This window comes from Harpia harpyja, chromosome 4, assembly GCF_026419915.1.
Source record: "Harpia harpyja isolate bHarHar1 chromosome 4, bHarHar1 primary haplotype, whole genome shotgun sequence".
NCBI classification, from domain to species: Eukaryota; Metazoa; Chordata; class Aves; order Accipitriformes; family Accipitridae; genus Harpia; species Harpia harpyja.
This window is the reverse complement of record NC_068943.1, coordinates 31,019,494-31,163,672: the sequence shown is the minus strand read 5'-3', so window position 1 is coordinate 31,163,672 and position 144,179 is coordinate 31,019,494. Positions and strand designations below refer to the sequence as shown.

The 144,179-nt window shown below is 42.7% G+C and overlaps 3 protein-coding genes and 2 non-coding genes across 6 annotated transcripts; 4 read left to right on the top strand and 1 right to left on the bottom strand.

Moving 5' to 3' along the window:
• Positions 1–16,262: 16,262 nt before the first annotated feature.
• Positions 16,263–20,456, top strand: TPT1 (tumor protein, translationally-controlled 1). Its single transcript, XM_052786094.1, has 6 exons — positions 16,263–16,439; positions 16,696–16,769; positions 17,178–17,368; positions 18,100–18,205; positions 18,698–18,814; positions 20,225–20,456. Exons 1-6 carry the CDS (start codon positions 16,286–16,288, stop codon positions 20,225–20,227), a joined length of 645 nt encoding a protein of 214 aa, XP_052642054.1. The 5' UTR covers positions 16,263–16,285; the 3' UTR covers positions 20,228–20,456.
• On the top strand, positions 20,030–20,159 carry LOC128141668 (small nucleolar RNA SNORA31). The gene has a single exon (XR_008235134.1). It is a non-coding gene; the product is annotated as a small nucleolar RNA SNORA31 (small nucleolar RNA).
• A 753-nt stretch (positions 20,457–21,209) lies between the features above and the next one.
• LOC128141669 (small nucleolar RNA SNORA31) lies at positions 21,210–21,340 on the top strand. Its single transcript, XR_008235135.1, has one exon. It is a non-coding gene; the product is annotated as a small nucleolar RNA SNORA31 (small nucleolar RNA).
• A 9,008-nt stretch (positions 21,341–30,348) lies between these two features.
• On the bottom strand, positions 30,349–121,264 carry GTF2F2 (general transcription factor IIF subunit 2). Of its 2 annotated transcripts, XM_052786091.1 has the most exons (9): positions 121,047–121,260; positions 113,365–113,438; positions 112,873–112,891; positions 111,285–111,429; positions 103,136–103,174; positions 78,372–78,453; positions 43,516–43,615; positions 37,459–37,602; positions 30,349–31,243 (listed from the first exon to the last, which is right to left on the bottom strand). In XM_052786091.1, the coding sequence occupies exons 1-9, from the start codon at positions 121,110–121,112 to the stop codon at positions 31,124–31,126; spliced, it is 789 nt and encodes a 262-aa protein (XP_052642051.1). In that variant the 5' UTR covers positions 121,113–121,260; the 3' UTR covers positions 30,349–31,123. The 2 variants fall into 2 exon arrangements, with proteins under 2 accessions (XP_052642051.1, XP_052642052.1); XM_052786092.1 differs by lacking the exon at positions 103,136–103,174 and having other exon boundaries at positions 121,047–121,264.
• Positions 88,817–90,409, top strand: KCTD4 (potassium channel tetramerization domain containing 4). The gene has a single exon (XM_052786093.1). The coding sequence runs from the start codon at positions 89,170–89,172 to the stop codon at positions 89,941–89,943; it is 774 nt and encodes a 257-aa protein (XP_052642053.1). The 5' UTR covers positions 88,817–89,169; the 3' UTR covers positions 89,944–90,409.
• Positions 121,265–144,179: the final 22,915 nt, after the last annotated feature.

Here is a 144,179-nt window from a genome sequence, read left to right as displayed (position 1 = left end):
AAGAGGCCAAAGTTAGCCCTCCAGAAGTCCATAGTGGTGGTTTTGCTGACCACCTTCTTTGCCTCACCAAGAATTGAAAATTCTACCATTTCATGGTCACTAAGCCCAAGACGGCCTCCAACCATCACACCTCCCACCAGTCCTTCCCTGTTCGTAAACAACAGGTCTAGCAAGGCTCCTCCCCTGGTTGGCTCACCCACCAGCTGTGTCAAGAAGTTATCTTCCACACACTCCAGGAACCTCCTAGATTGTTTACTCACTGCTGTGTTGTATTTCCAGCAGATGTCTGGAAAGTTAAAGTCCCCCACAAGGACAAGGGCACACGATTCTGAGACTACTGCCAGCCGCTTATAGAATGATTCATCCATCTCTTCAACCTGGTCAGGCGGTCTATAACAGACTCCCAGCACAATATCTGTCTTATTGGCTTTCCCTCTCATCCTCACATGCAGAGGCCCAAGGAATTGTTCGAGCATGCCCCCAGTGCAGCCATCATGGCCCAGGCCTCGGTTTGGGAGTCAATCCAAAAGGCTTGCGAGCCCTTGAACTGTGGCAGATGGACGTTACCCATGTAACAGAATTTGGGCATCTGAAATATGTGCATGTTACAGTTGATACATTTTCAAAATTCATTTGGGCCACTGCTTTACCTGGAGAGTGAGCTCTTCATGTAAAGAAGCATCTCACAGCTTGTTTTGCTGTTATGGGGGTCCCAGAACATATTAAGACAGACAATGGCCCAGCTTACACAAGTCAGAGCGTTTCTCGATTTTTGGCTACTTGGGGGGTAAAGCACAGCACTGGACTCCCGCATTCTCCAACTGGTCAAGCTATTATTGAAAGAACACACAGAGTACTAAAGGACTATCTTGCCAAGCAAAAGGCTACAGAGGACTTAGACCCTGTACAGCGACTACACAAGGCTCTTTTTACTTTGAATTATCTGTGCTTAACGGAAGGCAGGGAGGAGCTGCCTGTGGTCATACATCATACAACAGGTGAAGGACCATTGTGGGTACCAGCGCGATTTACCGGAGCTGCACGACAACCGAGAGAAGCCGACAAGAACGAAGACATCTGTGCCTCCGCAAATTAGCGGCCCTGCTGGCCTTTTTAGACAGTGTGTAAGATACCTTGTAATGTTAAGATGAATACTAATCAAAAGATTGGCAATCATTTGAGCCCGAAAGGGTACCATTTGTGTATAACAAATCTGTTCCTACAGTGGGTGACGAGCGTCATGGCCATACATCGCATTAACCCTCAAGTAAATATGTGGGTCACATGGGCAAATGCGACAGGTCAGCACTCCTTTTGTTTGGCAATGGCATCAGCTGCAGATCCATTTCGCACTTGTTTAATTGGAATACCCCAATTTAATGCAGAGGAGTTTAAGAGTCATAGCACTGGAAACTGTAGCAAAAGTAAGTCTGTAGCACAGTGTGCCGCGCAATTAATTAATATGGCAAACGTCTCGTTGCGCTGGGACCCGCAGGAGCTAAATCTGCTGGGATCAATGCCCATTGACAACTCTACCAAAAACGTAACGCAAACTTGTTTTGTATTTGGCGGTTCGTTACTTGCTGGCACAAACATGTATAAACCTCAGAGTTGGTCTCAGTGGACCAATGTAACAAGCCGCTCTACGATATATGGCTATATGAATGCAGGAGATTTTTGTGGTACCAGCTGCACCGAAAGTCAAAAACGAGGCCTTGGCGCCTTAGGAGCAGAGACAAGAGACAGTAAGCAATCTATATGGGTAAACAATACAGCTAAAGCCTTACCCCCTGGTGTGTTTTTAATTTGTGGCGACCGAGCTTGGCAAGGCCTGCCAAAAAATGCAATAGGAGGACCGTGCTATTTAGGTAAGCTCACCTTATTTGCACCTTCCATTAGGGCTTGGAGGAACTTTACAAGAAACCACCCTCGGAGCAAGCGAGCAATAACGCGGTTGACTCCCGAGTGCAATGATAAGGTGGAACTTTTGGGAACACCTGCAAGGGTAGCGTTGTCTCTCCTCCTCCCAGGTGGTGCAGCAGGGAACGCTTTGAACAATTTAAATAAGCTTGCTTGTTGGACGCAAAAGCAGTTTAACACAACTGCTGATGTAATCACGCAATTATTAGCTGATCAGAGTAGCTTGCGCCATGCTGTTTTACAAAATAGAGCTGCCATTGATTTTTTGTTATTAGCCCAAGGACATGGCTGTGAAGATTTTGAAGGAATGTGTTGTATGAACTTGACTGATCATTCTGAATCCATTCACAAGGCACTGTCGCTGATGAAGCAACGCATGTCTCATATTACGGTGTCAACATCTCCATTTGACGAGTGGCTAGCCAGCTTGGGCCTTGGTGGATGGCTGGGAAACTTATTTAAGGAAGGAGTTCGTTTGATTGTTTATGGATTGATATTTGTTATAGCAGCATGTATATGTGTGTCGTGCATAAAAAAGGGTTTAGAAAAGATAGTAAATCAGGCCTGGCTTGTCCAAAAACAAAAAGGGGAAATTGTGGGAGATTTCATGGAAAATGGGGGACATTTCTTTGAGCCTGATTATTTAGAGTTAGCATAAGTAGGCCGCAGTTAGCATGAGTGGGACAGGGTACGTGACAGCTGCAGTACGAACGGACTTTGAACCACCAGAAAAACAATGGACATGAGGAACTTGGACAGTGGAGCAATTAATAAACAAGATAACAGAACTGCAGAGGCAAGAAGGAGCTGCAAGAGCTTTAACGCAATTAAGAAAGCTGTCATTTCGGCTTAGAGCATTTAGCTGCGGGATGGGGATTTAGGAGTTGGTTTGTAACTTTGTTAAAAATCGGGGTTTCTTTTATTCTTGTGTATTTTATTAGGTATAATGTTGCTTTTACTGTGTTTAATTAATTGTGTTCATAGATCTTGTAGGTTACTTTGATCAACGTGAAGGGTCAAGATTCTTTGTGCATTGCAACTGCATCACAAAGCCCATGAACGAATAGACAGGGTGGCTATGACTCGTGCAGTGCGCCTGGCCAGCAAGCGCATGTGTCATAGGCTCCCCATGTTGCAACCGAGGCGGATTTTGGCACCCGCTGGCCACATGTGCTGAAATCCGTTCCTCTGCAGAAGTATAAATACCGGGATTTTCCGAAGAGCATCGGGCTGGTGTATGGCAAGGCCATCGTTGCCTACGTGGGGACGCCCACGTAAAGCTGGCACCTACCGATTGCTGGGCTGAGTTTGCGGTGCAAGGCGGCACCAGAATGTATGGATGGTCCATCTTCCTCACAGTCCTCGGTTGGATGTAGTCACGGATACTGCCGCAAGCCAAAGAAAACATCTGGGTGACCCTGGCTGACGTGACCGGACAAGATTGCTTGTGCCTCCGTACAGCAGCACCAAGCAATCCCTTTTTCACAGGTTTAATAGGGGGTTCCACTGGCATCAGTGAAGTTTAAGAACTTATTGATGGAAACAATTGATGAAAAAACAAAAAGGGGGAATTGTTGTGGACACATATTTAGCTAACGGTCGCAAAAGTATTCCAGACGCCTTTAGAAGGCCTTGAACAGAATAAACAAGAAGACAAAAAAAAGAAAGATGCCAATTAGAAGAACACAGGTGCACATTCCAAGATAAAGGGATCTTGGCACGAAGAACCTCAATTCGGCAGTTTATCTTAACCAATTAGGCTGAGACAAGTTTTGCATGTTTTAGTTAGTATAACCAATTGTGTCCTATGTTTAGGCGCGTGTACAGAGTTAGTATAACCAATTGTGTCCTATGTTTATGCGCGTGGACAGAGATAGTATAACCAATTATATTTTAGCTTTTGGCGCGTGGACAGCTGATGTTTAGCTTGACAAGGTATGTAAGCACGCTATTTGGGCAATAAAGGGAGAACAACTTTAACCGTATCGGTGTCTGGTTGTTACTCGGCTCATGTCTCCAGGTGGGTCCCTGCTACACTGTTGTCATTTTATTAGTGTTATCATTATCATTAGTAGTTTCTTCTTTTCTGTTCTATTAAACCGTTCTTATCTCAACCCACGAGTTTCACTTCTCTTCCCGATTTTCTCCCCCATCCCACTGGGTGGGGGGGAGTGAGTGAGCGGCTGCGTGGTGCTTAGTTGCTGGCTGGGGTTAAACCACGACAATGATTAAAAAAATGTAACAACTGCAGTCATCTTAATAATACTACTGTATCACACACCAGAGAAAACCTGAACACATATATTCAACAGTCTTTACCTCTCAGCTTTCTACTGGACATTTGCAACAGACAACTAAAGTTATCTGACCACCAGTACATTCTCCAAGAGTTATATATGCAAGTCCATGTGTGCAGTATATGCAGTCTGTAGCTTTCATATTTTTCACATAAAAAATTATTTATTAGCTAACAGTAGTTAACATTGTATGCTTGTTAATATAATTTTTAATTCTTTAAGATAGATATATGAATGAAAACAGTACTGTTGAAATATTGGGGGGATAGCACAAGTCTGTCTTTCTCCCCTTTGTGCCTCCTGGTAAATCCATAGCTATTCCTAGTACAGTTTTTAAGCTAGCAGGTCCTTCATATTAATGGTATAAAAGGGCAAATAAAGGACTTCAAAATTCTGAATACGACTGAAATTGCACTGATAGTGAAAAGAGGCTGGAACAGTGCCTGCTGCTGTTCACGTCTCTGCAACTGGGCTTGAGCAAGGGGGTGCGATTCTTACATGCTTTGTAATACTCAGCCTTCTGTCTCAAGGCTTAAAAGGATCTCAACCCATATACTGCACTTCTAAGCTGTTAGTAATGAGTCTTAGGGGTACTTCTATGTGGTCAGTTACTGCCCACAGGTACATGTTATGAATAAAGGGACTGAAACCAAAAGATAGAAGCCCAAATTGAGTGCCAAGAGCAAGACCTGAGCATCACAGGAAGCTCCTACCTCCTCTGAGAACCCAAAGAAAATTACTTAGGTTCCTAAATACAGATTTACAAGCTTGGCCCTGAACACCCTAGAAAGCGGCACTGCTCCAGCAGGGCTGGGGCATGGGACTTTGCAGCTGTCAGTCCAAAACCCAGCCCTTTTTCATACTTCTCTTTCACGGTTAACATGTTGTAACTTGGGGATGCGAGGCCAAATGCCACACTGTGAAAACAAACCCTGTAGCTCTCTGAAGACCAAACTCCTGCATCAGCACCACTGAAATATTTTATCATGGCAAGATCTCGGGTTCTTACTATCCTTCTTGAATATCCATGATCTCCATAGTTTTGTCTCCCTACCTATGGAAATATGTAATAATTTGTCACAACTGCATTAAATCAAAAGAGATGCTATGAATGAATAAACACATTTGGTCAATCTATCTACCAACTGTCATGGTTGTTTTCAGGAGTGGAGAATATCATCAGATATCAAGGAAATTACAAAGAAGAATTTTCATGGCCCTTAATTTTTAGTGGGCTACAACAATCAGAAGATCCAGCCTTTGTGTTTGTACTTTTCATGTGAAATCCACAAAAAAAAAAAGAATTGCAAGTAAAAATCACTGCCCCGAGCCTCTGCCTAGGTGAAACTCCAAGTAGTACAGACACGTTGCACCTACAAGCAGTCAGGTTGTTCCTCTGGCAAAGCTGACCCTCAGAGAAGCAGCTTGCTCATAGGTCAGGGCTGCACACAGAAACTGAAACGGTGCCTTTTGTGTTCAGCAATGGCAGAACTGTTCGATGAACTACTGGAGAATTTGCTTTTCTTTTTGTCTGTATGTCTTATACGAAGCATGTGAGTGCGGGCTTTGGATAAAAGCCAAGTCTTTAAATAGCACTGGCTGCCGGCAGAAATCCAAAGGAATGGATGATAAACTCAGATTAATAGAAAGAAAGGTAAACTGTCCCCATTTCCATGGCATTGCTCTTAAGTGCCTGGCTGGGGCTCACCCCCTTTGCCTCACCGCAGAGGAGTTTGAAAGCAGAGGCCAATTTGTATCCTGCTATTTAGGGGCCGACCGCGGCTCTGGGCAGCACCAGCACACCAGACCCTGCACGCTCTCACCGTGTGTCTGCAACACCCACTGGAACCAAAACCAACTCCTCAGCTTCTCTCTCAGATGTTCAGCACAAAACTATACATGAATGGTGAGGAAATGCACCAAAAAGACAAGCGGAATAATTTACATACATTTGATGTTCAGCATAGTGCATCTGTTGCATGGTTTCCACATTCATGCTGTTCTCAGTGGAGAACCATTTGCTTTGTGCTGTAAGAGCATACACCCCCGAGCCTCCTCTTTTCTCCGCGTTCACTTGCTCCTGTATATATTAATTTCAATGGGATTTCTTCTTGGTTTCTTATCCCCATAGAGTAATAACGATTTGTTCTATCAACCCTCACAGTAGGTGGACAAACATTAGTAGCCTCATTTCATGCATGGAGAATCTGAGACAGGAGGGTTATGCACTGACTGCTGTCACAGAGAAGAGCGGCTGTAAACACCAGTTTTGGCACAAAGGAATTTCTTTGTTGCCTGCCAGGTGTGTACCGTGCTCCCACCCATGCTGTTGAGCTTTTCAAAACTGAAGGATGGCACAACCTTTTAGGAAAAAAATAACAAACCCAAACCTAACAGGCATTGTGCGCATCGTGGCCACAGTGGTTTTCATTTGCAACAGAAAAATATGTATGCTCAACTTTGGATGTGCATATATGTCTTTTCGATCTCCTGATGTGCTTTGCTTGCTTGCACACATGTAAATGTTTGTGCGTTGAGATGTGCACGTATGTCAGGATGTCCCAGATGGGAAATTTGCTGTCGTTTAATGCCCGGTGAGCCACAGGTGGAGGAATATAGGACTAGACCACATTGCAGAACAACTCAGAAATAAGACAGATGGAAGGCGCCTGTGGCTGCCCAAAAGACTGCAGAGGGTGGACGTGATTTCTTGGCACGGCTGAAACAAAGCAGCCTGACCTCGCAGCACCTCCATAATCCTTCGCTTACCCAGGGATACCCAACGCACAGTCATTAAACAGTAAGGAAGCTGATGGCAGCTAAACCACTTGACACGTGTGAGGGCTTTACTTGCTCTTTCAAATGTCAAAACCAGGTCAGAACTATGAGACAGCAAAATTAGACCAGGAAAAATCCTCAGGCTGGCAGCTAATGCAGTTTGCATAGCTGGGAGCTGGTGAGCAGAGCAGGCAGCGGCCCTCCCTCACCTCAGCACAGTCCCACAGCTCGCCAAGGGTTATTTCAGGCCAGAGAAACAGCCAGAGATGATTCCCCAGCCTCCTCGTGACCTTCTTGCTCCCTCTTCATTCCTAGGACTGTCCCTTCCTGAGGCTGCACATGATTGGTAAGTTAATAAAGGCGATTCAAGGGTACAGGATATCTCTTCCAAACCCTTTATCCTGCAAAACCTACAAACCTATGCAGAGGAAGATTTTTGTAACATTTCAGTGTTAAATTTCCCGGCCTCCAGCAGTCCTTGGCTGAAGGGCTTCTTCCTGAGCCAGAAGTGCTTAATAGCCTTTTCTCCATTTTTTCAATGACTCTTTCTAATTGCTTCTGCATTAATCTAAACTTTTGGCATCCACAGCATCCTCAAGCACTAAGTTCCACAATATTACTTTACACAGGGTGTTAAAAGGAGCCTTCTTTTGTTTCTTCTGAACCTGTCAGCTCATCATTTTCTTGATGTTCCCATAGTTTCTGTGTGCTGAGAGGCAGTGAATAATTAACCTTTTTTAACTTTCTCAGTGCCGCTGTTAATTTCAAAGACCGCCGTCATACCCACCACCTCAGATATCTCTTAAAGCTGGTGTGTCCTATTCCAGTTTATTATTTCGCTCCTTGCCTCTCTTCTTGGTACTGTTACTACTTTTATCATACCCTTCTGACACTGGGAGGCCAGAACTGCACATGGCATTTGACATGGAATATCCCTTTGGTCAGTTGGGGTCAGCTGTCCCGGCTGTGTCCCCTCCCAACTTCTTGTGCACCTGCTCGCTGGCAGAGCATGGGAAACTGAAAAATCCTTAACTTAGGATAAGCACTACTTAGCAACAACTAAAACATCAGTGTGTTATCGACATTATTCTCATACTAAATCTGAAACACAGCACTATACCAGCTACTAGGAAGAAAATTGACTCTATCCCAGCTGAAACCAGGACAGGCATACAGCAGTTATATATAAAATGTGTATGTGCATATATATATATATATTTACTCTGTGTGTGTGTGTATACAGACATATACATGGCAGGGATGTTTCTGGTTTTATTCTCTATTTCTTTCTTAAAATTTAATTAACAGTTTAGTCTTCTGATCAGCCCTGAGAGCTGCTCTTACGTTTTCACAGAAGTACCTATTATCACTTCAAGCAAACTCAGCCCTGAATTGTATTCATTAGCTAAACTGCTTTTTATCTGTAAAGCTTCTTGGTAGAAATACATGAGACGGGCTGGTTCCTCCATTTCTCCTCTCTACCTACAGTATCATGGCCCCACAGATAGACTTTCATGTGCCCCTGGCCTGGTGAAGGAACCAAACAGTGGAGAACATCCTGGTTCATCCTGTGTGGAAGTACTGACAAATAATACAGAAATTTTTCAGTTAAATATGGAAACTGTGCAGCCAAGTGTCCATGTAGAATGAGGCAAACTGAGCTCCATAAGGATCTGAGCATCAGACAGACCCCTAAATCCACTTTAATACAGGTTATGATCCATCCTATATTTACAACACTCACAGGGGAATGGGAGGACCCAGCCCCCAGCCCCTTTTTCAGTAAATGTTTGTTCTGCAGAAGAGGATGGTAATCTCCATCATCAGGAGATCTGAAAAACAAGGTAGACAAACATCTCCCCAGAGTGGTGCATGTCTAACTAATCCCCCTGATGCAAGAAGACTGGCTGATTGACCTCTCAAGGTCCTTTCCTACCCTAATCATAAAGTGCCTAGGATTATCAGCCATCTCACAGATAGATAAACAGATAGGCTCTTATGTTCTCAGAGCACAGCACATTCATGGGGGACAGTTTGCAAAGAGCTTCTTCTACCACCCTTCCATTGAAATTCCCCATTTCATAATGGCTCCTACAGTACTGCCGTACCTTTCTAAAACAATATCAACCAGAGCAGTTCAAAATCACTCAGAAGCTGGATGATACCTCCTGACACTCCAACATATCCTTTGTTGCTCAGGTCCCTTTTTGATTTTCACAGAAGGGGGGAATATAGTAGACAGAAAATCCTTATCAGAAAATAATGAATAACAAATCTGTCTTGGGATCTTTGAAGATAACAGCAGGTTTGTGTTTGCAGCTGACAAGCGTTATGAACTCAAGTTACTGGATTGCGTTTAGGAAGCTGCTTTCCAAAATGCAGTCTTTTGATCCTGTTGCCTGCTTTCTCCTACAGTATTTTAAAGTGATGCTTTGCACAACTGGGAGACCAAAAGGTTGATCTACCCCTTTCCTTATAATGCCACCTTTATTCCTGCCATTCTCCTGGAGCATCTGCAGCAAGGTTTGCTTTATAAACATAACTGAGTGTGTTCCTTATTTATTACCTGCTGGCAAATCCACTGCCAGAATTTTAGGAATAACACCATTAACATGCTGCGTGCTCTGATGATTATTTCTCTATTGACAAGACTGAGAGCTCACACTGCATAACAATGAACTAAAAAGCAGGCAGCGACGGATTAAAACAATAGAATTCAATTTCAGGCTTCAAAACATTTGTGAAGCAAACACCATTTTGAAAAATGGCAAATGAACGAGTTTAGCATGGCAGGATCAGCCCCTCTAATGGTTAAAAACTCAACAGACCCAAGCAGGGATGCTAATTATCTGGAGAGAACGGTATTTGTGTGCAGCATCCAACTGGCCAGGAGCCCAGAGGAGTTCTGTCGGTTACAGGCCCAAGATCAAATTTTTCTTGAGCTGGTCCTGGGGCATTCCAGGTGATACGGGAATGACCCCAACACCAGTGGAAAAAGCTCTGGCCTCCTACCAAGATGAGTAGAGCCCTGCTTGCCATCCACCGGCTCCTGTCCTGCCATCTAGTGGGGTGTCTCCGCATGTCACAGGTACCCAAATAAGCAGAAAGTCTTACATCTGGAGGGCAAATGCAGAGATCTAGCGGGGGAAAGTCTTCTTTGAGTCTTCCCGAAGTTAACTGAGGATACAGTTCAACTCAGCGTCTTCAGGGAGAAAAATTAGGCAGAGAGGTTAGCTGGCCTTAGAAAAAAGCTGTTCAACTTTAGAGGGGTGTCTGCAGATATAAGTTGTAACCTTGGCTCAAGTTGCAGTAAAACCAGCTGCAGTGTGAGCCAGAGCCATGAGCGGCCTTGCTGGGACCCTCTCCCCCCATGGCTCCGCAGCTGCGTTTGTGCTCGGGCCCTTCCCTCGCTCCCCACCTGTGTTATGCTGCAGCCATGCTCTGCCTGACCCTGGATCTTGCTCATCCCAGCTCTGGCTTGACTTCAGACCTTGGTCCCACTCCGCTGGCCTCGCTGGGGCAACATGGGGCTGAGTCCTTGCTGGGGAGGACACTGGCCCTGCCTGCCTTGCCACCACCCATGCTCCCAGCTCCCCTTCCCTTATGGAGCAGGCCCTGCTGCTCCATGAGAAGTCAGATCCAGCTCACTTAACAAAGGGATCTAGTGGTGAGCCATCTCTGCTGTGGAGGTTAAATAGGATGAATTCCACCCTCATTCTTTACAAAGCAATTGAACCAGCCAGGTGTGCATTGAATTTTTAAATTTTTTTTGTGGATGAATTTATAAATCTTCCACTCTGCAGATTAAGCAGAGTCCTGGCAAGCACAGGTAGGTAAATCCCTGCTCACCTTTCCCTTAGGTTTGGCATGCAGCCCTTTCTGCAGCATAGCTCTGATCTGAGTCAAAGGACTGTACCACATTGTATTTAAATAGGACTAAAGTAGGGAATCCTACCTGGATTACAGCTCTGGGCACTGAGGAACCTGAATGCTTCTCCCTCTGCACACATGTGATTTCCACGCAGACCCATCTTGCCATGCAGGACAACACACACATTCCTCTTTGACAATGTCCCTTTTCTAAACCCTCTTGTCCATTCTGAATAGGGATACGAGGATATTATTTTTATCCCAATTGTGTAACCAGTCTAAACAGGTGTCAATGACAGCACATAGTTCATCTAGGAATCACTGGGTGACAGAGAATAGGGCTAGAAAGGAGCTAGAAGCAGTCTGTACCTCTGTTGTAGGGCAGGATCAGCTATTATCTGTGTCATTCATGGTGGATCTATCATGCTTTCTGATCTCATCTGAGCAGTTTTCTACCCTATTCTCAAAAACCTGCAGGGACAGAGAACTAGGTAGACAGCCTATTCCTTGCTTCTCTATTGACAGTACTGGAAAGCATTTTCAATGCCTAATCTAAAACTCCTTGGAGCAAAATAAACCATCTCATATTCCTTCGACTCATTCCTGCTGCTCTTCTGAACCTTTTCCAGTTAGTCCATACCTTTTTCAAAGCATGTTGCTAAAGCTGGAGTCAGTGCTCCAGGAGGTATTCACAGCACTGAACAGAGCTCAGCCCCTCACATCTTTAAGACAGCAGAAGTTTCTTACATGTAACATCACCACTTATATATTCCAATATGGCATGGGCTTTTCTTAAAACAGGTAAGACAGACGATATTAGGAAAAATTTCTTCACCGAAAGGTTTATCAAGCACTGGAACAGGCTGCCCAGGGAAGTGGTTGAGTCACCATCCCAGGAGGTTATTTAAAACACGCGTAGACATGGTGCTTAGGGACATGGTTTAGTGGTGGATTTGGCAGTGTTAGGTTAACGGCTGGACTCGACAATCTTAAAGGTCTTTTTCAACCTAAACGATTCTATGATTCTGGTTCAGCTTTGGATCTGCCAGTGCCCCAGGTCTTTTCTGCAGAACTGCTGCCCAGCTCTCTGTCCTGTGTCTGTAGCTGATCATTTCTGCTCTGCACTCAAGAGCATGACATCAGAACAGCCATGACTGCAGCATCAGCTCAGCATCCCCTGGCATTTGCCAGCAGCAGAAGCCTAGGGAAGAGTGGAGGACCAGGGCCAGTAGAAAGCAGCACTTCCCCCATACACCCTCTCAGCTTCTAGCAGTGTGTGGCTTAGAGCTTGCCTGAACCTCATGTTGCATCTTTGTGTTTAAAAGCCTTCGATAGGTTTTCCTTTAGTAAATTTGTTTGACTGCTCAGTGACCTACTGGCCTTGTCCAAGTGCCCTCTATTGATTCAGGCCATTTGTCCAATGTGTCAAGATCATTGTTTAATTCTAATCTCAATCTCCAATACACTTGTGGTCCTTCCTGACCTAATGTTGTCTGCAACTTTAATGAATGCACCCTCTATTCCAGCACTCTGCACGTTAGTGAAACACTGAATGGTAGCAGACCCAAGACAGGAGCGGGCCTGGCTACCATAGTTCTTTTAGTCACAGGGATGTTTATAAGGTTCCCAAGTCTAAAATGTGGCTGCAGCTTTGGGCAGCACCTTGCTTCAAAGTTCCTATCTTGGCAATTCCCGTTTTTCCTGAAAATGCACTAGTTGCAGTGCAGCCTGACACCCTCACGCATCCCCACTGGCAGGGTTTTAGGTAAGCTGAACTGGTGCACGTAATGTCACCGATAAAAAGCCTTTTTGTTGCTGTGCAGTGACCTCTCTGTCTGTTCGAAGAAGTGCAGCCAGCCATCAAGCAAAAGAGAGCTGTGGGTGTACAGCCAAGGGAGATGCAGAGGATTTTCAGGGGCTCAGCTGCAACAGAAAGAATTGTAAATACTGTAAACGTCAGGGTAACACCACCTACATTTCTTCTGACTGCAGGAGGGGTTGTTGCTGAACGGAAGACCTTTCTTGTAGTCAAAAAAGTGATGCCTTTGTCTGGGATATCTTCATCTATCTAATCCAGCCTAATGTATTCTATTATTTGTGAATAGATCAGACCCGATAAGCTACACTGATGATCAAAGCTCAACTCTTTCAAGCAGCAATCTTGGGATCTGGGATTCTGGCTTAGTACATTGCCAGCGTAATCTAAATTACAAATTCTGGCTCAAGCTCCAGAAGGCTCCAAGGATTGCCAGGGACTGAAAGGCTGGCTATATTGCATAACCTAAACACACCTGAAAGAACCAAACTGATGGCCTGGTTTTCTGCGGTCAATTCCCAATTAATAGGAAGGTTTAGCACCTAGAGGTCAAATCTTTATTGCCCTGAAACTCCTCCGGGAAAGAACTTGAACAAAACCAGTTAGAGCTGCAGTGTTCATCTGGATGGGTGGAATGAGGGGCTACGAAGTCACAGCTCCCATTTCAGTCCTAAATTCCAGCCAGATTTGTGAAGACACAAGCTGATCACAGGCTTGTCATGCACCCTCTCTCCCAATGCAAGAGCCTTCATGCCAGGAGATGCACTGGGGAACGGGGCATTGGGCCCAGACTGCCCTGCCAGGCCTCTCTGCAGTGCTAGGTCTCGCTCAGTCATTTAGTCTTCGATTTTCCAGTTTCTCGCTACCAGGATATATATATATTTTTAGGACCCTCTGCCCTGCATCCAGCAAATGATGTAAAATATCACCACTACTATGTGACTTTCACAGCCTTGTACAAAGGTTAGAAGAACGCATCGGTGCCATCCCTTACCTCAGAGCCCAGCCTCCCGTCTCTTCCTCCAGCCTCACCTCTCATTTATTTCCACTGATTGCACTTCGCAGGATACTTAGCTGCAGGCAGGATCTCCTCCCTTTTCATTCAGCTCAATGGGAGCTGCCACAATGGGCTGAAAACGTGCTGTTTACTTAGAGGAAGAATGGCAAAGTATTAGCCATCATCCACCATTTTAATCCAAGACACAATCAGTTGAGCACAGTTGTATCCAGATGCTGATATTTGATGGAAGTGAGTAACGCTGCAATAATTCACGACTAGCTGAGTTGTGTCTTCCATGAGAAAAGCTTCTTGTGAGACTCTGCAGACACCTGTCTAGAAAATCCTCCTCAAATGATATTAAAAGCCTCATCTACAAAAACACAGGACTTCCATCAGTCCTTGGGGATTTACACGTCTCCAAAGATGAGGTACACTGTCAGGAAAACCTGTCACATCATTTTTAGCTGTCAGTCAGCACCTACAAAGACCCTGCTGTGGAGGGACCACCTTTTTAACCTACCACTCTGGAATGTATTAACAAAATACCTATTCTCTCTGGATGTGAGAGGTGCTTGAAGGGGCTGCCTGCACAGAAAGCAGGTGAGGAACACCAAGGTTTTCTTCAAACGATGCTGGTTTCTGGGGAGAAAAAAAAAAAAAAAAAAATATAAAAATGCATTTTCGAATCTAGTTCATCACAAAGTATCAGCACGTGACAGAATTATCTATTTATATGGCATCACAGGAAATTTTCAGCACTGGTACCTCAGTGAAGTGATTCTTGCAAAGCCTACACCAATTAAAATATCAGTAACTTAGTCCTGGGATTTATTCAGGGTTGTCTGAGTTTAAATCAGTTTTAAAAGCAACTCAAGTTAAATGGATGCAAAACCCGGTCATGTCAACACTCCTAGTCTCATTTAAAGCTTTTTCAACTTGATATTGATTTAGCTTAACTCCACATCAAACTGGTATTCGCACAGGAGCCTTGACCTATTTAACTGATGCATTTTTAAATAATATCTCCCATTTCACAGCTGCAACTCTGAATATAGACCTACAGGCAAAGCAACCTGAAGGTCCACCTACTTTAGCAGTTGTGCTGAAGGTTTTCTACCCTGGCTCCAGTAAATTGAGTCAACTGCTGAATTTGTAAGAGGTTTCAATACGACTAAAGAAATATTCATTTTTCTAGAACAAACTCTTCAAAATAAAACCAAATTGAAGCACACCTACTAACTGGATGTTTTTAGCTGCATATTACACTACGGAGAAGGAGCCAAATGTTCCCCTGTCACTCAACCCACTGCTAAAGATGTAAGTTGCTCTTTTTCTACCGTGGTTTGTAAAAAAGAGGGGCTATCTTTTCTCAGGCCAGCTGCCACTGAGAAAAAAAACAGATAAGCTTTTGGGCAGAAGCCCCTTCTTCAGGTCTGAAACAGCACCAGCAGTCTTGAAGGTGAAGAACAGCAGAGAACGACTTATAAATTTAATTGGATTACGTAAGCAGCTAGACCATCTATAAAAAAAAAAAAAAAGGGCACTGATATCTGGAGCAAAGGAAGGGATAGCAGGGGAGGAGGAGATAAAAGATGAGCTCCTCTGGCACACACAAAGCAAGCAATGAGTAATTTACTGCTTGAGGAGGGTGAGGAAGAGGGACTTGTACCCTGTGCCCTGGTGTCTCTGTCAAGTCTGGGATCGTTAGCAGCATTAAGCATTTTAGGTCCCATGATGTCCTTTGAAGGTATTTTGTCAATGTCCCCTAAGAATCAGGGTTCAAGGGAGGTCTGCATTTATTTCAACTGTGGCAGGCTGCTGCAGAAAAGTACGTGCAAGGGGGGAAAAAAGAGGCCTAGGTATTACTGTCCTTCTGCCTTTCATCTCGACCCCAACTGCTGGGCTTTCATCTCACTTATCTGTGGAAAAATAGGAAAGATATACCTGCCCCAACCGGTCCTTTCACAGGCACAGAAGCCGTGCCTCTGAACGTCCCGAACTCGATTTATCTGCCGGAGTAATAACAGGAAGAGTCTAACAGCTTCTTAATTATTTGTCCATTAAAAAAACCAGCATGTATTTGGAGAAGGCACAGCGCTTGGGACAGCGAATACATGCTGCGGCCCTTACGAGGCATCAGGAGCTCCACAGCGAGTGAGCGAGCACAGCCCACGTTGCAGCAGTCAGTACAGACAATGGGAGACCATAGCGAGACACCTCGTAGGTGAGAAGGCAGCCGATAACACGCTTGTTGCCAGGCTGTCAACGGAGCGAGTGACACAGCAGCACCCTGGAGACGCCTGGGAAAGGCTGGGAGCGTTTCTCCTCACAAAAAAAAAAACCAACCCCTCAAGCTTGTGACAGAGTCGGAGTTAAAGATTACACCCCCCCTCTACCCTCCTCAGCTGAGGGGAAAGACGACGCCAGCTTCGCCGGCTCTGTGAGGGGAGGGCGGCTCGCGCGGCGCCCTCGCGCGGCCGTTTGGGCGGGAAGGCGGTTGGTGGCGTTCGCCACCAACCGCCTTCCCGCCCAAACGGCCGCGCGAGGGCGCCGCGCGGCGGGCGGGCGCGCATGCGCGATGACGCGCCGCGACGTGCCCGCTATATGAGCACCCGGCAGGCGCTGACTCGGCCCTTTCCGCCTCGCTCCCGCCCAGCTCTCGGGTCGCTGCGCAGAGACCCGCCGCTAAATCACCACAAAACATCCTTCTTTCCCCTCCTTCCCGCCGCCATGATCATCTACCGGGACTGCATCAGCCGTAAGGATTGGCGGCGCGGGGAGGGGAGAAGCCGGGCGCTCGGTGGTTTAGTCGGTCGAGGGCGGGGGGGAGAGAAAAGCGCTTGGCCGCGGCCTGCGCCCGGCCGCTGGGCCTGGTGCTGCCGCGCATGTGCAGTACGGGCGGCTGAGGGAAAGGCGGCTGAGGGGAAGGCGGCCGAGGGCCGGCCGGGGGAGGCGGAGGTCGGAGGCTGACCTGTGTGTCTTGTGTGTGTGTCCCCTGCCTTTCCTCCTCACAGAGGACGAGATGTTTTCCGACATCTACAAGATCCGGGAAGTGGCGAACGGCCTGTGCCTGGAAGTGGAGGGGAAGGTGAGTGACCCGCCCGCCCCCGGGGAGGGAGAGGGAGGGATGCGGGGGACTCGAGGCCGGGTTGCTGCGTGGAGGTAGGATTCGGGGGTTGGCTTCGCTGCTGGACGTCCGAGAGGGGCAGATTCACCACGGCCTGGTGCCTGTGGCCAGGGCAGGGCCGGCCGCTGTCAGGCGTGAGAGGGCACGGGGCAGCCAGGCCGGAGTAGAGCACTGGTGGTGTAACGAAGCTTTGGTCAGGCACCGGGAGAGGAGCCTGGCTTAAGAAATCTGTGCTCAGGCTGCAGTCGGGTTCCTTGCGCTGAACTGTGGCTCTGAAGTCATGCCCTGCCGTCAGGTCATAGATGTGTAAGAGCGGTAGCGTTAAGATTTTTGCAGAGCCGTTAAGTTTTTTGATGTCTCTAAATCTAGATGGTCACCAGGACAGAGGGTCAAATTGATGACTCTCTAATTGGTGGCAATGCCTCTGCTGAAGGTCCTGAGGGAGATGGAACAGAAGCCACGGTCATAACTGGTGTTGATATAGTAATAAACCACCACCTTCAGGAAACCAGCTTTACAAAAGAATCCTACAAGAAGTACATCAAGGATTACATGAAAGCGTAAGTGTTGATAGGCTTTTTCTTCAAATGGGATTGCAAAAATTTTAGGCCGCTGAGATTTTAAAAACGGCATTGAACTTTATTCCTTGTAGGTGTTAGTTCTGGTACAGGTGCCAAACTGGCTGTGAACTGCAACAATGTCTTAATACTTGGCAAAACTGGAGGTCTAAAGAATTGATACTGGAATATCTAAGTTTATCTTGGCTGAGGCAGAGGACCTGATCACGTGCTTTGGATATTATTTGTAACCTTGCTGTTTTCTTTTGGATTTCTCTGTGCCAAACATTCATGTGGAAGGGAGTGAGGTGGCGAAGAAAAGCTTCCTGAAGCTTTTCTAACTTGACGGTTTAAATGTCCAAAAATAGTATGTGTGAATGGAACTTTTTGCTAATTCAAGGTGTAGTTTCTGCTACTCGTGGTTCAGTGGGTTAGTATTAAAGATGAAAACAAACACTTTGTGATACTGATGGTGCTCTTGGTGCTGTGAAAATGGCTTGCTAATTCTTGTCTACCGCTAGCCTACAAGTAAAATGAGCTTGATACGAGTGGCAGGCACTGTTCTGCTAATTCATTAGCAAAAATAAGTTAAAAGTGGGGGGCTTTGAGAGGGGGAGGGGCAGCAAAATCAAACAGTTTGACTGCTAGTAACTCTTCCTGTTACGGTGTGATGCTGCACAGTGAGGTTACATAAGCTAGAACACGTTTTCAGAGCTTTTTTTTTTTTCTTCCAGAATCAAAGCCAGACTTGAGGAACACAAGCCAGAGAGAGTAAAGCCTTTCATGACGGGGGCTGCAGAACAAATCAAACACATCCTTGCTAACTTCAAAAACTACCAGGTAATGAAACTTACGTCTCCTTATAGCAGTATTGCAGTGATGCAAGCTGCGATTAGTTCAGCAGATGAACCAGCTTGTTGAGAGTTTCAGGGCTCCTGTTGTGAGGACACCTAACTTGCCCTTCTCTGAGAGTATCAGGGGCTCTGAGAGTCAGGGAGGAGAAATAGAAAAAGACTTAGGTGTTTGGGGATGTCATTTCAGCTTGCCATGCTTGTAGTTAGCTACATTTGTACTTGCCACCATTTAGGAACTGTGGAGTTAAAGACTTGAAAGATGGATCACTTTGGCCCCTGCTGTGTCTTACTCTGCTGTTCATAGCAGTGTGGTGAAGTTACATGGTACTGAAATGGACAAGCTGCAGAAAGCAAAATCCTGCAGCTGGTCAGGGGGGCTTTTAAACTGAACTTGGAGATGTTACAGCTTGTTTGTATAAAAAGGCACTTTCTCCTGGTAATAGCTCATTAAATGTCTCAGTAACACATTTCTCTGAAGTTCTTTGTAGGAGAGAACATGAATCCAGATGGTATGGTGGCTCTCCTGGATTTCCGTGAGGATGGTGTGACCCCGTACATGATTTTCTTTAAGGACGGCTTAGAAATCGAGAAATGTGTAAGTACTGACCTGAATTGGATGAATGTGCCTAACTACGTGATTAGCTCTTTCAATGCATCACTTGTTCTGTCGTATCCCTCTTAAAGTTGAACAGTAGCTGCCAGTTTAAAAACTTAAAGTTCATGTAAGTACAGCCTAATTGCTGCTTCGTGTTACATAAAGTGGCTGAAGCTTTCCTTGTACACTATTCAAAGGGGACATAGTTTCACTGCAATGATTCATGGTGACTTAATGGCTGAGAAATGCAGAAAGAATTGCCTTGGAGAGATGTGTGTAATTGGTAATGGTTTTAAACTATTAGATGAAAGACAGTGTCCTTTGAAATGGAGCACTTCTGCTCTGGATCCCTCTTGTGGGGGGTTAATTCTGAAGTACCTTACATGGTCACGTTCCATCTTCTTTCACTTAATGCGATGTCCTTACTTTGTTATGTGAGAACTGTCTGTTTAAATATTGCCCTAAATTTGGGAACATGGTAATACTTGGCCGAGTGCTTAACCTTATTCTATCTGGAATCTCCAACTGCCTGAGCTCAGGCAGCTCCTGTGGTCTGCTTTAACTACTCTATCTTGGAATGTGGCTCCAATGAAACAGTATTTGGACCCCCCAACACTTGCATTTTTTGGCTTATTCGGGGAGCTGTGGAATTCACTGCAGACTAGCAGTGTGGGATCACCAATTGCTTTGCCCAGTCATTGTAGGCTTACGAAGCCTGTTTATAGCCAGCTAAATTTATCTGTAAAGCCTCTTGCAGGCTTGCTGGTATGAAAGTCATGTAAAGATGAACCAACTTCTAGAGCGGAGCAGTGGCCCAACTAAAGGAATACTTTTATTGGCCAAAACAGGCACACCACCTCCTGCATGTCCTGGGCCCTAGAACAGGTGGTCACCTGGAAGGTGCCTCCTCGGAGCAGAAGCTTGTGTGCATCTCCCCTACTTGGACAGACCTTTTGGATGTGTAACTCCATTTGCTTCAAGATGGAGTAAAAGAATTGCAGCAGGGTGTTCCAGTGGGCAAAAAACTGTTCCAGCTTCTTGGTACAGCTGTTGCAAGAGATAGCGTGTACATTGTAAGCTTTAGTACTTGTTTAGGATGTGCTCTTGAGAGGAACTCCGGAACTTGGTGTGTCAAGCAAAAAGGGTGTGAATGAGTATCTTGCCTGGCTTGCTCAGCAGCTGATGCCAGTTGCTCTGTACGATTATAAAAATGATCAGCATCCTCTGATAGACCATGAGCACTCTTCCTGTTGCTCTCTGGTTTGCACTAAGATGCAAAAATAACTTCCTTGCGCTTTCTGCCTGCCTGACTGTGGCAGCTCAGATTGAATTAGGGAATACACAAATAAGTTGTAGAAACTTAGTGTGACTGTCATGACCTTGAACTAACACTTGCTACTCTTGTTTCAGTAACAAATCAAACAGTATGGTTTTGGATCACTTGTCTTCATAGCTGGCTGCTGTTTCTTCTTCATCGGCACAACACCAGGAATCGGCAATGTCTAACAACTGGACTGATGTCATCTTGAGCTTTATTCACTTATTTTGACCCTGATTTGGAGTGGAGGCATTGTTTTAAAAAAAAAGAAAAAACCAAACATCTGTCATGTAGGTTGTCTAAAATAAAACTCATTTAAACCCATTCTAGGTGATGCCTTTTGGTCTATAGTGTGTTTCTTAAGGTGACTTGCAGGAGAGGTTGCAGCAAGGTGTTTGTCCAAGGATCTGGTACTGTCACTAGTATAGCCTGGTCCTAGCACACCACAACTTGACTGTCTCCAGACAGACTTCATGTGGTTTCTACCTGTGGCATTGGAGTGCGAGAGCAGGCTGAGGTCAATAAGGCAAAGCCCAAGAAATGTCATCGTAATGGAGTGGACCACCTTCATCTTTCATGCTTGCACAGAGACTTGCCTCTGGAAGAGATACCAAAATTAATTAAAAAAAAAAAACCAAACAAAACCAAACGCAGAATGGAATATGTGCTGTTCAAGCTGAGCTTCTTTGTCAGACAAGGACACTTGGGCCTGTCCTCACTTGTAGTATGACTTCAGGATCAAGGTAGGAGGATGGATGGAGCAGGAGTCTTAACACCAGCACTCTCTCTGAGCCCAGGTACTGGGAACATTGTGGGGAGAGGGTGAAATCACTAGGTTTTCCAACACAGGCTGGCTGTGGTACTGGCTCCTTTGTATTTGACAGCTGTTTAGGAGCAGACTAACTAGAACTCAGTCAAGCTGCAGGATTTTGGGGGTTTTCTGTACTTCTTGGGGAGAGAAATGTCAGAATGGCCTAGCCCTGTCCTAGACTTACCACAAAGCAGGTGTATGTGTGGGCTTGAGCCTTACCTGAGCCTTTGTAGCTTCAATGTTCCTGCTGTGTTGCCTGTTAGGAAATGCATCTGTTTGACAGACCTGGAGCAAACAGCTGTTGCTTTTCTGGTTCTTGCTGAAATGCAACAGTAAGGGGTTCCTTGCGCTTTCTACCTGTCTGACCTCGGGGCAGTCTGAATAAAGGAACACAAAACGCCTTTGCGGAGCCCCAGCTGGGGCTAAAGGGGTTTATGTCACTGCTGACAACACGGTGGTGTGTGCCTGACCAGGGTTGTTGCCTTGGACTGTAAATCATTAACTCTTCTTACTGCAGTGATGGCAGAGGTACAGGAGGTTAAGGTGCCTGAAAGGGGAGGGCATGACCCACTCTTGCCAGCTGTTGACCTCTGAGGCCTCAGACTTCTATGTCAGAATTTTGTTGGCATTTTTGCTGTCTTGTGTCAGTTTTTGGCCCCTGGTGCTGGAGGGCTGAGATGGATGCGGCAGCAGGCTGGGAGGAGGGAGAGTGTCTGCAGAGGTGGGGGTGGAGCGTGCCCTAGTTATCTCGGAGGTTCCCGTCTGGTTTAAACACACCTTATTTTAGTTCTGTGGGAACTTCATTTACATAGCTTTTTTTTTTTTTTTTATCTTTCCCAAGAAAGGGTCTTGGGCTAGCTGTGCTTCTGGCTGAGGTACAACTTTGGTGTAATCTGAGCAATGTAAATCAGTGCTCCTCTGCCTTTACCCAATGGGGCTGAAAGGCAGGGAAGCAGGTTCAAAGCCTAAATAAAATCACTGTGAGCCAACTCTGGCTTTCCTTGCAGAGCGTTTGTTTAACAACGGGGCCAGGTGAGGATGTTTTCTTACCCTTCCTGCTGCATCTTTGTTAAAAACAGAGCCTTAAAGGAAGAGGAGACTAAGCACTTGCTTAGCTTGAGACTTTTTGCTTCTCAGTGGAGTAAGGTTAGTGTGGGCAGGGCAGTGCTTGTATGCCCATGCAGCCTCTAATACCCCTGGCTGCCCCCTCCAGTGACTCAAAAGTGTTTAAAACTGAGGGGAGCTGGTATGTGGGAGTGAAAACAGCTCTTGTCCCCCCTGCCTGGCTGCTTGGCGAGTTACGGGTTGGATGTTGGGTTGGATGGCTTATGGCAAATTGCGTGCCATCCTGTCTGTACTACAGGCTAATTGGGATACTTAATTGGTGTGTGCAAACATGCCTAACTAGTGGGTTACATGCTCCTCTCCATCTCTTACGCTTTTCTGCACGCCGGAGCCTCTGATGGGAAGTCTCCCTTCAGCCTGTTGTAGGAAAGTGTTAGTTCAAAGGCTCTTGAGATGCAGGATTTTGTTCTGTCTCCAGCCAGCTGCAAGAGAAGGGGTTTCACTGCTGGCTGTGCCATGCTTCCCAAAAATGTATTGCTGCCTTCAGTTTCTCGGGGGAAAGGGGCAAGTCTTGCTGCTCTGTGGTGTCCAGGCACCAGGGAGGAGAGGTTAAACCCCACTTGATGGCGGGGAAGGACCGTGGCAGTGACAAGCAGCAGTCTCAGCCGAGCTGCTGTGGTAGCTGCCTGCAGTGGAGGCAGGGCGAGGGAAAGTTGGGATCCAGCTCCTTGCCTTGGGAGTTGCCACATACTGTGAAGTGGGAGGCCTGTGGCTGGTAAATGGACTTGTCAGCAGTCCGTGACGCAACTCCGAGTTGGAAATGAAGTCAGAGTACTTCCTTGTAACCCAATTCCTCCTCTTCTGGCCCCTCGTCATTTCAAGCAGCTGTTTTCTGGGGCCGCAAAGCTGAAGTGATTTGAGAAGGCAAGGCTTTATACTACTGTAATGCTACAGCTTTGGAGTTGCTAAATTGATAAAAATCCCCCATTATAACAAATTATCCTGGTGCTGCTTAAACACAGCCTGAACTGAAGGACAGTTTTAAAACCTCTCCCCATCTTGTTTTAAAATGTGCTTATCAATCAGGCTTGTATCTCGCATTCCTGGAAACACATTTTCTGTGGCTGGAAGGGCTGTGGAGCTGGGAAGGATCCAAATAGCTTTTCCTCCTGAGCCTCACGGAGTGGGTTAAGCGGCTGGGTAGAAACCTTTCCTCTGCCGGCATGGGGCCAGGAGACGGCTCCTGCACCCGCCATGAGCCGGCTGCTGGCAGGGGAAGGAAGCTGATAGCTTATAAAGAGGGGAAAAAACCTCCTCCCTTTTTAGTTTTCTTACTTTTGTGGTTAAGGGAGTGACATCTTGGGGCTGGAAGAAGTAGCTACTGTGCTGCGCACGTGTCCCACCGTCCCCTTGGCCTTTCACCATCCCACCCCACTGCTCTCCCTCTTTGTCTCACAGTTTTGCTGCCCCAGATGGGCGCTGGGAGAGGTGCTGGTGGGGCCAGGGAGAGCTGGATACCCCCATTGCCCCCTCTTGGGTACCCAGCTGAGCCAGCCCGGCTCCATCCCTTGGCTTTGCCTGCTCAGCGTAGGCAGGGGGTGGATGCCAGAGCAAAAGGAAAATGAATGGATGTAGGGAACAGAGTTGGGTTTGTTCTGGTTTGTTTTTTTTTTTCCACTTGGTTTAGCTCAAGGCCAGGAGGGATTTACTGTAAGCTTAGGACATGGTTGTTGTCAGAGAAGTAAAATTAGATTATTTTTCAAATAAGCTGTAGGAAAAAAAAAAAAAATTAAAAAAAGCTGCAACTTGCTTCCTTCCCTTAGCAAGTCTCTGTTGAGCTGGCTCAGGCTGGCCTGCTGCAGTCCTGGCAGTGTTTTCAGTGACAGCTGTCTAGGGACGATGTTTTTATTAAACAGCAATAGTACCTGCATCAAGATACCTCTGTTTTCTTGCATGCTGCTGCTGGCTTGGAGCAGGTAAGACGCCTCCCTCCGCTCCCACGGACCTCTGGCTGCGCTTCAGCTCTGCAGCTGCTTCCCTGGGATGCGGCTGTTGTAAACTGGGATGTTTTACCCTGCACCAGCCAGCAAGTAAATCTCCATGTCAGTGCTAGCCCGCAGCGGGAGAGCAGCAGTTAAACACCGTGTTCATTTAGCTTGGAGATAAATGTTTCGGTAGGAGAGGAAAAAAACCAACTAGCCAAGCCTGAAAGTCTTTGCTATAAACAGCCCAAAATCCATTGCCAGGAGCACAACCGTGCTGGTTTGTGGTCCCTGGGCCTTGGCTGCCTTTTGGTTGAAGCTGCAGCTGGAAGCTGTTGTGCAAAGATCACAGCCAAGTGGCTGTGGCCAGGGCTTGGGAAGCTTTTTTTTGGGTGCCAGCAAATGCTGGTGACCCTGGAAGTGTGTTCTACAGGAGGGCAGCAGGATGTTGTTGAGGATGTGTGTAGCTGCTGGCTGTTTTTGAGCCATTAGAGCTGCATTCATCACCTTCCACTTCTGGCAGAAAGGAGCCAAACACCCTAGGAGGCCTTTTTAGACTATTTTGGTGTGTGATACCAACCTTGCCAACGAGGCAGCGGCTGAACGTGGTGAGAAAAATGCTGAGCAATCATTTCTCTGCAGCCCTCCCGATATCCTGGGAGCGACCAGCAGCGGTGGGAGGAAGCACTGCTGGCATTTCGGAGAACAGCCCCATTCCTTCCCATCCTTGGCAAGGTGCGGGCATGCCAGCAGCCCTGCCAAAGCAATGCAGCTGGTTTTGATTTTTATAGGGATTGTCCAAAAAAATTAGATGTTCGGAATGGATTTAAGGATTAGCTTCCCAAATTCTTTGTAATAGAGTAGTCGAGAAAAGGCCACGTAAAGCTGGATGCTCGCTGTGGATGCTCAGCTAGCGAAACCCCACTGCTGCTACTGGAATAGTCTGGTTCAAGGGCTCTGTGGGCTGCAGCCATAAAAGTGCCTGCAGCTGCTGGCGCTTGGTCAAGCTGCTCACAAAAAGGCATTTAAGGGGCTCGGTGCAGCCCTTCACCCATCGGCTTTGGCTGCCACTGCCTGGCAATCACCTCCTGGCAGTCTGTGCTGTCCGGTTCACCTGGCGTAGTGGGGCGAAGAGTGCTTTGGCCCCCATAAACCCACTTGATTTTTAAGCTGAACGGGCAAGATAGCAGCTGCCCGCAAGTAGAAGGGTTTCGTGTTCACGGCCAGCTCGCTCACTGCGGGTCGGGCAGCTTTGGGAAGGATGCGCAGGACGAAAATCTCGGGGTGCTCGGGCTGGTGGACCCCGTGCAGATGCAGCCCTTGGTGCTTGCAGCATCTCCCATCGCTGGAGTTTAAATAGGGTCTTCCCAAGGCTGGGCTTGGCTGCGTGATAGAGGGAGGCTTTTCAGGAATCCGTGCTGGGTTTTATGTGAGCCTCTCTGGAAGAAAAAGAAAGACCTTGAATTGGATGTGTGAAGCCCAGGGAGGGTTGGTGTCATTTCCCTCCCCCAGTGCTATCAGCTCTCCCACTGCAGACGGGTGGGGGCAGCTGGATGGGTGCAGGCACAGGCCCAGGTGGCTGAGGAAGGACTCTCCATCGTTTCCTTCATGGCTTTTAATCAATTCTTTGCCCTTGCCTGTTCCCCTGGTGCTCGGTACTTGGTTATCCGTCTGAAAGCCTTCCCTGTCTCCTGGAGGTGTTCAGGTCCCTGTGGAAATCCCACTCTCAGGAACAAACTCCAGAGGTCAAACTAGTTAATGGAGGGAAAAAGAAACAGTTGTCTTCCTCCTTTCAAGATTGAAACCCCGCTACTGGAGCTTCTCCCTTCTATTTATTTCCCTGTAATTGCAAACATAGTGGCTGCAAAAGCCCAAACCCCTGTGTAACACCCCTCTCGCGTGGCTGCACTTCTCCAAGGAAGGCATTTTGGCTGAGGTACTCCTAAGACCGGTACCAAGCAGCTCCTTGCAGTGAGGTTTGCTGAGCTGGGCAGGAGAACAGGGTTGCTCGAAGTTCAGCTGCTGGTGATCGAATCTCGCTCATCAGACAAGCCCTGGGTGCGGTGAGCTGAAGTGATGCTCAATGGTGCCTGCGTTCATTGACCCCTCTGGTTTACAGGTGCCCCTTGTTTCCCATCCAAAAGTATTTATCGATTCCTTATTCCAAAATGCAATGAACTGAAACATTTTTTGAGTTTGATGAGAGAGCTGAAGGTGGAAGAGTTTGACCTTCTTCAGCCAGACAAGAGATGTGAACCTTAAGAAGCCTGCTGCAGCACTGCATGCTGAGCTTTTCTGGAAAGGGCGTTTTTTGATCTTTCCCGTTGGAGTTCGTCATCCTTGTGCAAATAACTAAACACTCCCCGAGAAAGGCTGACCCCGCAGTCTGGTAGCCAGACAGAGTCTTGGTTAGAAGGGCCAAGAAAGAGTCCTTCGGTCCTGCCACCGGTATGAGACACGGGGCAGGTTGTACCCAGCCACAGCTCTTTGAAAAGCCCAAGAAGCAGAGCTATCCTCCAGGTGAGCCTGGAGCAATGGTCTGCTCCGATAGCGCGTTAGCGAGAAAAATAATTTGTTAGGAGTCAATAAATCCAGTGACTAATGAAAATGCCATCCTGGTGACAGGGACACGTGAACGTGGGTGGGCATAGCTGACACACGCAGGAGGTACGTTCGGCTGGAGCCAACTCCAAGCAGCTGGTGAAGACGATACGTAGCTGACTCAAAGCACGGACGACATTTAGGGAGCATCCACTGGGATCACAGCAGCTAGTGAGCTGTGGTCCCACTCCGAGCTCTGTGTCAAAGACGCAGTGTCAGCAGCAGAGGCCTTGTAGCCACGTAACTTTCTGCCAGCCCGCAGCCAATATTCACACGTGGTGCTTTCTGTTCCCATGCCTCTGGCAGTCCTGCCTGTCCCACCGGCAGCCTCCAGGCAGGGCGGTGGAGGAGGCAGGCAGCAGCGGAGGCAGGCAGATGTTTAGAATCATAGAATATCTCGAGTTGGAAGGGACCCATGAGGATCATCGAGTCCAACTGGGACTCAGCTGGGAAGTTCTTCCTGGCCCCTGGGAAGACTTAAAGTCACTAAGTTTCGAAAACATCTCTAAGATCATCAAGTCCAACTGTCAACCCAACACCACCATGCCCATTAAACCATGTCCTAAAGTGCCACGTCTATGTGTTTTTTTGAACACTTCCAGGGATGGTGACTCCACCACTTCCCTGGGCAGCCTGTTCCAATGCCTGACAACCCTTTCAGTAAAGAAATTTTTCCTAACAGCCAATCTAAACCTCCCCTGGCGCAACTTGATGCCATTTCCTCTCATCCTATCACTAGTTACTTGATAGAAGAGACCAACACCCACCTCACTACACCCTCCTTTCAGGTTGTAGAGAGCGATAAGGTCTCCCCTCAGCCTCCTTTTCTCCAGGCTAAACAACCCCAGTTCCCTCAGCCGCTCCTCATAAGACTTGTGCTCCAGACCCTTCACCGGCTTCGTTACTGTTCTCTGGACACGCTCCAGCACCTCCATGTCTTTTTCCTTAGAGCCATGAGCTGGCTGGGAGCGGAGCACGGCAGCGCTGGGACCAGCCTGTCCCATGCTGGGTTCAAACCCAGCCTCCGCTCCTCCATGTAGTAGTGGCAGCCTCCAGGCACGCACCTTCTCACCCACTCCCAGCCCACTGGTGTGGGGATGTCTCACTGCTGCCGCCTTGCATCAGCTCAGGTTCATGCCGGTACCGCCTGGCCTTCCTGAGTATGAAAGTTCTGATGATTCAAAGAGCTGGTCATTTGGGAGAAATAATGCTAGAGTGTAGATACGCTTTTAATCTCATTTAATGGCATTTAGCACATTGATACTTCTGCTTGTGCCTATGGGACCCGCTCGTGGACCAATGTTCGACCGCTAACGTTCAAGAACATCTGCACAACCAGAGTTGAGCAGCGAGCAGAGACGGCAGCACATGGGAAGACCAGCAGGGAATTGGTGTTCATCACTGCTGAGAGTTCAGAGTTTAAATTAATCTGAATGTGGGGGCCGGGGAATCAGACTTGAACGCCTACAAGCCTCCTCCTCCTCTCTTTCGGCAGATGGCAATCCTGCTAACAGCACTTGCCTAAGGTCTCCTTGCAGAACAAGCGGAGCAGAGCTGGAGAGTTTTTGCTGGGTATTACGTGCTGGATCCAAATGAGGTTGCCCCGAATGCTAAATCATTATCGCAGCCTTGCATGCAGTTTGACCGGTCTCACGGTGCCTTCAGCTACTGCAGAAGGGAGAATACGGGGCCCACGGCAGTGTGTCTAACCCTGCCGCGTCTGTCTCTATGGCAGTTTGTGCTGCAAGACCCCATGGCTTGGCTGCGGGCTGGATGATGACCTGCCGACGGCACCTAACAACTCCACCTCCATCTTTACCTCGTGCTCCCACCCGGCAGGAGCCAGCAGAGTCCTTGAATGCACAGCACAGGTCCTGGTGTTGGCACAGGAGAGCAGCTTTCACCCTCTAGGTCAGCATCTCTGTGGGCTCGTTGTGCCCTTCTCTCATGCCACATGGATTTTGTGGCTGCTTTGGGGGCTAAAATTCCAGTTGCACCGTAACAAGCTAGAAAGCCTTTAAAATCATGCAGGAAGCAGATAAAAAAGTGCTTCATGAGCTGCCTGGCTTCTGGACTGTCCACTGGGTATCTTTTCTTAGTTTATCCTAGCATAGCGTTTCCTAGTTCCGTTTCTTAGTTCCATTTTTTGAAATGGAGTTTCCTCACTGTCCCATTCCCCATTTTACCTTGAAAACTGGTGCTACTCCAGAGAAGGCTGCAAGTGAACCAGGGCACCTTGGCTTTCCTCAACCTTTCTATTGCTCGTTGGTTGAAAACTCCACTGCTTGTTTACTTCTGGCACGCTCCATGTTTTTAATGATGCCCATTAAGATCATTTTTTTTGTAAAAAACATAAACCCCAGAAAAAATGGTGTGCTCGGTGCACTTTGCATTGCTCCTCAGTAGAGCCTGTTTACCCTGTCCAAAGGCACTCTGCAGATCAGTAACATACCTACTTAGATCTTCTGGCATTTCACGCTGACTGATTATGTCCCTCTCAAGACAAATTGGGAAGCAGTATACTCACATGAAACCAAAAATACAAGCAGATCCAAAATACCTTCCCGCTAAGCTAATCCTGCTGGTGATCCCACTAAAGGTAACATTTCCCGTCTGAAATGGCACAGTCATTTTTACTTGTGGCACTGAATTACAACACTAATAAATCAGGATTGCACGGCATTCTCCTGCATGGTTTGAGAAGATCACATGAGGAGCAACACAAGGGAGAAGCTGACCTAGACTTTCTAGGTACCTTAGCTGCTCAAATAGGACATGAATGCAGCAGAGGAGCCCAGCTCATGAAAAGCAAGAGTTTTCATCCCACGCACTTAAGAATGCAAGTCTCTGCAGGACTCGAACAGCGCGAGGAGGACGGCAATGTGTGCAGGCTCTGGCTATTGCTGGGGAGCACAAAATGTACCGCAGCAAGACATGAAAGCTCATTTCCTGGGTTCCTCTCGGCGTCCTCAGATATCTCCTGCAGCTGTCAGCAAGCTGGGTCCTGCTCAGAGAGCCCGAGGAGATGGGAGTCAACGGCGGTATTTATGAAAGCACACACGCTTCCCTGGAACGTGATTTGCTTTTCCAAAAGCCTCAGTAGTCCACCTCCTAGGAACTGGACACTTCATGCCATGGAAAGCTGAGCACCAGCAGGAAGCGTATCTCTAGCGAGATACTTACACAAACAATTCTAGGAAAAATGAATTGAGCAAAATTAAAATGTGTGACTTACGCGTAAGGGGTCAGAGTTGTTTTACAAACCTCCAAAGGCGTTTGACCCCCCTCCGAATCTTTCATTGCTTCCAAGTGGACGAATAATGGAATGTTTGCTTTTCACGCAGACCAATTATTTTATTACTATGTGCAGAAGTGATGCACACATCTGAAGGACCTGAGGGAATGTGAAAGTTGTGCTATAAAATCTCACCGTCTGCTTCATTTACAGGTATGCTAATGAGTTTTTTTCCACTTTGCTTTCTTTGCTCTTTTTTTAACAGAAAAGCTTTGAGAATATAATTAAATAGTCCTGTCCCATCTCCCTCCCTGCTCCCCTGCAAAAAGGATGCTGAATAGACAACCCTTGCAATGTGCATTCCAAAAATGGGGGAACAGAGACACAGATACATTAAGGAGTCTTCCCCAAAACACATGGAAACCCAGTGGCAAAGCCAGCAATAAAAACACGGTTTGAAAAAAAAACTTCATACCTATGCTACCTAAATCACAACATGTGGTCAGTCAATAATGTAGAACATTGTGTGCTAAAAATTAAAATAATGGTTTTATTGATATGCTTAAACATGAAACATAGGTAACATCATAAAAAACAAACAAAAGATAAATCTATTCCTTGATGTACCTAACAGACAGACATTTCATTTTTTTTCTCAGTAATCACCTGGAGGGGATTGTGGTCTTCCCACTGACCTGCGTATCAAAGAGCCTTCGCTTTAGGGGTTTTTTAACTGTCTTGATTTGTTCCCATGGAGCCTAAGGACTGTGATGAGCACCGCGGTTATGGCTGTTTTTCCTAAAGCCTGATCCCAAAAGAAGCATCATGTCTGTTCCACCCAAGCACTGCACAAAGCGTTGTGCATCTTTGCAGCCTTCCAGACGAAGCCCTGACTGATCCCAGCAGAAGTGAGGGTATTAACCTGGTTCTACTGGAGTGCAAAACCACCAAGTTACGGGTTCCTCTAGGACACATTTTCCTTCAGAGTCATCGAGGCTTGGAAAAGCCACAAAGCTATCAAGAAAAACTAAGATCAGAACTCAAAAGATTTCTAATAAAGATAAATCTAATACAAGTTTAATCTATAAATATTTTTTTCCTGTCAAAAGACAAAACACTTATAGAAATGTACAAGAAATATTCCTTGGAAAAAAAATGAAGCTAGGGAAAATTACTATCAGCTGCTTTAATTTAATTTGAACCTTGCAGAAAATCGCGCTGTGCTCAGTCCTGTCTGTAAACCCACCACGGTTCCCTCAGTGCAATCAATCTAATTCTCTCTTTGTAAACGCTTTTGTTAATCACTCTTATCTTCTCCTTGGTAGTGCCGGTATTCTGGCTTCAGCTCCCATGTGTTTTTGTGGGTCCCCTTCACGTTGTAGATGCCTATTTCTCTTAGAATTTCTTTCAAGTATATCTGAAAGGAAACAAAAAATTCAAATTATGCAGGCAGGCGATTGCCACAGTTCCTATACGATGTCGCACGATCTGCTCAATCACATCTACTGGCTTCATGAAGACGACTCGGTGGACAGCAAGGCTGGCCGATCGGCACCGATTTGTGCCGTAACGACTCTGTGATAGTCTTCAACCCCCAGGCACCAAGAGGTATGAGAGCAGCCCGGGTCTAACGCCCGGCACAAGCCCCAGGGATGCAGCAGGGAGCACCCAAGCCCCAGGGGTGACGGCTCCCAGGCAGTCCCGGGGTGCGGAGAGGCAGGTACTAGCTAGATGGATGCTCCACGGGCTGCCGAAACGAAGCTCGATGAGGGTGTCATCGCATACATCTTCCTCCTGTTGGAATTTCTCCACCTAAGCTAAAAGGTCTTGGCTTTTTGTCTGGCTTGGGCTGGGATTATCCTGAAACTCCTTGCCTTATTCAGACCCCATCAAAGCCCCGAGCTGTTGGTTTTCATGCCGTTTTGCAAAGCTTTAAGCATTTTATCACGGCCTCGTTTTTAGAGAACAGCTGAGTAGGTGCCAGAGAATTTTCTAATACATTAAAATACTAAGGCTAGGAAGAGAAATAAAAAAAAAAAACAAGCAAAGCTATGATATCAGTGGTATAACCTTTGACACAAGACAGCTCACTAATATCACCCTCCTCTACTCTTTACAATAAGCACCAGTAATTTGTTTCATTTTTCAAAGAGCTGTTTGCCTGCTTGTTTGTTTAAATATTAATCAGGACCGACTTGAGGGGATTGCCATGGCAACCACAGACCACGGTTTAAGAATCCACACATTAAATTTGTAATTGCTTTAGTTTGAGCAATTTAATCCTCTTTGAGTGCCTATATTGAACTGGAGTTACTGGAACCCTTGTATTTTCTGTACCTACTGTTCCACTAAGTGAAAATATCAACATACTCCAACTCATAAAAAAAGCAAATATTTGTTGATGACGTAGGAAAAAAAGAAAGGCCGATTGCCCGGTCTCTTCCTTACACTCCTCCCATTTTTTTGCTAAAAGGAAAAGTTAGGAAATAAATAAAAAGTATCTTCTCAGTCAGTAAAAAAAGTCTCTTTTAGAGAAACCAGTTGTTTCTCTCCAGGTACACATCAAGAATTTACAAAGCAAAAAAATCCAGATCCCACGCTAACAACAATACTTCATTTGAACTCACGTAGCAAAGTGGTTCTTAAAAACCTCTCTCCAAGCAACGAGAGGTGTTTAAAAGACCGCTTTGTCCAACAAGTAAGAAAGGTGACTATACACTGCGTATACAAACTAGTTTCTTGGGGTCTCGTCTTCGACCAAAGCAGCTGCGGGCAGGAGCCGTGCGTGGGGAGCAGGGGGTACATTTTGCACAGCGGGGACGGCTCTTCAGTTTTTGAAGGTGCCCGATGCAAACCCCAGCAGGTGGCAGCAGGAGATCAATATACATCTCTCAGCACACTTTTCCACATCACATCTATTGCAGAGATGCTGTCATTATTTGAGAGTCAGGTACCCAAAACAAACCTACTCACTACAACAGCAGTTAGCTTGCGAACGGTTTCGTATGACAACGCTGCTGTTGTACAATGCGTTTTTTAAAAGGTGATGAAAACAGGTGAAAAAGCGATTTCTACACGTGTACGTGTAGATGTGGGTACCTGCATATCCACTGCTTTGTTTGCAATCCTTGTGCACGCACGCAAGGTAGCCTTCAGCAGTGTCACTGACAGGCACTTCAAAAGATGGCAGAGTGGGTGGAAAGAACACTTAGATTCAAGGTCAAATTCTGCTCTAGACCACACGGACAGATTAATGAGAATTGGAAAAAAAGAAAATAATCGCACCGAGTCCCACGAAGTACATCTATGTGTGGTTCCCGGGCTGAGAGACGTAGTCTGCGTCGGGGAAGCCAGGTCACCAGGCGTGAGGAAGGCGCAGGGCTCAGGCAGAACAAAACCCCCGCGGCTGCGTGCTCTGCGGCTCTTTGGGTTGACATTTTGCACAAGGCAGTTCTCTCCCCTTGCTACTTGCTCACGCCTCCAAACCACCCACCCAGTTAAATGAAGGTTAATTTTAATTTCAACTCGTTTTCAGACCCAATTCCCCAGGCAGTTCTGCTTCTCTCTGGGCAAAACTTCCAACAGTTTTGATTCAACAGCATAACAAAATGAAATAAAACCAACCCAAACTGAATAGCGAGGTAACGTCTGTGCCACAAGTAAGGGCACTTCAAGCTGGGACCGTGAACTGCAGCAGCTGAGGATTTGCAACATATTCCTATTTGCCACCTCTGCTGCCGGGGGGAAACAAGCAGCAGTGGTTTTGGGGAGGGCAGCTGACAGCGTTAACCCCAAAAAATCACTCCGTGTGCACGTACAATGCTGAACTGTTGGAGCTTTTAGACCATCACAAATCAGGGATAATCCGGCTGTACTGTACCGTATTTGAGTTCAAGTGGCTTGATGAGATGCGTTCAGGGGACGTTATGATTTTTCCTGCAGGATCACTTCTCCTTCCAGAAATCAGGACCCTCTACCTGGGTCTGCGCTGTGCCAAGTTGGTCTATACATCTTGAAGCGTACTACTCGGTCTCATACTATATCATCAAAAGAAACCTCCCACATCCTCCAGTGATGCCAAATACTGAATTTCAGAGCCTGGTGAGCACTAATGGGGAGCCCACAATTTCTTCTCAGAAAGGGATTCAATATGTTTATATACACGTAAGTCTAACACAGAAGCTAATCTGTAGGTAATCTGTTTGTACATTTAAGGCATCCTCTGCTCTGTTACACCTTCCCTCATGATTTTTTTCCATAAAAAGTGAAATGTTATTATAGAATTATAGGATAAAAGTTTCTGAGACAGGAGTTAAGTTCCAAGCTCTGAAAATCCTTCTGAAACTTTGAGGGAAGAAAAAACCCCACACTTAGGATACTTAAGCTGAAACAAAAGAAAAACCTGCAAGCAGTCTACCCCATTTTGAAAAAATACAGTTCATATTAGACCACTGGTTCCATACTGGTTCCATTCTTCATAAATATTTGATTGCTCACATAAAAAGCGTATTATGTTCTCAGCCATTAAGTCCAAATCTAGAATTACTGCAATATTTTCAGGGAGCGCTCGATACTTACATCTGAGTAGGTGGCAACAGGTTTGCCTACTACTGCAAATTGTTATTTTTCATTAAAAAGAAAAACAAATAAAACCAGATTTCCCTAATATAACAGTAGTTTGCATTCAAAGTAGCCTTGCTTTGTGATTTCATGATTGCAAAACAAAGATGGCAGCAACTTCCTCTGTAAAACGCAACATATTCTGTAGCAAGGGTTTACTTTACATTTACCATTACATAAGAAAAATACCCTTATTTATTTGTTACTTCACTAACGAAGACGTTGATTCCCTTAGACAAATGTGTTTTAAATATTATTAGCCCATGATGTAAGCACCTAGAACTTCATTTTAATGGGAGCTGAGGAGAGAGCAGCAGCAGCAGCTTTTTTTCCTCACGTCTGAAAATAACCTCAACATTTAGAAACTCAGAAGGGAAATTACATACCCAGACAATCTTAGACACTATGACAGAAAAGAAAGCAGTGAACACTCAGCAGAGATTAATTAGCAGCCAACCTCTGTACAGCATGGGGAAAGCGTGCCTATTCACCTGTTGGCATTTTAGATTTTTTTTGTCAGGTATAGCTAGCTGCTCTGTGAACAATAAAGTCACAGTGGGCATTAGGAACAGATACTTGATTTGCAGAAAAAACCCGAAAGTTGCACATCAGAGGTTGAAGTCTGCAGCACCAGGGATGCTCACACACAGAGCGAACACTGCCTGAGCAGCAGGAACCAAGGGAAAGTATTTTTAAATGGAAATGGACGCCGTTAGCAACTCCCTGCAGGAGTTTTTAATGGGAACCCAGATGGGAAATTAGGATAGCTTTAGATGACGGGTAGATGATGTACTGAAAGATAGTTTTGAATTTATTGCCATACTGGCTAGCCAGTGAATGACAAAAGGCATCAGGAAGAGGATTTTGGTCATTTATTTTCTCAGGATATCCAGGTCTGAGGAAGCTGGATGGGGACCAACACCTACGGCGAAACCCCAGCTGGGAATGAACACGAAAACCCTAACTGTCGCACACAGCTCGAAACTGAGACCGCAGAGCCCATTCAGGGGAAGAGGGTTTAATGGTTTGATTAATCTCAGGAGTCCTATGGGACTTTTAGCCATCAGTAGAAAGACTCAAATAAGAAACACAGATGCAAAGATATAGCTCAAATAACATGCGATGTTAGGTCAAATTAGTCTACAATTTCCTTTTAACGTATCTATTTTACTACAACAGTTGAAAAAAAAAAGCTAGATTTGCTGAGATGAAAGTACACAGCACAGATCTACTATGCTACGGGCAGAATATATTGAGGAGCATACGGTCACAGCAGAGGTATATAGACAGGCATAGAAATTCATCACAAATGTAACAGAAGTATTCGTGTGAGGTGTTTTGCTCTATACATCTAATCTAATAACTACCCTATACATCTAATCCTTAGGGCAGCGACTAAGACAAAAATTGGATTAATCTTGCCCAACTTTTAGTGCTTAATGAAGAAACTTGTGTCAGAAGCACAGCTTTTCCAGGCTTCTTTGAGCTGACGCAGAGAGACAAGTACATTCAAGAGTTAAATCACATCACAGGAGAAAGAACACTTTTGCTCTCCCATGGCCTAACTGGGAGTTGTGGGTGACTATTTCTAGCTGAAGTCATGCTAGACAGGATAAATCTGCACCTACTTACTTCAAAGTGGTTGAGATAGTGACCGTCACACCTATGTCTTACAAAAAAAAAAAAACAACTTAAAATTTTCTTGCCACTCCCTCCATATCTTCTTCCTATTCCTTCCTCCTCCTCAGCTCCCATGATCCACACACTTTCACTTTCTCTGCCACACAGATAAGGAGTTGACTCATTAGATGAATGGAAGAGAGGACACAAATACATTATCCAACTAGTTTCTTCCAAGGTACTAGAACACCGTGAACCTACGTGCATTTGAACTGGGTAACGTCTTTGTGCAGCTTCTTAACCAAACAGATTGTGCACCTTATACAAATCCTCTGATACAGATCCACTTAATTCTAAATGTGAAGTGAGCAAAACTAGTAAGCATCTTCATTTTTTCCCCTCTCACAGAGGAATAATTTTTTCCATAGTCCAGCTGTCACTGTTCCTTCTTCTGCCTTAGCTCTAACAACGTTTGAAATTGTTGCTCCATTTAGACTCAAACATAATTAAGTCCCTTTAAGTATTCTGAAAACTGCAGTTGGGTTGAGGATAGATATTGAAGTCAGCAGTGAAAAACATCAAAAGCACCAGAGATACTTCACGTCCCCCTGCTCTGGCCTGGTCTGCTCAAGGAAAGCTTGAACACGGGAAGAAGGGAAAGAACTGGAAAGTTAGGGTTCATAAAGGAAGGGGCTGGCAGACACTGCAGGATAACAAAATCATCACGTAAGCACACGTCTTCATGCTTTTCTTGCTTGTGTATCGTAACAGTGTTTAAAAAAAAAATCAAAATAAATCCCAAATATCAAACCCCTAAACTCTTAGTCTAAAAATTATTCTATTTGTAAAGGAAATCAAGTGATTTTGGGGATGTTGACATGATGCCCGAGCTCCTAAAGTGGATAATGCGTGCATTTAATACTAATTCCATGAAACACAATTTTCTAGACCCACAGAAAAAGAGTAACCCCTGTTGCTATGCCAAGGTAAAGTTCAGAAACTTGAGAGAGGACTGATCACTCACAAAAGCTCTCTGCTGCTGACGGCAACAGAACTAGGCTGTTACTTCAGTGAGGACAGGAGTAGCATGGGAGACATCAGAGCATTACAGAATTTGGTTTCTAGTATTAAAGCAAACCTAAATAAGAAAGAGACCATTTAGGTTACTTAAACCACCTCTGTCAAGAAAAAGCATACTCACTGCAATGCTTGGTATCCTACACAGTTCTACAATGGCGAACTTAAAACTTGATGATTTCTGTTTGTTGTAAAACATATTTAGAGAGCTGTTTCAAAGGTATACAGTATACATTGAACTATTTTCTGGATAAGAAAAATATACACAATAGTAACTACTGAAAATGGTTATATTACAAGACTACTAGTACGTACCACTGGCTGTTTGGTTATGTCCACCAGGTCTTTAATGTTGTAATACTGATGTTTCTCAAAGGCTGAAAAAAGCATGTCCAACACTTGTTGTTTATCAGCTCGAGCCCGTTTTCCATCTTCTTTCTTCTTCTTCTCATATTCAATCTATCAGATACAAAACACGTTTTAAAGGCATTCATATGTAACGCTGTATAATTCTTAGTGCTGAACATCAAGACATAAAAAACCTCTTCTATTTAATAAAACACTGTTCAATGACTCAGTGCTTTTCATCTGCAAAATTTTCTTTTGAGCATTCAAATGTTCTTTTATGAACATAAACTAAGTGTTTTGTCCTCAGCACAATAAGCTTTTCAGATATGTATCTCTGCTTTAACCAGTAAAAAACCCCAGAAACAGAGCCTGCATGATGTGCCCAAACCTGGAGAGAGAATTCATATAAGTACAGGAATCCAAACTGAGACGGTATTTTCACTCCACCTCTGTTGACACCAGCTTCTGAAGGATAATGACAAATATCAACCAACCTACACATTGCCATACTCGGGGAAAATCCACAGACCAACACGGCTACATCCACAACCGTAACAACCACCTGCCCAAAGGATGCTCAAATGGCCCTCGGCCATTGCCTCATCTGCTCCAGAAACAGCACTCAAGGCAACCACTCCATCAACATAAAACCAGTCTTCACCAAGTGAAGACACAGTTCGAGGACACGGATGGTATCTCTTCAGGAGAAACCTGAGTAGCACACACAAAGTTATGGTAGTCCAAAAAAAAAAACAAACCTTCCATGCAAGTAGAGGCCCCTCGTTGCCACACATCATCCTGTTTCAGAATCTGTATTAAAAAGTACTTAACTATTATAAACTGCACAGGACGATCATGTATTTTTGCAGAAACTTTTATCGTCTCCAAAAATACTTCCTGTATTTCCTCAGATTCATCATCAGAAGGAAGATTTGCACAGACCAGCACACCCCAAACAAACCCCGATCACCGCAGGGCACCAACCCCAACATCTGCCAGCACATCACCCCATCCATCCCCAGAACTACCCTCGATAACGGAAAACCATCAAGCTCCTTGGAACCAACAAAGGTCACCCAGAAGGGAATATAATTCATGTAATCATCAAGTTCTTTCAGGCAAACTGCGTGGGTGAATCCGAAGCGGCACAACGTACAGCAGGAGAGATGCACGTGATCATTGAGGGACACACGCCTGGCTGCCAGTGGGATAATTTTATATGGGAGTCGTTCGGCCTCTGCTGTCTCAAACCTGATCGTCAAAAGGAAGACCTTCAGGGAAGAAGCCTAGAAATGAAAATTCACAGTTCTACAGGATACTAAAAACCTTATTTTTAAGAAGAGAGATTAGTTTTATGGCACAATTTATTTTTTCCTGTGTTTCCTTGCCAGCTAACTCCCTCCTACTCTCCGACTGAAAATAGCCTGTCTCTTGGTATCTGTCTCAAAGTGGCTAAAGACTATTACCACCTTTGCCATTGCTCACAGGTCTCCGGCCAGCCAACTTTCTCTTTCAAATCCTGAAACAGATGTACATCATTAAATTGAACGCAGAATTCCCAACCTGTAGCTTGAAGTCTGTTGCTTCTGCTTAAAATCTAAGATGGGCTTGGGCAACCAAATACTTGTCTGCTTTTCCAACTGTATGTTAGTGTTATAAAAGATAAAACCTCTCCACACATACCCACACAATTGATTTTTACCCACTAATACACTTTGGTGTAATTATTTAACTCTTTAGCCTCTGCATTTAAAACAATTAATCTTCAAAACAGTAATGGCTTTGCAACAATAGCAAACTGTAGCATCAAGTAAAACAGCTTCATAGTACATCACCTCGGTTGCCATGGTCTACAGCAGAACTGCTATGCCAGAGAAACTAGAGTAGGAACATAAATCTAGGACGTTGGCCTTCCTATAAACATTAGTATGTCAAAACATTTGCTTCTTCTGAAAGTCCAACAGACAATTCATTAGGAGCCTCTATATACTTGAATATATGCACGTGTTAACATTTTACAAGAGGAGGAGACGGATTATCCAGCCTTAATTTGTTGCCAGAAAGGCATCCAACACTTCAGAGGTCAAGCCCAGAAGATGGTAGGAGATGAAGGCGTCTCTATTTGCAATGTTTGACTGAGTTCTGGGTTCCTGCGTACATCTGAGGTCACTTTTCACTTTTCACCTATGCATTTGTTTTTGAGGCTAGCGACTTTTCTCTGACTCAAAACTACACCAGTTGAAAGATGCGGTGTGAAAGACAAAGCCAGTTACAGGCTCCATCACTCTGCCACAGCAGCAGCTATTACGCCTGTTCTTACCAACCCTTCTGCAATTTTCTACCTCCCCGAACAACAAAAAGAAAATGAACAAGAAGAGAAACAGAAATGGACAAACTGTGCCCTCCTCAGGTGGAAGGTCAAGCGGAAGTGATGGAAGAAACCAATCTCCTCCTTTTCTGTTTTTTGTTTTGTTTTTAAGGAGCAAGAACAAGAGCGAAGCACTGAGGTTATTCCTTCTCTACATGGCAGAGCTATGGGAATAATGGGTAAGTAACATGGGCGGAATGGGAAAAGCTACTGGCACTCTCAAGACAATCTCTGAGAACAACAACAAAAAATCCATGGTACTGTTTGTACCTCTTCAAATGACATATAGTGAAAATGTGTTTAGCCAGCAACTAGCTACTAGCTACAACTCTCTCCATGTGGAGAAAAAAATTACTCGCTTTAAAATTGATGCTTCCTACACAAAGGAATAAAGTAACAATAAGGAAATTCTCAACATTATCTTCACTGATGTTCAGTCTCTGACAGGACGATTTCACGACTGAGTATAAAATCCTAATTATACAAATAACAGTCTCCTGGAAAATAACATGAAGTAGTCTTTTTAACCAAAGCACAATCTTTTTTTTGCTGGTAAATTGTAATGCCCAGCATTCTTCTTTCTCTATTATTTTAGTGCCTTGGTACGCTCTCCCCAGTAGGAGCTTCTATTTTACATTCTCTGGATGAGCTAAAGTAAATCAAAGAAGAGTGTTTGTATTCCCTACACAAATGCAGTGTGAATATTCCAATATTCTTAATTCATTGATGTATAAAATCCACTCGCACAGAAAACTGATTATCAAACCCTCCCTTTGTTGAAAAGTTATTTGCAGCTGGCATCCCAGTTGCCCACATTTTAATTAGCAACACTCTAGCATTTCCCTCCAACTTCAGCAACAGCTCCCACTGTTGTCTAAAAACACGGAGCATGTTGTGAAGTGCTATTTAAAAAAAAAAAAAAAAAGGCATGGTATCTGTTGCTGTTTTCTTCTTTTTGCCTTGTGAATACACTGCTCATAGCAAGTTACAATGCAGCCTTTCATTTCTTTCCTTCTTGTTTTCTTTGCAAAGAGGATGCTTTATTCAGTAGGCTTAAAGCCCTTTTTGAGAGTCATGTTACAGAACGCATCTACACTGTAAAATAATTAGATTTCTTTAAAATTGTGTGGGTTTAAAATTTAAAAGGCATTAAAATACGATTTGATTTCAAGGAAGGACCATTTTAGAACAAGCTGTCGAGTGTAGAAGTTGCGAGTTTATCCCTGCAAGACTTCATACAGAAACCAATTTCTCTTTGGTTATCTTCTCAGGATGTTGCTAAGCTGGCTGAAAAGCTGCCAAAATTGCCTTCTTGAAGGTATCTTTAATACTGAAGCTGATGTATTACACTGCTTCAGCAGACAGCTAATACAAAGGTGATAGAGAAGTGAGACTAAATCTAAAGTTTCATCTGAAGATGTCTGAAAGAAGTCTTAAAGGTTTCCCCATCCCCTGGAGCACAGGTACCAGCCTCCATAGTATGGGAAAGTGGGAAGAGGGGAGACCACAAAGAAACCTCTGAAGTGGTAACCAGGACCACTAGAGAACTTTGCTGCTATATTACAAAAAATAATTAAGTCACAGAAAGATGCCAGCTGCAAGAACATTGCAACCTTGTAAACAGGAGTAATATTTACAGATATACAGAAAATGAAGGTCCCCTTCCCAGAGAAGAAAAGCTAAGTTACAATCCTGGCATATATCATAATGGAATTGCAATTTCTTCTCATAAAAAGGTAGGCTTAATACAATTTCTTGCAAAAAAAAAAATCACTTTCCCCATCCTTGTAGTCAAACAAGCTATTGCTATTTCCCATCCACATGTAATTTATTTCCCTCCTCCCTTCTATTTTATGTTCATTTATGGGTACATGGAGCTGCCACACTTCAGCCCCATTCAATAATCTCTCCCTTCAGGAAATGTTATCCCTTTCTTTCTTATTTAGTAGATACTCATTCTTTCCTCAGAAACTCCCCAGAAGATGATTGAATGTATCAGCATGTACAGTAGTTTGTACATTTTTTCTTCTTTCTTGTGAGACGTCTTGTCCCCAACAGGGCTGTCATACAGTTACAAGCAATGCAGCAAGTTTAAAGAAAGCAACTGCTGCTTGAAAACAGCAGAAAAATTTAACCAAGAGGTTTAAAAAGTTTATGGACTTGTTCTCCCAGTTGTACATCCTTTCAGCCGTCTAACCTGAACTTTAATAAAAGATTTAATGAAAAGAAAGATGTTGTAGAAAGTAGTCGTGCCTGGGTCTTTAGAGTCAAGGCAAAGCCAAGAGTGACTCAAGTATGGCCTACTAGATTTTTCCCATCAGAACACCTTTAAGGTACACATGAAAAGTAAACACGCTGCCAATGGATTTCCATTAGCATGGACAGCTACATAACCAATAAAAACATTACAATTAAGACACAACTTTTAAGAAGCCTGGTTACCTCCTGGTTATACCCCCTGAATCTCACACAAGACTTAAATTTCTATAATGATACAGTGACAGCAGTTTGCAACTGGAATAAAGATTCAAAGATTGTCTCCAGGCTGAAGTCATACTGTTGTAATTATGCTAGGGTCAGGGAAATGGCACAGGATCCCGCTAAAAAGAGAAGCTGTACATCACCATAGCTTATTCCAGAATTAAAGGAGAATAACAGTAGCATCATAAAACAATATACTCATATAAAATTGCATTTGCATAGCAGGATATACCAGTGTGACTATTTTGGTTAAATGTCATTCCCTTAGCTGAAATAGTTATATTGGTATGATCATCTATGTATAGATCAGACTTTGAACAGTAACTACTACAAAACAGTCCCATGAGAGAGAAACGATTATTTTTGGTTCTGTGGAAATAGACTGCCTTTCAGAATAATGCTTAAATATCATCCAGTATATTGTCATTTGTTTTATGTAAATAAAATCTTAATAAAAAGTGTAAAAGTTTAAATGACTAACACAGTGACTCATTTTCAGTATGACTTAACATTTCTCACATTCAACAGTAACAGTTATTATATATGCATACATACAAATTACTCAAAGAGGATCTTTAAGAAAAAGGACATTATAGTTTGTATGTACATCAACTGATCTGGAACAGCAGTGTGGGTGTAATATTGACAAAGCCAATGATGCAAATAACACATACTATGAAGGTATGAAACTGTGAAAAATTATCAGCTGTTATTCTTTTCTACTTGTCAGTTCCTGCAAAGGGCTGGAAACTAATAATTCTTTTCAAGTCTTTACCCACCTCCATATGATATTTTATTTGGCTCAAAGGAGTGCTTCCACATCTCATAGCACAAAGCCAGAACTGCCTTTTATCCCCAAACTTCAAAATTACATTTCAAAAAAAAGACTAGAGGAAGAATGTAATAAAGCCACTAGAAAAGGCTTGGGTAAATGCGGTCTGCCCTCCGTCAGGTAACACGAGGGAGTTAGAATTGGCAGACCTTAGCCCCAAGGGTGATATTGGTCTTAAGACAGAAGACAAAATCAGGGAGAAACCAGATAACATGGAGCGTTTCCAAAGACAGTGGCCAACTGCAAGGGAAAGAGCTGCATGACAGCAGCAGAGCGATTCTGGAGTCCTGAGCCAGGCTCCTCCTGAAGAGGAGAAGAAGGGAAAATACTGAAAGCTACTTACATTATATTGATGATTAGCCACTGGTTTATAGTTCGTGGTTACGGCTTTGTCCAGCTGCTGTGATAGCCTTACAGGTTTAGAAGATTCTTCTATCTGTAATCTGCAAAAGAGAAGAAAAAGAGAATTAATAAAAATTTCAGACAACCACACGCTCAAAATGAATTCTAAAAATCTGCAAGTATGAACCAGCCCTTTTCAAAGGTCAGCTGCAAGCAAATCATAAATCATAAGGCAAACCAGATGCACTCTTGTGAATTAAGTTTCTCCTACTCTATTTTTGCTCGAGGACAGTGAGGACACTATATGCTACAGAAGATACCGAAATACTGAAAACCAAGCAAATGTGAAGGGAAGATACTAAAACCCACGTCTGAACACAAATTTTATTCAAAAAGCCTGACACTCATGTGGAAGAAAAGCCCCTGCTCTTCAAAAAGATCAAACCCAACCCAAATGAACCCAGAATCTCCCAGCTTACTCAGCTGAGGGCTGAAAAAGCTTTTGATCCACCTCCGCTGACTCCCAGAGCACAGCAAAGATCAGACTCCACGACCTTCTCTTAGATATTTTAATGCAAAAATAAAAATTTCCATGACCTTTCTTTTGCCATTACAGCACAGTAACAGAGCACAAATAATTGTTTTACAAGCACTTTTAAAAACGTGAAGACAGAGAAATCCACCCAGGTTCAAACCCATGTACAATCAAGTCTCAATCATACAGTTAACAATAGGCGACCTTCACTCCTCTTCGGGAGAGACTCTGAGAAGGTCAGAGGTTGAACACATTCTGTCAAGCTCATCCCTACGTAATTTAAAGCTTATATATGATGGTGTAGAAGGAGTGCTCCATTTACTTCAGGTTTAGCACTCAAGAATTAGTACTTGAAATGAAGATGCAAGAAACGAAGCTTTAGAAAGGTGCAGGACAATGTCCCTTCAGAGAAAACAGTTTTATGGCACATAAAATTAGTATTTTATCATCAGTGAAGTTATTTTGTTTCCAAAGGCGTATCTTACAGGTAGAGGAGTCAGTTTTCACTAAACACAAGACTTTTAGACCAATAAATGTATGCTTCTTTCCAAAGAAAATTAATATGGTGACATTAATGCAAATAATAACTACGTTTACTAATGTAGAACACCAACGTGATAAAACAGACAGTATTTTAAAGAACGCTGTGTTTAAGATCGCTGATTTCTTTTCATAAAAACATAGCATACAACCAAACCCCTAAACTTAAATTCAGCACGCTTCTGATTTGACACCTGAACAACCAAATAAATTACATTTGAAGTAAGCATTAAATTAAGAAATAAATTCTCTAGCTCTAGCAACTGGAAATAAAGGCAATCATCCTTCATAGCTAGTATTGCTGGATAGTAGTTGCCATCAGTTTTGTCTCATACATAGGTATAAACTTGCTTCCTCTTGAATCTTTGTAGACTTGTCATTTGTTTGACAGTTTTATAATTACCCTTAAGTGACCTTTGCCTTGTATTCTACATTTCTAAATCAGGAGAAGGTACATCAATGCCGCCTTCTGTCCAAATGTAGTACATTTTTTCTTAGCTTGAAGGAAAATCAATTGGAAGGTAAACGAGCAGTGAACACTTTTTACCCCTGTTCTGGCAAATAAAGGTAGAAGTTTTTATCACAAGAGTTTATCTTTTGGCCTTCAATCTAATTAAATGATTCTAAAGATTTTTTTGATCTGGTTACCAGAGGTCTTCTAAACTCATGTTGCACAAAAAGGCAGAGGCTAAAGCTAAATCAGTATCTTTTCTCCAAACCTGTCTTTTTCTCCACATCTTCATTGCTTCATTTTTTTTCTTTTTGGTCCCAATGACTTTTTTTAGTTTTAAGTAGTTTGGCTTTAATTTTTTTTTAAAATCTTTTTTTTGCTGTTCTTCACCATTTTTCCTATTGTTTTGACCTAGGGAGTTTTCCAGTCCTCCCGCTCTCCTGTTGTAGCTATTTTTCACCTCATTTCTCCCCTCTCACATTTTTCCTTTCTGTGAAGGAGATTTCCTGCTCAACCTGTTTACTGACATTGCTCCTGTTCATGAGACGGGGGCTCCTGGAGATGAACTGGGAATTCTTGTCTCCCCTCTCCCCTCCAAGGCCACCGCACCACCTTCACGAGGACCAGATTTAGTTATGTGATTTGTGATGTTGTTCCAGAGTCCTTCTCATTATAGCTGCAGCACAGGTAAGTGATTGACAAGGTTCCTAACAATATTAAAATACATCAGAGAGTCTCACATTTTCAGGGAGCGCCGGGCTTTCAATGGTGGCATTTCTCCATGACTAAATCCTCCTTGCATGGGGCTTTACATTCATTACTCTTGACAACGTAAATTTACAATATCCTCCATTTCTTCAGGAAAACAGCCAAAGAACATTAGCCCTTCGACGATGAAATGCCAGAACACTGAAAATATGGACTGAACAGCTCAGACTGTCCTCAGAAGGAAAAGCTTTAGAATGGTGATGTCAAAACCCCTCCAGCTTTTTAATAAATTAGATATTTAAGCCTGCAAACAATTGAGAGCTCTTTAGCCTCGAGCCTGCCATGAACTTTGGACACCACTCAATGTTGAAGGTCTCCTCCTGTTCTGGCATTTTAAAATTACAATACAGGAAATTTCAACCCCCATTTCAGTGCAGCTCCTATAAATTAATCCTTCTTCGCCTAGGAGAACACCAGCAATTTATTTCTTAACATTTTTCACTTGCCATGCAGGATATGCATTTCAGCTTTTTTATTTTAACCTGCTAATTTCCAAACCAGTAGAAAACCAGATGTGTAGCAGAGCTAACGCACTTCTCAGAGGCTTCCAAAGGTTGATGGCAGTGAAGTTACGTTTAACCAGTGAAGTTCCCCAGCGCACAATCTTGAAAGCAAAGAAAAACTTCCTGCCTGCTTAGGAAACGGGATGGAAGCCTACCAAGTGAAAATGGAAATGGACAATCTTGTTTGGGAAATGGCAGAAGACTTCAGAAAGATCTACATGTATCAACTAACAAATGTATCAGCTACAAATGTATGTGTCTCTGAAAGAAATTTCAGAGATATCCACACTGTACTTTAAGATTTCTTGCCAAAGGTTTCCAAATTATGACCCACAGATCTCAGATGGTCTTTAGAAAACTGGCTCACAGTACAATGTTAACTTTTTTTTTTCTGTTTTTAGTTGATATATTGCTGTAGTGAGAACTAAAAATATATTACATTCCTGGTATTACTTTTTAATGCAAGCAATTACAGCAGTTGCCACATGCCAATATGGAAATCTAAATGGGAAGCACGGTGACTCAGGAGGCAAACCTTTTTATTAATATGCATTTATTCTACACATGCGTCTTGCTCTTCTCCCTAACGGCTGCCCTTCTCATTTCTTTTTCTGCAGCTTTCAAGATCTCCTGGAGAATGACAGAGCCTCAGGTTGCTTTCCTTCCACTGGGCTTCCATGCGGAATATGGTCACACACTCCTATGTGGAACAACAGCTGCTGCACATCTGGAGTTAGCCTGCCCAAAATGCACAAATACAGGTAAAGGGCCTGAGAAACGTACTATAAACCCCAGATTAGCAAATGGTTCATGTGTGGATGAAGCACTGAAATTTGCTTAGTGCATTACAAAGGGTAAAGACAAATAGCCTGTAACCATTTTGTCCAGATGATTTGTTGGTACAGACACTATTTGCAGGGAAAATATAGTGGTTTGTTTTTGTTTTTTTTTTTCAAAACCATGCTGTAACTCTCTTGTATTCAGAAAGCACTATGTCTGGGTGAATATAATTGACTTCTTAAATTTGTATAGCTGTTGTTTGAAAAAAGTTGATGAAATATATATTTATACATTCTAGTAATTATACACTCAAAAATTTATAACTAAAGCTATGAACTGGGCATTATACTAGCCTTTTAGATCGATGTTGTAACGTGTTACAGATATAATTACTTTTAAATGCTCATTTCTTAAACAGAATTTTAAAAGCAGTATTAAACCAAAATATTATGAAGCATTTTCTACAGGGTTCTCTCACAGTGTATCTGCTGAATCTTAATTGAAACTGTTGGTAGGAATAAAGAAAAAAAAAATCAATAGATATTCTGAGTCACTGGTGACACTGATTTAAAGGAGCAGTGGCTTTCTACCTATTACTCTTTATTATGATTTGCCCGAGCATGACTGCTAAAAGCCTTAGTTATGGCTCAGAACTACACACAACTCTCCAAGGAGTTAAATCTTCCGCTTGACTCTTGTTGAAATAGCTAGCGCCATAATTCATGCTAATATCTGGCCTAAAAAAATAAAGAGAATGCAGATTTTTTTCCCCCAAACTGCCAATACATTAGCGACCGAGCAGCCACCAGCCTGCACACTGTGGTTTTCTCTTCCACCCCCAAGATCAAATATAGCTCTTCCGCCTTGAAATACAGCAAGTAACCAGCACAGCATCGAATTCACCACGGTCATTTCCCAGCAAAATACATTTTATACTGCAACTCTGATTTGTCATTGTGCCTACAGTTGAATAAGGGGAAAAACTATTTGAACAGGCTGGAAATAATTCTATAGGACTTGTCAACGTGCAGCAGGCACATAAAGGGAGACAGATGAAGGCAATATGTACATTCCTAGGAGGAGATGCTCATTGGTTTTTAAATATATGTATCTTCCAGCAATAAAAAATAAACCAAAGATCTTTAGAATAGATGATTTCCTGTGATTAATCTTCTGCCACAAAACAAATGTTTCAAAGATTAGAAGCAGGTATTAATCAGAAACGTTGCTAAGGCTTGAATTCTTCACATTTCTACTGAAATTATTGTACAGCCAGGACTGAAAAGTTTCAATACCTTTTTGTGCTTGGCTGTATTTACACAGGGCACTGGTAAGTAGGGAGCCAACCTTACTGTTGCAAAAGATGAAAAGTTGGTTTGCTTCTCTCTCTGCAATATCACCCAGCAGAGATGCACTGGAAAAGAGCAGGCCCACTGCCCAAATCTTTGGAAGGGAAGAAACACAAATTCTCCAGCTCTGCACAGTTTTGCAGCTTTTTTTGACTCCTTGAGAAGTTCCCAGCCTGGTCCCAGGAGAGTGAAAGCCAAGGACTAATGTTCTTTTAGTCCTTTACTCAGTTATTCTGTACTTGAACCAGACACAGGCAGCTGCATTACATGAAGTTTCACAATACTTGATATGGGCAACAAAGGTTTTTCTTTGCTTCCCTATTTTGCTAAGCATCCCAAACATGACAGAGGTAGGTACATTCTGCAAAATCTCATCCAAAACAAGCTAATAAAAGAAATGTGCCCAACCACAAACAACATAGGAAATTACCAGAATGACCACATCGGTAAAAATACACATTATCTAAAATAATGATGGCAATCTGTTGCTACACAAAACAATCTGTCATATAATCTGAAAGATAAGAACTACCAACATGCAAATTCAGCGTGTTGTGTTTCGTTGTAAGAAGTTCTACTGTCTCACGTTAAATGGAGGTGGATGACTGCAGCCTGTTGCACAGATGAATCGAATCTACCGTTCTCCTTCAGACGTTGAGTGTTATTCCAGCACACACACCCAGTCAAAGCAAAGTGAGTCCGTCCCCATTTAAAAAGACTAGACAGGCAGACAGAGAAGAGGATAAGCTGAATGGAAATGGCATTAAGAAGTGCATCTGCCAGCATTAACTAATGAAATGTTTCAGATTATTAATACAGAATATGATTTATAACCAATTTTAAGTCCTGGAATCCTGGCATTTCAAGAAAAGTGCTGCAATTATTATGTTCAGGAAACCTATTAGGCTTTTCTGAAGTTGACATCTTCAACTATATATGTTGAAGGCTTAGCAATGATTCATATAAGATAATTTCATGTCTAATATTGAGACAGGCACCACAGTCATAACTGAAGACTCCAATTCTACATATCTTTCTCCAGTACAGAACACGAGATGATATGAATGGTAATTCTACAATAAGTAACAATTTCTTATGCATTTTATTTTCTGGTTTGATAAAATGGGAGTAATTGATTAAAACCACTAAGTTCCCATTTTTCCTCTCTGAGTTTAGTATTGCAAATGATTAAAAACCTTCTGGGCCGAGGTTGTGAGGATAAATAATGTAAAGATAAAATAAGACGGACTTCAGCATTCAAGGAGTGATATAATTGAATAACTTCTCTATTATTAAATGCCCAACTTTAAACACTTTAAGTGATGCCCTAATGCAATAAGCATGAAGAATATTGTAAGATCTGCTTGACATCACGGATATTTTTAATCAAGCTCACATGTGTCTATGGATACTTCCTCCAGAAGTGTCCTGATGCTGATGAAGTCAGGCTCTGGCAGTGCCTGGTCCATACTGGGGACAGGGTGGAAGTGTTCTGGAAGTTATCTGAGACAAAGCTTAAAAAGGCATCATAACTCAGAGATATTTTCTATGCAATGTGACTGTTAAGTGAGGTTATAAGTAGCCCATCCATTAGTGTGGCTGACGAAGTTTGTTTCTTGTCTTTGCCCCCGTCAGGCTTGTCTGTCCAGGTTTGTGTCTCTGTAAGTTTTGTTTGTTGTTTCCCCCCTTTACTCAACACCCCTTTTTGCACCGAAAAGGGTCCTTGATCAGGTACCCTTAAGGGCGCAGATGCCCAGTCGCCCTTGTGAAGCATCTGCACCCTCCTCGCCCTTCCAGGAGGACTTGGGCCAACCCAGCATCGCCCTCCTGCCAGGTGAAAAGGCCCTTCCACCGCTGTCATGCTGTGGATCGATGGAAAGGCCTTGCACAGTCTATCATAGAATCTTTTAGGTTGGAAAAGACCTTTAAGATCATCGAGTCCAACTGTAAAGCTAGCACTGCCAAGTCCACCACTACACCATGTCCCTAAGCACCACGTCTACACGGCTTTTAAATACCTCCTGGGATGGTGACTCAACCACTTCCCTGGGCAGCCTGTGCCAATGCTTGATAACTCTTTCGGTGAAGAAATTTTTCCTAATATCCAATCTAAACCTCCCCTGGTGCAGCTTGAGGCTGTTTCCTCTCCTCCTATCACTTAGTGCAAAGAAATGAACATTTCCTTATTAGAACTCATGTACTCTGGAAGAGCAGAGAAGTCTGCAGCTCTGCAGTTGTTGAAATGTCAGGATTTTGCAGTCCTTTCCATCCTACAGTCACCATATTCAATCAATTAGTGCCCAGAGGGGAAACAAACCCTCTGTTACTGGTTCCTACCATACTTTCAACATTTTCTTATTAATACACACACCAGGAACGTCTCTGTTCTGCCCAGTTTTCAGCCCAACACAAATCCCAACACAAGCGAGCAGATCAAGTTCAAGAACAAACAAAAGCATAGCTAGAGGGGACAGTCTTCTCCGAGGACTAAGCCAGGCTGCAAGTGCATCCATGCACGCTCCATTACGTGCTGTATCTCTATATGGGGCACCTCATCTTAACTTTTAAGCGGATAAAACTGCAGGACACAGTACATTTTTATACCAGGGTGCTTATACTTGTGGCTTATTCCAGTGACAGAAAGGTCTAAAACTAGGGTGAAGTAAAATCTGGATGCCCTTTTGTGTTGTCCGGAGCATGTGGGGTACCTCGAGCACAGGCATGAGCTGAGGCATAAGACTGGCAGAGTGACAAGGTATGCAGAGCAGAAGAAATTAGGCAGCATGCCAGAAGAAATGGGAACGCAGGTGAAATTTTGGAGAGAGCTCTGAAGAGCCATGCAGATGTATATGACGCGCATCAGTCCCGCGTGGAAAAAGAGGGAAAGGCGACACAGAGGCTGGAAGAGAAGCACAACACAACGGGAACGGCCAGATAGGGAGGAATCTGGTGGACATACTCCAGAAAAACAACAAGGAAGGGGAAAAAGTAGATTAAAAAGTCTTAGTTTCCCTTTGGGTTTGTTCAGCTAAGACATGCACGCAGAGATCTACAGACCTCTACCACTGAGCTAACCATTTGACACTGTCTGTACAGCAGTCTGTACAACACACGCAGATGTCCACGTCTTAAATATCGGTAAGAATGAATAACCAGTGAAAGCAGTTTCTCGCTTCGGGGGAAGCACCGGGAATCTCACAAGCCCATTACTAATACTACAGAAGGCGAAGACTGAAGATCTAGGAAAAGTGACTCATTAGCAATCTAAGCAGGATAGAAAAAGGCCAGCCCTTTAATTTTAACGTGAAGATTATCCTCCTGAATTAAAGCCAGACGTATTCCTTTCAAAAGGATCGCATACAATTGTAACTATGCATGCATACATATTTTAGTTGTTCCTGTCAAAACAGATCCTTTAGGAAACAACTATACAACATCACTTCTTCCTTTTTTATGCTACTAGATAGTTTAGAAGGTAAGTTGGAAAAGAAAATAAAGACTGCATGGGTTTGGGGAGGGGTCAGACTTCTTGAAAATGTACAAGTGAGCTTAAATACGTGCAAAAACATATTAAGAAGTGTACTTATTTTTCAGGCAAAAATGTAAGGAATAGTTTTATCCTATCTAATAGGACCTTATCTTTATCTATCTGTTGCAGGCTTAAGACTTTTTCTTGCTTTGCAGCCAGATGTTTGGAAATCTCTTGCCTCTTACTAAAAGGGAAGTTTATTTTAAATTGTGAACGCACAAAACCAACAAACCAACCGAGAAATAAAGTATTTGAAACACAGTTGACAAAATGCAGACTGCTAAAAACAACAGCACGGGTGAAAAGGTTAAACCCTCCAAGTTTTGATGTAGGTGACAAATGATGTCCGTGCCTGAGATTTTTGAACAGGAACCTGGGATAAGACGTGTTTAAAGTCAAGCTCTGTTCCCAGCTCTGCACCCTGTTACGCCATGTACACCTTCCTGAAAATTATGCAGTTTGGAATCCTACTCTTATCCAAGCTTTGGGGACCACCAGGTTCTATATTTCAGGTCTGTCCTGACTACCCTGGGTTCCCCACTCTCCCAGTAATACAAATAAACAACATGCTTGAAAGTGTGTGCACCTGTACTCGGGAACTTGCAGCTATAAACTGTTTCCTGTTTAATAAAAACTTCAACTTGAATATTTTCTTTGATATCATAAACCAATCAGTCACAAAAATATAATTGGATGCCTGAGTAGATAAGAGGGGAAAAAAAATCTGACATCCTAATGTAAAAACCAAGACAAACCATCTTTAAAAATGAAGTTACCTTCAGGTATTTATATATTTTAAAGACAGAAATGACCATTATAATCATGAAATGATAATCTACATTTTTCTCCTGCGCACTACTGACTGAAAAGTATCCAGTTATATAATCTCAATTTTGCCACACTACATCATTTATACAAAAACATCCTGTCATGATTCAAAAGATCAAAAATGATGACGAATCACTGTATGTCTATGCCTTTTTATCAGGTTTTTAAAGATAGTCTCCTTTCCCACTTCCATTTTCAAAGATGCAGTTTCCTTTCTGCTCCCGTCTTCCTCAGTCCCCAAATTTCTCCATGACAAATGTATTTATTTGTTAAACACTATTTCAATTTAGAAGAGAAATTTTAAATTCTCAACTGTTAATTATTCTAAAAGTAAAATAAATAGACTTGTCTCAAAATCACATCTTCTTCATTTTCCTGCCAAAACTAATCTGCAGTGCCAATGGTGTAAATAATGGGGACTTGTAAGTCCAGGCAACACAAAGTCAAACACTTCTTGTCGGTGCCTGCAGATTCAGAAATGGTGTAACATTTTGCTAATGGGAACAAGAAAGGAGAATTTTAGGAAGAAGTCTGTTAAGACAGAAAAGCTGTATCTTTACCATACCCTGAAAGGCCTAAGTCTTGAATTACTGGTAAAAAGGTGGATGATTTACAAGCTCAGTCAATGCACTCTGCAATGACACTGCTCCCAGCTAAAGAGAAGCTGGAAAGAAAGGGCAGACTGTTGGCTACAAGGCTTCAAATGAAAAAAAAAAAATCCCTGCAGCATCTCAGCTAACTCTCCTCAGTCTGAACCTCTCCTCCCTTTCTCTTGCAAAATGTCTTTAGGGAGTTACAGCTGCCAGCACTCTGCCTCTGACTACGTGCTCCCATCTCCAAAACTCCACTTCCCAGATACCTCACCACTCCCCCGATAGCTCTGCAAACAGCCACGGCATCTGGCTCCATTGGGGATCTTCCAGTTAAAATTTACTGTAAACAATTTAACAGTTTGTGGCAATCTGGGAAACATTTGGATTGCTTCCCCAGAAAACCTCGCCGGCTCCAATCCTCGAGGTTTTTCTCTGCCTCCTCCTTCCTTCGCCTGCAGACCTAAAATGCCAGAGAGTGGAATGCCTTTTTGAGGACATCCACCTCCCTTCTGTTAAAATAAACTTGGAAACAACCGGCAAGGACTGCTGCAAAGGGCACTGAAATGAAACTGCTGGGAGAAAGCGTTGCACATGCCTATGTGTTAATGACTATACTGCTGTTGATAGCTTAAAAGGTAATCTTGCACAGTTCAGCTACTGTTAAATAGCTTAACCATACGCTTGCACTAAACTGCTGAATTAGCTCACCGTTGAACTGCTGGATTAACCCACCCAACACTCTTTCCTGCAAGCAAAGAGAACCAAATTGTTTTTAACTAAACTCTGAAAACACAGAGTTAATCCAAACAAAACCAGCATTAAGTTAAAAAGAAAAGCTGTGTAGGCTCAGCAACCTTAGGAACCCTACACTATAAACAACAGAGCAAACACAGGAAGGGAAAGAAACCTGTCTTTCTCCTTAGTCCATGCGAAAAAGCAGTCTTGCTTATATCCTCCAACTGGAAAACCTAGCAGTTTCTCCTGCAAGCCGCAGAAAAAAAAGAAACGTAACACAGCAACCGAAGAGCAGACTGAAAGATGTATCAGTTAAAGCAGAAAACAGATTATTTTTTTAAAGTTCAATCATCATTCTTTCAGCCAACTGTATTTCCTCTGCCAATTGTACAGCCCTGCTCTCTGCTGTATTTGTTCGAATACTTCCATTACATTTTACTTCCTCCTACTTTGCAAAACAAGTGCTCCCCCAGCTGCACCTCCCAATACCTTACCTACCTGCCCACCTCCACTTGAAAATTGCTGCTACGACATCCCTCAGCCGTCGTTCGAGCGGGGACCGGGCTCCCACAAGCAGAACGAGGGGGTACGCGGCCAGAGGCAGAAACCAGCCTTGTGGAGGGAGCCCGGCGAGCAGGAATAGTGGCAGGAGCTGCCGGGATGCTCTGCGGCTGGGAGGTGATGGCAATGGGGAGAGAAGTGCCACGGCGGAGCTACCCGCCGCAAACTTCTGCTCCTGCTCGCCAGTCTGCGTGAAGGATGGTTTTACACCAGCCCTGCATCATTCAGCCCGGCTCGAGTCACCTTCCTCAAGGTCTGGTCTTTGAAGTCCTGCTGCAGAGGGCAAATGTGGTTGTTATTTTCTTAAGAAGCCTTGTTTGGCTTCTGTGCATCATCTCCGGGGCGTACGGTGCTCATCGCAGGCACAGGTGTATCACCTTTAGTCCCTGATAAGAGCTCTCACTCAGTATTTTGAAAATACCTACAGGGTCTGGAGGCTGTGGTTCAAGACTCAGCTTCGAGGTCCGCTACAACTTTAAACCAACAATTCTCTAAGTTATTTCAAAATATCTTTCTTTTAAAAACACACCGATGACCACAAAGCACAACAAGGACACGGCTAGGTTTTGAGGCAACTGAGCCCAGAAAGCGTAAGATTTCATTTTGCATTTTAAAAATATAATTTAAAAACTAACTTTGCTTTTGTTTTGGAGAAAAAAACAACATAAGCTTGGTAGCTCAGAACATTGTCTTTTGAACACTCCCTAGAGAGCTTATTTGTTAAGACATAAACTTAGCTCCATGCACTTCTGAGGTCTGCTACATTAGTATTCTCCTCTTAATTAGAGATTTTCAGAAGGGTTCCTGTTATTTGTGAACACAAAGAAACTCACCCAGACTTTGTGAAGCCATACCTATTCCGTTATTAAATAAAAACCCCCAAAGATTTGATTATAGATTTGTCTGGCATGACAAATTCCAAAACCAGTTAACGGCTGAAGCACAAACGTTGTCTAGCTTCCCTAATAGGAAGCTGGATAATTGGGTTTGTCCGTAAGATCTGTGTGAAAGCAGATTCTATGCATGTGTTATTTGGTTCAGTACGTCCTCCACAGAAAAGCAAAATCTTGACAGAAGCTTCAGGACCATTGTATTTTAAAGCCTGCTCTGCATAGTTTTTCTTAATTATACCTAAGGTTGCAATTAAAAAAAAAATATATATGCAAGAAGAAATGCTCCACACAAGTTTCACTGATTTGTCATAAACCTGCACGGAACTGAATTTATTAGTAATCCAAACATGAAATATAATCTACCGTGAAATTATTATTATTGAGAAAAGACTACGGTTTTCCAAAAACTTCTACAATTTTTAATCGGTGTGCATATACGTCGCAAATGGCAGCGTACAACAGCGTATCTTAGTGTACTGAGTCTGGCTGGGCTGGGGTTAACTCTCCCCATAGCAGCCCCTATAGTGGCTAGGAGGGTGAGGATAACCCACCCATGTGTTGGATGCTGCTGAGCAGCACCCGCACAGCACCAAGGCTGTCTCTCCAACACCCCCCAAAGGCCGGTGGGCAAGAGGTTGGGAGGGGTCACAGCCAGGACAGCTGGCCCCCGCTGACCAAAGTGATATTCCATACCATACGACATTGTGCTTAACAATAAAAGCTAAGAGAAAAGGGGAGGGAGGGGGGACATTTGTTATTAATGTCTTCCGAAGCAGCCGCTACGCATACTGGGGTCTTGCTTCCCACAAAGCGGCTGGACACCACCTGCTGATAGGAAGCAGAGAATAAATCTCCTTTGGTTTTGCTTTGCTTCTGCACACAACCTTTGCTTTCTTTCACACAACTGCCTTTATCTCAAGCCATGAGTTTTTTCATCTTATCTTCTCCTGCCGTCCTCCTGAGGAGGGGAAGAGAGAGCAGCTGGGTGGGCGTCTGGCAGCCAGCTAAGGTCAACCCACCACACTTAGAAATGCTAATAAATTTGTAACTTTATAAAAAGTTACCTTGGGATTAGAGATTTTGGGAGCTGTAAATTTTTTAAAAATGTTGAACACCGATGTGAGAAGTACTCTGTACTAAACAATACGCATACTGCTGTCTACAGAGGATACGCAGCAGTCAATGTAGGTCAGCTCAGAACGATGTGAACCGCTGGGTATCTGTCCTCTCTTCAGTGGCATACACAGTATATTTTTAGGAACATTCATGGTATATCACATATACTTACTCCTTTACAAAAAGGCAGTTTTTATTTTCCCTACTCATATGTCTCCTATTAAGTTCCTTTCTTTTTACACAATACTATCACCTTGAAGTATGCGTATTAATTTTTCTCGTGTATTAATTACTGGCTTTGTACAAAAATAAAGTTATAAGCATCTCTAGGGGAACTGGGAAACAAACCATCTTTTGTGAAAGTCATGACATTTGACAGCTTTGGAGCTGGTGGATGGTGTTAAATTGCGTGGGAGATCGCTTTTTAAATTCTAGCCCTAAGTCCAGAGGAGCTGAGGACACTCTAGAGAAAAGAACTGGGAAACAGAATCACTTAAAAGAAAGAAAAAGCTCTAGCAAATATTTAATTCTCAAAACGCAGAGAACAGTCAAGCAATTACTCAGAAAGGTAAGAAGCCTAACAGGTTTCTTCCAAATGGATGCTTTTGTATCATGTTATTTCTGCAATATTTTCCAGACAAATTGTTCTACTCTACCACACCCTTTAATTTTATTAACTCCACAAGATTTTGGAGGATTCCCACATCCTTCAGCATAGAAGGAAATGGAATATAAAGTACCTGTCACCTTCCCATCTTTATTGCTTGCAACATCTGTATCTAGAGCTGCAAATATTTTGTGTTTGTGGTAAGTGTGGAGAAGAAAGCTGTCTCTGCTAACATGTTTCTTCAGCTATATAGAGCCTCAAGACTTCTATAGCAATTCACCATTTCAGCCTAAGTAGTTCCTGCTTTCGAGGTTACAGGATCTGTCTGAGCTGAAGAAGACAGACACTACACACTGTATTTTCTGCATTTGGCTGAGCAGAAACAGAACACAAACAGCTTTTCTGGCCTTGATAATTTTGGAAAATCCTCCAATCTGCAGAAAAGAGGAAACTTCCTTTTCACAATGGGAAAAATGCCAACTTACGCAAAACGTTGTTATAATTAATTTCAAATTCCTCTCCACTTCACAAATTAAGAAAATAATTCACCATCATTTCTTCTCAAGTGCAAATTCTATTAATGGCTGCATAAAAACTAGGTTTGCAAAAGGGACTGGCAGTACACAGCTTTGTAATGCAAAAAAGGTAATGAAAAATAATAACATATGAAAATACTAAATAACGGAGAACGTAGTCTTGTGCATCGAAACAATGTGCCTTTACAATAGGCGTCTGGTATGCGATACCCCATGTAACACGTGAAATAAACACCTTATTGCAATGAAATACAAACAACCTGAAATGGGACTTCCCCCTTTGCACATGTTCCATGACAGACGGTACTGGAGTGGTATTTGATGCAAACCAGATTAAATCAGTTTTAGAAACTGAATTCCATCGACGAACAGATTGCACCATCTGCTTCTACTAATATACATTAGGGAATGTGTATTTTCCATAGCTGCACATTTACTCTGTAATCAGAAGACTACGAGACAAATAGGTATAGCTTAGCTACAGACTGACTGAAAACTATCATCATTTGTGGATGTCAAGGGTGTAAACAAAAAAGCAGTTAGGTTATTTGAAGGCTGTGCAATGAAGTAATGAAACGGAATTAGGCAAAGGAAAATTTCAGCAGCACGCTGGGACTCTAACAGTCATTGCAGTGATGAGAGAAATACAAATGCAAAAAGCGTAGATGTAATAAAGTTTTTTACTAATAACATGTAGAAAAAAGAGAAATAATCTTCCAACTGAAGCGTAAATAGAGCTGGCTGGAACTCTGAATTTTTATTATATGCTTTTTGTGTTTTCAAGAAAAAAAAAAACCTTGAATCAGGAGGTAAGCCAACATTTAAAGTTTTCATAGAACAGAAATCCTTCAAAATTTGTTTTGGAAACCCAAACATGATGTTCCCAAAACAAAATATGCTTTCCCAGTATCCTCAGCAGCTGCTGACTGAAATTAATGCAATTCCTGTCATTTCACAACTGCCATTTCCATGGCTTGCTGCGGTGACAAAAATGCCCCAAACTACCTTAGACTCCAGCTCAGGGGCTGCCAGAGCATCTGCGGTGCCTTTTCTCTGGAAGTCCGGCTGTATGGGTTGCCCAGGAATGCCAGAGCCCTGCGCTCCCTCCCCGTGTCACCCACCATCAGGACAGCCAGCCAGATAACTTCAGAAACGCTGACATCTCATACACAAGACCCCTTCTTAAAAGCAGCTGAAAAGTCAGGCTGACACATTGGTTAGATGCTTATCTGGTGCGCTGGCATCGCAAAAATGAACCTGAGCTAAATGCTTGAGAAGCCAGGGTGAGATTTCAGCATTATTATTCCACGCATCCTCAGTAGCGAGGATAATTATTTCCAGGCCAGTAAGATATTGCAATTAACGAAACAGTATTTCATTTAAAAAGGCAGTCTTCTCTTCTTTGAAAGGACAGTAAAAGAAACAAGAACTATTGGGGCACTATTGTACCCCAGTATAAATTCGTAGAGGTATAGAACAAGTTACGTTGTAAGAGGAAACAAAGAGTAGGACTCTTCAGGGCTGCAAAAGAGAAAAATGAGAGATGGAGATATGACTGAGGTCTACAAAATCATTGGACAGGAAGACAACAATAGGAAACAACTGTATGTTCTGAATACCAGAACTAGCAGGCATTAAATCTATAAGATAGGAAAATTCAAAGCAAACACGGGAAAGCAGTTCTTCACGCAACTTGTAAATAAATGATGGAACTTCTTGCTGCAGGATATTATGGATGCTAAAAGTGCATATGGGTTCAAAAGGATAAATTCCCAAAAGAGAACTGTATTGATGGGTGTTAAACACCAACCCAAGAGTCCTTGAGGTATGAGCTGCTGGAGGCTCAAGGATTGTGCTGAAGAATTATCAGGAGGTGCTTGCCCTGTTCTAACAGTCTTCTCTAAGCCACCCATTACTGGCAACTCTTTGTGACATTTGGTGAGACAGTTTTTGCTCTGACCCAGCAGAGACAGTCTTAAATTCAGGCATAAAACATGTATATGCATCAAGTGCTGGATTTAGCAGGAAAACTGAAAAGACTCAGCACTCCCCCCTTCCCTTGAGCAGTGCAAGGCATGAGGTGTGCCCTCCACGGCTTATCAAAAGTGAGCAGCCACAGAGTCTCTCCCGTTTGTAACTACAGCATAGCTACATGCAGGTCTGCAAGAAATAGATGAAGATTTGGATGTGCTAAGCGTTTGCTCCAGCTCAGTAAAACTGACAATCCAGAAAGAGAGAACATATCCGACACTGTTGTGATTTCTTCTCACTCGCTTGAAATGACAGTCCTGAGAAATGTTAATTACTGGGCCAGTAATCAAATGTCATAAACAGCTACAGTAGATGAGGAAAAAAAAAGAGTTTTAATGTCATTCCAAATGTGTGGTAGATTTAATTAGCTTCTGCTCAAAGGTACCTCTTAACAGAAGGATGGGATCCATACAAAGACACAAAGGCATATATTGTTGCAATCCTATTGTTGGAAGTAAGTCTAAGAGATAGAAGAAAAATTGAAAGGAAGACTTTCTGAGTCAAGTAAGTATTATTTCAAAAGCAAGGCTTTTGACTTCAGAGTCTTGGAGGGAAGAAGCATCTCATATGACCCATGCAGACAAAGGAAAATAAGATGAACCTGATTTTTGCCAGAAGCTGGGAAGCGACCATGCCACAGAATTTCTGGCAGGACACGCAGAGGAACACCATCGGTTCTCTCATCATATCTGGACTGGTCAGCTTCTTCATACACCTGTTTCCCTGCTTGAAAACACGGCATAAAATTGACGATCTAAAATGCAATGCCTTTCATGACCCTTGGATACAGGCATATTACACAGAATATTAACAAACCCCCCTGAGCCCTGAACATGCGAATAAACACAGAGGTACCTCTTTGGAATAACATGCAAGCTAAATAGTTAAGCCAAAAACAGGCAGAAAGGAAAAAAGTGAAACATTTATTCCTGCTGGCCAATGAAACTGTAGAGAAATTAAATTACTTGTTCAAGATGGACATCCTCAACAAAGCTGGGTATTCACACCCATGATAGAAAAGAACTAAAAGACCTAAAATGAAGTAAAAAAAAGTTTGAGAGTTACTACATTTAGGTAGGATAAAGTAACATGGTCATGACCTGAAGAGGACAGTCTGAAGCAGGGAACCCTATGGATCTGTGCAGACATTCAGATAGGCCCATCTCCTAAAGCTAGAGAAAAGGAAGAATGAAAATGTAGACAGAAACATGTTACAGAAAATTGGGAGGTTTTTTGGAAGAGTTTTTTCAAAAAACCAAGAAGCCACAATTACATAAATAAAAAAGGATTTCTTCAAAAAGGAGTAAAGGCACAGTATGGACGAAAAAAGATAACCAATGAATAGAGAGACCAACAGACAGCTATTGTAAGATATTAATTTTCTGTACTTCACATAGGAGATTAGGGACATCAGAAATTTTGTTCATACACTAGGGGTTCTGAAGAGAAACACATCCATTTGTAGGTGGAGATAGTGAAGCTGCTATTACACTTTAATCTCCATCCAGAAGTCACAATACGGCAACCTTGAGGCTATTTCAATGAGGAACAGAAACTGTTGATGGAGTCAAGTATTTCTTTCTCATAATCTTGTTTATTTAAAAAAAAATGTCTACAGCTACATTTTTCTTGGAGATGGGCTACTAGCTGCTTGTTTTGAGTCATTTACTTTGACAGAATTGTTTCCAAAAAGCTACTATCTACTGCAGCCAGAAGCTATGTCTGAACAAGATGACTCTCTTGTCAGCTGGCTTTTATATAGCTAAATCCTCTAAACCTGACTTTTCTTTCCCTTCTTTATTAATACTGCAATGAACTGGAAGTACTTCTGCATCTTGCCAAACCTTCAAAATATTTTTTTTTCTTTAACTTAAGAAACATTCTGAACAAAAACAAAGCAAAACATTATTTTTTTGAAGTGAGGAAGATGCCTCTACTTTGAATGAAAACTACTGATTTATCTTTATAGAAGGCAAAAAGGAAGTGTGTGCTAATTGCCTGGTCCCTGAGAGCTCAGAGCAGATGACCCTTTTTAGCCTCAATTCCTTTCACAGGGGACTTTCAATTCACACACAAAACTGAACACAAAGCCAGCTTCAATTTATTTGTTTCAGACAGTAACTGAGTCCAGGGCACTTGCTTGAGTTCACAGTGATTAATGAAGAGAAGAGATGAAACTGTCAAGCCTGTGTGAGAAGCCAGGTTATCCAAAGAGCACTTGGGTGACAAAGCAATGCTTAATCATGCTGAAGGCACTGTTACAGAATGGGTGGCCCCCACCTTGCATTTTGTTTCAGGAAAAAAACCCCACCATTATAGCAGTATCTTTTTCACTTACATAGTAGAGGCAGACCACTGAGAAAAGCAAAAAAAATTTAAAAAGCAAACCAAGTATTATATGACCACAAAATACAGCTAAGACATAGGATTCTGCACTATCATTAAAGGGCTGGATTTAATACCTGCTGCACCTGATGGAAGTCTTCCTCCTTAGTTTGATAGGATTTAGGGATCAGGCCCTAAAAGCTCCTAATAACCACTTGGTTGGTGTAGCGTGTCATGAATTCAAAACATCGTTTAATTTTTGCCTTTTAAATTTTGCCAAATAAACGTCTTGTACATCAGTCACTTTCTATATAGACACACAAATACATCAAAAGGCCCATATAAACATCAAAGCTGACCATGTAACAAGATGTTTCCCTTGCTTCCAAAAAGGACATAGGTCTTTCTGAACTTAGCAAGAGCTTGTGCGCTTGCTTTCTAGCAAGTTTTCGACATCTCTCATCAAGTTTCCTAAATCCCAGACTTCAACTCTATGTTTATTTTTTTATTAAAATAATGGCGTATGCAACATTTGGCCAAATATTCTTATAAATCCTCTTCATCTTCTCTGGATGATACATAGGACACTTGTGCTTCACTCATTAGTTTCTGAAATTGATCTGCCCATAATCTATGTAACTCCAAATTACTTCATGCATAATTAGGCACTTCCTGATTTTCATTACTCATGTTTATCTCTGTAATATTTACACAGCACCAATCATACAGCTGCCCATGTACAGATCGGAACACATCACTAATTACATACGTTTAATTTGGTTGTATTCCTCTGCAAGGGAGGATATTGTTTTCAAGGGCCTTGTTCCAGCCTCATCACCCAGATGTTCAGGGACCAAGAAGTCCCTGAGGTGTATAAACTCATTTGAATTTACTGACCCTTTCAGAGAAATAAAACCACAAGTAAAATATGTATGCTGTTTTGTTTCAAAACTTGTGTATCTATAGCTAAAATGTACAAGCTTGCATTCACTAAAGCTGGTAATACTTTACCTGTGATTACTTACATACTGTTTTACAATATTTTTAAAGAATTATATTAAAAGAAATGCATATTTTATCTGTTGGAAGTTTGAAATCTTTGTTGGAAAATAGTATCAATAGATCAGTTTATGATTTGTTTGCTTTTCTCTCATCAATTTAGATGAATGACTACAGCCTGTTTAGGCCAAGCAGCTGCTTTTCAAGCAGCTTTCACAAATCTTACCTTCCTTCACACAGCTGAAGTCCCAATATATACACAGGAGATAAAAATACAATCCTATTTATTTCCCAAAACTTTATCCTATCCTCCATTTTGCCGGTTTCTAGACTTCCACAAATGATATGCTTAGGTAATTAAAGCATGTGAAACCTCTCTTTCAGTTGTACTATGCACATTTATAAACGTGAAGTAGTAGAGTGTAATAGAAAACAACTTCTCAGGTTATAAGAGCCCATAAAGTAATTAAACCAAATAATTCCCATATTCCAATCTATGTTCTGACAATTTTGATGACATAGGCACAGACTATGCAGCAACTAATATAATTCATTGAATACACAAAACCACAGCTCATTTTCCACGAGCATTGGTTCTCAGGCACGCTCAGGAATAAAAATCAGCATACGCATGCTACAGCTAACGTATCATTTACTAGCCTAGTGTTTCACTTACACACAGCTTAGTGAAATTTTAAAAAATAAAAATCTAAATGCTATATAATAAACATACTCCACAAACTAATATCCAAGTGACATTCAAAGTTACTTTTTTTTAAAAACAGCAAAAGGATGTATTAATTAATAATTCTTTCTGTGGCACACCAAGCAACTCTGAGAGTTCAGGATAGAGAAGGGGGGAAAATATCTGCATATGATTGTAATAAAATGGCTCAAATTGGGAAGAACTATTTGCTAGCTTTGTCCTTGCTATGGTACCACAAACTGGTACAGTTTGTGGGAAGTATTCCCCCCCCCCAGAGTGGATACTACATCGGATCATTTGTCTACTAATATAAAAAAAGAGCTAAAAAGAGTTAAAAAAAGAAAAAGCAATAAAACCAGTTTTAATAATCTACTCAGATTGGGTGATTTAGGTGTCAATTTATAAACCCTACACCATTACTCCTACTCCATTGTGCGGCAGCATAACTATGCTGGAGGTGTTTCTCTCCAAGTTACCCTGAGTATATCTAATGGTGAATGGTCAATATCGCAGTAATAAAGTGTATTTCATACTACTTTACGTTTGTGGTAGAAAGACAGGTGCACACAGAAATTAAAACAGACATTTTAATTCTGCTACAATTTAATAGGAAATATTTGTATGATTCAGTTTCACAGCATGCGTGAATATAAATCCTCCAGGGATTTAATTAGCTGTATTTTATCATAAATTGCACTCCCATAGACAGATGCTGCTCCTGCATCATGCTGATAATAACAAAGACCAACTGACACTTAAGAGCACATCTGAAATGTGTTTTTCTGAAGACATTAGGTACAGTAAAAGAATCACTACATAGTGCTGAATAAAAGTATCAATGGTTTTCCCAGCTGGTTTACCATACCGACTTGAAGGGCAGTTTATTTTATACAGTATAAACAAATTAACCTCATGAAGTTATACATTTTGTCAATCTACAAAACGTATCTTTTGCTTCTGATACCAAAAACACTGTTTATGAAAATTCTCAGTTTGCTGTACCCATAGTTGTGCTTTCCGAGAGCCTACAGAAACACCCACTTGTTTTGAAAATCATGATCTTGATCAATTAACCTCTTGTTGACTGAAAGGTCATTTCTGCAATATAGCTATTTCTTAGTGCTCTAAGCATTTTGATTATAGTTTCAGACTTTTAGGATGTAGTACTTATTCCCTGCATTTTACTTCAGAGAAAGAGCACCTACTTTTCAAGGACTTTGTTGAAAAGTCCCTTTTCAACATGTGCCACCAATTGCAAAATAGTTTCTAAGCAGTTCCCAAAGGTGAGAACAGGAGCCAATGTCTGAGCTGAAATTAGAATTCAAAATAAAGCTATTGTTTGACATATAATTTGAAAATTATATAATTTGTTCATGGTTTTTTTTTCATTTTGAAAAGTATTACATAAACACAGACCTAACACATATTTCTCTCTCAGATATTATCATGTAACATCCCCAGGTATGCATGCAGATATCAGTGTTGATTTTCATGTAGTCTTCTATTTTTATCACACGTTTTTATACTCCCACCTACAGTCACATGCACTGAAATTTCTCTTTCAGGATGACTTCTCAATTGAAAATACGTTCCAGAAAGCTGGGGTTTTCTTCCCTTTTTTTACATAGAGAAATCTGGCCATGGGTATTTTTGTGCTCCTGTTTTTCCTGTCTGTTTTCCAGTTAGAAAAAATAGAGTGAACTATGATACAGATAATGTTCAGCCTTGTAACAGGTTTTGAACATAGGGCTTTCTTTAACCTCAGAAACGTCTACAGTTACCTCACTGTTGGAGAGCTAGGATCCTTTCTTTTCCTTCTTTCAGATATGACACAGGAACTTTTTAAAATGAGCTTAGCAGCCAGAATGTGTGTCTCATTGCCTCTAGCCCCAACTAAACCTTTTTTTTTTTAAATCAAAACGATTTCGCAAGTGATTTTTTCACCTCCCTCTGCTTTTAAATCCAAAGCGGTTGCATTGTCGTGGTTATGACAGTCTAAGGATTAACAAGAGCCTGGGTTCATGAGAAGTTAAGCACTCATGTTAGCCCATTTTTTTACATTTAGATTCTTCATCTTAAAGCTGTTGTCACATTCCTAACTTATTCTAACCTGAGTTAACATGGTTCAACCAATTCTGCAGAAGGACAGAAGCCCGTGTGTCTCCACCATCTGCGGACTGGAATCATGAAGCCAGGGCCTTATGTTATTCACAGAAATGAACCCTGTAAAATCCCAAACTTCCCTATGCCTGTTAATGGGAGTGCTGCGCAAAGCCTCAGAATTGAATACAGTCCAAGAGCAGAAGGAGCAGAGGAAAGCTCTTTGGTGAGCTGTTTCTTTTCCTAATCCATTACTATTTCTTCTTTATCTTCCTCCTTGGCAAGGTCTCAGTCAGCACTCAAGCACATACACACAATCTGAGGGAACAGCAGGACAGTAATTCAAATTTGTATTACAAGTCGCAGGGTACAGTTCCTCCCGATTCTGCCACTAGCATTAAAAAGGGTTAGCCAGATATCCCTGCAAAAATACTGAAGTATTCAAAGACCTAATGTAGATACTTCATTGGCATTAACTTTGGTTAGGACCCAGCCTGTTCACACTTCTCTCAGTTACTGTTTCCGTGTGTCGAGCACCTGCAAGATAGTGCTGTACCTATTAATTTCTGGCAGGTCTTTTTGGACTTGAAGCAGAATGAACTCTGTGAAGCATCTGTGAGGATGGACTAATACATTAATAAAGTTGGAAGTTTGCTATCTCTGGCATTAGTTATTTATAAAATCAAATGTAAATCGTCAGTAGAATACATAGTATGAGTTGAGCACAGAATTAAATCGCTTTATATTTTAAAATGGCTGCTGAAGACAACCCCTGGATAAACTCACTTGCAATTTCATCCGAGTCAGAAAGGGCTACCCTAAACTCACATCAGCGAATCTTCAACGGTGCTTGGCAATACTAGGAGCATCTGGCACACTTAAAGTTTGAGTGAGATAAGTATGCCGGATGAGAGAAGGGAAGGAAAAGTGGGGGATGGAAAAGACACACACAGAGAGTGAGGAATTGAAAAAAATCAGTCTGTCCTCCAAAACATCCCAATTTCAGTCAGTCTGCCGCTACAGGTTTTGCTATTGCCCTCCTCTACCTTGTAAATCTAAGTTCTGATCTGTGCACAGAGCAGTTTCTAAATTGTTCAGAGATGGCCCAGCTAGAAAAGGCTTTAGATAGCTATGTTACAACACCTTTGTAAAGACAATGGATCCCAAAGAGAAAAAAATAAATGAATTTTGATAGGGCAGGTGACATATATCAATATATACTGCTATGATATACATGGATATCAATAGGATATTAATTCAGTTGTGCAGAATCAGTTTTAGTGCAGAACACTACCAGCGTTTATGTGTGTCAGAAACTTGGGTGAAGATGAGCATGCTTCATTTTTTTTTAATTCTTATGGTCCATTTAGTGGCTTTGCTATATTCGTTATACTCTATTGGAAACTTCAGTTTCAAATACCAGCATATAATCTCTCTCAGGTTCACTTTATGCTATACCTTGCTTCCAAATTTGTGGCTTGCAAGCACCTGAAAGAGGAGGAGCTGACAACTCTCAGATGCCACACTATCCATTTTAACTTTGTATTTGGACATTTCAGACTTTTTGTGAGGCATTGGGAAAGCACAGAGCAGTCACCTGGAATAGCCACCTCCAAGGCAAAACAGATCTTCACAACTCCTGCGCAACATGGCATTTCTGCCTTCACTGCATGGGCAGGAGTCAGTTCCTTGCCTTAGGCATGAAACTGATTATCCAGTCTTATATCCATGTATTTCATAGAGTCACAGAATGCTTTGGGTCGGAAGGGACCTTTAAAAATCATCTAGTTCCAAACCCCCCTGCCATGGGCAGGGACACCTTCCACTAGACCAGGTTGCTCAAAGCCCCATCCAACCTGGCCTTGAACACTGCCAGGGATGGGGCAGCCACAGCTTCTCTGGGCAACCTGTGCCAGTGCCTCATCACCCTCATTGTAAAACATTTCTTCCTTATGTCCAATCTAAATCTACCCTCTTCCAGTTTAAAACCATTGCCCCTTGTCCTGTCACTACAGGTCCTGGTAAGAAGTCTGTCCCCACCCTTCTTATAAGCCCCCTTTATATATTCAAAGACTGCTATAAGGTTTCTCCAGGCTGGACAACCCCAACTCTCTCAGCCTTTCTCCATAGCAGAGGTGCTCCAGCCCTCTGACGGTTTTCGTGTCCCCCCTCTGGACCCGCTCCAACAGGTCCGTGTCTGTCCCGTGCTGAGGACCCCGGAGCTGGACGCAGGACCGCAGGTGGGCTCTCCCCCGATGGGAGCAGAGGGGCAGAATCCCCTCCCTCGACCTGCTGCCCACACTGCTTGGCATGCAGCCCAGGACACGGTCGGCTTGCTGGGCTGCGAGCGCACGTTGCCGGCTCGCGCCCGGCTTTTCATCCCCCGGTACCCCCAAGTCCTTCTCGGCTGGGCTGCTCTCAATCCCTTCATCCCCCAGCCTGTGTTGATACTGGGGGCTGCCCTGACCCAGGGGCAGGACCTTGCATATTATATATATGTGTGTGCTACAGAAGACAACCACATTATACAAGAACAAACTCAAACAAAATAGTAAACTGAAGTAACACGGATCCAAAACCTTAATGATTACAGCTAGTTGTCATAAAACTGCTGAGTTCCAGCTCACTGCCATGGGCAGCAGGGAAAGAAGGAACAGAGCAGCAGCGAGCCTGCAGCACTCTTATGCTTTCCTGTTGGGATACATCACAGCATTCAAGGTACGAGGATAGCTCAGAAAAAGCTTCTCATCCCAATCTCAGGTATGGATAAAGCACATCAGCCCTACAATGGTTTCACATGGACACTGTACTATTCAATAAACATACTCACAGCCAGATTTGTAATACTCTTTCTATCAGTGCAGATGCATTTGTGTTAGGTCCCACTGATGGTACTGGCTTAGCGTACAGTGCAAAATTTTCAGCAAAGCATCACGGATACTGAAATGACAATGATTAAATCCCAGAGAAATCCACTAACTGCAAACAAAGGAGGCAACAGCTTATCAGAAACATCATAATAGATCATAACCAGAAACCCCAGGAACTGTATGATTATTGTCTACGAGGTTCACTTAAGAAATGTATTTCATTAAAAAGCACAAAGCAACTTGCAAACTTCAAACTCAATGTAGACTCAAAAGGAAGGAGTACTTGCATGATTTGCACATCACTAGCAGTGACATTTAAGTCACATTCTGTTGATAAAATACTATTTCAAAGAGAAACCATCTCCTTCTCTCGCAGCCCTGTTGGTCTTGCGATGGTAACAGGATAAAAATAGCAGCATATATTTCTCTTAAGGCCATAAGCAGATGTGTCTGTATTTAAATGCAGCCATGGAAAATACAAAGAATTTGAAAACCATCATTTTGATATTGTTAAATTTGTGCATGCACATGAATGTACACAAGAAATATTTTAGGCAGTGGTCCTTTGTATTCACTTCTGCTTCTTTCAAGCTGTGGAAAGTAACATCCTGTAGAAGAGCTTTTGTGAAAAATATACTGAAAATGATTTGCACTTGACTTGAAATGTAAATAAAACCCCTAGGATTTTAAAGTTCCTTCACTCTATTTGCAACTTAAGTATAATTTGTTGGCCTCTGATACAGACAGTCTCCTTTTCTCTATCCAGAAAATTCAATGGGAAAAAAAGTGAGTTGAAGTAGTCTAGATGACTGAAATGCAAAGCATTTTACATTACATCTCTCTCTAAAAAAAAAAAAAAAAAAAAAAAAAAGAAGAAGTCACTTACTCTTCTTTTTCATTTTATGGCGTTCATCTGAATTCAACTACCAAGCCATTTTAAAAATATCCCAGACTCCAGCATTGGCAGGTGGCTCCACAATATCCTCTCTTTTGGAAAATATTTCAGGATTGCATCTGAGTACTAACTGATGGTTGCAGTGCTTCAGCATTTTGTATGAATATCTGAGGTATTTAGAGAAAGAAAGATTCTCCCATAAAATGTAATGCTGTGATTAATTCCTAAAGCTGGGATCTTTTCCACCCACAGAACCTTTGAGGAGCATAGGAGATACCTCTGTTTGCTTTCCCCGTGGTATAGCTGGCCCTGTGGCACTCCAGGAGTTAAGCTCCCGATGGAATTTTGCTGTGTCTTCAGGAATTAAATCACCCAGCGATCACAGGGAACCCTGGTTTGAGAAGCATTGGAGCCCTACAGACAGAAACTCCCTCAAAAAAAGAACCAGAAATAGAGGATGGATGGTTTGTCATCTATGAACTCATTTGAACTTGGCGACATCCCAAGTAACAAGTGCTATTTGGACAGACACGTATGTACTCTGTCACCCTTCAGGCCATCATTTTAGCACCTTCCTGCAATTCCAAGAATTTCAGAAATATTTTAATACATCAGGAAATCAATACGTCACCAACAGAGCTTGCCACCCAGTGATTCTAATCTTTGATTTTGCACAAGGATAACTTTTAGTACTCAGTGATATCATACAATTTTTGGAGCTCCTTGGCAGCAGGGTAACTGTTGGACGATACTAGTCTACCGATCTCTCACAAATTGCAAATATCATCAGTAGTATGTGAACAAAGTTGCTTAAAAATAGAAGATGTGCTGTGGTGCTGACATTCTACATATTGTGTAAATTTGAGCTCGTCAGCCTGGTAGATGCCAAAGCAGTTTTGCAGAACCCAGAACACCGGCAGCACTTGGCATGACTATAGCATCTGGCATGGCAGCTAGGAAGAGATCCATGAGCTTCAGTGAGCTCTGCTCTGCAACAGAGAAAATGAAGATTTACATCCAAACTCTGACACCGATGTAGAAATGGCCTTTTTTATACCAGCTAGCTATCCCTGACAGAGTCAAGCATGACGGTAAATGAAAAGAACAGAAGGTTAGTATGTCTAGTAACACATGGTAAGTGATGATAGTTAGAACTGCACTGTCTGAAAGAGATTTTCACCCATTATAGTGTGACTTCCATCCTACAGATGGAAAAGAAGATGAAAAGGCGGAATTGGTGCTGCCCTGGGAAGAGGAAGGATGTCCCTAAGTACTAAACAAGTCCCTCACTGATATCTGGAAAGCACCTTAGCAGCAGAGACATCTTTGTAATTGTTGTAGCCCTGGTAACAGTAAGGTAAAAAGACCTCCAGCACTGTATGACACCAAAGACTTTGGTTTCAAGAGAAGGAAGCTGTGCCACTGACATTTAGGTTTACTGGAAATACAAGTACCCAGAACTTCTGGTGCTGAGCACTGGTACTGAATGAGGCTTTTTTCAGCCTGAAGAAGCTGGCTACGACTGAAGCCTGAATATGTTCCAGGGTGACTATTTTTAGCCTCACCCCTTTCAGCAGATAAAAAGGAAATGGATGCTTTTCAGCTAATTACCACAAAGGCAAACTGGATATATTCTTACATGCAACACCTCTGCTAGCAGGGGAAAAGGAGCAGTGTAATCAGCAGAAGAGGAATGCTGTTTCATGAACTCCGTGTTAAAGAAACAGGACAACGAGAACTCTCCAGTTACAACTACTGATTTCCTTCCCCAGGGTATAAGGAAAAATCCATGCAATATTTGCCACAAACTCTTCTTAAATATGCATCCCTAAGTAGCTCTCTTCTTTCTGAAAATGACCTTCATGCTAGGCTCCTCTCAACAACGCGCCTTTCTAAAAGGCACAGAACACATTCAGTACACCCGCTATTAAAAAACGCGAGAGCATCCCAGCAGCATCGTATCACACGACTTCAATTCCAGAGCAATGCAGGGGTGTCTGGACACAGTCTTGGGCAACTGGCTCTAGGTGGCCCTGCTTGAGCAGGGGCTTTGGACCAGATGACCTCCAGAGGTGCCTTCCGACCTCAACCATTCTGTGATTCTGTGCCTGTCACCTGGAAATGATGATACTTAAAAGATGGAAAGAAGGCAAATTTCCTGCCACGCTGTAACAAAGCCATTTTAAGGTGAAACAAAAGGAGAATGGTAAGTCAGCCAGCAAGGAAGCCTACTTTTTTGATCCTCTGCCTCCAGGCATTTGCAAAAGGAAGGAAACTGAGATCCAATTATTAGATCAACAGTCCCTCCCAAAATGTAAGAGAGTATCGGTTTCCATAACTAGTATGATTCATATGCTGGAAAGTATATTGCAAAAACATAGGAATGTTTCATGCCTCTTTTTTTAAATCTTTTTTTTTTCCCCTACCCCGCCCCCGCCCCAAATTAGCCCATATACACCTGGCTACTAGAAGCTGAAGACAACAACAAGGTTAAAAGGATATGGTAACCTTCTGCATCCAGCTGCAGGTTTAAGAGAAACATGATAAAATACCCGCTGCATTACAAACAGTAGGTTATTCCTTATTTATTAGCATTATTATAATGGCTGGAAGCGGTGCCAAAATTAGTACCATTTCATATCACTGAACAAAAAAGCATGGTAATATAAAAGACCTATTAAAATCCAGTCTCAGAACAGCACTTGTAAGAACAGTAAAAGACAATAGACAAAATGGAAAGGACAAGAGACAGAGAAAAGAGCCAAAGATCACAAAGAAATACATAGCAAATCAACAAAAGCAACTCTCCCGACCTCTGAAATGGGGAATAACCACTCCTCCGTGCTGTTGAACTCATCTCACTTTAACCTTATTTTTCTTACTTGCTCTTCTCCATTACTTTATTCAAAAAATGTGAAAAATGGACCAAAAATGGACAAAGAAACTTAAGTACTAGTGTGCCTGCTACTTTGCAGTCCAATTGTTCACAAGTAGAATGATATTTGCTTGATTTGTAAAAACTGGTGGGTGTCCAGGAACATAAGGCAAATATAAAATACACCTCTCAGCAGTACACCTTAACCCTTATGAACATGATTATTAGATAATTTCCTACAAATTGCACATTATTCTCCAGGAAAAACTGGCACTGGAAATATTTTAGCACATGGAAAAAAATGTGGGTTTTGTAGTTAATGATGAGTTACTCAAAACATCCTAGGGAACGTCTTTTTGTATTATGTTGAATCTTACTTCAAGACAAAGGAATTGATCTTCAATACTTGAAAAATCAAGATTGCACTGACTGACAGGCAGATGCAATCTCATCTTTGTGTAAAAAAGGCCTCCCCCCTTCAAATAAACTGAACAGCATTTGTGCAGCGTATCAGCTTTTGTGGAAAACTCACGGATGTATTCATACATATTTATTTTGAAAGGCAATTCATAGCCAACTAAGCATATCTACAAGAACATATATGAAGTGGCATGCTGGTATAATTATTCATTTTCTTTTGCTAGTAGGGGGTATTTGGGGAAAAAAAAAGGCATAATGCTCATTTTCAGCAATATACTGAGCTGTCAGTCAATACTCTCACAGTACTTTAGAGAAGATGAGAACTCATCTGCACTAACTAAATTTCACTTGCTTGGCCTAGATTACCAAGTGTCAGGACTTCTAGTGGCCTCCGTAATACGGCTGTAAAGAAATGTGACTTTTCAAATGTGGAAGTTCATTAATTATTCGAGAATGTTTTGCAACCCATTTCTCCTAAAGCCTATCATGCACGTTTCTTCCAGTAGCTTTTTCTAAGGACATTCATCATGCTCTCTGTAGAAAACTCTTAAAAGAAAAAGCAATAAAATATACAAAATTCTTGCAGCCTTGTTACAAGTTGCCATGTTGGCAACTAACATTTTCACTAATGATACTTCAAGATGTATTTTTAAGTTACTTAAGAGAATTATAGGGATTACCAGCCTTACCGGAGTGTTAATTGTCAGCTCTTCTAGGCTTTCTGTAATCCAGGGACTCCTTTTTTGTTTTAATTTGGGGTACAGTTTGGGAGAGTTCAGTAATTCACCTTATGTATAATTGAATCAGAGCCATTTTGAAAGGCAACCAGCATTTCACTGGTACATTTGAGAATGAAACAAGGACTCTGATTTTATCCCAGATTTTGCCTGCCTTCCACTCCTGTTGGGGAAGTGCTGTCAAACACTGCATTCAGCAACTGCTTGAGCTGCACTTTGCATGTGCCTTCAAAACCTGCCCCGAGAACTGCGAGCCTGGTGCCCAGCCACCCCATTGCAAAGGACCCAGACCTTGTTGTAGCTACTCAACTTGACAATGTCAGTTTGAATTGGAGCTTTGCAGAAGTCGATCCCAGAGATTATTTTTTTTTCCCTTCTTAACTCTTCCTCAAAATGAAATGTAGTGTGAGTGTATATGATACCAATGTGTTCAAATTATTTTTGAAAATAGAATTCTTTCTGTGAGGAATGGAGAAACAGAAGTAAACAGAAATGGGAATGGGGGACTGAGAAAGAATTGGGGAAGAAGAGGGTTCGCTATGGTCAGAGGGATGAACAGAACGAATGTGAGGACCAGTGCAAGGATGGAAACAGGCAATTTGGCAGAGAGATGGGGTGCATGCCAGTCCCTCATTTTCCCTCTTTCGTGCATAGCAAAAGCCCCTTGGGAGTATCAAAATCTTATTCTCATCTCCTCGCAAGTCAGCTGGAGCCTGAGGGGATCCCAAATGTTTGGGGGACTCCTCTCTCCCTGTGCCCTGTCCTTCCCACTGCAGACAAGCCCCTTGGAGGACCTCTCTCTTTGGGGAGTCATTAACCCCAAGGCAGTTAAACACTGGGATCATGGAATGAAGGTAATGGAAACAAAATTCTTAAGCCTCAGAAAGACAAAATTAAGGGACAGATAATGCCTCCTCATGGTGGAAAGCTGACCACAGTGAGATGAAGAAAACAGTCTAGTTCGGGTGGGACTGGCTGGGGTGGATGTGGATGGAGTGTGGCAGAAGGGAAAGGCAGCCTACCGAAGGTGACACGGACGGCAGGGGCACAAGACTGGTGCAAATACAGCGTGTGCTGTACAATGAGCTGTGCGTGTATCCCCATCTGTGATACACACCCTCTGCCACAACAGTTGACATGCCACCATCTTCCTTCGTCTGACAGGCTTGATGGGGCAAGAGGGGAAGTATCAACCAGAAAGAGTAGCGTAGGGACAGTATTTTCTGTGACCACCACACAGTAGAAACATCCGCAGTTGGGAACAGTCTGCCTATTTTTTTCACCCACAGTCCAAATATTTTTAAGTGGGACCGTGAGATCCACTCCCACAAGACAGAAACTAGGACAGGTGCTTGGAAACCCCATATTATTGCCTCAACAGCATCACCAGCAGTAACTGCAAATGTATAACTAATCATTAAGGTGTTACAAAGAACAAATACATTGTTAGTAAAAAATTTCTAGGAAATTCAACAGCAGTGCAGGATAGCAGGTGTTTCATGGTATTTGTTCCCCTTCTAGAACTTGGAAGTTCAGGAAAATGGAAAAAAAATAAACAAACCTGCCAACAACAAAACTTCCAAAATGGAAAATACCAAGTGAAGGTCACACAACCTTTGTTTTACCTTTCTGACTAGTTATCCCTAGACACACATTTGTACCTTGTATTCAAAGTGTTGTGAACATCAGCCATCTACGCCTTTCCTGTAATCAAATCAAAAGCTGCTCCTTGGAAAAAACCTTCCCGTCTGCTACATGTGATAATGCTTTCACCAAACTCTGTGCTTTCATTGCCCACCCTTAAACCCACACGTCACACATATCTCCCACCTAACTGCTGGCAGCCCCATCACAAGACCATCACTTTGTCCTCTCACTGAAACTACCATGGAAATCAGATGCCACGTCACGCCACAAACCCATCAGCCGACTTCCCTGACCCAGATACAGATGGTAAAATAGATGGGATCCATAGCTGCATTTAATACCAGGGAGGTATATAATCCCTTTTGGTCACTACCAGCTCTCGGAAAACAAATGATTGCAGCTATTGGAGTGTGCAGCTTAACTTCGTTTTCTACATCTTCAAAGTTTGAAGCAACTGCATTTATCTTTTATTTCCTTCCCAACTCAACTTACTATTGTAGCACTTAAGCCTACACAACAGACTTGCTGTTTTATCAATATTATCAATTCCACCTTTGGAGAGTCTCTCTCATGTAAAGCACAATAGTAAATAGAAAAATGAATAAAAATGGTTCAATATAAACACAGTTCTATAACTTACGTGGTTTATCTTCAATGCTGTCACTTTTTTAAAGCACAAATACAGACTGCAGCATGTTGAGGGTGGGAGAGAGTAAAGGGAGTGAAGAGAAAAGTTAGATCCTACTACTCAAATACCAGAGACGGTATTTGGACATAAACCAATTTCTTCTGAGGCTGTGACTGCTAGATCTGCTAAATCTCATGCTGATTCCCACAAGATTTTAATTTTTTTTTTAACTTTTTGGTGAGAGGCAAAAAATCTTTAACAACATGGAAAGTTAGAAACTAGGCATATACAACCTGACAATTTTTCTACAGGAAAGAAAACACAACAGTACCATCAGTTTTCAGCTGCCAGTTCTTCCAAAGACAAAACCTGCCTTTGTGTTTGTATCTTTATTGCTCCTATAGGAGTTGAACACAACAAAATCAAAGACCAGGAGGGGCTCCATGCATGCGTGCATGACAGAAAGTAGAATGCTGAAAAATTCAAAGTTTGGGTAGCATGTCATTAAAGCTATCAGTTTTGTTTTGGTCTCCTGCTGTGGCCTTACCAGACGCAGCTTAGCTGATCAACTAATAGAAAACTGTGTACAAAATGCAAAAAAAAGCACTTGGATCAGGCAACCTGTGATTAAAACAATTATGAAGCAAATACATCCCACAGACTATATTTGTATATATTTAAAATTGCCAGATTGAAATGAGTCCTTTTCTAGTAACATCAGATTTGCTTCATACTCCATTTCACACAGATGACAAAAATCATGATAGCAATCACAGAACACAGTCTGAAATGAAGTACTTCATGTACATGAGCAAACTTATGGTACTGATTTGCCAACAGCTAGAACATCATCTCAGAATTGAACACAATAAGGAAATACTGGAGCAGTTTAGATGACAGAGGAGGTTAATAAAACATAAGATACGGCAAATGTAGTATATGATACACAGAAAACAGATCAGGAATTGGGGAAAAAACATCACTTTGCCTTTTCTGCATTTCTTTTGATGATTCAAAAACTAGTCACGGACGATTCTCTTCCTGAAATCTCCTGCTTTGGATTTCTCTATTTACAGCAAACTCACAATATAAAAGGATGATTTAATTAAAACCCACATGCTTGAAATATATAAATAAGTATTTAATATAATACACAATTCAATTCCAAATCTGATTTATTACTAGAGTACATCATCAAGTTAATTATCCATATGATATATGAAGCACATGGTAAATTCTAGATGTAGCAGATTAAATTTTCAAAAGTCACTAAATGACTCTGTTAAATGTATGTCTTGTGGTTTCCATGCCACTTCTGACATTTTCAGCCATTACCTTTCCTACCAAGCAAGCCAGTCTAGGTCTAGTACTTCTCCCTGAACTCTCTCCTATTTGGGGCATTTTAAATATCTTTTCAGAGGTGCTCTTCATCTAGTATGGCACAGTATTAAGTGGAATTACATTTAGATGATTGTCCTGGGTTCAGCTGGGATAGAGTTAATTTTTCAGGAACCTGGGAGGTGGGGGGGGCATAGCCGGGGCAGCCGACCTGAACTAGCCAAGGAGCTATTCCATACCATGTGACATCATGCTCAGTATATAAATGGGGAGCGGGCCGGGGAGAGGGCGCTGGACTTTCGGTGGCGGAGCGTCGGGTTCCGGGTGGTGAGCAGTTGCACTGTGCATCACTCTTTTTTTGTATATTCTTTCATTAGTACCGTTGTTGTTGTTGTAACCTTTTTTTTTTGTGTTGTCCCAGTAAACTGCCCTTATCTCAACGCTCGAGGTTCCAGTTTTTTTTCTTTTCTCTCCTCCGTCTCCTCCCTATCCCACCGGAGGGGGGCGGGAGGAGTGAGCGAGCGGCTGCGTGGTCCTTTGTTACCGGCTGGGCTGAAACCGCGACAATGATCCACACAGAAACCCATACTCAAGAAGCGTGTCCTGACCAGACCAATGTAAACCTTTAAGTCCTCAGGAAATTCAGCTTTAATCGCATTTGAATATAGCCACACATTCATATGTTCAGGTATGAAGAGGCACAATGTGTGCTCTAGTAAGAGCTTTGCACATGATGGAACGCAGAAGTCTACATCATCCCACCAGACAATGCCAGAGGGAGGTACAAGCCCCACACCAGCCTTCCTTCCCTCCCTACAGTAAATCCACCCCAAAAGCAAGAACAGTTCCAATCCCGTATAAATCCTACGTAAGACCATGATAATATTGAAGTCATCCATCCCTAGTAAGACAATAATAAAGCATCAGATATCACATATCCATTTGTAATAGAGCACTCCTACCTTTTCAGTTTCATATAATTTTCACTAGCTGCAGGTCTGCATTCAGCCCGTTGCACCACTATTCCTTCCAAGGAAAGTTTATCTAGAATGAAAAAAACCAAAGCAAACCTGGACATTAAAATAAGATTCACCAACATGGTCAACATTTGAATTATTCTTCACTAATTAAGCATTTAGTAAATATCATGTAATTGTAAGTTCTGAAATCTCAAATTAAGTTCTAAAAATCTCTATTTAGACACCAAAGAAATAAGCAGGAAAAACATGTTTGCACAGCTGGTATACCCTAGACTTCCTGATTTTGCCATCAGATGTTTTACATATTAAGAACGAATCACAAAGACCAAATTTTAAATAAGAGATGGTAACTGCGTGGTCCCCCTTTCTCTAGATTGCTGCACGCATTATCTAGGAACTGTTTTCTGGAAATATGTATTGAATACAGTTAGTGACCATGAAAAAATTAATCTACAAAGAGAACCCGATCATCAAAGTATCCAAAATTAGTGGAAGATAAAATGAGAGCTAATTTTATTCCTATCCTCAGAAAAAGAGTAACCTATTTTCATCTTATTACAATAAAAAAAAAAATTGTTCACTAAAGGAACATAATGCAATAAAAGTAATTACTACATATGCTAACACTCAGGGAAAAGAAATAAAAACTTGCAGTTAGTAATCTAGGAGATCACATACTAAGTTTTAGTTAATACTGCTCTCTGTACATTCACCTCTGTAACACAGTCACTTTGTAACCCACCGTGAACACCTTTTGGCCTAAAGCAACGATGACTAACAGAGCAGTGCAATAATACCAGCCTACTCCATAAAGGTGGAAAAGTCTAAAAATTAAAAGCAACTTCATGTAGAAAGGAAGAGAGAAGTGATGGTGGGCAAACATCTGCGTGTGGGTGTGTGGTAATTCATCCATCTCTTTGGGGCATAGCCAGTGCAATATGTGTAAAACAAACACCTCTGGAACAGCCTTGCATAACAAGAAAGGATGAGTTTTAATGGCTTGATTAGCTCTCACTATTTAAAACGTCCTGCCAACAGAGACTCTCATCTTACTATTGGTGTAGGGTACTACACTGTCACCGTCACCTTCAGCTGGCAGTGTCACAAAAGGTAACAGAAACGCTTAGAAGTATTGATGCAAGTAATGCAAGGCCCTCTTGAGACGTCTCTAATTTTTCTGTTGCCTTATAGACTGAAATATTATTACACCTGGAAATCTACGTCTGCTCTCCCTGAATAAGGCAGAGAGTGATTACTTTGACACCATGTATTTTAAAATGCTTTAATCTAAAATTTCTTGGTTTGATTTAAACTCAGTCCTTGAAAGGAGTAAGAATGCCATACTTTTTCAGGTAGTTTTGAATGAAACAAAGAAAATTTGTATTAAAACACTTCTGGTTTTACAGATTCCTATGGTTTATGGTCAGGAGAGACAACTTGGCAAATTTGCCTGACCTCCTGTGTATCACAGACAGGTAAATTTTATCCTCTTTCTTCTATACAGAACCCAGTAGCTTATTTGTGGCTAAAGTGGTACTAATATTGCTGCTTAATTTCTGATATGAATTTGCCTTCAGCTTCTAGCAGTTGGTTCTTCTTATGACTTTCTATACGGTGCTAAAGAGCCTTTTAGTACCTGGTGTTTTCTCCCTTTGAAAGTACTTCCACACTGTAATCAAGTCACTTCTCAATCATCTTTTCAATAAATGAAGTAATTCAAGCTCATGCATTATCTCACCACAAGGCATTTACACCACACTTAAATCAGTTTTGGGTCTCTTATCTGCACCTTGTTTTAAGAATACAGAGAACAGAAAAAAGACCTAATACTATTGTACTGGTCTTACCAAAACGAGATACGGAGGTAAATAACAGACAGGAGCTGGAATTTCTCTCACCTCTCTTCAGCCATCTCAAGGTTATTCAACAGACTCTCTGAATTCAGCTGAGAGAGGGAGGAGGGGAGACTTTCAGAAGAAAAGTGGTCCCATCTCTTTCAGGATTCAATGGTGCTGGTGGGTTTTTTGTGGCTTTGGTTTTCGGGTTTTTTGGGGGGGGGGGCGGTGGTGTCTGTGTCTCATGACTGTGCTTCATGTTTAGATGGCTAAAACTGGGTTAAGATCAATTTGTCTCTAAAAATCAAGCTCTGGGGGTTAATGGAGCTGACTGGCTATTATATCACTAATAGATCTATTTTGAGTCTTTTCTAAGCCTCCCATTTTACTTATGTGCTCTGCATTCCCTGTTCCTAGGTGTATAATTGCCTTTGGCTTGGTTAAAATGCATTGCCTTTAAACAGATTCTGTGAATTAAGTGATTCCAGTCACACCATGACAGTCCTGTCCAGCATTTGTGTCAATCATGATACATTTTATAAGCAGTGATTCTCACTTACTACTGTCCCTCTTGCTAATCCTGGAGGAAGCCCTTCAAACTACAACCCGAGTGGCTTCCTACTGATAATTACTTTCTGATAACTGTCAGCCAGTTTTTAATCTCGTTCTGTGCTTGCAATTTTTTTAGACATAAATCAGAATGTCACAAGATTCGAAATTACGTGCAATACAAAATGCTAAGCAGGCTGCAAACGTGCTGTTACTTTTAAACTCACAATCTCCAAAATAAACAAAATTAGGTTTGTTTGACCAGAAAACCTTTACATAAAGCCATGTTTGCTAGCATTCATTATATTTCTGATCTTTTCTACCTCTTGAACTCCATGACAATTTTCCCACTAGTTTCTATGGTACAGGTTCAAGGCTAACTAGCCTATAGTCGTCTGAGCCATCCAGCCCAGCTGTCTGAACACTGACATGCTGCTATTGATCTCTCTGCACCTTGCACACTTTTCAAATTATTCTTAAGTTTTCAGAATCAGTGAACTGGCTAGCTCCCCCCTCCCCCCCAGCTATTTAGGAAATGAACCTGCCAATTAAACGTGCTTATCCTTAGTAATAACTCAACTTTGATGTCCTGGCTAATACCCTCTTTTAGTTACCACTGATCCGGATTTGGCTTTTGTGCTGGTTTAGGCTGGGATAGAGTTGATTTTCTTCATAGTAGCTGGTATGGGGCTATGTTTTGGATTTGTGACCAAAACAGAGTTGATAACACAGGGATGTTTTCGTTCCTGCTGAGCAGTGCTTGCACAGAGCCAAGGGCTTTGCTGCTTCTCCCCCCACCCCACCAGCGAGCAGGCTGGGGGGGCACAAGGAGTTGGGAGGGGACACAGCCGGGACAGCTGACCCCAACTGACCCAAGGGATATCCCACACCATATGATGTCATGCTCAGCATGTAAAGCTGGGGGAAGAAGGAGGAAGGGGGGGGATGTTTGGAGTTACGGTGTTTGTCTTCCCAAGTCACCGTTAGGCGTGATGGAGCCCTGCTTCCCTGGCGATGGCTGAACACCTGCCTGCCCACGGGAAGTGGGGAATGGATTCCTTGTTTGGTTTTGCTTGCATGCACAGCTTTTGCTTTACTTATTAAGCTGTCTTTATCTCAGCCCACGAGTTTTCTCACTTTCACTCTTCCGATTCTCTCCCCCATCCCGATGCAGGGGGAGGGAGCGAGCGGCTGTGTGGGGCTTAGTTGCTGGCTGGGGTTAAACCACAACAGTCCTTTTTGGTGCCCAACGTGGGGCTCGAAAGGTTCAAGATAACAACAGATTTGACTGGAATGTGCTAGATCGAATTTATAGCTGTTATTGCTCTTTAGCTATTAATTGACAGGCTTCTGTGCTTACCATGGGGCTTGCTTGCCTCACTGTATATTAGAGTCTAGTGCTCGTTAGCGGCTGCTTTTTGTTTTCGCTGCTTGCTCTACTGCTGTACTGCTTATCACCTTACTCTGCTGTGCCTGGGAACATTCTGATAACAGCAATGGCCGTGCTCCTGGGCTGGCAGATGGCCAGGGCATCGCTGCTGCATCTGCACTGCTGTACTGGACAGGCTGGAACTCCAGCGTGAACTCGAGTCGAAGGGACCATGGCCGTGGATAAGCCCCTGCCCGAGCAGGTACATCTCAAAGTGTCTGCGGCCGTGGTTTTATGTCTGTGCCGCAGCAGGTATAGCTCCGAAGGGCCCAAGGAGAGAGGCAGCTGACCCCAACTGACTCGAGGGATATTCCAGACCATACGACGTCATGCCCAGCAATAAAAGCTGGGGGAAGAAGGAACATTCTGACATTCGGAGTGATGGCATTTGTCTTCCCAAGTCACCGTTCTGCGTGACGGAGCCCTGCTTTGCTGGCGACGGCTGAACACCTGCCTGCCCATGGGAATTAGCAAATGAATTCCTTGTTTTGATTTGCTTGCATGCACAGCTTTTGCTTCACTTAAACTGTCTTTCTCTCAGCTGATGAGCTTTCTCACTTTTACCCTTCTGATTCTCTCCCCTGTCCCACCGCACGGGGAGTGATCGAGTAGCTGGGTGGTGCTTGGTTGCTGGCTAGGGTTAAACCACGACAGCTTTTAATGTTCCAGTTGCTTCACAGTACAAGGCCATCTGCAGTCTCCAAGAACACCACCTTGACCTAAGCTAGTCTGCTGACAAAGCTCATCCACTGTCCAAAAGCCAAGGTTTAAGTCCCACTTCCCCTGGACCCTCTTGGGGTTTTTAACACATCCAGAGAGCCTCGCAGAATAAATCTGCAAAGATGCACGCAAACCTCCGGCTGCAAGACTGTAGCAGGGGAACACATTTTTTACTCCCTCTTCAGCCTAATTAGCTCTCATTCACCAAACTCAAGTTGAGAGACTTGGGTCTGTCTTCACTTGTTGCAGGACCACAGCTGTAATGAAAAGACATCCAAAGTGCTACATGCCTGCCTTGGTATTTCCATAGTCACATCAGCCTAGAAGCCAAAGGATGAATAAGGCATGAAAGTGGCAAATCTCTGTTAAAAATACCTACTCAAAATAAAGCAGATAGTACAAGATAAATGAATAGGTCTGGAAGACTAGCTAAGACCAATAATTAGAAGGGAAAACAGACATTTTCCCAAGTGTCTTACACTCTCAGTTGCCCTATGTGGGGTGGCAGGTACAAGTACACTGTGAGTGCAGCTCTGGACAGGCTGGTCTACATAACCCATAGCTTCATCATTAGCTGCCAAATGCATGCTCACCCCAACCTCCCCACCTGAATGCCCCGGTGCCAATTCATAATGGAATCTCAACTGTTGACTTTTTCAGTGAGATGATAGGGAATTATGCTGGGAAGATGCCGATTCCAGCTTCAAATCCTGCTGACAATCACCAGCAAATGAACAGAATGTGGTTAAAATGCTTAAACGGGCACCGGGGAAATTTACTGGAATTGTGCAGATGATGGTCTGATAGGGGCTGGTTTGGGTTATTGGGGGGGGGGGGGCGGGGGGGAGACAGAGAGATGGACTAGCTTGGAGAATTTAATGTGTTAGTTTTCTAGTCTGACTGCACCCGGCTCCAATTTCCAGCCACTGGGTCTTGTTAGACCATTGACTGCTAAGTTGAAGAGCCTGCTATGAAAGCATTTCTGCCCATCCAAGCACTTATGTACTCTCCACCTTTATCAAGCCTAATAAAAATAAACCATGTTTTCTTGAATCTTCCATTACGCCTATTTTTCAGCTTCTTAATCATTCTTACTGGCCTGAGAAAGTTGAGTTCATGAACGTCTCTCCTGAGACATTGTCTCTCACAGCCAGACTTGACAGCATGTGGGACAGGATCTGGAGTTTACCAGCTCCTGCGCTTTATGAGCAGTGCCAGGGAAGGAGGAGATGAAGAGCTGCCTCAAGACGCACGATTCCCAAGCAGCAGAAAAGAGTGGAAGAAAGCGCAGTAAGGACAGATGACGGGCACGTGTGCCTTCAGCTCCTCAGCAGGTAGAAGTTGGGCTGTTGCTTCCCAGCATCCAAGCTGGAAGCCCCGGTCGTTCCCACTGCCCACTTATACCACTGTGCAGCTTCCCAGGCTATTGCATGTGACAGCCGGACAAGGAGCAGCCCCCTCCTAAACTAGACCTCAGCTCTGCCGCTCTCCCAGACCAGAGGCATTCTGTGGCACCTCTCTTCCATTCAAAGGGCAGCCTCAAAGCTAGCACCCTTCTCAGACCACCCTTCCCTGGTAGCTACGCAGCTAGAGAATAGGATTGCCCCATCTTCACTTGGCACTCCCTTATTTAGGCATCCAAAGATACACACTACATTTTTTTACTGACCACCGCACAGGACTATGACCTCATGTTCAGTTGTCAATGACGCATTACACATAGGAGTAACCTTCCCGCAAACATATGTACAACAAACCCCACCTACAGTGTATTCCTGGGCATATAAACTTCATATTGGTCATACTAAAATGTTATCCTAACCAACTATCCAAATGGTTCTGCATCAGCAATGTATCTCCTTATTGATTACATTCTCAGTCTGTATCATCTCCAAACTTCATCAGTAACTATCTCCTTCTTGATCACTGACTAAAAATAAATAGGACCAAGAACCAAAACACAGCAACATTTTAGTGATAATTCTCTGCTTCCCATTTGCCAGTTTGAAGCCGGCAGATAATTTTTGTATAGTTAAATGAAACGGAAACTAATACAGTACATAGTACTAACACTAATTCAAAATAACAAATGAGACATACTCCAAGATTTAACAGAAGAAAGTATCACCTGCTTTGCTGAACAAATTGTAACCAAAAAAGAGAAAAGATTTTGGCACAATCCATTTTCCCTCCACCCACATTGATTAGTATTATATTACTCTCCCTTAATTTTTAACTGATTGACTTCCGAGTCAGATGTTGTATTGTTTTTTGTACAGTCCCTTTTCGTTTTTAAATACCTGGGCCATCCAATTCACCTTTCAAATACTGGCACATCATTTGCTTTTTCAGTCTTGTAGAAATGCAGTGCTCAAAAATTATTAAAAATATCAACAGCAACTGTTGGTTAGAGTTTCTCAGACAGCTCTTTTAAAACTTTTGAATGCAAATTGTTCAGACTTGCTGATTTGAAAATCTTCAATTTTAATGAGTGTGTAGAGCTTGTCTTCAATAGCTGTTAATCAACATCCTGGAGTTGTTACTGGAATGAGAATGTCTCTGCTATCAACACTGTGAGATAGTAGCTATTGAGTGGTTTAATTGTCCAACAACCTGGCCAATTTTCTGTGTTATGACATTAAATGACTAGCAAATTGCCTCAATAACCCAAACAGATTTCATTAGCATGGCCTCCTAATACACTTAAAAAATTCTTTACCTCTTAAAGCTGGTATTTCTCCTCATATCCTTTTGTACTGTAATAAATAAAAGTAGCTGTTTTCTGTAACCCAGGTCATTTTCACCAACAGCAGACTCTCAGTGAAGCTGATGCTGTTCGGCCACGTGAGTAAGCTGAACCATTGGTAAAGCACCAACTTCCCTGTGGTGTGCTCTAGTCCTGAATCGTCAGCTCCATGGCGTGCTCAAGCTTCCAAGACCAGGAGGTTCAGGAGAAGGATGGAAGCTGAGGAGGAGTGAGGTTATCTTCCAAAAGGAAACACGTAGGACAGAACAAGGGGCAGATGCCTAGCCCCCTCCTCCTTGGATTTGTGTTTCTGTGTAGCTGATAGGCACCAGCACTGCATTTTCACTGTCTCCAGGATGGCTTGTCTGACCGAGAAGAAACTGAAAAGCTGTGGATTGCCCTCCCGGCGCAGCCCAAAGGGAGAGTAACTTGGAAATGGAGTAGTACTACCACAGCCACTCTCTTAAGTGTGTGCAAGAGTGCTTAGTATATTTTCTGACTTAATCTGGAACCAAAACCAATATCATTTCAATTGCTGGATTCCAGCGTCATTCCTTACTTGAATGGCCAATCCCAGCATACAGGCGACACTAACAATTTGTGAAGCAGCAGTCACTTCAGGACTGCTAGCTACCAACATCTGCAAGCAGGATACTTCAGCTGGATGGGGCAGAAACAGACAGTTCACTCACGGCATGGGAGAGCACACAGTAGCAAGTTGCTCTGTCTCAATCCAAGTGGGAAGCAAGAAGATCCGGGATGCACGGGGCACATCTCAGCTATCACACACCTGGTGCACAACACAAAGACTCTCAGAGCACCAGAACGGTTCAAAGTCTCTAACTTGATTGCAAGAAATACTTGCACACCTTCACCAAAATGAACTTTCAGGTGATCTTTCAGTACATGGACAAAAGGACAGAAAAACAGAAATCCAGTTCCTCTAGGCATAGCTCCACCTTCAGAAAACAGTGAGCTATATAAAAACACCCCACTAAAACTACATGAGCTGCAATACCATATGTATCACCAAGTGCACAGGAAGAACGAGGGCTCTTTGGAAAAGTTGTCTTGTAGTACGGCACAGAAAGTGGAAAATTTTCACAAAGATGTGCCAGGCTTTAATTTTGTGTTACAGATGACTGTCAGCTGCAGTGAAGTAAAGTTACATGGTTTGTGGTGATGAAAATTTTACAGCAGCTCTACATTTTTCAAGTCTCAAAAGTTTAAATGTAAATATTCATGATCTCCACAGAGTATATTTTCCACATCAAATCGATTTTGAATATTTTATCATACAAACCACTAAAATGACTTTGCGTGATATTTCAAAGAATACTTGTTCACAAAAGTGGAAAATTTCAGCTGCAAGTGTTAGAACATTGAGAAGACGATGAGCATGAAAAACTAAGTGAGCAGATACTGTTCTGTAACTGCTGTCTCTTAAAATGTAGACAGCTTAGCTGGCCACGAAAAATTTCATCTCTTTTACAAATCCCAGCTCTCCTTGGAAATCCCTACTTACTTGTGCCAGGACATTCCTAGTTCAGCTTCAAAGTATTTCAAGGTCACTGTGTAAGATGAAAGCACCACAAAAATCATTCTCTTAGGGTTTAACAGCCACTAAGATAGTTCAACACTGTAGCTAAGCACGATCTAAGTACGTTAACTAAATTTTCCATCACTTGAAGATAAACTAAATTGGAATGGATGTCTCCTGTAATGGCAAAAAAAAAAAAAAAAATCATATTTGAAACTAATTGGCTCTTTCATTTTCTCAATTATTCACTCAATAATTGTGAAAGGAGTTAATTTTGAAAAAAGTCCGAATGTTTAAAAATTAGAAACTGGTTGAAATCTCTTTGACTGAAGTTATGCTAAACATATCAATGGCATCAAAGAGTTAAAATTAAAACCATGACTAAATCCTGATAAATCAAATCTAATGAATAATATCTGCTTAATATATCACATACAGAGCAGAAAAATTTAGCATATCAGTGCTAGGGTTACACTGGCAAGGAGAATAGCGAGTAAAAAGGAGTGCATTTATTTCTACTAGATTCAGTTATCAATTAATAAAATATTATAGTGATGACGCTACAGTATCGATAAACAGCCTTAGAGACAGTGGGAGCAGTAGGAATAAGATATTTAGAAATAGCACAGAAGAATTTACAGAAGAATAATCTGACTTTTCACTGCTAATCGGGCAAAGCAGGAGACATCTACCTGTAAAATGAAAAACACATCATGAAAAAGATGGGACCTCCTCTCCGGGTTCAGCCCAAGGTAAGCGTTCGCTCCCGCCGGTGCTGGGGAATGCATGCTGCGGCTCCCGTCCGCTCCCCAGGGAAACACACACAGAGATGTGTGGCGAGCTTTCGCTTTCCTGCTCCAAGCTGCAAATGTTTAAAGGGAAAACCTTTTTCTAAGAGGCAACTGAGAGCGAGCCTCCAAGCACAGATTCATGGAGAGAAGACAGCCATTTGATTCGAGCGTGCTCTGCCGATGTTTCCCCCCCTTCCCGTACTCAAGTGTTGCTAAGCTATAATGTTATGTGATGCTCAAAGCTATCTGTAGGCACACTAACCCTTTGTTCTGCAGGGCAGCTGAGTTGTTTCTATCGAGAAAGAACAAACTGATGCCAGATAGATTTGGTGACTTAAAGAACATCACCAATATAAATAGTAAATCCCCCTCTCTAAAATAGTTTTTGTCTATGGCACAGAGAAAGGCAAAAAGTGACACCGAATCAGGCTGTAGTTCTTGTGTTGGTGCGGATACTCCCATCGACCGCAAATGGAAGCTTTCACCACAAACTTAAAGCAGTCAGAGCATCCAGTTCTCAGCACCGCTTCCAGCGTATCTTCTGTGAAAACATCTTACCACTGCGCACGTGTCCAATAAATGAGGAATATGTATGCGCATACGCTCCACAGACGACACCCCCCTTGTACAGACAGGAACACCTTTCTTTTCAGTGTCATCCTGCTGTATGCATCAGGTGCTGTAATCGGTACCAAAAAATGTGACAAGACGCTTTGTGAAAATTAAAATCCTTGAAACATAAATGAAGCTATCTGTTTAACACCATAGGTACTAAACACGATTTGGCCAGCTGATACTACATATACATCTTAAAGTATTAAAAATAAGGTGTCATTTAGAATAGTAGTATGCATTTCTGTGAATAACCCCCAAACTATGCAAACTTCCTAGACTTAAAGGAAAGAAAGAGACAAACAGTTGTTATACCCTTCTTCCCTTATACAGTTAAATGCAAATTCTCCTTTACAGTCATATTCCTGATATCTCCCTGCATACACAGCTGATACGCCACCTACTGCAAACCCGAGCTGACAGTCGGAGCAATGCTAGCAGCATTTCGATTCCAACATCGTGCTGGAGCTGAATAAAGGTGCTTTTTCAAAAAAAAAATCTCTTTGCAAGCTGAGAAGAATAAAGCAAGATAGCTGGCTTTTTGTCCTAGCTTCGATAATGGAGAGAAAAATAAACAGAAGAGAAAAGGAATGTGAAGAAAAACACAGCAACTCTGAAGGCTCTGAGCAAGACAAGGACTATAAAACGTCTCTGATTACTCTGAATGTTGGTGGCTATCTATATATCACACAAAAACAGACACTAACCAAGTATCCAGATTCTTTTCTGGAAGGGATCATAAATGGAAAAATAATGTGCCCATTCGATGCAGATGGTCATTACTTCATAGACAGAGATGGACTGCTTTTCAGACACATTCTCAACTTCCTACGAAATGGAGAACTTCTTCTACCAGAAGGGTTTCGAGAAAATCAACTTTTGGCACAAGAAGCAGATTTTTTCCAGCTTAAGGTACTCTCGGACGCAGTGAAATCGAGGTGGGAGAAGGAACAGCTAGCATCTCGAGAGACTACTTTCCTGGAAATCACTGACAGCCACGACCGTTCTCAAGGACTTAGAATTTTTTGTAATGCTCCTGATTTCATTGCAAAAATAAAATCCAGAATTGTACTGGTGTCCAAAAGCAGGCTGGATGGATTTCCGGAGGAGTTTTCAGTATCTTCAAATATTATTCAATTCAAGTACTTCATAAAGTCTGAAAATGGTACACGACTGGTACTGAAGGAGGACAACACCTTTGTCTGCACCCTGGAAACTCTTAAGTTTGAGGCTATAATGATGGCTTTAAAATGTGGATTTAGACTGCTGACCAGTCTGGATTGTTCGAAAGGGTCAATTGTTCACAGTGATGCTCTTCATTTTATCAAGTGATCACAAAAGCAAAGGAAATGAGCATGCAGCCAGTAAACCTCCTTGACCTGCAGCCTCCTGGCATCACAAATAATGTATCTCTATCTAACTAGCCTTGTACCACAGAGCTCGACTGCTAATCAATTGATGTGAGCTAATGGTATGTAAGTCTCATAATGACATCCATCTCTGGCTTACTTAAGCTGAATGAAAATTTTATGCCTGAATTTAATAAATTATCTGCTAAACATCGTAAACACAGATTGAATGCTTTATGCTATTTGTAATATATGTTTTCTCGATGCTGTCTTTCAACCAGAAAGTCTAGCTGAATTTTTGTGTACTTGTATGACTAACATGCATACACCTAACTGCTCTGCTGAACAGCAGTGAGAGTATTTTCATACAATAAGCAGGCTTAAAATATGTTTTGCTTATAACCCATTCAGAATGGATTTTAACTGGAATAAATGATTTTGAATGCTCATTAGTGTTTATGCTAATCTATTATACTGAATTTGCAAAAAATGAGATTGCAAAAGGGTTTAAAATCAACCAACTTGATTTTAAAGTTAAATGATTTCTCAACTCACTTAAAACCAAATTTATAGCTGTGTGACTACATTAGTAACAATTGCCGAAACCACGTAAACCACCCAAGTAATGCTGGGGGGATTAGTTCTACTACAGCAAAGGAGTTGAATCTGCACTGAATGTTAAATTTTCTAATTATATATACACACATGAAATGGCTAATAAAAATATTTGATATAAAGTTTCATGTAACGGGTTTCCAGTAATGACATCCTACAACACCAAAGTCACTATTTCCTACTAATCACTTGTGCCCATAAGGAAAGGGAATTAACAGAGCCCTCGCTTTGCACAATGGCTTACTAAAAGCAACTAGTACTATTAGTTTTGAATAGACCACCTGCTGGCATTTAAGATGCATCACTCTAAGAAACAGAATAAACACCTTCTTTCTCCTCATCTCTGCTATTTATCAAATCTTTTCATTTATATGTTAAACAAAGCTTTAATAGCTTCTATGGAACAACTGTAACTAATTTAACCACAAGCATTACAAACCAGTCACTCCACAAAAGCGGACTGAAAAATCATCACAAAAGGCAAAAGGAAGCCGTACTAACTCTAAGTTTACACTTTGTCCATCATTGAACCCAACCATCATTCACAGGTTGTATGAACCCAGGATTCAGGTAAAATGCTATTAAAGAAAGAAAAAACAACTAAGTTATTTCTCAACTTTCCCAAAACATCAATTTTATATAGAAAACAATACTGTCAACAAAATGCAGTATAATCCATACTAGAAGTGACAACCGAGGAAAACAGCTAACACAAGACAGGCTGAGAACAGTTTTCTTTTGGATTTTAGAGGTAACAAATCCATCCTTAGTAGTAGTGACTGGGAATGCAAATGCAAGGTCCACTTACCCTTCAACGTGAAACGCTGTTTTACCTGTAATATACAGTAGGTGTTTTTAACTAGGTCCCTCACTAGAGATGAATTGAGAGGGACTCTACAACTCCAGAGCAGGCAGCAGTGATTGAAACATATTCTAATACGATTTTATCAAATGGGGAAATCCAACCTCTCCAGAATACTCCCTCAGAATGAACCCACTGTCTAGAAATGACAAACTTTTCTATAAAGTCCCCATGTTACAGGCTTACAGATCATAAAAGATGTGGTTCTAAGTGGAACTTCTCCAAACTGAACTGATTAAAAATCAGATAACTCCACATTTCTGGCATATAAGCTGAAGAACTGTTCATGTATCCCAAAACTGCTCTGAGTTTGTCAAAATGCATTAACTATCTACAAACAAAAGATATATAGTAAAACACAATTCTTTACATACGCTGTCACTGTGTGTCATCCTCCCCCCACCCCCAAGTTATTTTCAAATTTCTATCTTCAAAAAAAATCCTCATTAACCATTAATCTTGTGCATACAAGAATCTGTAGGACTTCTGTGAAAAGTAAATGTGAAAGCTCCCCCAAAAGAAATCCAAAATCCTGATCTTCTAGAACAAGAACCAGAAACACCATCACACAGAACAATTACAAGAAAAGCCCTTTGTGGACACAATTCTCTACATGAGCAAGAAAAAATGACAAGACAATCTAAAAAAGCTCCACAACTAATCTACAAGTTTTAAAGCAGCACGCTCTCAGCGCTGTCAAACACACAGCCTGTATAAACACGAAGTCTAGAGGAGGCCGTTGCTCCTAGATGTCAAATCATCCATTTTCACTTAAATGCTTTGGACTATAACCTTCACTTGTAATGGCTCTTTGAGATTTAAAATGCCATTGCAGTCGAAAAGAAAAAGTAGCAAAAATCAATTTTGATTTCAAACAATTAATATACTTATATGTTAATTAAAATATACCGTGGTTGCTTGCCTTTCAGTTGGGCTCTTAGGATGCCCAATATCAAGAAAATATTAGCACTTCAGTATCAGAAAGCAGTACCAGTTTTTCATCATAGCATGACCTTTTTATCATGAAAAAGCAGTAGAGAATTTGATGGTTCTGCATTTATTACGGAAAATACTTTTGGAATATAAGCTATTCACAAGCTGGTAATCACAAGTAAAATTCAAACCATCTGAAATATCTTCTAAGAATAGTCTCTAGCTATTCTTAAAAGATTTACTGGAAAGCTTTTATTTGGCAGGCCTTCGGTTCAGAGTACCTACTTCCCTCTTTACCTACATAAAAGAAAGAGGACTTGAAACTCCTTTTTTTTTTATTTAAAGTGAAAAATGTACATCTCTAATCATTAGTAAAAATAAATACTTTTTTAATTTAAAACTCAATGATTCATTACGTTAAGCATTTTCCACTGCAATTTATTTTTTTTTTATTTCTGTGTAAATAACATTTGACATCTATGGCATACATGTAAAGTCATTTGCTGTAACACTAACTTCAATCTTGTCATCTCTCCCCATTTTCATGAGCGCTCATGCATTTCTACAAGTGTCAGGGATTGAAATTTTTACGTGCCATCTCTGATCAAAGGCACATCACTCAGCTGTTTGATTCACATAGAAACAGAAGGAAGATGAGGGTGACAAAATCATTCTCTTCCCTGTTCACATTGAACAAATCCACAACTACATTGAATCACACCATATCAGCTACAATCAAGATGCTTCAAACTAGTTATAAACCTGAACAATTTTTCAAACCAGGGTGAGGGAGTGTCTTGCTTTGGTATATGAACAAAATGACCACGTAAAACTTCCATACTGTGCATAACGTTTCCTTTTTACTCCATAAATATGTTCAGTATAACATAAATATATTTTCCAAATATATTTTCAGTCACTCAGGTAGATGCTTGTGTTCCACCACTGTAGGCTGTGCCAGAACAGGTACCAAGTTATATATGAGTTACCTTTTCTATCTTCTCTTTAAGGTTGGAAATTGCATATTTAATACTACTATGACAATGAGAAAGCTGCAAAATCAGGCGCTAAAGTCAGAAATACTAACAGTTGTTCTAACATTACTTTGAATACGATGTGCATGCAAAGTATTTCTATTCATCTTTCTGTCGTTAAGAGCTGGATCACAATGAACTTATTGGAACAGTCCTACAAATATCAGGAAGGAACAACAATTTCCATAATTTCTCTGATGATCTTCAATTGCTCGGGTAGGAGTAAAAAGAAACTTCCTCCCCCCTTCCCCAAGGAGGCACTTAACCTGCTCCCACGCAGGTCAGCTCCTCTTGCCTCCCTGCCCATCTTCTCGGGTGAGAAAAAAGGACCACCACGCAGACAATTCAGAAGGGACAGAGGGAGCTGAAGGCAGGACTGACCCCCATACACTAAAAAAAGACTATCCCCACCCCTCTGAGTTCCCTGAATCACTGCTCACGAAAGAGCAGTGCCAAATGGACCAAAATACCCATTGTATTCCTTCCTCCCACACTTGTACGCCCAGCTTTTCCACTGGTGGAGAAGCCAATGGCTCTTTTATCATGCTTGGCAGTACACTGGCATAGTTATCTCCTATTTGGTTTTTTTCCTACGTAAGGACAAAACATAAGAGTGGCTGCACTACGTCAGACTAAGGTCTATCTAGCCCAGTGTCCCCTAGTGACTGTGAACTGTTTCCATTCCCTGATTCTCCACATCTCTGGGCAGAATCCGCACTTTTGATCCTTTGACCCTCACATCCTTCCCCTTATCTTCTCTTCGTCCCACATCACACAACTACTTTTAATTTTTCTTTCACCGTACCCCTCCCTTTCACCAGGAGGGCTGTGGGGCTTTGTGAGGGTCGGGCAGCAGCCTGACTCAAGAGGAGAAATCAGTAAAGACAGTGGCCAAAAGCAGATGCCTAGGAAAGAATGTAAGAACCAGAAAATACCATACATGACGATGCTCCCTTGAAGTATTCTCTCAGTCTCCAGCCACTTATTGCCCAATGGCTTCTAGAGCCAGATGTGGTTTCTTGGAGGTAGCCTTGATGTTGTGAAACACGCAGGCTGGGCAACAACGTCAAATTACAGCTCCAACTCCGCACCTTCAGTACCTGCTCACCCACTGACCAGTGTTTCACAGCACCATAATTGCACTATTGACATTTTGACATATTGACTCATGCCTTATTTTTAATTGTGTTTTTGCATTTGTACCTATTACACCTGTGTACGTGGCAATCGGTCACTTCTTTTCTACAGTAATTAATATTTCTTTAGATCCTAAAGGGGAAAAAAATTTACATCAGTATTTGCACCAATCAGTGGCATTGTTATTTTCACCTCTTACTTAAAATCATTACAAGGTTTCCATTCAGTAAGATGGGAACAGCTTAAGAAAATTATCTTCCTCCTTGTCTCCCCATTAGTATACAAGTAGAATAAGGGCAGGCAACAAATATCACAATTTAATAACAGCAGTGCCTCATCCATGAATTTATTTGCGTAGAAGGGTCACGTTGCCCTAATTCTGTTGACTAATGAATCAGGATTGGGGATGAAGGGGACGAGTTAACTTGGGTCTATGACAAAATAAATATTTTCTTAGGCTAGAATTATTTCATCTTTGCTAGATAAGTATTGTCTAACCCTAATTTTGTCTCCTGTCCTGCAACACAGGGCAGAAATTCTTAGATTGACAGGAAAGCAACTACTAGTTAAAAAACTAAAAGTATTTTCATTTGGAGAGATAGGTTTGCATAATTTACTAGGTTGAAACAAAAGCAATCAATAGGGCACAGGAAATTTAAGATCAGAAAATTAACGTTATGGTTTTTAATTACTTTTGAAATAGACATTCTGTAAGTCCTATGCACCAGTATATCACGCAGAACATTCTCTCAAAACACGGCCTCTATAAATCATCATCATTCACAATAAAATGCCAGAAAACGAGAAGCGCGGCAAGGACTGGGGAAGGTAGGAGGGAGATGTATGATGATACCTGAGGAATACGGATGAGCAAGCACTCAGAAAAAGAAAGCACAGTTGCCTTTCTTTCTGAAAGAAATTGCATAATATCCTATAGAACTAGACAGTTGATTTCTTTTCCTAAAATTGTGTGTAGTAGGAGTACCACACACAGCTAAAGCAACAGTCTCCCAAAAAGCTGTTTCTGTCTGTGCTGGTAACAGTTTAACATCATTGCCATTATCATTTAACACCATGTTTGTTCATTTTAAGCTTCAGAAAAGAATACTGTTCTGCTGCTTCAGAAACAAAAATGTTCACAAAACTGGTATAGTAATTATAGCTGTAAACAGCAGCTACTCATTTAAAACCCTGTTAGGCATGATGACATGCAAGTTCAACATGTTAAGGTTTCAAAACCAAGCAGTTAAAAGGTGACTGTTAAAAGTCAAGCCATTCTGAAGGTCTGTAAACTTCTCCTGATAATGCCAAAAATGACTATAGCATTGCCTTGTTTACTGGTGTCGTGACTTTTGCGGCTACAACCTCAGTTTATAGAGTTCATGAAACCCACAATCTTTCCAGACATTAAAGAGGGATTCCACTAGTCCCACCCCAAGTTCAAGTTGCCTGAAAACTAGATCACTATGCTTTTCCAGGCTACATCTTTTTTGCCTTTGACACCACCTCATCCCAAGCTCTCAACAGCAGCTTTGTTCCAGGTATGGAAAGCCTGGCCAAAAGGAGTTGGCAGGTTTTCTTGCTCACGTCTCCTGAAGGGAGATTCGGCGTCCTGTGTGTAAGGGGATGGCACTTCACTAGCTGCAGGAGCACACCAAGGAGATGAGAATTCAGATTTAAAAGCCCAAGGCTGCTTGCTAGGGAAATGCCCCAGGAAGATGAGGTCCAAGGGGCTTGTTAGAGCCATGGGCCTGATGCTCAGGGAAGCTTGCAGTGCTGGACTCCCTGAGCAGTGAGGGTGAGGAGGGAGCAGTGTGGTGAGAAAGCCTACAATACCTGAGCAGTAGGAGGTGAAGAGGAGGGCCAAGGGACTCCGCATCAGTGACTGTCACCTGGAGGCCTTGGGTTTATGGAGAGGATGCCAACACAGTGCAACACTGAGGCTGTACAACACAAGTAATGTCTAATTATCTTGAAATTACTAAATTAAAAAAAAAAAAAAAAAAGAAAAAAACACCAAAAAAAAAATATTTCTCTTTTGGCTTTTCACATGTCATGTTTCAGAAAGGCAATTTGCTTTTTTGCAGCAGAAGTCAGAGGAATGGAGAGATTCACTTTTTTTAAAATTTGTTAATGGAAAACCTTGAGCTACAAATCTACTGCTGCAGCTCCACAGAAAGCTGCTTGTTATCTCAAAGGAGGTTCTTGATTTTGTACCATAGTGAACAGATGAATAAAAAAAAGAACAGGTCAGAGGTGGGTACAGACTCTCTCAATTAGGAAGAAAAAATTAAGCAAACAAACTAGCAATGAACAGGCTAAGCATCAAAAAATGTAAACAGAATAAGCAACTGTAACACCAAACCCAGTCATTTATTGCCTCTCTACCAGTTAAATAAAGCCTTTAGCAAGTATTAGGGATAAAGCAGTACATTTTCTCAATGCTGAAACTGGTAATCTCTGAGGAGACAAATTAAAGGTCCTACAAGCCAGGCTGATAAGAATCAGCTTAACAGAGAAAAAGGTACTCTCAGGTTAGGAGTCTTATCAATACTAACTTTATCTAAGGCCTGCAGCATTGCCAGGTCTTGTGATATTTCCAACACATTGTCTAAATTGAACAGCAAACAATGTTCTTTTCCAACAGGGCAGAAATCTAACATGTAGGCTATTTTATGCCTTCTCACGTGATAATAAAAGTCTACCTCTATGAGACTTTTCTGCCATGCACAGATGATGATTTCAGGGTTTGCCCACAGAATACAGTGCAGAAATCCCTAAGACAACCTGCACGAGTAAGACAATATGCTGTAGCAGAACTACACGCTGTTCCTGCTCCGCTATAACCACAGCTGTTGGCAAGATGCTGGGGCTGGAAAAGCCTTATAGCTCAGGAAGAGCACCAAATGAGCTCTGCTAGACTGTTTCCAGACTCAAGCATACAGAAAGCTCGGGTCCCACTGTGCTGCAGCCTCCAGCGCTCTCGCAGCTGCAGTTAGCCAAGGCAGAGGTAACACACAACCTCAGAAGAGCTGCTCTTGCTTTTGCTTCCATTGCCTTTCCCCTCAAAAGTTACTCCCATGGTTAAAAAGAAGAAACTTCAACTATCCCTGAGGCAAGCTGTGTAACAACTGGGGAAAAAAAAAAAAAAAAAAAAAAAATCGGGGAAAAAACAAAGCAGAGCCTGAGAATAATAGGACTGGATCAGGCTAAAGGTCTGCTTTGCTCAGCATTGTGACTCCAGCAAAGCGGCCAAAACCAGATATCCATCAAGAAGCCTAAGGGCAGAGCAGACATGTATGATTCTCCTACTGGGTATGTATCCCAGTGTCCACCAGGCTTTTGTGGCTTGAGGTCTCTTAAATCAGATATTCTCTCAGTCTTAGTACCTTTTGGTGGATTTTTTTTTTTTCACATACCTCTTTGGTCTCCTCTAAGGTCATGTAAGCCTTTAGCAAATACCACCTTCACATCCACATCTTCTGGCAAGGAATTCAATAGCTCAATTACATTCTGACTGCAGAACCACCTCTTTTTATTTACTTTGAAACTGCCTCCTGCTAGCTTTACATCTGCTACACACCAGTCTTCTACTAGCCAAGGCAGCAAGCATTCAATCTCCCTCTGCCCCTTTGATCCATCATTCAAGGCTCTAATTTGCAATACTGCAAAGGTCATGATCCTGCTGGTAGGTGGGTGAACTGCAATAATCAGCAAAATCCCTCACAGAAGACAAACACAATTTGTAGAGTCACAATCTGCGATGCCAGGCATGGCTGAAATTCCTGGGATTTCTCAAGAGTCAGAAGGGAAGACCAAGAACTCCGATACGAACCAAAAGCATGCTTCTGCTTAGTGCAATACTTCGCTGGATATGGACATCATTGAAGGACAGAATAGGCTTGTGGGATTAACTCCCACCATTTTATATCAGGTTCTGTTCTCAGGATAGAGACTGAATGACAATAAATACATCAGTGCTGCTCAGGCAAACATAAATGTTAGAATATTCATACAGAATACTAAAATAAATAGCCAGACCCTAAGGACACTAAGGCCATTTATGCAAGTTCTTAAAAAATTTAACTCAGGTTTGTGTCGACCTACATTAACTCCATTCCCTTTTTGCTGTTCTACCAGTCTACCGACCCTATTTCTCCACAATATTTATTATAACCAGTATGACAGACTTTGACTACAGATACCTTAAAGCAGGAATTGTTGCTTCTTTGTGTGTTTTAACAGCTACAAATGGAGTCTCATTACTGATTATGGCTCCTGGAAAACTACTGGGAAGCTTATAAAAGTTTTGTTGCATTCATCTCCCAACAAAACCAGTTACATTTCCAAGACAAAGACTGTTTCTGTGGCTTGAAAATGGCAGATTCCATAACCAAGTTATATTCAACACTGAGTTTCGAGCTAGCATTTAAATTAAGAATTAGTTTTACTCCTCCCGATGATCATTTTTCAGTTAGAGTTTCACTTTGAAGTATAATTAATATATGCTAACCGCTTTAAAGAGGATTAAATCAAATGTGCATTTAGCAGCTTTATACAGTACTGTGCCATAACAGTTTTTTTAACAAAAAATTGCTGATTTTACCGCATGCAGTTCAGTGTTTATCAAAGTGCTTACACTGAATTTCAAATATTCCGACACATGTATAATCAACACCTGACTTTTTTTTATTGCAACATCAAAAAACGAAGCAAATGTGATCTACAGACAATTCAAGTGTTCTATAGTTGTGACTGCAGTTAAACATGTACATTCGCGATTGGCAAAATTTTAATACTATGTTCACACAATATTGTCTGCAGCACTTCAGATAATTTACTCCTTTTAACCAAAGTCAAATCAGAAATGGTGCCAATGGTGCCTCTCCCTTCACTTAGAAGGCACTTGTACTACTCACTGGCAGGTTTAGGGAAAAGAGATGACTAACACCTTGTCCTTAAGCACGTTAAGTACTGAAGGCTGCTATTTGCTATAAACTTACATCAAAGACTTTAAGAGATGAAATTTAGGTACAACAGGATTTCAATTGGCTTGAAGAAGGTTCAGGAATTTCAACCAGTAGGTTGCACATAACACTCCCTGATGTACACATTCTTGAAGAAAAAGGTGCATCTGCAGTTTGTGTACAGAGTTGATATATCCACCCACCCCCCCGAAAGCAATACTATGCTTTCAAAACTACATTCTCAAAGCTTAGGCAACATTATAACAACATAGGCAACATCAATTGCTGCCCACAGGACTCTCATTTAACTCACTTCCTCAAAGACAGTACCAAATTACATTTGCTCTTACATGAGAATGCATTTCTTTACCATATCATTCTCAACAGACTACACAGGCTCAGGGTGCAGCTTCTGGGTATTTTTATTGGGGCAGGCAGGGGGGAAGGTGGAGAGCAGGTCACACTTTAAATGGCACAAATGCTTGGTTTTCATAGCTTCTGTCATCACCGACAGCACTTACAGGCAGGTGCAAGCAAAGCCATCAGCAAACAGGAGCTATGTACACATATTTGAGTTTAAATCACTTGCTCATCACCATATAGGAACAAGCAAAGCCAATTCTCATTTCCTTTAGCTGAGTGTGCAATTTGCTACACTCACATTTAACACAAAGCCTTCAGGCACTAAACAACACTGGTTGAATCACCAAGCAGTATTTATCACAAGCAGTAATCAAATACGATTTCTGTACAGAAAAAGTGATCTAAAATGATAATATGCAAAAGGAGCTCAAATTAATATTAGGTAAACTTGTTTCAGGTATGTCTTGATTCCTGAATATTTTGACTATAACCATAGCATCATTCAAGATAATTATGGATACTAAAGGTTTGCATGGGCTCAAGCAACAAGGATACTTCATAGAAGGAAAATCCATGAGGGCCTGTTAAAACACCATCACCCCAGCTCTAGGTCTCTTGAGCTGTGAATCATTAAAGCTGGAAGAAGTATTTTGGGGAGGTATCACTATGCTTCTGCATTGTTCTTATCCTCTTCTCAAGGCATCTGCTATTGACTACCACTTAGGACACGATACCAGCTAGATGATCTTTGGTCTGACTCAGTATCACGTTGTCTTTCTCCAAACAGTATCAAGTAGAGCAGCAACGCTGGTACTATCTCGCCTTTTGGTAAGTAGTTTACAACCACCCCAACAATAAATGTGATTAAAAATGTCATACATAATACCAATGATTTATGACATAAGAAATTCTGGATTGACAGTACCGTCCCAATGTAAAAACGCGGGAGAACTTTTTAAGGATGTAAATCAAAGGATTTTTGAATGTTATTTATCTCATTTACCTCCTTTATTTACTTTCTAACTACAAATAAACCTTACACATTTTTATTACAGTAATACCCAAAAGCAGCCATTAGGGTCTTATTATGCTAAAATGCTACATAAATACATAAAAGACATCATCTTTCGCTCAAAAGTACTTATTGTAGGCCAAGATAAAGTAGATTAATGGCAAAATGGAGCACTCGATAACCTGAATTACTTGAGAGGTAGTTTGGAAAAGGTCATCAGAGTTCCACAATGATTTCAAGAAAAAAAGTGAATAAGCAAATAAGTGCAACTGATGGCTGAGAGTCCTCCTTTAAAGACCCCAGTGTAAGTAACTACCATCGCTCAGAAACTGAATCCACAACCAGCTTGATTCCATCAAATGGGTTTAGCACTCATCTTGTCAGCGTATTTGATCAGCCCACAGCATACAGTAGTTCATTCTTCTGACCAAAGCAAAATACAAACAACTAAACACGTGGCCATCTTACACAATATTTGCCGAACAAGGAGGAGACACCAAGAGTGAAAAGCAGACAATCCAATCATTCAAACACAAACTGAAACAGAATAAAAAACCCAAAAGCCAAGGAAAATCAAGGGTGCACCCCTACAACTAAAGAACATCAGAGAAATGCAATGTATCAAAATTCTGATTCATTTTAGCAGTTAAACTCCCAAGATCTGCTTTACATGCGACATCCCACAGCAGTGAGTCTCAGTTTTCAAGTGGTATAAAATACTAATCTCAAAAACCACACCACAATTAACATATCATCAGTGAGCAGGTTTTAACAAATAATGGAGAAAAATTGCAAGCTATAAAACACACCTTGGATTCAGTACAGGTCTACAGAGTATAACATTTCTAACACTAGTCTTTTGACATGCTTAAGCCAGTGTAATAAAAAGCATTTCAATATTACAAAGAATTCCCCCCTACAAAAAAAACCCCAAACCCTACTCCTAGCCAGACACAAAGTATACACTGTTGACAACATTTGATGCTGAAATGCAATTCAAACAAAAGTCAAATATTAGAAAAAACAAGACATCTTCATGTTAAAGTGTCCAAAAAATTACTTTCAAGAAGACATTTTGAAAACCCACTAGCATTAGTCTTAGGAATTGCTTTTTAAGAAAGGCAGGGGCGTGAGGCTCTTTCCGGTCCATCTGCTATCTCTGCCATTACCACTCACCAGTGCCAGCCCAGTCCTAGTACTATTTAATCTGTGTGCATCAGAGGTAATCCTTCTACTAACAAAACCGAGATTTGTCTATATATTTTGTATTAGCTGTGTCTAGTTTCCCAGGTTCACAGGTTCTTGCTAACATTGGCACTTATTTGCGCTAGTATGTTAATGATATTTTTGAAACACCTCTTTAATAAAAGCAGAAAAGGGGAATTTTATTAAACACTACCTGACACTTTAACATTCTCATGCTGTTGTGTACCCATCTGGGAATTTCAGTAATGTAAGCCCAAAGGATTTAGTAGAAGAAAAGGGAGCAGGCTAGGAACACACCGCCTCAAGAGAGCTCTGCTCGAGCTGCTGGGAAATATCCTGTCTGATATAAGCATGTTGCCCATTTCACAAAAAAATACTAATCGAAGGGCAATACTTTTATTTACTACTCTGAACTATGTAAAAAAACCACTTTTACTATAGCCATTGCAGTTTGAGAAGCACCCTTAGAATTTTTAACTGTACTTAAGATGTTGTTGGACTGACTAATACGTAACTGGTAGGTAATATAAGCGAACTAACCATTTTTGACTCTTTCCAAAGAATTTATAAATATTTCATAAGAAATTTGCTTTCATTAGAAAACTGAATAAAGTACAATACTAGAACACTATTTTTCTGACTGCTTAGTCTATGCAATTAAAATCAAGTAACAAAAGATTTGGAAATTTGCTACAAACTTTCCAATCTAAAGAGGAAAGAATTCAAATTAAAAAACAGACAATGAACCTAAAAAAAAAAAAACAACTGAGAAATAAAAAAGAATTTCTAAAATAACATTACAATTCTAAAGCTCTCCCTCATCATTTTATTCCCCTTCATTTTAATAAAAAATGCTAATAATTTAAGCTTTTGGTCGCAGCAGATAATCAGTTTATGAAGTAATTTTTTAACTTTATTATATTCTACCCTAGAAATACAACAAAAAAAGACTTTTTTTTTTAATCTACAATTTCTTGAAAAGAAAACTGAAAAGCTGCAGTCATAAGTAACGTCTTAAGTGTTTCAAAGAAAGTGTCCATACTCACCAGCACTGCTGCTTTCAGATTTTTCTTCTGGTTGGCTTTCTGGAAAAAAAAACAAACGAACAAAAAAGGAAACGTAATGTTTCTGTGTTGATTATTTGAAACTACATCTAAAGAGTGGGTTGCAAAGCACAGAATGATAAAAATCATAATCACCGGGTTTGATTAACGTCTATAAATTTACTTTCTGAAGAATAATTTGCCACTGGGAGCAACAACAACAACGAAAAAATCTCCTTTAGTGCCCAAACTCACAGCTTAAATGAGAGAACTCCATTACACCTCTGATAGAGCTCTGCAAGAATGAAGTTACACATTTATACAAAATCAGTAGTAGGATTATACTTAAGCAATGAATAGTATCCGTTTACCACACTGGTCAATCTAGACAAATAAATATTATCTTTGTATATTAAAAAAAAATACAGTCAAGGTTCTGCAAAAGAATGCTCTTAACTAGCATTAGGTAAATTTTTTAACTTGATCAACCTCTTCTCTACCATTTCTACAGATCATGCAAGAATTTATTTCTTCAACTTTTCCCTGTCTGATCATTGGCCCTCAAATGGTACTATGGCCCAACTTGTTAGGTACAAAAAATACACATAATCAGAAACGACTCCTGTTCCACAGAGCAGAGAATCGATGTACAAAGGAAAAACCTAGACACAAGTGTTGCAAAGTGACTTGCCAAAAAATTATCACTCAGGTGAATGTCAGAGTCAGATTCAGAAACAGCTTTCTGCATGAAATTCCAATCCCACGTTTCAAGAAATGGCAGCCGGCGGATGTATTTTGGTAAACTGAGTTCTAACACTTACCAAGTCCCATGAAATTAAACCCCTACATATATTTGTCAACCTGAAATTTGACTGCTCCTCCTATATTTCTCCTTTTTACACTTCTTCTAAGGTAGAGAATAAAAAGAACACTTTCACTTATCTGAAATACAGTTTAAAATGGTAAAATATATTTGTCCTTAGCTTTCAACTCAGACATGTCACAGCTATCATTACAGACCATTTATTCACAGGCAAGAGTAAATTATTGCTCTAACTCGGAGAATAATTTTTGAGTCCAGTTAGTTTGATCATTTCTGCCACTTACAGGCTGGGTATTAACAGAAATGAAAACATGAAATATCTTACAAAACCTTTTTCTTGCCACTGATTCTTGCTGGCTTTCATGGCTGATGGCCCTGTTTTCTCACTGAGATGGCTGACAGCCGGAGGACTAATGCAAATGGGAAAAGCATTATCTCACAGACCCTTCTTTCTTCACCAGTAGCTGTTGTTAGTCTTTGAAGCTGAAGGCACATGCTTTCTCTAATGAGAAAACATCATTATATGGCCTCTTCCCACCCATGAGTATTCACAAAGCAAGTTAAGATCCCTGCCAACTTTCAGATATACATGCAGGACAGCGTGTTTGCAGAAAAACATGTATCTTATCGACATTATACTTTGTGTGTATTTAGCATATTTACAGCATAATGTTATCACCCAACCAATACCCTAATTCAATTGTAACTTAATTATGGAAACATTCAGTACACACACAAGAAGCAAAGAGGACGTAATGAAGAATGTGCAGACATACCAAGATATCAATGCCTGCCTGGACTGAGATGTAAGAAGCAGCTGGATTTAAAGCTGTTTCTTTTTAACTCCGTTTCAATGAAAGACTAGCTACCTAGCCCAAACTACTGCATAAGACATCACACTTCAAAATTGTTAATAGCATCTCTGACTCAAATAACAATAAATATGTATCATGTCTACAGGGGGAGTGTGTGTGTATTTGCTTGTATGTATCAACTGTATCTGCCCTCAACAGCAAAGACAGAAAAAGAGACAAAATTCAAGCCCTGCAAAAAGTAGTGGCCTTTTTTCTTATCATTAAACAATTTGGGTTTGTCATGATTAGGTCACAAGTCTCTGTTTTGAAATTCTTCTCAGTACTAATATCAAGAAGGTAAAAGAAGTTGTACTATGTCTACTCAAAATATTTTATCAATGCAGACTACAGCTGCTCAGCCTCCTCCACAACATGTGAGATTCACAGATAAATGTCAACAGGTTGGGGTTGGTTGGTTGTTTTTTTGTTGTTGTTTTTTTGTTGGGGTTTTTTTTGGCAGGGAGGTTGGGTGGGGTTGGTTTTTTACACATACATCAGTGAGACTGAAAAAAACAAAGAAAATTTAAGTCAATGAAGTAGGCAGAGAGCCAGTTCAATTCCCATCACACTGGGCCCATTCTAATATACTATATATTTTGTGCATTATATCCTTGATTGTTTAAAATTGTATGGGAATTAACAGTCTATAGTATCAATAACAAAAATGAAAAGAAAATTAGGAGCTTACCCCTGCCAGCCAGCTGAACCCACTTTAAAGTAATTTGTTAATCCTCACAACGTTCATATCAACTAAATAAATAAATATAATTTCCATTTTTTAGAGATGGAGAAGAGAGATGATGTAAGCAGTCGCAGTTTTTTTCTAAATGGACTGTGTGTCACCATAATACATACAAAATCTTGACCCATCAAAATGCTGTCTGTAATTAGAGTAGCTTGAGTCACATATTCTGCTTTTCTGATGATGGGTTGCATCTTCTTTATGATCCTCACAAATATTTGGAAATTTGCATAAATGCCAGGGATCTGAAAGGCTGCTGTTGCTTCTATTTCTTTTGATCGTGAGGCTGCTGATAGGTTTTCCTCTTCTGCTAACAGTCCATAAAAGACTGAAGTACATAAAGGAACAAAGAGGCATAAAGTAAGACCCCAAAGCATTTTGGAGACTGGAATGTGTGGTTGAATGACAGCCTGAACAATTGGAAAGTACTGTTAAAGTAGTCAGGTATACGTCAAAACTCCTCAGCAGGCAGACCTAAGATGGCAGAATGATGAGGGAGGGAGTTTATTTCCTAAATAAGAGTTTGATGAAAAATTGGAAAAGTCAAACATTCATCTAATATGATTAGAAGTAGTGTCACAAGGCATCAAGATTCTGAGCACTACATATTTTACTGGAAATAATTAAATGTAATTATAGGAGTAACTGCTTTAATGAAAGAAACATCTTTCCAGGATTTTTGTTAGTGTTTCTTCCCTTCACATTTCTTTAAATGGCTGGATATATCTGATATTTCAAAATACAAATATACAAAATACAGAATACAAACCTCTGAATATTCATTTTCACTGGAATACAATCACGCATTGTAAGTTATATAGGCGTGATTCATGTACAAACTCCGAAAAGGTCCTTTCATATATGAGAAGCTGTATAAAGGGGAAAAAAAACCCCAATCCAAAACAAGGGGAGAATATTCAAGGGGTGTGGGAATAAAGGAGCTGTTCTAAAGTATATAGGCAGAGTTATGTGTATTATTGAACAGGAATACAAAAAAAAAAAAAATTAATTTCATGAATTGAGATTCTGAAAGAAGAAAAGACTCAGAAAACTGGAGAAGAACGCAATGTTAAGAGCCAGCAACCTTCTGTGAAGCATGAAACACTGAAACAATCCATGCATGAATGCTGCTCAGAAACAAAGGTCTAGTAGTCATTCTGTCAATGGAATTCTCTAAACACTTTTTACTTTCAGTAAGATGGAACAAGCATGAAGGAATTTAAAGTCACTAAAATAGGCATTAAGGCAATCCCACTTACGAAGGGGGAGTTGTGAAGATATATTCAAAATTTCAATAAAATGAGTCATCTCACCCAACTTTACAGAAATGTCTTATACTTTATTTGTGCCTACAGTGTAAAACCTTCCTCTCCACCCATCAGTCCTTTACAGTTAGGGATGCAATTGCCTGCCAAGGTCTGTGTTTTCCCAAGTCACATTAGTAGCACATTTTTCCAAGAACTAGCTGAGTAAGAAACTTTTATCATTATCTATAACATAGCTGCATTTTTCAGTTAGAGACAGCAGTCCTAAACTACCTGCTGGCAGAAGAATGAAGCAACAGGCAATTAAAGCAGTAAGAGAATTAATTTATAATCACAATCAGAAGAGTTTGCTGTTAAATGTTTAACAAAAGCATGTTCCCATTCCTTCAACCAAGAAAGAAACTGTCAAATTATAGCACTTCCTTATGCCAGGGTGTCTGCCAGTAGGAAGTTCAGAAAAAAACAATTTTAACCAAACACACCCTATATCAAACCCATGACTTGCCCCTAGATAGTTCTCAGCTATACATGCATAAGAAAAATTCATTTTGTTCAATACAACACATCGAAATATATGCAAAATGCTCTCCTTTCCTCCTGCCCAAAAAATTACAGCTATGATAGCTGATGACAAAGACAAGATAAAATGACTGGAAGCACAAATAGCATTGTTGCATAGCAACTGTTGATGTACATATGGTGATCTTTACAGAACAGAATGTAGTTCATATTTAATGCAGAAATAATACTGAAACCAGCCTAGACAGCAAGACACAACTGTGCTTTGGATGCCTCTACAGTCATCACAGAAGCCACACTTCTCGCCAGCTTTGCCAAACTGATGTTCAGGAACACCACCGCAGGTCTTAGTGATTTGCCCAGCAATGAAGACACCACCACGTCTCACATGTGCAAACAGCCTTGCAAAGGAAGCAGGGAGATATTTTGCAACTACTACTTTCGGAGTGCATTGCATTACTCTGTATTATTCATTGCAGCTATTTCAAAATACAGAAATAGGAAAAGAAAAGGAACAGGAGAAACTCCAGAGTTAGTCTAAACAGAAAGTGCACCCTGCGTGAAAACCAGCATAGAACAGATTTTTAACAGTATCTGGGACAGGATCCACTTTATCCAGCTTTATATTAGCTCAGATCTAGTGCACACACTGCAGAAGACCAAGAAACTGCAATTTATTAGACTTTGGACATAACAAATGGCACCTCAGAAAAGCCTACTGCTGTCCATTAACTAATACAGGACCACCAGAGATGCAGAGGTTTACAATGCAAGAACTAAAGGATTTCTTCCAACTACAACAGGTATTAGAAGCAAGTTCAGTTAAGACAAAACAAAACCCACAGAAAAACCATCCAGAAATCTAGAAATTACATCATGCAGAAAATATTAAATTACTTGTCAAATTTGATCTCTTTTGCTTGCTCTAAGTGACCTGACCAGTCAATGTGAAGTGCTGAATTATCCAGAATATGTAAACTCCCTGCAGCATCTTCCAAGATTACAAAATATTTCAGAGGCAGCTTTGTCATCCCACATTCATCTTCTGAAAGACCATCAAAAAGATGGTCACTACAACATAAGGATCCCAGTATTAGAAGGCAGCACACAAAATAGATCTTGGGGCTTTTAATGGAAAATAAGGAAAAAAAAACCCCAAGCCCAGAATCAAAAAACCCCCACCCTTTACAAAAAAAATCCAACTAGTTTATGCCATTTGATCCAATTTAGGTAAGTTCAGTCCTCAAGAAGGATATTGACTGAGAGCAACAGTGCATGAAGCATGTTTTTTTATCCATATTTCATTTGCATAATTCCTCAAATGCATCCTTCCAGATGCAACACTAGCAATGCCATCTGCAGTTCCATACCAGCTTAATCTTTGGCCCACGGTTCCAATTGGCATACTGCTTCTGTTACATGGTGCACTTCGCAAAAGAGAAAGGAACAACATCACCAATGCTTTTCACAAAAATATTCTAACTATAATTTGAAGACAAATACTGGTCTGCGAACATACGAATGAATGAATTTCGATTTCCTATGACTGTCTCTTACTGCGGATTGACTGATCTGCAAAGATGTGTAAGTTTTTATTGAGTCTTTTTCCATGGATGATATAATTACAGTGTTTTTTTCCATGTGGACTTTCTGGCATCAAATAGGGTAGCAGCCTTTCTTTCAGTTGGGATATCCATAGTTTCATTCCACTCTTCAGACACCTGTTTTCACACTAGCCATAATTCAGTAGGAAATTTGTTGAAACTGGCCATGGAGCTCAAAACATATTGGCGATACACATTTAAACACAAGAGTGTGGCTGCAGGAACATGGTGTCTGTAAGAAATCTTTACTGGAATTTGGAATATTTGTGTCACATTCATCTTTACAACTAAAAAAAGTCATGCAAGAAAAGCACATGAAAGTTTATTTTTGATTGTACTGCCAACGCCAGCTTTAACACAACAGCAACACATTTTAGCCATTTTGCATTTAAGTGAGTTTCATGAAAACTCACTGACTGCATGTTATGCTTGCTAATCTCAAGCAAAAACAATTTTGACAGGGTCTATGCTTATTCAGTGCTTCAGTCCAAACATTTCTCATTTCACTAACTACCCTTTGCTCCTAATTAATATAATAATTTCTACTCAATAGATCCATGGTCTTTGAATAACATTTTCTAGTTGCTAAGAAATGCAAAATTTTTAATTTATTAAATAAAAATTGGACAGGTTCTAAGTACCTAAAGGTTTTGAGACACTGGTATTACAGATGGTAAAACAGAAATAAATGGGCATCTTTTAGCTACCACATTCTAATGACTTTCATTCTAACTGATGACAAATACTCCACATTCAAGTTAAGCATCTGCACTCATTGCAGCTTAAGTTACCGTTAGAGATTTCTGAAGCAATGTTTTGTATCAAAATTTGTCTTGGGAAGCAAAATCCCATGGGATTTGCAGCAAACGTGCAAAAATCACTGAACGTATACTCTAAACACATCTTCACACCTGAAATCTCTCTCTTTTGTCAAGCATTCTGAGGCTGGGGCACAGAGAAACAAAAAAGGATGAGGTACTACTAAAACATTTGCAATGCTCTTGAAAACTTGCTCCCTATCTCTTTCCACATTTGTAATCTATGAATTATAAAACCCAGTATTTTTAAAGTGTTGCAAGTCACACACATGAAAATACAGATTTTTTTTAAAGTGAAAAACCAATAACACAATTACATTAGTTTCAGGGAAAGGGATAACAAATGAAAAGTGCCTGAGTTGAAGCATAAGAGCTTGTATTTCTAAACATAACTGAGACAGTCAAGCTACTTGTACCTTAGTATCTCAATAGTCAGCCATTAAATCTTTAAAACAGATTTTAAAAAGGAGGTGCTCAAACTTACTAAGTATTCTAACTTTGTCCTGTGAGTTACGATTCTCCCTCCCTCATTTATTTGATAAAGCATCACACTGCCATCACAGCAATTACTTGCCAATGAGCATCAAAAAATCAGAAGCTGGTGTGACCGCTGTAGCTTTCTGCCCCCAAAAAGGCAGAGGTATCAAAAAATGTTACTATTATTTGTCTTGTGGGGACACCAAAACCTAAGTGCCTGAAACTAAGATACCTTCTGCAGACAATGAGGTATGCTCTGCAGACACCTTCCTTCTCTTTCTAATATCCAGAACATGACCATGTAATTTCAGTAGAAAACCTTACAGCACATGGGAGTTACATGCAAGGCAGTCTGCTGAATTTATTGTACAGTGTAACACTACCATGTCCCTTAAGTCTAACATGCAATTTAGGACATACAATCTTGAATATCCTAATCACTTATACAGCTACTGAGCTGAACTTAAGGCAGGCCAAACAGCTGAAATGCAGTGAGAAAAATTATGACCTTACTGCTGCACTGTTTGGTATTATGACCTTATTAAGCTTTAATGCACTTTGAAACCATATATATATACTTCAAGAAAATGTAGTGAACAGAAGTATTTATTGCTAAAATGGATCTGTTCAACTGGACAGAGGAACAATCAGCATTCTTATAAAACTATATTCACAGCAGAGACCTATTCAAGGAGAAAAAAAATAATATTAGTCAATCCCAAAAGTACATGGGAACACAAAAAAAACATTTTTTCCAGTGAAAACCCTAAAGGGGAATACACAATGTACTGCATTCCACGCTCTCTCTGTTCTCTTCAGCAGACCCACAGCTGAAATGTACATGATAACCCTATGAGGAGAACTTAAATTAGTTGCTCAATCATATGAAGGAAAGAGACAGACACATAAAAAGTACAACAGCGTTATGTATGCAGATAACAACAAAACAGCACCAAAATCTGACTTCTGAGTCTTCTGGCCTTTACAGCATTCAGTTTATTGAAATCACGTATACTGGAATAGTAAGAGATAACTTTAATTCTAACTTACCTACTGAACTTTCTGTGAACACTGTTAAGGTCTGTCCTCCCACACTTTGCAAAAGAAATGGATGTTCCCTTGGTGCACTGACTGAAGCAGGTTTTCCTCCAATATCATTGATGCTTGCAAGCTCTTCATTCAAAGTAAATGACACCTAACAGTCACAATTACCACAGTGTTACTAAACAGACTCAATTACACAGCTTTACGAGTTATGGGGAAACAAAAAGAGAGAAAACACAAGTAGTATATAGCACATTTCCATTTCAAAAACATAGAGAGTGGGATAAGAGTCTTACTATATTGATCTCTTGTTGAAATACAGAATTCAAAGCTTTCATGTACTTAATAAAATCTACTCATCTTTTAAAAAATTGTAAATTACCTCCCCCTAAGTCAGAGTACAATTTGATTTTACTTATTAAAACATAAAGCATAATAGGTTTTCAGACATTGTTCAGTATGAGTGCTTTAAAACATTTCACACAGCCAGCTGAGTTCTGGAAAAAGTGCTAATGTACTACAACAAGTGTTATTAGTCCGGAGACTCCTGAATTGCATGCTGCCCAGGAGAGGTTCAAATACGGCTCCTTTGCTATGTTTACATTGCATGCCCAATACAGGAGCTGAGGAGGTACTGGAGGGACTGGGTAACCAAAATCCCTAGCCACAGGACACAGCAAGAAACCTGAAGAGGGATATTTCAGACTGGCACTGCATGCTTTTCCTGTAGGTCCTGCTTGGCCTCGTTCTGCCATGCAGCAACAGGGGCCCCGGGAAGCCACCCGTTCTCATGGGGTTCCTCACCGCTTGGCTCTACACGGACTGCAAAATGAGTTTTGTGGCTCTCATCAATATCAAGATTTTGGTGTGGGGCTCACAAAATTAGAAAGGTTGGCTTGTATTCCAGCCTAGAAGAGTCCAATCAAACATCCAAACCTCCAGTAAAACTCTCTTTACTTATTCTAAAAGGAGTTTGGCCAGGTGATCAAATGGCAAATGCAGCTTGCTTCCCTGCCATCTTTTTGTCCACAGTTTCTTCCAATTCAGTGACAGACCTACGTGGTAGTTGAAGTAATTCTAACTAACGCAACTTCCCTTACCTCCTGTAAAAGATATAGGAAGTTACTATCATTCACTAAGGCTGCTAATAAAAGCAGTTACCTTTGCATGCAGAAAAACCTTGTAGTTGCTTTGTATTTAGTAGGACCAAATTCCAAATATAAGACAGAATACTTTCTGAAGTTGCAACCCTCCATTCCACCTTCTTTTGCTTTATCATCACCCTCCTTAGTTCTCAGACAGCCTTTTGCACTAACACATCTCAAAATGTTTGGAGAGAAGATCACTACTATGATTGCTGCTTACAGATGGGTAAACAAACTTAGGGAACAAAGAGACCTGATGAAAGTCCCACAGTAAATCTATGGGCAGAGCTACGAACAGAATTCTCTCCTCCTGATTCTGTGGTACAATGCTTCATTACAGGTGTAACAAAAAAAAAAAATATGTGACATTAGAAACCAGCATGTTCTAAACAATTTTTAGAATTCAAAACATAACACATTCACAGCCTTTGTATTTAGTAATTACTTACTTCTGTTCTTCCTTGATTTCTGCAAAAGAAAATATTTAATGTTTTAGTTTCCATAATCTAATTCCACAAGTTTAGCTTTCCTCATAAAAAAGCAAATTCAAATTCTAGTTTTGTTACTCATCTTCACTCCTGAGCTGCTCAAATTTTTTTGTTACGCTGATGCCCAAGAATAAATGGGAAAAGCCACCAGGTGAGAACAGAAGCAGCAAAATAGCACATATAGGTTAAAGAACATTCTCCAGTTAGATGTGCATATTTCTTGAGTTTAAGAAATCAAACATCATGTAAAGGGATACAGCCACTCCCCAGTATAATTCCATGTAATTTATATTCATATCACTATACAAGCAAGTACCATTCAGGTATTGGAGAAATATGCACAGTGTTTGCAAGAAACAGGATTATGTATTATAAGAGATGCAACATAATCTATTTTACTGCAGATAACTTCTTCTAAGAATTGCAACCAATAAAGGTACAGTAAAGGCTTACTTGGCAATCCTCAGTTTTCCCACTTCACCTCTTCCTGAAGCTTTACTCCACTGTTGTGACAAGTATTTGGGGACCTAAGAAGAAAATACAGATTTCAAGAAAAGCAGATTTTAAAATTCTATAAAAATTGTGTATGTGTATATAATTTAAATGCTTTACCCTGACCACTTCAGAATACAGTATGAGCGAAATATAGTAGACAATATAGAATCATAGAATGGGTTGGGTTGGAATGGACCTTTAAAGGTCATCTAGTGCAATCCCCCTGCAGTGAACAGGGACATCTTCAACTAGATCAGGTTGCTCAAAGCCCCGTCCAACCTGGCCTTGAATGTTTCCAGGGATGGGGTATCTGCTTCTCTGGGCAACCTATGCCACTGTCTCAGCACCCTCATCGTACTACTAAAAAGCCTGTTCCCCTCTTTCTTATAAGCCCCCTTTAAGTACTGAAAGGCCGCAATAAGGTCTCCCCGGAGCCTTCTCTTCTCCAGGCTGAACACCCCCAACTCTCTCAGCCTTTCTCCATAGCAGAGGTGCTCCAGCCCCCTGATGGTTTTCATGTCCCTCCTCTGGACCCGCTCCAACAGGTCCATGTCTGTCCCGTGCTGAGGACCCCAGAGCTGGACGCAGGACCGCAGGTGGGCTCTCCCCCGATGGGAGCAGAGGGGCAGAATCCCCTCCCTCGACTTGCTGCCCACGCTGCTTGGGATGCAGCCCAGGACACGGTCGGCTTGCTGGGCTGCGAGCGCACATTGCCAGCTCGCGCCCAGCTTTTCATCCCCCGGTACCCCCAAGTCCTTCTCGGCAGGGCTGCTCTCAATCCCTTCATCCCCCAGCCTGTGTTGATACTGGGGGCTGCCCCGACCCAGGGGCAGGACCCTGCACTTGGCCTTGATGAACCTCATGAGGTTCACATGGGCCCACTTCTCAAGTTGTTATATATATATATATATTCTGTTAGGGAGAGCAAAGAGAATAATTTAGCAATAATACCTTGAATCTCAAATACTATTATGCAATCATGAAAAGCAAAAAAAGTATCAGCATCATATTCTTAAGCTAACGAGTCCCAGTAATTTTATCAGGTAAAACTATATTTTTAAATATTTATTTGAAATTATCATCTCTCTGGGGAAAAAAAACCCAAAACAACCAAACAACCACGATGATGAGAAGTTAGGCAATTACAACTCAGAGACCAAACAAGTGCTGTGAAGGGAAGGCTTAGAGTTTGGGAACCTCAGACACATTAGGCAGCAAACCGCAGCCCTACTCCCACCAGACGTCCAACAGCAGAACTACCCTAGGCAGATCTGCCTCCCATCACTCATTCCCACCCCTCCACTGTACTGGGAAAAGTCTTTGTGCAGCTGGTCAGTATACAGAAAGAGCAGACTGATCTGGCTGGGAGGTGTGGGGGAATTCTATGTTTTAGCTGTGCTGATTTTGTATTTGGCGGGTGGAAGAACCAAACCAGCTCCCCAACCCATTTCCCCGAATGGCTGCACAAAGCAGAGGTCAGTGCAGGGACAGGAACAAGCAGCCCTGCTTAACCAGATACATCCAAGGAATAAAAGCTGCTCCAGTGATGCTGACTCACCTACACACAAATTCCTTCAGTTTCAAAGGGTTTGATATCTGCAGCATTGGGTGACCTGCACTCATGATGGACAGTAAAGGCGCCTACGTAACCAACCAACAAGCTGGAAGCTGGCTTTCCAAGTGGACCTGTTTTTCCTCTCTTTCCATCAATGTAGTATAAGCTGAAATCACAGCCTGCCTCTCCACTCTCTGGCCAAAAAAGTACCAGCTAACTACTGCCAGGTAAACGACCCCAATAGCTGGCACTTCCACAGCCAGCCTCAACACCTTGCTGCTGCCGCAGGCCCAGGCTCCTCAGAGTCCCAGATGTGTCCCAGATGTGACGATGCATACACGCCTGTATGCAGCAGCAACAGCACTTCCTTTTTCTGGAGATAGTAATGCCAGGAGAATGTGTTCAGCGCTCAGCAGAGTTACCCTGGTTCTCCTTAAAGGCCAGGCAAGCTTAAAGATGACAAACAACATTTATTCTGTGAAATCAAAAGGTTAAGTGTTGGTTTTGATATATGGTGCTATCGTTGATGAACACCTATAAATCTGAACAGTTGTCTGAGTGCACAGTTCCTCGGGACTTCAAAAGGTGGCCTGCGCTGGTGGCTGACACTGCCCTGCCCCAGAGAGGAGCTCCCAGCTCAGCCAGTATGTCCGTGCACCCAGCCTTGGTGAGGCACTTCAAGTTTCTCAGTTTAGCCCCAGGGCAACGAGGAACTTCTCCACCTTCCCTGCTCCACCACATAGCATCAGTTCTAGCCAGGTCTACCTTTCCTTGCAAGAAGCCAACTCAATCAGTTTTAAGTGCAGAGTGCAATGTTTTGCAGATCACATAGATTTGCAGCTTTTTTCCCCACCATTCAGGAATTACAACTGTCTTTTCTATGATGGCTTTTTATAAAGAGTGAACATGACACATTAGTACAACAAACGTGAGATTGGAGCACTTGGCCCCCTACACACAAGCTATTAGATGTAGAAGTACTGTGGCACATCAAGAGGTGGAATACAGAGGTGAGGCAATAAGGACAATCTCACATCTGACTATTTAAAACTAATTGTAAGATGTTCAAGTGATATGGAAATTACAGATTTTTTTCAAAAGCAAATAGCTGAAACCAGTCTAATAGAAGCTACTACTTCCTAGAAACCCCTTTCTTTCTAATAAGGATGCAGCAGTCACTGGGAGAACATAATCTTAAAGACCTACGGTAGTCTCAGTGTCTAGCAAAACAGTGACTTGTTAAAAGAAAAATCATTTACTGTTCCAACGCGATGTACTAAAGAAGTATTCTGATACCGGAATTTTATATCTCTTTTTCTTCACATGCTCACGACACATCAGGAAAATTCTACATTCTTTAATTTTGCAGCAATGTTCTTTACTGGTACAGCAAAGTTTATTCTGGCTCACACAGTCCACAGCTACTGAAAACATCTGTGCCCACATAGTAAAATGGTGTGAGACACAGCCAGTGAGAAAGAGAAACGTACTAAGCTATGCATGTGGCATTTTCTGTTTCAAGCAGCAAAGAGGCACTTTGTAGTCTGATTTTGTCTTGCATAGAATAAAACTAAGCCAAGTTTCACTGCACAGCTGAGGAGGCGAAGAGCCTGTTCCAGGAACTTGCTGACAAACAGCAACCTGTTAACCTCCTAAAGCTTAAATGAATTTAACACTAACCTTGCATTTACCTGTTCTTACAAAAAACCCTGCAAACCTCTTGGTACTGGTGCTTAGCACTTTCCTTTAGTCTCACAGCACCCCATGAAGCACTGTGAAATAGCTAGAAAATCCAGATGTCCTCCAACTGCTCAGCCAAACTAAACGTCAGTCCAGGTTTTCATGAAGCCCTAGCATAGGGTCAAAAATGCCACAAATGCACAAGAGAAAGCCGTGAATTGGCACAATCTATTAATATATATTTTTTCCACAGTCTTCAAAGTAGTAATTTTCTACAGAGGATTTCATGCCAGATCAGATATCATTTTCTTTCTAAAGCCAAGATAAATGCTATGACATGCCCCAGCTGACTCAATAGAAGTATTATTATTATGTGCTCGCACCTAATCTGTATCTAATTTACATTGCCAGGTAATAAGGTAGACATACATTCAGTATGAGTGGACAAGGAGTGAAGGACTCTCATGCTGTTAAAATCACTGACTTGCTGTATATCATCATCAGACAGGGAATTTATTCAGATTAAGAGGTTGCAGATCAATCATACTTCTTTCAGCTGCATGGGAAACAGTCTCAGAGTGCAATTAATCATCTTTCTGCTGGCCTATTCACAGTCAAGGGCTATGCAGAGGAAAAAAATAAGGGTTATGAAGGACTGTGATCAAAGGATTACTTCTAGCTATACACAGATACTTCAGTTAAAACCAGATGGTACTCTCAAAACCACGTGCTAAACTCTGTAGCTCCATGCTAATGGCATAAACAATCACAGGAAAGATTAAATAAACATGTAGACATCTTAATTTGCCACTTCCTTTAACTTGAGCATAATAAAAGTTTAACTTATGGAGAACAGTCAGTTTTCAAACTCTTACACTCCTTGAAAGAACGTATAGAAAACAAAGGAACCTGCTTTTACAGAGCAGAAAGAATTTTCAAGGATCCCACAGCAGGATTTTGAAAAATACATACCCACAGAAAGACTGACTTGTGGACAGAGTACCTGCCATACTGAAAGGTTACTGAATGTTTTTAAGACATGTGGCCTTTATTCTGGGATTTGTAGGTAAGAACACTCTTCTCTCCAAAAACCCATACAATTTAATCATGAGAAGAAATATGACGTACTAAGTAGCATCACTTCAAGACCTTTTCACACTGCTGTTTTCTTCCTGCTACTCACATCACACAAACACCCAGGCTCCAGTACACGAGGAACCTGCAGGTAGCGTACGACACGAGGGCCCCTGCTCCACGCATCTTTCAGCTTACTCACAGCTTCCTATCTGCCTTTAGAACAAAACACACAAGCAGCCCCTATCTGTAATAAACTACTTCCAATTTTCTGTATGAAATTAAATTAGCTCTTTCTCTATATAGCAATCCGTATGCAGTACATACATCAGAAACTGAATAAGGCTGATGTCAGGTTCTATGTTTTCGTTTTCTTTTGAACATAGAAAAAAGACATTATATAAAGATATCCTCTTTCTAAATATAGATCAATGCAGCAGATTAAATAAAAACAAACTACCACCCAGGGAACAAGAAATTAACAAATCTAACTGCTAACACTAAATGGGCTTCACTTTACCACAAGTACATAACCAATACTTCTTATAATATTCCCCTATCTTAGCTTTCGCTGAAAACACAGAAAAAATTATTCCAATTGCTTTCTGGGTTTGTACTAAAGCGACTCACTTGATTTCTGGTACCTCCTCTTACTGCTCATGCTCCTAAAATACTCATCACTACATTTTTTATTGCCTGTTAAGTAGTCTCTCTAGAATACTTCCTGTGCTAGCATAATACATGCTAAAGGGAAATTAAATAAACCGGGTTTTTTATTCCAGCAGAACTGATGGCTCTCTCCCTCAAAGGAAGGATAAATTCAGCCTTGTTATCCTAGCTAGTGAAGATAAAAAGTAAAGGTGCTACACACTGTCATGCCTCTGAGCGTGTTGAAGGTCCTAGTAACAAGGATGGTTGTTTCCAAGTTCAAGTCCAAAGGAATTCAAAGGATAAAATTCTGCACATCCCTTGCTATGGTCTATCAATGTTAGCAACTTTGTAATATTTTTTTTAATTATCATTATACAAGAAGACAGACAAATTATAAGTTCAGATCACATGCATGAAGGATTACATTAACATTTAGTTGGAAGAGTAATATTTAAGCATTCCTTTTAGTTCGATTTTCTCATTAAACCAGGCAGCACTCTGTGCTCACAGAGTGGCATCAACTGTAAGCATAGATGTGCCTCAAAATTCCTGACTTGCTTCAAGAAACACCAAATTGTATCAGAGCAAGTTCAGTGTCCTGTCTCCAAATGCAGCCAACAGCGGATACTTCAGGAAGAACAGGAGAACATAAGAAGAAAAGGTATTTCCCCAGCATGCTCTTCTAATTTCTAGGATCTTTTGGTCAGTAGTCTGGGGGTATGGAAGCATGTTAATTTTTAATCTCTCAATCCGATTTTCTTGCCTGAATTTGTCTAATGGGTTTTTGAGCTTCTACAGTTTTGACATTGGCAACAAGTTCCAAAATTTAATTACATATTGTGCAAAACGGTACCTGCTTTGTTTGCTCTGAGCCCCATCAGATGAATTAATATGACACACCCCTAATTCTTGTGTCAAACTGGCTCTTCCCTATTCACCTTCGCCTATTCACTTCTTCCTTATCCACCTGTGACATTAGTCATTACTTCAGACCTCTAGACGATTTCCTAATCAAACACCTTGCCAGCCTGAAAGGTAACAACGTATTTAGGAGTTCCCTCCACAGCCACCATTCCTTGTTCCCCAGATCATCCCTGGTGCTCTCCTCTGTCCTGTTTCTGGGTCCACTGTATACCTGCCACAATGGGGAGGATGAGACCAGAACTACACACAGTATTCAGGATACAGGCAATATGGTGGCACAACAATATTTTCTCTTTTGTTCTCTGTATCTTTCACAGTTATGCCCAATGTTGAATCTGCTCATTTGACATGACATTCTTATAGAGTTATCTACATCTACTGAAAACCTGAACCTCCTCCTGAATGACAACAACCAGCAGAGACCCAATCGCTGTGTAATTAGGATAGTTTTTCTCTATGCATGTCAGATTAGATTTTTCAACTCTGAATTTCATCTGCCACTTTATCATCCTGTCACTCAGCATATCATGATATACTTCTGCAGCTTTCTGCTGTCAGCTTTCGCTTTTACTGTCCTGGATAAGCTATTACAATTAGAGCACTACGCAGCATTCGTTACGGTTTCATGAAACCAGACATTCAGGTGTCAGTACAAAAGAGGAAACCAGATGCAGCGACCTACCCACCACCAGAAATTCTGCGCAGCAAAGCAAGTCTGAAATTCCCCACCATTTTCAAGGGCCACAGTAAGATCACAGGCGCCACAATAAGATCATAGGGGCCACAATAAGATGTTTTGCTAGTTGAAGTATGATGGTATCGCATCCCCTCACCACCCAGAACCAGTATTTGGGTACTACCCCATCCCCACAGGTTCCTTCAAGTTGATGTTCTGAGCCTGTTCCCTCCGTCCCCAAAGGAGGAAGAGAAGAAGGCTGCTGTTTCTCCCCAGACAGAACAAATACAGGTCTAGAAAAACAGGGACACATCCACAGGGGACTAGAAGGGGGCCAGGTCACATATTCCCTCACTGGCTGTGAGTCTCCTCTTTCCTGAGCCCATGCTTGCCGTTGCCAGCAGAAGCAGCCAAGCTATCTTGATAAAAGACCCTCCACAGAACAGATTTGAGATGCAGGCAGTGGCAACCAAGTTCGCAGCAGCAGACGTGAGCATGGCCCTGCACCAGGCAGGTGCCTGGGTTCAACTTGACGATCTTTACATCTTTTCATAGCACCTTCACCACAGCTGTACTTATCTAGCACCAAGCTGAGCTGTAGTGACAACAGATGGGCGTTTATTTTCCTTGGTTTTGTTTGTTTGGTTTTTTTTTTTAACCTGGATGTGAATTTGGGAGCACTCAAACTTTCTCCGACTCTCAGAGTTTTGGGAAAATAAAAGCCACGCTACCGCGTTCGTTACCCCTAACAGAGCACAAGCCGAGGGCAGCTCCCAGATAGCCCAATTTTCCCTGCCGTGTATCATTTACCCCAGCAGCTAGCCGGGCAAACGCCACACGTCTTTGCTCGCCCACCCACCCCGCGCCCACGAGAAGGGAAACGGGGGCACCGGCTGCCCGGGGACACCGGCCAAGCCCCGCCGCGGGCCTTTTCCCCTTCCCCAGCGCCTCAGGCACGGCCCCGCTCCGCGCTACCGCCCGGCCTCTGCCCCGGGACCCACCACCGCCACCCCGGGCACGGCGGAGGGAAGGCCCGGCCGCCACAGGCCGGGCCCGGGGACTGCACCGGCGGCTTCTCACCTTCACCAGCCACATGCCCGTGTTCTGCTTGGCCCCGGTGAGGTCCAGCTCGCCCTTCTCGCTCATGGCGAGGCCGAGGCGGAGGACGGGCAGAGCGGCCTGAGGCACGCCCAGCCGCTCTTCCTGCTCCCCCGGCCGCTGTACCCGCCCGGACCCGTACGGCAGCGCACCGCACCGCCGGGAGACGGTGGCCCGCGGTGGACAAACCTCCTCCGTTCGCGGAGAGCGCCACGGGGAGAGGCCGGATGGCGGGGAGGACGCGGGTTCGAGTCCCCGCCCCGGCGCGGCAGCGGGCAGGGGAGGCCCTCGACATGGCGGGCACAAAATGTTATTCTCTCCCGGTAGGGGAAGGGTTGGGCCGGCGTGCCGGAGGACGGCAGCAGCGGGCAAAATGATCTAGAGAACCTGGAGGAGCCGCCTGGGGAGAGGAGGCACCACCATGACAGCGCGCTCTGGCATGGGCAGGAAATGGCGGCTGGGGAGCAGCTCCAGGGAAAGGGGTCGAAGCACGACAGTGCGCCCAAACGTCACAAAAAGTGAGGGAAAAAGAGCAGGTGAATCGTTGGCCATGGATAAGAAGTGAAGAATTAGGCTTAGCTTTCCACAAAGTGAACTCTCGGTGAAGCGTTGGAACAGGCTGTCCAACGATGGGATGGCGTCTCGGATGCCGAAAATGTCTTAAGTCAGGAGAGAGCAAGCGTCTGCCAGCTCTGCTTTGAGATGGGGTATTGGGCTTAGATAACCTCTCCAAGTCCCTGTTTTATGACTCTGTCCTTACCGCTAGGGAAGTTTTCCTAACATCTGGTCTGTTTCCCTTCTTGCAGTTTAAGCTCATTATTTCTCTTCTATCCATTGTGAACACGGAAAGCATCTTATTACCTCATTTTCTGCAGTTGTACTTTATCCCCTCACTGAGGTGTATCCCTGTGGTTTGTCTCCACTTACACTGAACAACCTCAGTTTATCCAAATCTGTCTCACAGGTCGTATTTTCTACACCTCCGTTGCTCTCTGAATTCTCCCCAGTACAGGTTTACATCCTCCTTGGAGTCTGGTTGCACAGCAGTGAAGGTCATACTCCTTCTGAGACTGCACCAGCAGCAAGCAGAGAATATTTCTGGTACAATATACAAGACACTGCTTATCTGGTTTGCAGAAAATCATCTCAGTATTACATCTCAGATATGATAGCCTGTCTTTCTAATTATAGGCAAGCATCTAGGTAACCAAGGAGGGCAATGCTTTTATGCATATCTGAAGCAACGACAGCTAGCACGGAACTATTCTGATTAGGATTAATTACATTTAAAAATGACTTTTGTTTTTACATTGGAATCGTACTTGCCTGCAGAACTCAGCTGGGAGGGTGGATGAAGCTTACACTGTTAATCAGCTTCCACTAAAAATTCAGATTTCATTAAAACAACCTTTCACAGACACAGCAGAGGCATCTCCTCAAATGTTAACAAAAATGGAAGCAGATGCATCTCAACAGCGGTAAAACCAGCCACCATTCCTGCGACTGTGCTACCCCCAAATATTATAGGTCTAAGACCCTTAGGTTTTGTTCACCTGGAAAAAGGGTGGATCACAGACAAACACCATCGCTTTAGTTTGCTTTTGGGTCCTACTCCACTGATTCTCTGTGCTGTACATAGGAGGGTTTGTTCCTGGGGTCTCTCTGAGAACAAGCCAGTGAATTCCCTCTAAGTGAAACCCAGAGGCACGGCTGGATATCCAAGAAGGTACGGATGCAGCCGTATCCCACCTCCCTCTCTCTACCCAGCGTGGTCCTCCAGCATAACTCCAAGAATCACTGCCCCCTCAACCGCAGCCAATTTTTCAGGATATGTGCTGTTCCTCACCCTGCTATAAAACAACTTGGTGATGGGTCTGGCAGAAATGAGGGGCTCAGTGATATGATCTTCCTAGAATCACAGGGTCACAGAATGGTTTGGGTTGGAAGGGACCTTCAAAGATCATCTCGTTCCAACCTCCCTGCCACGGGCAGGGACACCTTCCACTAGACCAGGTTGCTCCAAGCCCCACCCAAACTGGCCTTGAACACTGCCAGGGATGGGGCATCCACAGCCTCTCTGGGCAGTCTGTGCCAGTGCCTCACCACCCTCACAGAGAAGAACTTCTTCCTTACATCTAGTGTAAATCTACCCTCTTTCAGTTTAAAGCCATTACCCCTTGTCCTGTCACTACATGCCCTTGTAAAAAGTCCCTCTCTGGCTTTCCTGTAGGCCCCCTTTAGGTAGCGGGGGGCTGCTGTAAGGTCTCCCTGGAGCCTTCTCTTCTCCAGGCTGGACAACCCCAACTCTCTCAGCCTTTCTCCATTGCAGAGGTGCTCCAGCCCTCTGACCATTTTCATGTCCCTCCTCTGGACCCACTCCAACAGGTCCATGTCTGTCCTGTGCTGAGGACCCCGGAGCTGGACACGGTACTCCAGGTGGGGTCTCAAATTTTCCCCTGGGTTAAACATTGAATTAATGACAAAGTTGTCCCTCTGCCACCGCTCCCAGCTCAGTCTGCGTGCTCAGATCACACCCGCCACCACTTTTAAAAAAGGAAAAAGCGGTGGAATGGATGTTTCTAACAGGAGTGACGTTTTCAGCGAGGCGGCATCGCGGTGGGTTCGGAGGAGCCTGCACTCTGCTGGACAGGCGATGGAAGGAGAGGAGCTCTGCTTGCAAGCAGCCCAGCTGCAGGTGACACTTGGGACACCTGAGAGAAGGAACCCATGAGGAGCCATCGCTCCTATTCCATGTGTAAATGACAATAGCAAAAACCTCTGTAAAAGCCTGGCAATTGGGGTGGCTCAGCTGGCAACCAGGAGGGGAAGGCGGCCAGGCAGAGATCTCTCCTGCCTCCCTCCAGGCAGCCTCTCCAGACCCGTTTCCATGGAAACTGAATTTAAAGGGACAACAAGCTGGAAAAGAGCTCATTTTCATTAATTCCTCATTTAAAATCTCAACCTTCTGTTTGCCAGGGACACATTTAGCGCCACAGAGGAGGATCCGGGGGCCAGCTGCTGAGCAGCAGAGCTGTGTGTTAGTGACCCATTTTCTTCTTGCTTGCACAGAAGCAGATGTTGTGTCTGAGGAGAGAGGTGGCCAAATTCAGACTTGCACAACTTTTCCGTCTTTTCCCCCCACCCCATCCAACTAGGTGAGATGAAGAGGCTGCAGTGTTGTCGGCAGCCGCACATGGTTTCTCTTCACCAGTTTTAGGAATGGGCTAATCGCTGCAGCCTCATGGTGCTGGCTGAAAACCAGCGCAGCAGAAGATGCAAAAGGCCTGATTGCTGTCCTATTGAAGCTGATGGGAGTTTTGCCATTGGGAACTCACGTGCTTCCCTCAAAGCCCAGTGAGGATGAGGGGAGATGTGCTCCTGGGAGCTGGTAGTGGTCTCGGCCAAGATGTCAATGATGGACACCATTGGACAAGTTTCACTGAAAACACTTCTTGGCTACCAAATGGAGTTTTTAGGGGAAAAAGACCTACTGGCAAAGTGAATTGCACGTGAGAGTGCTCGAACCACTCAGCTGTATCCTCTGTGGGGAAAACCTGCTTTATTTTTGGGTAGCACTAAAGCGTGGCACCTGGGAAAGCTCTTCAGCTCCTGGCACGGTGTGCACATCTCCCCAGGGACAGCACTCATGCATATGCTGGTCACTGTTTCGTGACTCACTGGTTTCCACTGGAGAGAAGGGGACCTAGAAGTGCAGGCAGAGAGCTGGGCAGCGAGCCTGGAGGCCACGTGCTTTCTTTTCCTGAGCCCCCCTAATAGCACCGAAGGGAGGAACCTCGACAAGACAGCTCTTGAAGGTGTCAGGATTCCTTTGCCCCAGCCTCACCGATTTTAGCTGCAAGATGATTCAACATAGTTCTTATTGCCTGCCTGGCAAGAAGTCATGGGATAACATTGTTTTAGAAACATCGGAGGTTTTGATGAAAACTACATTTTTTCTGTATTTTTCCTGGTGCAGGGAGACCACTGGGGAAATGAAGCAGGCTTTGTAGAAAGGAAATAAAATAGAGCACATGATTATTTGTGTGTTATGAGCTAATACAACACAGAGATCTATATTGCTCTATTGTCCCCAAACATTCCACACTGGGTAAAACAGCAGATGACAAACAGTTTTCATACACTAGATCAGACAAATCAGCTATAATCACACTAAACTGCAAGCACTGAATTATATGAAGCAGGTGGATCCCAACCTGTGTTTCGGTTTATAAGCAAAGCAGAGTGCTTGCGTGGAATTTTAACAAGAAGAACAAAATTTCCCTACTCCAGGTGCATGACAACAGAGAAGATCATTGCTTTGAGTGACGGAAAAATGGAGTCACAGCCACCTCTGGCTCTTTTTCACTGCTCTGCCAGCGATGAGTTTGCAGACCCCCTGTCTTTAATACTTTCCACATGGTGGATGAGGAGGAGAAGTGTGTATCTGGCACAAGGCGAGGAGGAGAGGGACTGCAGCTCCTGGCTCTGGTCCTGTGAAATCACATTAAACACATGAAAGCCCCTTCCTACCTGAACTGCTGCTGTGACTTTCCTGCTCTGGGACTCCAGATGTGCCACAGGGGTCCAACCATGGGCTCTCCCTGCAAGAAAAACCATGCCACTGGGCCACAGGCTCCCCTTCCCGTGAAAGGCATTGGGGCACAGCCAGCAAGCCCGCATCCCATCACAATGCTCGTGTGGCTGGGGACACGGAGGGGTGGGAAGAGTTTGGGAGAGGCCACGAGGCTGCCCAGGTCGTGCTGGCTGCCTGGCTGGCCCGAGAGCCGGGCAGCCCTAAAATCCTAAAATCCTTCCTATGGCCAGATGCGGCTTGGCCATCTCGCAGCCCAGAGGCTTAGCTATATCTAAGACCAAAGCATTCACTTAGATTCATGTGGATAGAAGATCCTGTTTTGGTGATTTCTCACTCCTCCTCACGGCGAGTGCCCTCGGGGACGGCTGGAGCACCCTTCTCCTTTTCTGGCTGCCGGTGCTGAGCATGTTGCAGGACCACCACCTCCCTGAGTCACACTTCACGTTTGATGGGAGCCCTTGGCATTTGCAAGCTATTCCTTGTAGGTTTGGGATGTTTCCTCATCTCTCGGTTCCCAGGTTTCCAGAAAGCATTTCACTGGGAAACGGTGATGCCCCAGAAACCTGGTTTCACCTCTCCTCTGTGGATGGGGTGACCCCCCCAGTCTGTTTTCTAGCATTTCCATGTGCTGGAGGAGCTGAGTGCTGCCCACACCTGGATGCTCCCTGAGTTCAGCTGTGTACACAGGAGCTGTGCTGGGCCTCCACAGGGTCAAAACCTTTGGGTTGGGAGCTAGAGATGAGATCTGCTGCCAGGCACGAAGGGAAGCTCCTGCAGAAGCTGACTTTCACTTGGGAGCATTGAGCCAGGAAGGAGACTATTCCACCAACAGCTAATGCTCTGACTTCATTCATTCCTGTCAGCCAACCTCCTCATTAACAAATTAAGGTGAGCAGGGCACTCATTTTGGAAGAGGAAAACTGGTGGAGTGAGATTGTTACAGAGCTGCTTGTCCTACTCCGTTACAAGTACCGCACAGCATCAGCAGAGCTCCGCTGGCCAGCGAGGGTCTCTCCTATAGCCTGAATATCTGATTTTTCAGCCAGCAAAGAACCCATGGCTTCACAAGTGTGCAAGAAATAAATCTCAAAACTACCATTAACGCTTGAACTGCCAGGGCAAGCAGACAGCAGACTTTGCTGTCTTCAACTGTCATGCATCATTCTCTTACCTGCACTGCAGATGGTCTATGTAACCTGGAAAAAAGAGGGGAAATAATCTGCAAAGGGGCAAAAAACATCTGGGCAGAGCATGATCATTGATTTTGGAATAAGGGAAAAGAAAACCTGTGTAGCTTATTCCTCAAACAGAGCATGGGCCATCAAGCTGCATGTCTAGTTCCTCTGGCAGCAAAGGATTCTCAGTGTGCCTTTTAAAGGCCAAAATATATGTTGCAACCGTTGTGTTTTCAGACTGCCTTTGAGCAATACATTAATAACAGACTTGTTGACCCCAAGCTGTTCTGTCAGTGCACAAGCATCAAGTTCACGGCAGAGCTCCCATTTCAGTAGAAGCTAGGCAGTATGAAAGCTTAACCATCACACCTCTGCCCGAAAACACGACTCAAAACCCCAGTTCTGATCAGAAGGCAATCTTCATTCATTAATTAATCCTTTCTAATTCTTTCTAGATGTTTACAGCCACACATTTTTATGTATGCTATGCATTGGAGAACACCTAGTTTTCAGGTTAGTGGAATCGCAGTTGTGCGTACAATTTCACCCATACCGTGTCTTCCAGCACATTAACAACACGCAGTTAGTTTGACTGTAGGCAGCTTAGCCTCTTGTTTGTTTGTATTTTCACGATATCAAGGAAGGGACAAAAAAAGAGAGAAATGAAAGATGCAGCTGCAAAATTTTTTTTAAAAAAGGAAGAAGACACTTGTCAGAGAATTTCAGAGATACTTGATCTGAACTTAATTTAAAATAATTTCTTAAAAAGTGACCATAAAATTGACATTATGTCTTTAACTCCAGGTCCCTTTTGCCTCTCTCTGGCATAAAAAGGTATTAGCTAGCATTTTTCACTAGTGTCTCTCAAGAAGGGGTTTTAAGCATGCAACATTTTTAACCCAGTAATAGTACAAAGGTAACGTAAGCTCTGAGCAGCTTGTTGCTTTCTAAAGTGCCTTTTCATTGTAGGTGAGTAGAAGATGTTACATAGAACTGAGTACTACCTGTTCTCCAGTCCTCCACTCCTTCACCTTTTTTCTGATCCTTGAGTTTTCTCTGGTGATGTACTACCTCAGCACAAAAGGTCAGCAGTACCTGCAGTCACTCATTTCCTGGACTTTCTGCTAATGATTTGGTGAAAAACGAGGGATTTTCTGTTCAGCTACCAAAAAAAAAAATGTTTTCAATGGATTTATTTCCCTTGTGTTATAATTAAACAAATGTGATTATATGCCAGTGACATTGCCATAATTATGTAGGTATAGACAACACACAGTTGCCAAGGTATGTTACCAATATATAAATTATCTCCTAATGGACTATTGTTTTGCAGAGGGAGCTTTCCAATGACAGTAGGAGAAGACTGTGTGACTAAGCTGAGCTAAAACAACATTAGTGACCAGAAGAACAAATCTAGAAGGTTACTAAAGAAAAACAGGTCGCTCCTGTTGGGAAGCCAGTCAGCCTGTTGCCTAGGGGTTGCACCGTTTGAACATGTATAGGACTGGCTGACAACCTCCTGCAGCTGCCCACAGTTGAAAACATAGGCAGATATATACAATTTTGAGATCATGTATATATATATATATGAGATAAAGGCACCTAGTTTGTGGGTGCCACTGCTTCAGAAGTGATCACTCTGGTCCCCTGCAATGCCACATATTTAAGCGCCATCGTTAGAGGAAACAAACCACATGTATTTGCATCCAACCTCGTACCCCACCCTTGCACCTGGTTGCAGCTCAGCCACCGCCGTGCCTCCCAACAAGCTCTCAATGAGATAATTAACTGGAGACATCAGACGCGTCTGCTTCATTACTGCTGCGAACTGCCTGCAGGTTCCCTCCAAAGCCTTTCCACCTAATGGCCTTTACTGCCAGCTCTCTTTTTTCCCTAAGTGCCAGTTGTCGGCTCTTCTCTAAAACAGTGCTAATGATCTAATAAATATGATTATATGAGAGTGGTTTGTCTCCTCACTGCATAAGATAACAATGCTACTGTGGACCAGAGCAAAATACATTCCTTTTGCCACCAAGAAGGGCTTTCAGACTAAACTGAAATGAATAAACTGGAATGAATAGAAAGTGTTACAGACCTACAACTGGATTGCATTTTACTAGATTTCTCTCGATGGATGAGGTTAAATAAGGTCTGAAATTTTGCCTCCTAGTTAATTATTATGAGTTAAACGTGAAGGAAGAACAAAAACAGCATTTCAGTCAGTGGGAGGAAAATAAGCAGAAGAGGAACAGAGGGAAACAGCAAATAAAACCAGTGAGGACAACAAGATCCGATGAGAACATGGGTGCCAAAGGATGGTGAGAGGGGCAGGGACTGCAGCGAACCCTGACAGCCTCTTGTTGCTTCGTTTTATCTTCTGGCAAATGGCACGTGGGACTAGAAGAAAGAAATACAATGATTCTGGGATTATTTATTATCAGAGGCCATTTCCTCATAGCCTGTTTCTTGCTGAAAACCACAGACTTATCACTGAGAATGATTTCTCCTGGAAACCGAGCGTTTGGCAGCAGCAGCCCTCAAATCCGCACTTGCAGCTTGCAGGATACGTCCACCTCCCTCCAGAAGCTCACATGCTGTTTCACATAACGCTTGTCATTTCTGGAGACTCAACGTGATCAGGAGTTCAACTCTTTGCTTCTTATACTCTTAAAGATGAATCACTGAAGCTTTATCTAACAAAGCTGAATGTTATCTTCTTTCTTAAAGCTACCAGAAGAAAAAAAAAACATAAATAACAAAAAGCCATATCTGACTGCAATGAGATTTCCCTTCAGAGCCTGCAATATTTTCGCTAGCTTTGCAAACCTCATCCCGTTACTGCTCCCTGCCCTAAGGCTCGCAGGACCTTTCCTCCTTTCACCCTCCGGCTTATGGTGGCTCTCATTGCTGTCCTGTGAATTCGAGCTCTTGGCCCTCGTTTTATCACGTTACTTAATTGCACTCCTTTTTAACATGCATAGTTGCCCTCACTTAAATAACCTTCCTGCCTGTTACAGCTTTTTCAAGGCTTTACCGTTATATTCTTATTCTTATGCGTACACCTTAAAACCCCCGTCTCTTGCACAGCACCAGTGCTACATCAATCACATATAACATTATCCTTTCAGTATTCTTATTAGCAGAGCATTTGCCTAATCTGTCCTTCCGTAGTCTAGGGCTCAGACCCCCTCAGCAAATTAGCAGCGTCTTGCTACACCGTTCTTCGGGAAATTGTATTCCCCTCCCGGTCTGCCTTGCCTTGCCCTGCAGATCTGGTTCATGCCTGCACGGCGCATTACCTAGTTATTTCTTAGAGAACAAATGGAACATAATCCATTTAGAAACACCCCGATAAGAGCTACAACGTGTCTCCTACCTTCAACATCTCTGCTTCTAATTTACTGATTTGCTGTTAAAGATTTGCTATCGCTGCCGACTCTGACTCAGCCGTCTCACAAATAAAGACCAAAGAACAACGCCGGCCCCGGCTGAGCTTCTCGCTCACCTCGCCATCCCTGCTGTGCATCACCAGCACCTCCGATGGCCCCTGCCTCCCGCTGAAGATCCTAACACTTTTGATCAGGAGTTGAGACAGCAACGACTTGAAGCCAGCCATAGGCTTTACCCTCATTTGCTGGCATGTTACGCTAGGCAATAACATCTCCCTAAGAGCACCATGGTTAAACTACCTGAACTTTCTTTGTTCATGTGGAGATCTTCCGCGGTGAGAGAGAAGGCATCGTTCTGGCAGTGCTAGGAATAATGAATTCTGATTTCTCATCTGCTTGCATCTCTTGCTTGGCTGACTTTGAGTCCTTCCTTTGGCTTGGACAGGCTTTTCCCCCCATCATTAAATCTTAAATATTAATACTACATTAACAGCTATACGTTACTTTTCAACATGTGGAGGGTTAAAACTGAAAAAGGGAAGGATTTAAGGATTTTCTCACCATGTGGAGAGGTGAGTGGCAGAGCTGAGATTAAATTTTTGGGACTTGCCTTCCTGGCCCTTTTGTTCTGATCTCAGTGACATAAAACCATTCTTCTGCTGAAGAAAACCCAGACATAGGAAGTCCCTTGTGCCTGCCAGGCCGTCGTGGGTTTTCTAGGCATATAGAGTCCATTACAGAGAGGAGCCCACTGCTGTGTTAGAAATGTGAACAACACAAAATCATCGAGAGGACTGCTCAATAAAACTCAGCTTTTGAAAAATCAAGGCAAGTCATGCTAAGTGTCCTCATGTCTCGATGAGTTGTAGGTTTGGCGTGACCTCCATTTTGAGCACTTGTGGGTCAAGGCATTTTCCCTCTTGTAAAACATTATTGATTGAACCACAGTTACGATTTTGATGAGGGACTTTGAACTGGCTGTTGGAGTAGCAGGCAAATTCACACAGAGGGAAGCAAACGTAAGAAGGATGGGTAGCAATTTCCTTTGGGCCAGATGTGTACTTATCTGACATGTCTGTGCATAACAAAAGGCCTGGATATTAAACCATCTGTTGCCTCTGCTGTGGGACGGTACAAATTATTTCTGACAGCTGTTCAGAGGTGCTTCAGTTAAGCACCCAAAACCATGCAGCCCTTCACTAGAAAATTTGCTGGTATTTTGAAAACATTGTGGTACTTCCCTAGGCTCAGAAATCATTGACAACCTGTCAAAGATAAGAGTCGGCGTCTAAGTCTCCACACTAATAATTACTCCTCTAACCTGCTAGAGAAAGTGCCAGATACTTACCTTCCCCTTAGGAAATGTGAAATCTCTGGCAGCTAGTAACATCTTTTTAACATATTTACAGCAATTGTCCATTCTGACCCTTTCCAGAAATGTAGCTTCTGTAAGCTGCTTTTGAGAGCGCTGGGAGAGCGCTGGCTGGTAGCAGATTCCCGTTCTTTCACTGTTGTTAGTCTGTACTTGTAAACAGTGACCCAAAATAGAAACATGAGTGTTGTTTGAACAGCTAATATTTGCTATGAAGAAAGCGGCTCCCCAACCAGGGGCAGATCCCCCAGCCTCTGCTCAAGTGAGTCATCTCTCCGCACACACGAGGTGCTGTCAAGTTCAATAAGCCCGTCTGTGCAAGGCTCAAGGATCAGACTCATCGGCCTCCTGTCATCTGTGGCATGGGGACAAAGATGTGGATGGCTTTTGCATTGCTGAGCCTCCACGTATTTGTGCACGTGTTTGTGAATCTACTCTTAGTGGGGGAGAGTGTGTGTGGGAAGAATGTAAAAAAGGTGAAAATCAACACAAAATTAAAAGGCATCTTCCTCCACCTAAACACACTCCACTGAAGTTAACGTGCCATCGCAGGATGTACTGCATTGCATATAAAAACGCTTCCTTGAAAGAGTCATTAAAATGGCAAAGTCAAGTAGCCAAAGGTTAAAAGAGGCCAAAATTTAGGCAGCCCACACAGCATTATTTCTGTACATCTATGTTTCTGCATTATAACAGAGCCTTGAATGTCATGATTACATAGCATTTAGCTTGTTTTCCTACGGGAAGGAGGCCCTTGTGGTCATGCTGTCTGTGTCGGTGTACGTCTGCTTGACAGTTGTCCCCTCCCTAGCTTTTGAAACCATCCACCAGTTTCAACCAAATATCAAAGATATTATACTGCCATAAATATATGGAAAATGGAGGTCCAGCTGAGGAATGCTAGAGATCCAGTGAGAGAGAGTGAGCAGTGTAAACCTAGCCCTTGCTAGACACCTAGAGAAGCCACCTGAGGGAGGAGATGCTAAAAATACTCCAGGTGTGAGAAAAGCCTCAGCTGGTCTCCATGCTTTATTAAACACTTGGCCACAGTCAAGGTTTACCTCCTCGGTTGGTTCTCTGAATGGGATAAATACACATTGCGGTGATACTCCTTCAGATACTCCTTCTGAATGGGATAAATACATATTGCGGTGATACTACCCTGCAGGCTGGGTACCCGCTGGTCCCAGAGCTCCTCGCTCTTCTGCACAGCCCAGCCCCATGTGGTCAGCTCTTCCCATGGGAGCATCGCTGCAGCGTTGGCTTAGCCCACGCCGTGGGGAGTCCCGCACCCTCTGCCCTGCACGCTGCCTTCCACGAGCAGTGCTCCTTTGCCATGGGATCTTCTCCCGCAGCTGATGCTCTAGCATGTGAGGGCTTTGCAAATATTGGGTAAGGCATCTTCAGAAGCTCCCGGTGAGGATACCGGGCTTTGAGGAGAAGAGATTCAGGTCCTCTCCTGCTGTGGAAATGCCCATGTCCTGTGAAAAAGAATCTAAGATCTTCTGTGAAGCATGTCATAGTATTACACCTCTATTTTTTATAAACCAGACCCAGCTGCATGCTGCCCCTCCTGTTTCCAGTGTATGCTGCCTTTTGGCACGGCAGTATTGTTAGAGCCAAAGGTTTAAAGATAAAGATTTTTAGGTAGGTGTAATAGCTTTTATGAAGCCAGATAATATAGCTGGACAAAGCAGATAAGATTTGGGGCACGCACACTCTTCAGGAAAGACGCAGTGAATTTCAAACCTAACTGCACACGGGGAACAATTGTTCTGGGTTTAATTAGACCTGTGTCTGAGCTAGACATCTGACAGCACCTGTGGAATATAAAGAGGATATTGGTGGTTATCTCCTAAGGGGAAAAGAGAAGCAGGTAATTTGTAGAATAATAGTAGCACAATGTAGAGCACTGAGAGATTAGTGGGAATGGTGAAAAGAGGAGGATGGTAATGTGCTCTAAAACATTAGTATTCAGAAAAGTGATGAGATACAGTTCCCAGATTTACCTAGGGAAGGTTTTGTAGGTTTTCTTTGAGAATCAGGGCTGGGAGATCAGAGGTGGAATGACTACACTGTAAGAAATGTTGCCTGTTGGAAGTGCTTCATCCCAGCTGACTTGTATGAAGAGTTTAAGATTCTATCTTTTGACAGGCTGAGAAAAACACTTTCTTTTGCCTTTGCAAAGTTGTGCCTATTGCATTTCAAACTCCCAAGCATTTGGCAGATCTTCACTGTCTCAGCTTAGCTGCTAAACCAAGAATTCCTCGCTGTGAAGAGTTTTTAATGAAACTTTGCAACCAAAACTGCTCAGCTGCTAATTGAGGGGTGTGCAGCAGTCAAAATAGGATGATGCCTCAGCTGCCTGCATCGTGTCTCGTCTCACTCGTTGGTGATATTCGGATGCTGGGGGGGGTCCCTGCTTTTTCTGTGTGCTTAAAGCCAGCCGAGAGGTTCCAAGTCCGCTATCGTTTCCTCCCTGGGAAAGCAGGGATACAGGAGGTGTCAAAGGAGGACGCCTGAGGTCTGTGTCCTGGGAGGTATCAGCCTGTTGGGCTGTGCCCATCTCCCAGTGCGAGTGAAGATCACCACCAACTGGTGGCCAGGCAGCTCCTTCCACCCTCAGTTTTCCAGGACTTTGATGAGCAGGATTCAACACGTGGGGACGGGACAGAAATTTCACTGGTTGCCTCAGGCTGATGGTGAGACATCATTTCATCTCAGGAATGGACAAGGCGAAGCACATCTCTCCGAGTCCTTCAAGGGAGTGGGCCACGGGTTTCCCGCAGGCCAGCCCAGCCACACAGAAGGAAAAGACTGGTCCTGTGGGGTGGACAGGCTCCCTGCTCACAGATCTGCTCAGCCTGGTGTTACTGCAGCTCATGCCTGCCTGAGGAAGGAGATCTCAGCCAGCATCCTTGCCTGGGGCTACAGCATTGCCAGGGCAGGTCCTGGGGAGCTGCTCCTCAAGCTCCAACCAGTCTCTTCTCAGCATTTGTCACCCAAGAGGGTCCAAGGCTTGTAGATAGGGGCAGATTTGTTAAAAAAATTAAAAAAAATTTCCTGATGCTAGTGAGACTCCCAAATTTGCCTTTCCCAAATTTAAGTCCATACCATTTAAATCTGAACCAGGGCTCCTCAGCAACACACAGCTAGGAACTCTTCATTATTGGCAGTGCTGCTGGAGTTTGTGCTCTGAAATACTTGAAAAAGAAAAGTGACATAGAGTCTTGTGGGTGGATCAGAGCTGACACCTGGGGTAGGTGATGCCAGCTGACAGAATACTTCAGGAAAGCCGCAAATACCTGGAAAGGAGGGCCTCTTGATGCCAAGTTTTTCAGACAATGTTTGCAGCAGGTGTCATTGCCATGTCCCCTTCTGGTTCCTGGCCATGCACTGGTTCCAGCATCAGTACTGTGCAGAAATGCTTCTGCCCTAACAGGCTCAGCCTGGCACCTGCGTCCCTCTCCCAGCCGAGGCCTGGGTTGCGTGAAGGTGATGGAGAGAAGATGCTGGACCAGGGGCAGCAGCAGTGCCACGACTCAGGCGTGCATCCGTGAGCTTTGTGGGAAGCTGGCATTTTTGGGGTGGGCTCCCTGCCTGCGCATAGCATGATAGCGACAGGCAGAACCGCACGAAGCCTTTGGTGATGGCCTTGGAAACTTTCTTTTTATGGACTATAATGCATACATCAAAGAATTAAAGTATTGCACTCGGTATGCAGCTGTGAGTGCATCCTCTCACTGCTCTTGTTTTCCTCTCTCATGCTGGTTTTGAAGAGACAATTAAAACCTGGTGGCTTTTGTAGCAGGCGGTCCAGAGGTGAACAGCACCTGGCCCTTGTGACCCCACGCGGGAAAACTACCTTGTTCTCCTGTGACAGCAGCCCAGCTCTCCCATGGTTACCACGGGGGTGAAGTTTGGGAATTCTTGACTCCTTTATTTCCCCAGAAGACCCTGGGACAGCCTTGAGGCAAAAGCTGAGCCCAGCTGGTGCTGATGCCGGCCGGTGGACTCGTGGATGCTCTCAGGTGAGGATGCAGGGAAGGTCAGAGCCATGCAGTGTGGGCACCGAGGAGCTGCGCATTAATGGGGTCCCTGGGCTCTCGAGTCATGACTCCAGCTGGAAAGCCACCTACGGAAATTTTGAATTACCTGGCTTCCCTCTGGCAGCAAGTGAGTGGTGGAGGTTCAGCTGTGGTGGCCAAATTCCTTGTTCCTGGCACTTTGCCTCGGTGGGCAGATGTGGAAGGGCAGAAGGCGAGCAGCTGCTAGCAGAGCAGCTGGGGTAACACATGGCATTTCGTTTTCCATCTCAGAGCCACTATTTGTATTCTGCCCGTGCACTCATAAAGGCTGAGCCTCACCTGGGTCGCAGAAGATGGAAGTTACCTTGGAAACCACAGCAAGCCCTTGATGGTTTCTAGACAGCTTCCCCCAAGCTGCGGGCTTTGTGCACACCAGCAGCCGGCCAGTCTCCTTTTCCTGAAGTTGCTGGTTTTCCATCGTGCCTTTTCTCCCCAGATGGGAACCGATTGCTTTGACTTACCATCTCCCGCAGCTCTGGGGGCATCAGACGCCGAGGGATGCCATGCCAGGAAGATGAAGTGGGAGGTGGGCTTGCTTGCTTTCCCAAACACGGACATCCCTCTAGGTAAAGGCCAAACCTTCATTGCCCTGACGGGAGATGTACAAAGCAGCTGAACAGAAAAAAAGCGGACCCCAAGCAGTGGAAAGGGTTATGAGTCTTCCATGGCCTCAGTGTAAATGCTCTCCAGGCCTCCTGCATGGTCAGATCAGCCCGGGCGAGGTGGAGCGGACCCAGTCCCCATCGCGCTTGCCAAGCACCGTGCAGCATCCGTCCCTGACTGCTGCTGAGATGGGGCCAGCCTGCACACTGCTGCAAAAGGCAGCAGAAGGGAGCAGCTCATGCTCCCGTGGCTTAGCAGCATATGACTGACTCATTTGACCCCATCGTGTCCTTCTCATTTGACCCCATCGTGTCCTTCTCGTCAGCTGTGCCTGCCTGAAGGGTCCATGAGCTCAGCATCTCATGTCATCCAAAACTCCCTCATGCTCCGTGCAACGGGAAGAGGGGAAAGGCAGGTAGAAGAGCAAGATGCCAAGAAACACAACTCAAACCCACAGTAATTAGCACCGTGGGAGTCCCCTTCTGAATGATGAATGGCGTTCAGGAGCTCCCATACCTAACATCTTTCTTGTGTCTGTGGGCAACACTATATCCCCAGAAAACCGCCTTTGTGGGAGGATTTCATGTGGGAGAAGAGAGCTCCAGCAGCAGCAGAGCTCTGATGAGAAGTATAAAATGGTGTGTGAGCCCTGCAGAGCGTGCACATGACCTTCTTTTGGGTCGTGGAGAAACACCTGAAGGTATTTAGGACAAGATGATGGGCGTAAGAGTCATCATGGGATGTGGCGGGAGAAGCATTTTTGGGATTGTCTACAACTTATTTTGGGATGTTTTTAAGGGGCTTGTGGGAATGTGCAAGACAGTTCAGGATGTTGGGGGATCGATTAAAAGTGGGGAAAGGAAGGGATCGAGGTGGATTGGGAAGGAGCAAGCGTGGGAAAAAAGAGGATAAAAAGGGCAGGTCAGTACACTTGCCTAAGCCCTGCCTGCACTTGATCACTGCAATCTGTTCTGTATTCTCATTAAAACCTACTTTTATCTGGTTAAAACCAAAGTGTGCTCTCTGGTCTGAATGGGTATGTGTGAGCACAGCAAACGTGATGCCGGGCTGGTTGGTGAGCAGGGGAAGGGGCTGAGTACCGCAGCTGCAGCAGGGCTGCAGGTTGGGGGCTTGCATGTCCAGGTACCAGCAATGGGGAGAGCAGGGGGTCAGGGACAACCTACGGGATGGCGCATCCAAGGACAACCACGCGTGTGTGTGTACATACATGTCCACATCCCATTAGTGGTCTTCAACACTGATCAGCCGTCAGGGACGAAGAGGATGGGGCGGCAGGCTCCTCTGGCAGACGGGGAGATCAGCCTGGTCAGAAGAAGCAATTCTCAGCACAGCAGGACATATCTGAAGGTTTGCAGAAATCCCCCAATCCTTCAAATTCATCACAGCTATAAAGACGGGAATTTTTCCTTTCAAAGGTCTTGAGCTTTTCTTGCTCTGGGCTCTTGAGCACCCAGTGGGGACACAGGTTTGCCACAAAATACACAGATTGCACTAATGTGAAAAAGGTAAAATCAGATCTACAGATTTTGAACAGACACAAGAAGGCCGTGCTTTTTCCCTCATAAAGGTCAGCCATCACTAGGAGGCAATATTAATCAAAGGGGTGAACCAGGAGGGGATTTTACCACACAGGACTTCCACAAGGCTGAGGAGCAAACAGTCTGCTGGGCTGCCAAGGGCTCTGCCACTAACTGTGGGACCAATGGGTGGCCATCCTCGAGTTTCGAATTTCTTCTGCTGCATTTGTAATGAACAAATTTGTAATGAACAACGTCAAACTGGGGCAGGACACAGAAACAATATGATAGTTTCAGTTGCTGGAAAATACTACCCAAAGAAAGTCTACCTATCTTCGATGCTCTACCACTGGAGATGAAGTTGAAAGTGCATTGCAAAGCTCTACAAGATATTACACCAAAGAAAGTCATTACAAGACAGAGATTCACGTAAAATAAGTTTTAGACTAAACTGCAGAGAAGAAAAAAACAGGGAAATTTTTCACCTATCTGGAGCAACCTTTTATGGAAGAGTTTTAAACTTTCTGAGGTATTAGGGCTGCATGTATTCCATGGAATATACCATTTATGTTATACTCAAACAGAAAATGTTGGGCGTCGCTATTTAGAATTGCAAATAGCTGCAGGTCTGCAGCAGCCCGAGTGTGGTCCCAAAGGCTGTCATTTCATTTAGAGGCTGGGGAGAATTACAATCACAGTTTTTATGTTCTGCAACAGCCGTTTTAGCTTCAGCTAAGGCCTGGCACCACAGCCAATGCTGTCATCCTGCAGCTTATGGGGAGATGTGTTAAGCCCTCACAAACATTTTCTTGCCAAAAGGGAGCGAGTAGGTTACAAGAGCTTTTTTACATACATATATATATATGTCAAGTGTGTAGAAAAAGGAAAACCTCTTCAGTTTCCAATGGTGTGCCTCTTAATAGCAAATAAAAGCCTAGAAGAACACCGCTGCCAGGGCTGCAGCTCTGTGGCTGTTAGGCATCGCTGAGGTCAGCCGTGCCCAACCACCGCGAGGACTACGAACACAGTGCTTTCTAAAAGGAAAACTGAGGTCCATACATATAATCACAGGTCTCCAGGATCCGTGGCAAGTGGAAAGAAACTCAATCTCGCAAACAACCACAGTCTTGATTTACTCATGACTAAAGCGTCGATGGTGAAGGGCCCCAGGAACTGCAAACACCGGCCACCAGCTGCATCTTGGTGGTTTTGCTCCTTTGTATGTGTGCCCCTCCATCCCTTTCACACTGTGATTCCTGGGGATGCTCTTCCTGGGACTTTGCTCCGTGTTAGAGGAAAAAACTCAGGAGGGTGTTTGGTACCTGAGGGTTAAAGAGCGGCAGAGCGCTAATTGCTGCTTTAGTCAATCTTGGTTGCTCTCGGGCAATTTGGGAATCCGTCTCCCTTTGCCTCTACTAGCAGATCACCTCCATGTCCCACAGGCAACGGCATCTTGGCCTGTTTGCTCCTTCAAGCTTGTGCATCTCCAGCTTTTTTGGGCTATTTGCCTTTTCGAGGGGAGGTGACCTCTGAAAACATTGATTAAAGTATGTCGCCAGTGATGGGAACGAAAGCCATGCAGAGATGCGTCTAGTGGGATTGAAATCTGGTGTCCTAACCACATGCACAGCCATTGTGGTTTTAACAGTGCAGTTTCTGATTTATCTATAACCAACATGGGCAAGAAAGAGGAGCCACACCAGAATTCCTTTTAAAGGCAGAGTTTATGGTACTACACGTTTGTGTCTTCAGCATCTCCTAATACTATTAGGAGGAGACAGAGGTTGGCTTTGTGGGGCAGCTCATGCCGTGGTAGTTCAAGGGTGGTGGCTGGCAAGGCAGCAACACGGGACCTCCCTGGGACCAACGGGGGGACACTGCTGGGGGTGATTTTGGTGGTGGTGGTGGGCTCAGGTGCCCCCAGGGAAGTTCTCCCAGCCCCAGTGCTGATGTGCTGCAGGGAGGGAGGGGATGGTTGGGTTTTAGCATGGGCTGGGTGAACACGTGAGCTCGGGTGGGTCCCTGTACCCTGACCAGGGAGACAACCCCGGTGTCTTCACAGGGCTTTTAATGACCTTCTCAGCCCCAAACCCCAAGCTCCATAACATGCACCACGCCGGTTTCCGAGCAGTCACTTTGGAGACTGCTTCTTCAGAGCTGCTTAAAAAAATCAGTAAGTCGTGGTGGACTTAGGCCAACCTACGTTGGGTTGACTGTCGGATGCCGGCCACACGACTGCACCCCTTCTGTTCTTAAGAGATGCCCACAGAGAGCTGAGCCAAGCAACCAGGCTGGATCCAGCCCAACAGTGAATGACTGCGGGAGCCCCCCCGGGACCATCTGGCCAGACACCGAAGAGGACAGGTGTCTTCAAGAGGTTCTCCTTGAGGAAAGGGCATGGCTAATGTGGAGATGGGTCCTGCTAAGCAACGAGGCTGTTGCTAAGGCGAAGGCAGGCAGATACCTACCCGTGGGGCTCTCTTCCTCCAGGATTTCTTGTGTTTGAACCAAAGTCCGGCTTGACGGACTTAACCAGGGTGGCTGCTGGGTTCGGGGTGGTGTCACAGCTCTGCTGCTCTACCATAAACCCCACTATCAAGCTCCAGTGGGCAAAGGGTCTTCTCTTCCATGAGCCGAGGCCGATGTAATAACTCAACACTTGTCCTCTCCCCATTGTGGCTAGGCTCAGGCAAATTCCTTCATGACCCTAAGCTGGTGATGGGTGGCAACCCCGCACAGGCCAGCAAGATCTAAGGATGGCTCCTAAGAAACATAAAAGAGTAGCTGCAAAACTCTGCAGTTGGCTGGTTCTTGGAGCCAGGCCACCAGGAGCACCGACGGGGAGAGCGGCAGTGGCTCTTCCAGGGCTCACGCAAGTTAAGACGTAGCAAAAAGTATTTGTCGATGTACATCAAGTGTTTTGTAGCAGCTCGGGTACTGGCAAATGCAGGGAGCAAGGCTCCTCCAGAGAGACAGTCGGGAAAGGACAGAAAGAAGATGTGATTTGCCCCGAGGCCAGGGAGTTGTCAAACTCCTGGTCAGGTGTACACGTGCAAGCACAAGTGGTGACAACCCTATGAAGTGAAGCGAGGGATTGCAATGTTAAGCAGCTGAGAGCCTGCGCCAGCCACTTTTTTTTTTTTTTCCTCCCTCTGAAGTCTGCTTATGAGAACTGCTTTTGAATATTTATGTTTGGATTGCTTACTTGGAAGAAGTGACAGCTGCAGCTGCTCCTGCTGAAGTGACAGTCTGTGCTGCTGTCTCCTAGAGACCTTAAGTTCCCACTCTAGACTTTTTTCTTTTTTTTTTTTTAAATAAGGCTTGATTTGCCATGCTGATTCAAAATGGGTATAATTTCAAAGAGCAATAGGATTTATTACTGGTTTAAAGACAGGTGTAAGAAAACAGATGATCGGAACCACAAGGAACGAAGATGAGGTGATGGAGAAAGGGCTTTTGCCTGTTGCGGTGACGGCCACTACGGGAGGACCCAGAAGTTGCTGCTGTGAAAAGATCAGCTCTGCACAGGTAACACCTCAGCCTTCACACCACGACTGAAAAGAACAGAAATGCCACATTTGGGTGAGTTATTGTTGAGGGTCGCCACTTCTCATTCGGCTGCCATGGCTAGAAGCACCAGGAAGATGCATTTTATGGGAGCGCAACCAGTGCCCACATTTGTGTTCCCCACGGACATCAGGTAACAAGGCACCATCTTCATTAGTGAGCACAGGAGAAAAATCTAAAGCTGTTGGCTGAAAAATACCGCATAACCTTTTTTTTTGCCCCCAGCATATAAAACGCTGCACACAATTCATAAGGACAGAAAATCGCATGCATGTCTTTTAATTAGAGAATTAGGTATTCACGCAATTAGAAACTATATGCACTGTATGCAGGTGGGGCAGCTGAAGTTAAGGATGCACATACAGAAAGTTTTCACAGATTCTGATTTTTAATACTATATTACCCTTAAATCAACATACAATTTATAATTGGCTAGACAGAAATAACAAAGTTTACATTTCCAAAACAAAACAAGTCCCCAAGCACAAGCAGCCCTGGACTCCTGGAGCCCTCTGGAGCATTTTGAAACCTCTTTTATGCGGAAAAAAACCCCTTTTCTACTGGACAGAAACATCAATGTTTCATCTCAACATTTCTTTTGAGAAGACAGCTATTTCGACAATGCCACTTTTGTGCTATCAACACGACACCATCAAAGCCCTAAATAAAATGCATTTCTATTGTTGTTTATTATTTGGGAAACGCACTTCATCCAGAAAAGCCAACATGCACAGTGCATCCGCTGACTGCAACAGCAGAAGCAAAAAATAACTCTCCATAAATAGGTGTTTAAATCAGAAGAGCAGAGATTTTCCTCAGGTGAGAGTATTGCTATACCATGTTCTAACAAAATTTTCCAGATTGAACATCACGGTAGCTCAATATTTTGTTCTGAAGATACACACAAAGAAATCAGTTAAGTTTTCTTGAAATGTCTTTATTGCTTTTAACTGTTCCTTGGTAACAGCAGACTCAACGGGTTTGTGGTAGTTTGTTGGTTTTTTTTTTTTGGTATTAACATATACTATTCTTTAAAATTCCTCTTACACATCCAATTTATCATGCGCCTACCCCAAAAGGCTTCGTTTTATTGACTTCACTATAAATTCCACACCTGCTTGACATGTCAGAAGGAAGGGACCCTACTCTTGAGCAGAAATTTTTAACATCAGTATTAATAAAGGATGTCTATGCCAGCACAAAACAAAGGCAAGTGCTTTAAAATCTAGGCCGATGGGCTTTTCACATCCAGGAAAACCTCCCTGACATTTTTTTTTACAAAACAGAGTTTCCTGATGTGCCTGGAATCAATATGCTGCAACGCAGGCTGGCAGCGCTGAATAGCAACAGAATCCGTTAAATGTGTCGGGAGCCAGTTACCAGAAACGTTACATAGTAATTATGGTGAGGATTTTCTGTGAAATAAATTCTGGTTTTTCAAATAAGATTCTGAAAAGCCACCCACTAACATCTCTGCAGAAATACTTTACAACTCGTCCAAACTGTAGGGGACAGCTCATCTTTTCCCACGAAAGCTTACAGAGCTTGTAATTTACTGAGTTACTGCTTGTTCTAATGACCGTTGGAGGGAATGGTCTGGCCTTGGTAAGAGGAGATTAGTTTGTGTATTAATGCAATTCAAAAGTTCACTCAATTTACACAAAGTAATGAAAAGCTTAATTGGAACTCTCCACAATTCTACTTTCCCCCTATCTCAAGTTTGTAACACAGATTTCATCGAGTCTTCGAGAGGCTGCTTCAGAGCAGAAAAAGAAAAAAAGATGACGCAGATGAGAGGAAACAAGTTCCCCACTCACATCAAGGCTTCGCTAATTAGGACCGCACATCCCGCATACGTCCTTGGAGAGGGCACAGGACCGCGATGGGGCCAGGGAGGGCAGTGAGCAAACGGCGAGGATACGGCTGGATGGCAGGATCTGGCCATCTGATGACCCGTCCTCAGTTTGGAGGAGGAGGGACCACAGAACAAAACTGAAAACGAAGCACTAATGACAACAAAATCTGCATACAAGCAGCCCTCGTCCCTCCCACAGACTTGTCTGAATGAGCGAGGACTGCACGATGTGCTCGTGAAATCAGCTCTTTCTGCCTAAGGCAACACCTGGCAATAAATTCATTTCTCAAGGCACTAGGGTTTCCAGAAGTGGGCATGAGGATCATTTTTTGTCGACCACGAAGATTTAGCTAGTCACGTGATGCTCACCCTGTCATTGCTTTAATTGCCTAAAAAACCCCCCAAACATTCCTAATACTGCCTTTCCCATTAAGAAATCTACATTTGCTGAATTGCTAGAGATGTTATTTAACCCCCAGCTGCAGAGGAGCTCCCCAGAAAGGAAAAGGGGACAACTCAGAAGGCAGAAACCTAGCAAGACCTCGCTTGCTGAGGCAAAAAAGCACAAGGCACTAAGAGAAGTCTGGTTTAGGGGAGGAAAAATAAACTGCCCTTGTTTAAACTCTCCTCTCACCTCAAAACGAAAAGGCTCAGAAAGTCAAAACTGATTAAAGAAAAACCAAAACACAATACAAAACCAGTCCCTCTTCCTCCTGAAGGCAGCAGATTTTTCAGATGGCAAAATAAATCGTCTATTCAAAAAAGCAGAATCTAAATATATCGCAGGTAAGCATTTGTTTGCGACACTGAAAGTTCTCCTCAGCACGTGGAGGCTGTGTCTTGGGCTCACGCACACGTGCGATAAAATAAGACCAAGTCTTTAACCCTTCGTTTCTGGGGCTTGTTGGGTCACTGCTCTATTAACATGAACCGA

Bases quoted from the DNA above. Each gene is read 5' to 3' on its own strand.
- TPT1 (XM_052786094.1), top strand. From the start codon at position 16,286: ATGAGCACCCGGCAGGCGCTGACTCGGCCCTTTCCGCCTCGCTCCCGC. The intron at 17,369-18,099 runs GTAAGTGTTGAT...TTTTTCTTCCAG, and splicing joins ATCAAGGATTACATGAAAGC to AATCAAAGCCAGACTTGAGG. The intron at 18,206-18,697 runs GTAATGAAACTT...ATTTCTCTGAAG, and splicing joins CTAACTTCAAAAACTACCAG to TTCTTTGTAGGAGAGAACAT.
- KCTD4 (XM_052786093.1), top strand. From the start codon at position 89,170: ATGGAGAGAAAAATAAACAGAAGAGAAAAGGAATGTGAAGAAAAACAC.
- GTF2F2 (XM_052786091.1), bottom strand. From the start codon at position 121,112: ATGAGCGAGAAGGGCGAGCTGGACCTCACCGGGGCCAAGCAGAACACG. The intron at 113,439-121,046 runs GTGAGAAGCCGC...TTTTCTTCTTAG, and splicing joins CGGGCATGTGGCTGGTGAAG to GTCCCCAAATACTTGTCACA. The intron at 43,616-78,371 runs GTAGGAGTGCTC...TCTCTTTTGCAG, and splicing joins AATTATATGAAACTGAAAAG to ATTACAGATAGAAGAATCTT.